Here is a 129,348-nt window from a genome sequence, read left to right as displayed (position 1 = left end):
CTTCAGGATTAGCCCTGGACCCCGGGGCTTCTGGGGGCTCTCCCCCACTCCAGTCATTGCTCTGACCCCTGGCTCAGAGGCGACACAAGGCTACTAGGAATGGACAGTTCACCCTGCCCCTCCCATTCCTCCTGTGTCAACCCACTGAAGGTTGGAGTGGGTTTGGCGATCTCAATGTATGAATTTGCCGGGGCTGTTGTAACAAAAGACGGTAACCTGGGTGGCTTGGACGACAGAAATGCATTGTCTCACGGTTCTGGAGACTAGAAACCTGAGATCAAGCTGTCCATAGGACTGATTCCTTCTGAGTGTCGTGAGGAAGAATCTGTCCCATCCTCTCCCCTAGAGGGTGTTCTTTGGTGTTCTTTGGCTTGGAAAGGCATCATCCCAACCCCCGTCTTTATCTTCTCAGGGCATTCTCCCCGTGTGCGAGTCTGTGTGCAAATCTCCCCTCTTTGAAGGACCCCGGTTATATTAGTTTAGGGGCTATGACCTCAGCTGTCCAGACCCCCGTCTTCTCAGCTGATGCCTTTGTTCCTCTCTAGAACCAGCCATCTCCAGCCATCTCCACTCTTCATCTCGATGAGTGCGAAAGCCTGTGACGAGTCTGCCCTTCTGGACCTGCGTCTAGCCATTCTCCTTCGTAGCAGGGGAATTGTCCGAAGGCCCAAAAGTGACATAAGCAGCCCCCTGATGAAAATGACTTCAACGGCTTCTTGCTGATACTTGGACAAGTATCAGGGCCCTGTGGTCTCCGGCAGGAAGCTGAACGTTTGCAGCCAGCCTCCGCTGCTTTTATCTATTTTTTTTATTTTTATTTTTTTAAAGATTTTTATTTATTTATTTTGACAGAGAGAGACAGCCAGCGAGAGAGGGAACACAAGCAGGGGGAGTGGGAGAGGAAGAAGCAGGTTCATAGCGGAAGAGCCTGATGTGGGGCTCGATCCCAGAACGCCGGGACCACGCCCTGAGCTGAAGGCAGACGCTTAATGACTGCGCTACCCAGGCGCCCCCACTGCTTTAATTTTTAAAAAAATTGTATTGGCAATTTCTTTCTTTCTTTCTTTCTTTCTTTCTTTCTTTCTTTCTTTCTCCCTCTCTCTCTCTCTTTCTCTCTCCCTTTCTTTTTTTTCTTTCCTTCTCTCTTTCTTTCCTTCTTTTTTTCTAAGATTTTATTTTTAAGTAATCTGTACACCCATCTTGGGGATCCAACTCGCAACCCTGAGATCATACTCCACCAACTGAGCTGGCCACACACCCAGAAATGTTCCGTGTTTTGATATGGGCTCTGAACACTGACGCTCACTCCCTGAAGATTCATCAAACCTTAGTCTTTGATTCGTGGACTTTTCTGTACATAGGGTGTATTTCAATTAAGAGGCAAAACTTCAAGACAATTGAATAAGTCGCCCAAAGTTCTGGGAGTTCCTTGGTCACATTCCCCTTTATGACCTTTTCAATCTCTTGACAATCACCATACAACTACAGATTTTTTTTTTCTTTCTCTTGGGGGTAAGTGGGCGGTGGGGAGTGGGGGAGATGAAATAACAAACAGGGGCGATTCAGTAAGTTACATCATGGTCACAAGACGAATTATGGAAATTGCGACAAGAAAACAACATAGTCCTACAACATTTTTGAGCTCTTTTGGTCCAGATTTCATGCTGGCTTGCTGTTTCCTGTTGCTAAGAATAAAGAGTGATCTGTATGTTGCATTTGTCTCCCGGCGCCTAGAGGAGATCAGGAGTGTGTTTGCGCGTCGGCATAGCACATCAGTACCCTCTGGAGGGACTGTGTGCCCAACAGAGCTTGGGCAAGAGGCGGGCTGTAGGCAGCTCCTCTGTGTCTGCCCCAAGAAAAAGGGAGTTTAGAATAGCTTGGACATCTGAAAAAAAGGAAAAGCTCTCATTGGTAGTCTCTGAATGTTGCTTCTTTGGGGCAGTGACAAGCCCTTTGAGTGGGCTCTGTCTCTTGGGGTGCTGAAACTATTTGCATTGTTGACATAAAGCACTAAAGTAGCCCTAGCAAAGAGAAGAGAGTAACCGCTGATTTTAGCAGGCTTCTAGAACATCACAATGTTAACATTACAAGATTTTACCAAAAAGTCTGGATTTATAACTTTTCTTGAAAAATTGAAATGCTGGGCCTACTGTACCATTCTACTTGCAATTACAGTACCCATGACACCCTACCCCAAGCCCCACACTTTCTATTTCCCATACTCAGCTTTTTTTCCATAGTCCTTGGCACTTTCTAGCCCACCATATAGTTTACTTATTGTGTTTACTTGCCTGACTCCTTCCACTAGAGTGCAAATTGTACTAGGGAAGGGATCTTTGCTTGGTTCAATGATACATCCCCTGCCCGGGATACTGCAACCTAGCATTGAATGAATGAATGAATGAATGAATGAATGAACAAATGAACGAACGAACGAATGAAATAATGAATGGGACTGAGGCAGTCATATCAGCTGCTTGGGCCCTTGAAGGCATGTGCATCTGTGCACCTGCCCTGCACAACTATCTCCACTGAACTGTGCCTCTTTCTGCACCTGCCACTGGGCCTTGGCACATACAGTGCCCTCAGCCAGAACACTCTGCCTGCTCCTCTCTGTCTGGTTAACTCCTATTCATCCTCTGTGCTTAGCTCAAGCTGTCCTTGATCCCTCAGCCAGGTCAACTCCCCTGACCGTGGAGAATGACTGCCCTTAGTTTTTATAAAACCTACTAGAGAAAATGACTTTAACTCCGTTTTTAAAGGCCCAGGTTTTCAGTTGCTTGTGGAGATGGATACTCTCTCCTCCTCCCCTGACCCCTGAGCTCAGGATATGTCCATAGCTCCTCTGAGTGAGTCAGCCTGGGAACTGGTTCTGCAGGGCCAGGCAAAGAGTAACCATGGGGCCAAGGCTCATAATTACCCCTTGGTCCTCTGTTTACACAGGACTTATGTTACCTAGGCCTCTTCATTGCATCCCATCTGTGTCAACACTGGGCATTCTGACCACACTGCTCACCCTCAGTGCAAGACTGGGACAAACTCCCTCCCCAACCAAATAACTGCATGATTGAGGGCCTTTCTTGGGAACCTGGGAACAGAGAAGTGGAGCTTCCAAACAGAGGCTTCTGGGAAGTATAACCCAAGTGAGGCACAGGGAATTCTAGACGGACAGAGTTGGAGAGCCACTTCCCCTCCCTATCCAATTTTGAGGGAAAAAAATTGAGGCCCAGAGAGGGTAAATGGTTCACCCAAGGTCACACAGCGCATGAATCCCAAAGCCAGCACAAGAAACCATAGATTTCACTACAGTTCCTGAGCTTGGGCTTCTGGAGCTGGAATGTCAAGAATTCTAGGTTTCATCTCCACTAGCTGTGGGACCAAGGCAGAGAAATGGATGAGAATGGATAGAACTTAGCAGCTCTTACCTGGGAGCATTCAAAATACAGATGTCTGGGCCCCACCCCTCATCCACTGGGTCTGCAGGAAAGCCCTGACATGCAGACTTTGAAAGGTTCCTGGAGATTCTGACATGCGATGCTGGCTGGGAAGGCTGGGCCTGGTCGGTGCTCAAGTCCCTTCCTGCTTGACAGATACTCAGCTGTAGATACAAAAATGGGCTCCTGCTCAAGGGCATTCCTTTCATCAATCTGCGGTAGCAGGTCTCAGTGGGACGCAGGTCTCAGTGGGACGGCTGGGCTCCCGAGGGCGCATCCTGAAAATTCGAAAAGTGTTGGTTGTCACACGACGGGGTTAGTTCCCCGGCATTCGGCGATCTTGTCCTGTAGACATTGCAAGGGCAGCCCCTGACAGTGAAGAATTTGCCCCTGAGTTCTGCACACCTTTTTAATAACAGCTTGCCAGAACATTCACATAGGTAAAAAACCAGATCATAGTCACAAGAGCCAAAAATTTGACTTTCTTTCTTAAAAAAAAAAAAAAAGATTTATTTTAGAGGGAGGAAGGGGTAGGGCAGAGAGAGAGAGAGAGTGGGACTGATGGAGAGGGAGACTCTGCCCTGAGCATGGAGCCCACTACTCGGGGCTCGATCTCACAACACTGAGATCCCGACCCTGAGATCATGACCTGAGCTGAAACCAAGAGTCAGATGCTTAACCGACTGTGTCACCAGACAACCCTCCAATTTGACTTTCACACAAGAAGAGCATTTCTTTAAAACATGGTTTTATTATACATGCTTCCTGGAGTGCAGCTACCATGTGGAAAGTTGCATGTAAGTTGCCTAACCTTGAAACTTTACAACTCTTAATCCACTATTTTGGAAAAATCACATCACCCAGGGTGCTGCTGCTTACATAGTAATCGAGTCACCGAGACCACATCTCCATCCTGGTCTGCAGCTGTAACTTTCTAGTTCACAACGATAGCACCTAATTATATCAAGATCCAGATTTAGCCTTTTCTTCAAATGTCAATTATAAAGGAAAAAGTGACAAACATACTCAAATAATTATTGTTTTCTCTTAAAAACGTAGTCCACCCATTGTAAATTCATACATCTGCCAACTTCTTGTATGATTTTATTATCCTGGCTTTCACTTTTAAAGTAGGACACTGTGCTGCTTTGTAAGAGAATTATATGTCTAGGTAGGTATACCCCCTGTGTTTAACAAATAGATTTTGTAACTCGCATAAACAGGGAGTGTTGGGTCTGGTTGGTCTGAAACGTACCGATCTATAAACAGCAAACCTGTAGGAGGACCACAGATCTGAGGCTCTTGGACAAGCCTTGAAAAGGCCTCGGGTGCCCTATGGGGCAAGGGTCGTGTTAGAAGGACAGACCAACCGTCAGGATCAGCTTCTGATGGGGACTGAAGCCAGACCAAGAGCAACAATGTCAGGGCGCTGGTCTTGGTTTAGCCGGTCACAGAACGCAGACTGGAATCCTACCGAACTCCTCCCAGACACGCGTGGAGCGGATTCGACTACTGCCCTGGAGTGCTCCTGTGGGCCTGGCCCAGTGTTGGGTACATGTGTCCGTCTCCTGAGGTACCACGTCCGCCCTCGGGTAGAGGCTACTGACCCTTGTTTTACAAACAAGGAAGCCCAGGCTGAGAGCATGAGACTGACTTGTCCGAGGCCACGCAGTGATCTCTGAGGAGAGGCCGGTGTGCCTGCCTCCAAAGCTGTCTGTCACCACGGGCCACAGCTGGTTTCCTTCTGCCCAAGGACGGGTGTATTTATTTGGCTTCTGGTAAGCAGTCACTCTGGCTTTGAGGCTTTGCTAGCAGTGATCCTGTAACCCGGACAGCCATGGGTGACTTCCGCAGGAAAAGCGGGCTTCCTTGGGAAATGACTCTTGTTTCTCGGGGTTTTGGCCACTCTGACTTTTGGCTGAATTGGCACCTGGGACATGTACCACAATGACCCGGTGCACCTTGCTGCCTACCCCAGGGGGCAATCTCTGGGCACCTGCTCCCTGTGTCAGGCGCCCCCACATCTGGCTGGCCCTTAGCTCGCCTTCTCAAGGCCCGTCCTGCCTGTTGTCTCAACCTGCTCCTGGTGGCTGGTTTCCCACCTCTCTGTGGGGAGGGCATTTTAGGCTCCAAGAATAGAGGTCCTGCAGGGGGCTTCCCTGCGAGCCATTCCTTTCCAGAAGGGGCTCAGACGCTGCAAGAACATCTGCCCTGTCTTGAGGTGAGCCTCCATAGAAGGTCCCCAGTGGGGTGGGGAGGTGTCAGGGACAGGAATGGGGGCGTGGGTAGTATGTTTGTTCCTGCTTTTTAGAGTGGGGGCGTGTGTGCTCCTGGATGGGGGAAGGGGTGTTGCTAACTTGGCCATGGATAGCTGCCCTTTTAAGCAGAACCCGATTTGCTGTTTTAAAAGAAGCCATGCAGGGGGAAAAACATCCCAGGCTATATTCCTTCTCACTGTGCCCCCTGCCACCCCAAGCCCTCTGTCATCAGCACAAATTTCAGTCCCTCACTCGTTCCCCATTGGTATTTCCAATCCCTCCCGGTTTTTTAGTTATCCTGGAAGGCACCATGATAACACCAAAGGCCAAATTGGGGAGCATTAGTTCTCCTCAACCCCCAAATATTCATCGACCTCCCTAAACCACCCCAAACAAACACTGCGCTCTCTCTGCAAGCAGGGTGTCCAGGGAAATACCTCTCAAACTTTATCGTGCGTGTATACCACCCGGGGATCTTGTCGAAATGTAGATTCGATTTATCATCTGGAGTGGGGCTCCAAGAACCTGCATTTCTAGTAAGCATCCGGGAGATGCCAGTGGTGCTCCTGGGAACCACACTCTGGGTACAGAAGCCCCAGGCAACCCCATCTTTGCCTCCCACCAGCCAGCTCAGCCCCTCCTTCCGAAGCCCGTACTGTGGGAGCTCTGATGAGGGGAGAGGGGAAGGAGATTGGCTGTGTCCCCTCCTTAGCCAATGCTTCTTGCTTTTTTATACCCGTCTTCCCCCTGCAGTATAATTCTCTCTTTTATTTCTGTCTCCTTTGTTCTCTCTCCAGCTTTCTCCCAAGGGCCCACCAATATAGCTAGGACACGTAAGACCAAGAGGCTGTGGGGATTTTGCTCCATTTTGGCATAAAGTGATTCCCCTGTGAAAGCTGAAATGATCTCCCTTAATCCCCATGCATCTTTGATCTCTGGCCACTTTCTACTCTGATGCTTCTCCTGTAATCCCTGATGTTATTCTGTGGTTAGGGGGAGAGGGAGCGTGAGGCAGAGGAGCAGGGGGCCCGAAGTGTCTCTCTGTCTCTCTGTCTCTTCCTAGCTTTTGTGCATGCGTGCGCACGCGCACACACACACGCACACACACACACACACTCTGGGCTCTGCCAGGAACTGCCAAGAGTCATGTTCCTTTCTGGGCTTTGTTTTCTACATGCATTTACTATGGGGTTGAGCTGGCAAATAGTGGAAGGCTCCTCTACCTCTTAACATTGTTTGAGTTTAATAAATCAACCAGCATACTTTAGGTTCTCCCTACAAAATCTGAAGACTTAACTTTCTATTGAAACTCTACCCCATTCTTCTGTGTGTCTTTAGAGTGGTCATTCACCTTCTCTGGGCCTTGGTGCCCTGATTTACAAGCTGGGAAGTGATGAGAGTCACCTGATCCGGACAAGTTAGGTCCTAAAGAGCCTTGGATGTAAAGATACCTAGTGTAGTTCTCGGCAGAGTAAGTTTCTTAGTCAGCTCGGACTGTTATAACATAATGCGAGATAAAGGTGCTGACAGGTTTGGGTTTTGCTGAGGATCCTCTTTCTGGCTTGCAAACTGGGGCCACGTCATTGTGTGCTCACGTGACTTCCTCTTTGTGCGTGAGTGGAGAGGGAGACAGAGCGAGAGCGAGCTCTGGTCTCTTCCTTTCCTTGTAAGGACACTAATCCTATTAGGGGAGCTCTGCCCTCATGATGCCTCAAAACCTGATGACTTTCCAGAGCCCTCACCATCACACTGGGGGCGTAGGGCTTCAACCTATGAATTTTGGAGAGGGGGAGACAAACATTTCGTCCACAACAAGAAGGATTAGTCAATACGGTTGAATTGGTTGGTTCATCTGGGGAGAGTGAAGAGACTGCCTGCTGCGTGTGAAGAGCAGGGACGTGGTACTGCCGAAGTGTAGGGAGGACGCCGGTGGGTCCTGTCTTTCAGTCCGCGGGCACAGAGATTGTGCATGAAAGGAGGGGAGGTAGCAGCTAAGAAGGAGACCAGGGAGAGCAGATCCTAGGATCTGAAGAAGAAATAAAGCAAAAGGGTGGAAGTGGGAAGTGGGGAGTGGGGAGATCATGCCTGGAATCCCAAAGTAACTCTGGATGAATACATTGGCTGGAGGCCCCAGCACATTTTCTGACCCTTCAGCACTGAGAAAGGATGTCTGCTCGGGGACAGCAGCAAGAGGGCTGAGGGTCTGGGGGTGTCAGGGACTGTTTCAGGAGCTCCGAATGGCAGAGATGTCTGGGACTTCTGAGGGGGTGGGGCTGAGGGTGAGGAAGCCCAGAGATAACCTGCTTGAGTCTTTCAGGGTCTTCACCATTCTGGCTGGGAGGTCCAGAAGTGCTGAGGGGTGTGCAGAGGAGGGCAGCCGCGCTAACAAGGGATGTCGTCCTGAGAGCACTGGTTGAGGGTACCCATGGAGGCGATGACACTCTAAGTTAGTGTCCTCACACCATTTCAAGGGGATGGAATTGGGTACCCTCATCAGTGTCAGTTTTGTTAAGATTTCAAGATTCCATCTAGGTGTCATTTTTAAATCTGTTGAAAAAAATACCGCGTGTTGATCACTGGTCAGTTACGTGTAACTGCGCCACCTTCGCTCCTGCGGAATTAGTGTCCTGGGCAAGTCAGGAAAAACATATTTGAGATTTAGCTATTTCATCTGGGAATGAAGGGTGACATTCGTGGGCCTGGTGGACGCTTTCACTTGAGTGTTAGATACTTCCCAACATTGCTCATGAAAATAAGTAATATTGGTTACATTTTTTGCCCAATACCTGGTCTCTGTTCTCCGCGTTTGTGGGGGAGGGAAGGACGGGGAGGGTAATTCCATTATAGGGAGTTTTCATGCGGCTTTTCTTCACGCATTATTGACCTTCAGGAAACCTCCAGGAAAGAGCAGGGGACAAATCTCTGAGTCACCTATTAAAATCCCAAAGGTCTCTCTAGAGACTCATCTTGAGTGGTTGCTTTGGATCAGTTCGTGCAGTGCTCGGCAGGGTGACTCTCTCAAGAGCTCGAAGTGACCAAATGAGACCATTAAGTTGGTTTTTATAAAAGGCAGCCCGAAGGAGAAGTTGCTGACCGTCTGGTGCGGGTAGGTCCCACCTTCCGACAAGGGCCCGCCCGGGTGCCGGGCTCTGCCTGGCCAGCAGGCGGCGCGCACGCGCCGTGGGGGCCCGGCGGCGAGGCGGGCCTCGTCCCCGCACCCTCCGGGGCCGGAGCGTGCGCGCGCCCGATGCCGGGGCCGCGCACGCCGGGGCTGGGGAGCCATTTCCGGGCGGGGAGGGGCGGGTCCGCCGGAGGTCGGACCTCCAATCTCGGCGGCGGCGGCTGCAGGGGGAGCCCGCGCTCCGCCGCCCGCCAGTCGGTCGCGTGGTGACGAGAAGCCGGGCAGGCGAGAGAGAGGCTGAGGGAAGGAGCGGGGAAGCGGAATCGGGGCAGGGGAGTGTAGGGGGCCGCTGAGGCTCCGGAAAAGGGAGCGTCGGGCTGGGGCGGAGGGCTCCAGGGTGGGCAGGGCAGGGGAGTGAGGGGAGGAAGGAGGGCCCAGCGGACCGAGGGGCGCGGGCAGAGGGTGGGCGCGCCGATCCCCGATCCCCGAGGTCTGAGGGAGCGGAGGGGCCAGCGAGTGGGTGCGGGAGGGCGCCAGGGCCGAGACGGAGCGGGCTCTGAAACCCCACTCCCGCGGAGGTGGGAGCGGACTGGGGCAGCCGGGATCTGCTGATCTTTCCGAGGAGAGGAAGGGCTCCGGGGTGGGAGCGATGGAGTCGGGAGAGAGGCCAGCGGGGATCTGGAGGCTGGACGCTGGGCTGGGCTGCCCGTGGCGTCCGATCGTCCGCCCTGCTGCGTTGGTGGGCTGCGCTCCGGGGCTCCGGGGCTCCGGGGTTCCGGGCCCGTTCGGCGGCGGGCTGGGCGTTTCCCCCGGTGTCTACCTGGGGGGCTTGCTTGGTGGGAGGCTGGGTCTTGATTCGTTTGGTCAGCTGTGGGAGGGAAGCACAGAGCCAGCAGGATTCTGATTCGCTGATTTGGGTGCTGGGGGTGGAGTGTCATAGCTGGGAGTGAAATCGGAGCTCTCAAAGGAGGGAGAGAACCATTTCTTGACTGCTCTAGCGACTCTAGGCGGGCCGAGGCCACAGTTTAAAGCTTTAGAAGTAAACAAACCTGGTTCCCTTTTGCAGAGGGGGGGCACCAAGAGGACGGCTGGGGGAGGAAGATGCCGAGTACGGACCTTCTGATGTTGGTGAGTTTTTCCCAAACATCCTCCTTGTTAGAAGGCGCTTGTCCCTTAAGTTTTATTTTTAGTCTAAAGGATCTGAGTGTATAGATATCACTTCTGATGCTTGCTTTTGGTAGCTGAGCGTTTCTGCTACCTTTTTATTTTGGGTTACTGGTTGGGGTGGATAAACGGCTAAATTAAATATACGAATATATTTGCATTTAATGAATATGAAGAATCTTGTAATTGATTTTAGTCTCTCCCTTACCATACTACCAGAACAGTTTTAAAACTAATATATTTTGCCTGGGTCTGCCATGTATTCGTTTATAAGTGTGGGTCTCCCAGACTAGAGGTACAATTCCTCAGAAAACAGATAATCATGTCTAGTTTGTTTAAAGATGAATAAACAGCTGTCGTGTGCTCTGTGTCTAGGAAGTGCTTAACAAATGCTTGTCCAGTTAAACGGATTTGAATTCAAGTTCTTTTGTGGGGTTGAGGAATATGCCTGCTTTGGTAAAGTCTGTTTTTTCCTCTCGAGATCTTTCCCTGGTTGTCTGTCCGTCCCCCCCCTCCCCCAGCAGAGAGAATAGCATTGCCAAATGAGTGTTTACCAAAATGAGGTTTTATTCTTGGGGCATTTATGACTCCATAGAGGCTCTTTATTGTGAGTATTGCAGGGAGCCCATGGCCTTCCAATAGCTATCTCAAAAAAGAGCATTTTGTTTTTAATAAGATACTTCTCTGAGTCTGATGTCTGTGCGAAAACGTTGATTTCAGAACAATTCATTTCCCTCTCTTTATCTCACTATCCCAGAGAGCTGGTATCTGTCATTGGGAAATTGGCAAAAAACAAACAAACAAACAAAAACTAGTAGTGAGGTCTTTTTTCTTTCTTTTTTTTTTTTTTTTTAAATATACCCAGGGCTGACTTTCTGTAGTGGCAAAACCTATGAGGTCTGTGGGAGGGATAAAGAAGGAAACTAAGTGATGATTAGTTCTGGTTTGAGGCAGAGAGCAAGGATGGTTTTAGAGACCTAGGTAAATACTTGGCTTATTCACAGATCCTGATAAAGAGTTCACCTAAAGTAGCTTCTTGCCTCAAATGTCATGGATTGTCAGTAGATAATAAATAGCCTTTGTGATTTTAGATTCTTATCACAGAAGCCATGTGTTACAAAAATTAGGAGCCATACATAAGCGAAAGGAAGTAACCCCCAATAATTACACTGCTCAGAAATAACCGCCATAGAGGATTAATGCAGAATGATTTGTAATGATTGGCAATTTGTTTTTCCTTTTACAGACAGATCAGCATGTTTATGTAAATTAAGATTTCCGTGTGTAAGTAGGCTACACCTTCATGCCCAGAGATGAGCTTGTGACTTCTTGGGCCCATGGGCTCTCTTGAACCGTGTGACCAGTCAGTGCTTTTTTATTCAGGATATTAACGTTTTGTTTTGAAGTATTTCTCTGGACTCCACCATTAGTTTTCATTTCTTCATTTGATCATCTCGAGTATTGAAGGTGTCGATTTGCTTGTTGGAATAAGGAATTAATTCACACGGATAATGACTGGCTCTCTAGAATCCTCACTGTCTGAGGCTACTGTACGTGTTCCTCGAGGTGCTTTCTCTAGAAAAGTTGTCATTCCTTCTTTGCCCCCCATGCTGTGCTCTTTGAGGCCTAATGGTAAAGAACCAGTGGCCAGGGCCGAGTTCTCAGCAGGGGCAATGAACTGTCGTTGTCTGCATACTTTAGCTACTTTGTATGAAGCAGAAGATGTGTTCTGGGCCCTCTAACAGGGAGGAAAGGACCCCAGTTAATAAAAAATAGCCTCCGTGCAGGGCAGTGTGTGGTAGAGCCTCAGAAGGAGAAGCAGTCTTGGAGGCCGCGTGATGCAACTTCTTACTTATATTGTATGGGAGTCCTTGTTAGAGCATCTCTGGTGACTGGATAGCCCGTCCTCCGTCCTTTCTGCTGGGGGAATAAGATGGGCATAAGCTAGGACACAATGCAAGGTGGATCCAGGAATAACAGAAGTCTGATAGCTCACATTTATTGAACAGGTGTTACATGTTAGGTGCAGAAATAGATGCTCTGGCTATTCGTTTACTTTTCACAAAAACCCTTTGAAAAATATGCTGGCACCCTCCTTAGGTAGGTGAAAAACCAGGCTTGGGGAGGGTATTGCAGTGATGGGGTGGCGGAGCCGCGTTTTAACTACAGTGAGTCTGACTTCAGATCCCTCCTTCTGTTCTGCGTTGTGATGCTGCTTCTGGGCCACATTGCCCATAAGGGACAGAGGTTGCTGAGCTTTGTGACTGATGGGAGAGGGTTTGTGTCGGACAGGGGGGGGATAGCTCTGCCCTCTGAGGGGGCCCTTTGGAAGCGTGTGTGGGGGTGCTTTTGTTTTCTAGTATGGTCCTGTCCGAAAATGTATGTTTTATGATACAGATGTTCTGATTTGTTTTCTCCTACCTTGCAGTTAGGGCTTATACTGAAATTGTAAAAGTTATGTTCATAGAGGTAGTCTTTGAATTCCATTTCAGAATAATAAAGGGGCATACAAAATATTTGTTCTAAAAAGAGGGCATTGGGTTTGATGGGGTTGGAAACTACTTGTGTGGACAGTATACCGTGGCACTAAAGCTTGAAGATGAACCGGAGTCCGTACATGATAAGCCTGTACTCCACACCACAGAGCTGGGGCTGTCACTCTTCAGTGCCTTCCTGCCCTTCGCTCGGCCCTCGCTTGATAAGGGTAGTTTGCCTGACTTTTTCCGTTTGCTCTCTTATGTCATGAACTGTAGTACTTTCCACCTGTGTCTCACACTAAAAGGGGTGAGAGTATTCATCTGAGACCTGTGATGATTTCAGAAGAAAAGTCTGGAAATTTTTTTAGCAATTTCTCTCCACTTTGGCAACCATTCTTTTCACCCGTCGCATGTTCTCCTCCTCGCTAGTGCTAGGGAATGGTGTCACTTTGCAAGCTGTCAAATACTTAGAGCTTTTAAAAAAAGAATACTTTATAAAGCGAAGTCTACTCCTTTGGGTGGCTTTTCTCTTTTCCCATCTGGTGAATCATACATGCCATGGTAGTGCTGGGTGGAGTTTCAGTGATAGTTTATCTGGGGCCAAGGTTCTCCGCTGTGATTTTGCTCCCCAGGAATATTTGGTAATATCTGGAGACATTTTCGGTTGCCATACTTGAGTGCTAGAGGTCAGGAATGCAACCAAAGGCCCTACTATGCACACAGCCCTCCACCACTGAGAATTATGTGGCCTAAAGTGTTAGTAGTGCTAGGCTTGAGAAACCCTGGTCTGGAGTTCCTTAACATAGGTAATAGCATCTGCGTAGCCCTTGCATTCGTATGGGTGGGAGAATGAGTCTTTCTTAGAGTGGAGTGGGTCTGTTATAGTGCTGCTTGGGGTTATTTTGTCCATGGACCAGGTCCTGCTGCTTTGGAATATATTTGTTGGACTGTCTACAGCATAATCTTCTGTAACACAGTAAAATCTTAAGAAATGCTTTCCTCTGCAACATTTCTGCAGCTCTCTTGATTTGGAAACAGTAAGCCTGTCTCAGTTTTTTGGGTTCAGAATGGAATCTTTCCAGATCTTAGAGCTTTATCTTTGAGCCTTGAATCTTTTTCAGGCATGCTTTCTTTCTGGATGTCAGGTAGGATTTGAGCAATAAGCCAAAAGATCGACACTAAGAGCTCATTTCTAGTATTTGAATCTGGTGTCTTATTTGTAGGATTGTCTAGAAGAAAGGGAACATTCATTGGGACCGGTAGATCCTTTAAAGGTTTGTTGACCGTTTGCGTGGCCCTTGTAAGATGAGCACTGTATTTGGCATTGTTCCAGTCTTACTAGTAAAGGAAAACTGTAATAACAAGTTTGATAATTTCTCCAGCCATTGATCTAAAGGAAGGAGGGGTTATAAATAGATAAACTTCAAACCCCAGTATTTGGCTTGGCTTTGCAGTGTACGTGTCAGGAATTTTTAGTAACATTTGCTTTCTTAATTAGGCTTTGCCCAAACATACAGTTTGTGCACATTGGTGGCAGAACTGGGAATCATTTGGGGATTAAGAATTTTCCATAGGGACTTGATTTAGAGTGAATCAGTCTGTATGCGGAAATATATAGAACACAGTTACTGAGAGAAAAACCATGTTGGGGGGGTAAGGGGAAATAGGAGGCATCTAGGAAGATGGAATGGTGCAGGCTGAAGAGTGGGTTGGATATATCAGTTATCTCCGGGCACCCTCCAGGAGTGTGATTGAGGAGATGAAAGGACTGTTTACAGAGCTGGGCAGAGTTAAGAAGACCTGTGGGGGTTGGTGAAACACCTCAGGGCTCACAGCCATCATCATTCTTAGGCCTGAACGGGCAAAGAGAGTTGCTTCTGGAACCTTGAAAGTTGAGCTGGAGGAGAGGGTAACCTGTAGGAAAGCTGTCACTGCCAACCAGTATCCTAGCAGGAAGGGAATCAAGGGAAATAAACACCTCAGACCCTTTATCCCCCCACCCGCTGATCTCATGCTGGAGCTTTTCATTGGCCAAACCCAACTGGAAATGAGACGATAAATAAGGGAGCCTGGGTGATTTAATTCATAGAGGCCCAGAGAGGTAGAGAGGTTTGGTAGAGGGTCTGGAGGAGCCAAGGGAGGATAGCCAGCATGCTAAAACTGAGGTCAAGTTAGTTCTGAAAGGCACAAGCGAGAAGATAGCTTGTTAGCAGAGTCCTGAAGAATGGATAGAACATGGAATGTTGTAGAAAAGGAATGTTCTGGGGGCGCCTGGGTGGCTCAGTCGTTAAGCGTCTGCCTTTGGCTCAGGGCGTGATCCCGGCGTTCTGGGATCGAGCCCCACATCAGGCTCCTCTGCTGGGAGTCTGCTTCTTCCTCTCCCACTCCCCCTGCTTGTGTTCCCTCTCTCACTGGCTGTCTCTGTCAAATAAATAAAATCTTTAAAAAAAAAAAAAAAAAAAAAAAAGAAAAGGAATGTTCTCGCTGATAACAGAAGGAAAGATTCAGAGGCAAAGTGTTGCCACAGCTTTGGCAAGGCCAGAGCTGCTTTTTTCCAGGAGTAGCCTTAGAATCTTAATTGCCTGAAAGGCATTGAGAAATCCTGCAGTCCAACTTTCCTTGCTGTGTGGAAATCCTTTCCACGGTGCCCTGCCAGGGGTGGGTGCAGAACGCTTTCTCAGGGAGTTCTTTCCATTGTTGGACAGCTATAATTGTAGAAAGTGTTCCATGTGTCCAGACCACTGACATATCCGGTAGGGTTAGGTTTGGCTGTATGTAAAAGAGAAACTAAAGTAACAGAGATTTTTTAAAAGGTAGAAATGAATGTCTCTAAAGTAAGAGAAAGCCAGAGTAGACCCTTGTTGGCTGATGTGGCCATTCCTAGGTCTTTGAGGGAGGTTCCACCATACGTGGTGGGTCCGTTCCTGGTCCAGGTTAGCTGCCCTGAGCGTAAGCTGTTACGTTCATGTTTTCTTTGGTAGGAAGAGCGAAGGCAAGGAAAAGGGCTTACCCTCCTTTTTAATTACAAATGTTTTCATGTGAAATATTATGTTATTATATAGAGAGCTAGATAAAGCACATACCTATGTTTTACAGAATAACAATAAAACAGTCCTACGTCTATCCCCAGGTTAAGGACTAGGATACTTACCCCCAATCCCATGTGCCTCACCCTGATTATAGCTTCTTTCCTCCCCTCTAGGGATGACTATCCTGATTTTTGGCATAATTCTTCTCTTGCTGTGTTTAAAGAAAACAAGTGTTACCACCTATGTATATGTCCCTAGGTTTAGTTCTGTTCATTTTTTAACTTGCTGTGAATTGATTTATATGTATTTTTGGATGATTTCCCAATGTTGCTCAGTATTTGTGACATTCATCCACGTTGTCACATGTAGTTTATGAGTTTTAGTTCATTCATTTTCATCATTGCCTGATATTTTACTGTATGACTACCACAGTTCGTCTAATCCATGCTGATGGACACTTGGGTGGTTTCCAGTTTGTGGCTTTTTTGAACATTACCCTAGTGAACTTTCTTGTATATGACAAGTGATCAAAAGTGTAAGTTTTCCTGGGATTTATTCTCGGGAGCAGAATCGCCGCATTGTAATTTCACTTGATAATGCCTACCTTTGCAGAAGAAGTTGATACAGTTTATACTCCTAGCAACAGTGTATGAGAGTTCTTGTTCCTACACAGTTTGACCAACTTGGGACTTACAAGGGTGTTTACTTTTTGCTGTTCCAGGAGGGTGAAATCTAATTGATTCCCATATGCATTTCCCTGATTACTCCTGAGGTTAAGTGTCCTTTTCATTGTATATTGACTGTTTGGATTTCCTGTTTTGTGGGTGCCTCTTCCAGTCTTCGCTTTCTCAATTATTTATCTATTTCTCCTTGTAGTTCTGTTAGATTTTGTTGTATGTATTTTGAGATTTTGTTACTAGGTGCATACAGATTTACAATTGTTACATCTTACCTAGTAAGTTGCACTTTTAACCTAATACTACATTTTGACTTGATATAGCTATGTGAGCTTTTTGTCATGAAATGGGCAAACTGCAAAAGTTCGATGCATGAATGAATGACTTACCTGTCATATAGGCAGAAACTGCAGAACTGTCTTCCTCCTGGTTCGTGTTTCTGGCACACTGTTGTTTATGTGGCCGATTATTCCAGGCAGTGGATAAATCACTTTTGAATTAAAAAAAAAAAAGTAGTTTTCTTTTTTGAGTTAGAACTTGCATACAGTAAAGGGCATGAATCTTAATTATACAGGTCAGTAATATTTGCAGGTGGATACACTGTACTCACTGCCCAAATACAAAGACTGTCCAGTCTCCCAGCAGGTTCCTCCTTCCCTCCCATTTGGACCCACCAGAGGTTGTCCTTCTCACTGTTGATTCGTTTCGCTGATTTTTGAAACTCATATAAATGGAAACATACAGTATGTTTTATTTCGAGTGTCCTTTTTGGTGAATCTGTGAGATTCAGCCGTGCTCTTATGTAATAATAGTTGTAAAAATCATGGCTGGGTGGTTTTACATGTATAAAATGCCGCCATTTATTCATTCTATAGTTGATGAACATTTGCGTTTCTAGTTGTTGGCTGTTTTGAATGACACTGCTACGTTCTTGAGCGTGTCTTTGGGTAAACAGCATTGCCAGGTCATGAGGCCTGCTGCCAGACGGGTTTCCCAAGTGGTTGTACCGATTTATACTCCCACAGGGTTTTCTTAATGTGTAACTTGTGCTTTTAGCTTTTGGGCAGCAAATCTTAAATTTCTGTTACCTGCACACTGGACATGGGAGACAACATTGAGAACTCCATCCTGAAGTAGGGTAGGCACTTCTAAAGTGTGAAATGTCCTTCCTTTTCTGTCATTTCCCCGGAGAGTAAAAGCCTCCTGTGTTCTTATTTATCTCGTCTGTAACTATTAATAAACATTTGATGGGAAGAGAGCAACCTTGGTTCTCTGTTAAGGGCAGAGTTTTAGATTTGTAAAACAGCATTTGTAACAGTTAATTCCAAGGTAGAATCATAGTTCTCTGGAACTCTTGGCAATCTAAGCAGCTGTTGTGGTATATTTACGCTTTGTGCTCTGTACTGGGCAGGTTTTCTCTGGAGGCTTTTCTGAAAGCATTTAAATGTATTCTTTTGAAATGCATTTTGGCAGATAGGATTGATGTATTCCCTTTTCAAACCGTCTTGAGTTCCAGTCTTACTGGTGCTGAGACAATTGAGGCAAATAGAAAATTCTGTTTTCAGACTCCAGTAGGAGGGACTCGAGGCCAAACACAAGAATGCCACGGGGGACCTGCTCCTTGTCTAGCTGCATTGCAGCCAGGGCGGACAAAGGCCTAGGAGTATGCTACCCAGCCCTTTCTGGTAAACTTGTGATTTCAAATGCTTTCCCAAGAGTCATAACAATACAGTCAACAGCAGTCTGTCCAGATGCCTGAAATCAGGCTTATGATCTGTAAACATAAGTAGGTAACCAATATAACCCTGTTTTGTAGGTAAGAGGGCATTCTGATTGAATTAGATAGTAGAAGGCTGGGAGTTGACTTAACATCTGTCTTGTTAAATGGAGGAGCAGCCCACTCTTAGCATGTATTTCATTATCGGCGTCTGTAAGAAAATCCAACATACGCATGGGAAGCAAACCACTTAAAGCCTCTCCCTGCTCTGCCTGCTGGACTTCGCTAGGGGCATGGCAAAGCTTACTCTTCCCTGCTGCTTACTGAAAAGGAAAGGAGAACGTTTACCATCAGAGATTCAGGCTCATCAAATATTCAGTAAGTGTTGATTATCTGCAGACAATCTCTTGCTACCTTCCTGCATTGAATATTCACAACGATCCTGTGAGTAGCTAGATGGGGGTATCTTTTTTGTCTGGTGAACTTTTTGTGAATTATAACAATGGCATCTGTTTTAGCAGATGGGCAGAATCCAGCTGCATGGAGGCTCAGTCACGTGCCAGAGGTCACACAGAGCTAAGATTCGAGTAGAAGCCTCCCATTACCAGTCCAGACTTTCGAGGGCACCACAGCTGTGGGTAGGACACTAGTAATAGGATGCTTGATGAGTCCCCAGGAGTGGTGACGAGTGTCGGTTCAGAACAGCACCCAGAGATGGCTGTCCTTTTCCTATGTCCTCGGTAGTGGCTGGAGTACGTGTTATGAGCGGCCAAGGGAGAAAGTGTTTTTTAAAAATTTCATCATTTTAGCAGTTAATAATTCTATTTGTAGATTCTTAAAAATATGTACGTTTAGGCAATAATGACCTGCTTTGTCTAGTTTTGTACATCATCGCTCTACAAATTTCCAAGTTATTTTTAGATACTTCGGATGGCTTTCATTTGGAGTCCAAGGCTTTACTCTCTGTTTCTGGAACTGCAGAGTTTCTGCTGTTTTTGGCCCATATGGGAACTTTTTTCAGAAAGGCCTTTGGGTTTTGGGGGGTTTTTTTCGTTTTGTTTTTTAAAGAAAGCCTGTGAATCTTAGGAGGTTGGTTTTAGTTGAGAGGACACTTGGTGAACATAGATGCAACTGCTGGGTCACAATGCCTTTCCTTTCTTTCTTTCTTTCTTTACGCATCCGGTTCATTGGTTTTTACTACGTTCACAGAGTTGTGCAACCGTCACCACAATTTCAGAACATTTTCAGAAGAGACCCCATGTCTCAACGGTCATTTCCTTCTGTCCTCCCAGCCCCCTAGCCCTAGGCGACCCCCAAACTACTTTTCATCTGTAGATTTCCTTATTCAGAACCCTTCATATAAATGGAATCCTTTAGTGCCTGGTCTTCTGTGATTAGTGTTTTTCACTTAGCGTGATGTCTTGAAGGTTCATCCATATTGTAGCTTGGATCAGAATTTCGTTCCTTTTTATTATAGTCATAAGGCTTTTCCTGGAGAATTTTAAGTAACGGGTGATGGTTCTCACCTACAGGCGACATCGGGGGCTTGTGCTTACTCTACGTGTAATAGGCTACTTTGTCATATTAAAGCTGCTTCTGTGATTCATGTTAAAGAGGGGGTTATTCATTTCATTATCAGCATCTGTAAGAAAATACAGTGTAGGCATGGGAAGCAAACCACTTAAAGCCTCTCCCAGCTCTGCCTGTGGGGCTTCGCTTGGGACTGGGGAATATGGGCCCCAATGACGCGCCTCCAGGATGTCCTGAACCCTTGGTAATTATTCGCAGGTTTCATGTTCCCAGACATTTTTTTGGTGGGGGCGTTTGGGGACCTACAGATTTTAGCCTTTGTTAAAAGTTAATTTTTAAAAAAGGTAAAATCATGACGCTGATACAAATATAAAATGAACAGACATTAAAAATTTTATTTTGCTTACAATGAGGAAACCAGGCACATTTTCCAAAGGGTGTTTATATCAGTTGACGGCCCGTCAGAGACCCAGGGATAGGTCTTTGGTTTGTGCTTTTGTATAAGATTCCATGTTAGAAGTCTCCAGAGAAGTAGCCTTTGCAATTTAGGTTACATTTCCCCAGGACATACTCAGTGTTTCTTATCTCTAATAGTAGCATGACGGTTGAAATAGAGATTTCTATAAATATAATTTGGAAAGTGGAGGTGTCTGAACTCAGTGACAAAGGTAGAAATCCTAATAGTAAATAAGGACAGGAAGGGAGAAGCCCATATGACTTCTTCCCCAGCTGCAGTACGCACAGGGAAGTCAAGACTTCCCGTTTATGTGTGAAGACTACGGGATTATTTCTGCTGGGCCTTGCTTGTTGTCTAAGGAGTTCCCACTAATGTCCAGGGGATAGTGACCTCCTTTGGTACTTTGGAAGGTGGCTCCTGTGATGTGCACAGTCATTTAGCTACTTACCGTAAGAGACTTCAGCCGTCAGGTTTGGATAGACCTTTCCCCCCTGCATCTTCCCTCCTTGCCTTTGGGTGTGGATGTATTTAGCAAGGAGATCCATCGTTGCTCTTACCTCAGCATCCCTCAGCCTAGTCCTCTGCTTACTGAGCTCGGTTTCCTGCATGTCAGCATGACCGCATTCTCTCCTGGTTGAAGCTCGCATGGTGCCTTTCTTGATGCATCACAGAGGAGAACGGCTCCGAGTCTTCAGTGACGGACTCTGCATCAGTCTTCACTCGGTGTCTTGCCCTGCCCACAAGTAAATAAATACAGAATTTACGCACCCATTTGGCAGTGTTTAGGGCTGTCAGCATTTATGAGCTCAGAAGCTTTGCTTTTCCATGAGTACCCTTCTGACACTGCACGTCCGTCCCTTTTCTGAGGCCAAGATTGTGTCTAGCGATGGTCAGGTGCTTACCCTGAATCCTCGGGCGCTAAGCGTGGAGCAGTTAGACTTGGTAAGTGTTTGTGGAGTCGTCCTGAGCTGTGCCTTTGGCTCTTGAGGCGTGGCTGGAAGGGAAAACATGGACCGTTAAGCTCGTTGAGATGAGCTTGATGCACAAAGTGGAATTTTGGAGGAAGTATATGGTTTGCCCTTTACCACCTAAGAAACGATGATTCAGTCCCTTCAAACATTTGTGTAATGCAGTCAAACGACTGTTTGGTTTTGTTGCTCAGTTCTTTTTTTTAAAAAAATTTTTTTTTAAGATTTTATTTATTTATTTGACAGAGATAGAGACAGCCAGCAAGAGAGGGAACACAAGCAGGGGGAGTGGGAGAGGAAGAAGCAGGCTCATAGCAGAGGAGCCTGATGTGGGGCTCGATCCCAGAACGCCGGGATCACGCCCTGAGCTGAAGGCAGACACTTAACCGCTGTGCCACCCAGGCGCCCCTGCTCAGTTCTTATTTCTTTAATGACCCAAGGGAGTTTTTCCTTCGGGCTTGTGATCTGGTTTTGCTGATAAACTTTAATGCCTTTAAGGCTCTAAAAACAATAGTGTTTTCTTACCTGTTTACTTTGCACTTTGAAGTTCTGTGGAATGTGATATGAAAGGGAACCAGATTTAATTTGCTTTGTTTTCTGTGTTTTTAGGGCAGAAGTGGAGCAAGAATGACCACATTAACTCTTTGATGTCTTCTGTATTTTAACTCCACTCCTTAACCCGAGTCCCAGGCCTTACGTAGCATCTGATCTTAAGACATTAAAGCAGTGGGTGAACTTGGTCTTCTTTTCCTCATCAGCCCATTCTTGCTTTAAAGCTCAGATTTCTGGCTCTTCTGGAAAAACTATTGAGTGGTGAAGTGTGTAGTTGTATTAGGTGTAAAGAAAATGGAAGGAGGAGGAAAACGAATCGCTTCTTTGCGGCACTGCAGGGTGGGAGATTTTGATTTTCATTTGTATTTGGCTTAAGAATAAATATTAGCTAGGAGCAGTGAGTTGGGCTTGTGGAGTGACGAGGCCGGGCCCTCACTAACACTTCCAGGAATACTTGGCGATGTTTTACGCTCATCTAAAAATGGGTAGCCACTAAGTTTGGTGATTGCACCTTAGTAATATGTTAAGTCGTTATTGGGTGATTCTTCTACAAGAGAAGGGGATGGGGAAGCTGTGTGACCTTCAGGCCTCAGTGTGTTCATCTGTGAGGGATGGAGAGTGGTCCTGTACTGGTCTTTAACCTTCCTGTTGGCTCTGGCGGCCGATGACATGATGTGTCTTGGGAGTTCATCTGAACGGTGCTGGTGTGTGCAGTCTGGTTACAAATACCAGCCGTTGTCCTCTGCGGGTTTGAGCCACTGCCACCAGGAGACATGTGGGAGAGGCGAGGCAGAGTCTTCCCTAGGATCGTACAGAGCAGTCCTGAGTGTATGGAGTATTATAATTATCTCCCTTCGGTTGAATCAATAAATGCTGCGTTCCTGCCATGTTGAGGTGTTGTAGGGGATGGAAAAATTATGCCTTTGCTGTTGTTTGTATGTACTCTTATCAGCACTCGGTACCAGAAGAGAGGTCAGCTATGAAAACAGTTGCTTGGTTATTCTCCCCCACCAGGGTTGAGGGCTCTGCCTCTGGGACGCGTTAACTCACAGTGCAACTGGATAATGCTGTCTGGCCCTGATTGACTCTTGAGAAATAACCTGAATTGAGGCATACTGGATATTTGGCGTATTAGAAATGCAAAGAAGTCATTGTGCTGTGATAGGGAGTTGAACCTTTTGTAGAAAAGTAGCTTTCCCAGAATCCCAATTTCACAATGACGCCTCAGTGATATTGTTAGGAATCACTGTTCTGAGTTTTTCCTCCCGTGAGTGACAGACTTACACTTGAACCCAGGTCGGGCAGTTGTTGGGGCTGGCAGTCCTCATTTGGAAGAGCAAGCATTTTGAGGGTCCCAGGTTGTGACAGGAGCCAAAGAAAATGAGGGAAACTAGTTCGTGGGCACTTTAGTTTTGACCAGAAAACCTTAGTAGACTTTGTGCTGGGTAATAATCAACTGATCAAAATTGCTACATTTCTTTGGCAAGGAATCCGTGTCTCTGTTCAGAAGTTATTAGTGGAGTCAATCACTTTGACAGTGGGAATGTTTTTCTTTGATCTTTAGCCTGATTTTCTTTGATGTGGGAGAATCAGGAAGGGGACGTACATTGGAATAACTTGTTGGCTCCTCTGCTTGTCCTCACAGCGTTTGGTTTTCTTGAGTTCTCTTCCTTTAGGTCATCACTCCTCCAGTTAATGTCAGGTGTGTATAACGCTGTGGAGCCCTGAGGGGTGGTTCAGGACGTCTTGGAGTTCAACTCTGAGTGTGTGAAGTCCTGTGTTCCAGTCCTGACGTTGCTCCTTTTTACTTTGCTGTAGAGCAAACTTAACCTTTCTTGATTTTACTTTTTACTGCCTATGAAGTGAAATCGTTCATTCTTTTTTTTTTTTAAGATTTTATTTATTTATTTATTTATTTATTTATTTATTTATTAGAGAGAGAGAGTGCACCAGCAGGGGGAGGGGCAGAGGGAGAAGGAGAAGCAGACTCCCCAGTGAGCAGACATGGGGCTCCATCCCAGGATCCCGGGTCAGGACCCGAGCCGGAGGCAGACACTTAACTGACTGATCCGCCCAGGCACCCCGTGAAACCATTCATTCTTAACCTGAGAACCTCGTAAGGTTATAAAGTACACATAATAGAACATGAAAGCCGGCTAAAATTTTAAGTTATGTAAACATCACCGTGTATTCTCTACAAATGAGTTAATTCTTTTAAGTGCTTCGCCCTTTCCTGTGCGTGTTTATCATGGCCCTTCTGGCCTTCTCCTCCTTCATTCTATTCCCTCTGTGATCAGGTGGTCACCTAATCTTTGAGTTTTGAAGGGAAGAGAAAGTTTTAAGTGAATCAAACTGGTGATCTCTGATCCCTATAAAATAACCGTTTGTATAGTAGGTGCTCAGAAAATAATTGTCTTGTGGCAGAAAACGTAAAGAGCAGTAGCGTGTGTAGTGGGGGCAGCGTTGGCCCGAGATCTGCGCGTAGGGTGTGGGAGGCAGCGCTGGGGCCTCAGGAGCTGAGACGTCCTACCTCTTGAATAAAGCACAGATGGTTCGCCCTGCAAGACGATGGAGAGAGGATTGTTGTCATTTGTATTAGCTCCGAGGAAGGAAGCGCCATCCAGTGTGGCTCTGGAAATGTCTGCCAGATGGTTTTTCTCTTTTAGTCCTATGCATTCTTAGAGTGTTTTGTCTACTATACATTGGTCATTAAGAAAATCTCTGGGGAAGAAATATCACTGCCTAACTGGCAGTTGGTCAAGTGCAGTCCTAGTTCTCAAAGAGGTTTTTTTTGGGGGGAAGGGTGTGGGTAGTGCCACCGAGGGAAGTTTGCCTGTGGAATCTTTTCTCCTGGAGAGATTTGGGGACTGAAAGAGTTAGCAGTCATTGGGAGCAGCTGGGGGCTGGTACCAGTAGGGAAGGAGCCTGTCACGGAAGGAACCTGCATCTCTCTGACCGTTACCATGACATCATAATCCTGGCCTCACAAAAATGTTAAGAGAATACATCTTACGTGTAAAAAGCACTGAGATTGTGAGGAGTGCAGAATACCTCCATGTTAACACCCGTGGCTGCGTTGCACAACTGCATTCTACATTCAGAGAAGCCAGGGGTAGAATCACAGTAAGGCCCTGCTTTTAAACCTGAAGGTTGTGATCCATTCAGAGGGATGCAGAATCAGGTGAGTGGTTCGAACATTCAAAAAAACAAAGAGGAAATAGAGAAAAAAATGTACATGCATCACAAGTAATAAGGTGTTAGGTTTTATTTTGGAAACCTTTGTTTTGGTTTCCTATCTTTCTGTTGCTGTGTGTGTACTAGGTGGTTGTGAAATACGCTTCCGCGGGTCCGGGTTGGAAAAGTGTGGAACCGGCGGTGCCTGGGGGGCTCAGTCAGCTAAGCATCTGCCTTCAGCTCAGGTCATGATCCAGGGGTCCTGGGATGGAGCCCCTCATCTGGCTGGCTCCCTGCTCAGCTTAGCTCTTCCTCTCCCTCTGCCACATCCCCTGCTCGTGCTCTCTCGCTCTCTTTCTCAAATAAATAAATAAAATCTTAAAAAAAAAAAAAAAAAAAGGAAAAGTATGAAACCCCGTGGTCTAAAAAGTAACACGCAGGGGTGGCTGGGTGGCTCAGTTAGTTAAGTGTCTGACTCTTGATTTTGGCTCAAGTCATGATCGCAGGGTTGTGAGATCGAGGCCTGCACTGGGCTCCAAGCTGGCATGGAGCCTGCTTGGGATTCTCTCTCTCCCTCTCCCTCTGCCCCTTCCCATCTCCTCCTGCCTTTCTAAAAAAAAAAAAAATTAAAAAATAAAAATAAAAAAAATAAAAAGTAGCATGTCCCAAATTTACAGAATTTGTAGACTTCCGCTATTGTGTTACTTTTATGAAAGTGTCTAGCTCCCTTGAAGTGATTTGGGAGTTGAAAGAGTGCAGTATGATTGGGACTAGGAGGGCTACCAGATTCCCATAAATCCTAACCGCTGCCTTTTGTCTAGTAGTGATTTGGATTATTGAGTACTGTTTTGACGTCTTGTAGGCATCGGCTGAAACTTAGTCATTAGATGGGAAATGGAAACGAATAAGAAGAGAAAGGCCAATTAGTTTACTCATTCTTATTTGACAGTAGCTCCTTAAATTAGTTAAGAGTTTGAGTCTTCATATTCCGAGGCTTATCTTTTCTATCTTAATATTGTACTTTGAAAAGATTTATGGTATGCTTTGTCATCATTTTATATATATAGTCAGTGGGCAAAGTGTTTCGTTTTGGTTTTCCTCCAGAGGGATACTTTCCCGATCTGATAACAAACTGTGGAGAAAGGAAAGCTTTACTTGTGGAAATTTTACCAAAACTGCTCTGTTAAGGGTTGGAGATACCTGCCCACACATACCCACACCCCCCCGCGGATACACGTCTACACAGACACAGTTTACTTATTGTGTGACTGTTATCCTGCGTCCCTTCTTCTAGATGAAGGGTGGACGCATAGATTGGTGAAATATTTGCGGGGAGGGGCGCGACAAGCTAGTGGCCTTCACAGATGACCGTTCATAGTTCTTGTGTTTCCAGAGACAGTGTGCGGATTAGGTTGAAATAAATAAAAGCCTAAGTGTTGTTAACTATTAATATATATGCTGGCGTATATAGACCAAAAAATGTATTTCTGTAAGCAGGAAGACATGGTGGGAAGTAGTAATTATAATAATATTATGTTCTTGTGCGGTTTCTGTCTCAGTGTGTTTGCATCTGTAGTCATGACCTACCGCTACGGTTTTAGTTCGTTCTGAACTGTACATGTATCCCGGGTAGATCCCACCAAGAACATAAATTGTGAGAAGGAAACTCTTGACATGGCACTGGATGGTAATACGTTAAGGGACCCTCTGCCCGTGGACACTTAGAATGAAGGATGGAAAGAACCTCGAGCCCTGAGTCGGAGGCCTGGGCTCTGACACAGCCTCTGTGGCTGGTCTTAGCACGGCTGTCTCACCGCAGGGCCTCTGTTTGTGAACTGCGAACGTGGCCTTGATCTCTAGGGTTCCCTTCAGCATTGGGACCGTATGCTTCTCTAGGGCTGCAGTGTTGCGTCAGGCCCCGGCCTGGGGCTTGTGCCGTGTGCAAGGCCCCAAGGAGCTGCCTCCTCCTTTTTTCCAAGGAGATAGCATGCATTAGCCCACAGAGCCCTATAAGGCAGTGAGCTGTTAGTGCCGTGAGGTGCTTATTCACTGGGGACGGAGCCTAGGTTGTTTGTAGTAACAAGAAGGACCTTGGGCTGAGGCCACGACATGTAATTTCTGTGACCATCTAGTTGTCTACTCAAACAGCTTACTAGGACCTATCCAAGGCCAGCAGCATTCTGTCTTTGGAGAAGGAGAATATAGAAATAGATCTCTTCCTAAGGAGGTATATTTAAGGACTTGGAATTTAAAGACTCCCATTATCTTCTTAGAGTAGTTACCAAGAAAATATATTCTCGCCAAGTGTAATTTTATAAATGTTAGCAAGGAACGCCTTCATATCTTAATAGGCTTTGTAAAAATTAACACAGTTTGCATTTGCTGATTCTTTGCTCTCTCCCTGATACTAGTTATGTTACATTTTGTTCTGTGCTATGAGAAATTGATAATATATACAGGCATCTTTTGACGTAGGTAAGCTCTGTTTTCTGGGTGAATTAGGAACTAGTATCACCAGAGGAAAAGCTAATCTGCATGATTCTTCTGTCATCCCATTCATATACATTATTCATTTATTTATTATTATTATTATTTATTTATTTTAAGTAGGCTCCATGCCCAGTGTGGGGCTTGAACTCATGACCCTGAGATTGAGAGTCACATGCTCTGCTGACTGAGCCAACCACACACCCCATATATACCATTTAACCGTTTGGTTTGATCCTAGCCGTAACACTAGAAGATTCTTTATAATGATGGAAATCATGACACACCTCTGATGATGGGTAGACTCCTCTGGTCTTCCCCAGGTCCTGACTGGCACTGTCACTGCTGTGCGGGATCGAGGTTGTTGATAGCAACAGCGGGCTCTGGGGAATGGCCAAGAACTATGAGGGGGTTGCAGATAAGCGGTGTTTCCGTGGATAGCCCTCTAGGGAACCCAGCACTTGCCCGATATTAATGACCTTATACTGCAGCCTAATTGCTAAGGATAGAAATGTTTTCAGTAAACAGTTGTTGGGTACCTGTCGTCCTAAGCTTTCATGCTCCTACTGGAACACTGCAGGTAGATACCCCACAGGAACATAACTCAAACCAGTATCATTATCTTTATCTCAAAATCTCCTTTACCTTCTTCAGTTTCCCTTTCTCTTCTAGACTGCTGGGATTAGTGGGGACACCACTCACCCGCTCTCCCAGACTTGAACTTGAACATTTGGAATTACCTATACTCTTCCCACTGCACACTTCCTGTATCTATGAAGTTAGCAAACCCTGTTTGTCCCACCTCCAGAAGGGGCTTTTAATCCGTGCGGCTTTTCAGCCCCAGTGTCATACTGCTTGAGGTCAAACCTAGTTCGTTTCTCCCCTGGACTGTTTCAGCAGTCCTCCGAACTGAGATTTGTGTTTCTGACCTCTGTCCTCCTTACTTTTATCTCCCATTAAGTTATTGTAAAAAAATAAATAAATAAAAAAGAAAAAAAATAAAGTACTCCCTTGATTAACAACCTTTTGTTTTCTGTTGTTGTTCTGCAATATGCTTTTTTTTTTTTTTTACACTCAACATTATGTTCTGGAAATTTTTCTACGTAGTTCATTTATATCTATCTTTTTAAATGCTGCATAGTATGAATACATAAAGTGCGTGTGTTATAGATTATTTACCCATTCGTCCATGAATGGACATTTGTGATTTTATATTTCACTGTTACAAAGAAGACTGAAATGAATATCCTTGAACCTGTCTCTTTGTACACATTGAAGCATGTAGATACCAAAAAGTGGGATACCTGGGTCAAAATGAATGTACTTTTAAAACGTCAATAGGCACTGACAAATTGCTTTACAAAAAGTACCTATCGATTTATATTCCCACTAGCCATGTTTATTTTAAGACCATTTTTTTTAAGATTTTATTTATTTATTTGACAGAGAGAGACCGCGAGAGAGGGAACACAAGCAGGGGGAGTGGGAGAGGGAGAAGCAGGCTTCCTGCTGAGCACCGATGCAGGGCTTGATCCCAGGACCCTGAGATCAATACCTGAGCTGAAGGCAGATACTTAACGACGGAGCCACCCAGGCGCCTCTCTAAGACCATTTTTAATCTGGACCTAGTGTACTTCTCCAGCCTCCGTTTTCCGACTGACGTGTTCCCGCACGCGCTTGCTCGCTGCCGGCCACCGTCCAGCTGTTCACGGAGCAGGCACTGCGTGCTGGGGCCCTAGCACTGATGACACACCTAGCTCCCTGTCCTCATCGCTGCTTTCACTACGCAGAACTTTTTTGCCCTTCCTAGATTTTTCTTATGCATTTGCAGCTCCTGTGCTCTCTTCCCGGTATGACTTATTTTTTCTTTTAACTTTTCCGCCAAGAGAATTTTCTTTGATAGTTCTTTTACCCTTTTAATAATATCTTCCCTGTCTCCTGTCAGGTAAAGTTAGACAGGCCTTCCTTAGTGGTCTCTCTTAGCACTTCACTGAAATACTTTTTAAAAAAATATATTTATTCATTTATTTGAGAGAGAGTATGATCATGAGCCCCGGGGGGGGGGGGGTGGCTGCATGGGGAGGGAGGGGCAGAGGCAGAGGAGAAGCTGACTTCTGGCTGAGCAGGGAGCCAGATGGGGGCTCCATCCCAGGACCCTGGGATCATGACCTGAGCTGAGGGCAGGCACTTAACTGACCGAGCCCCCCAGGCGCCCCCTTAAATACTTTTTATCCTGAAGAGTTTGAATTATTTGTTCATGTATGTGTCTCCCGGCGTATGTTTTTGTGTGTATGGCTGTGCGCACGTCATACACACATACACACACACACACACACACACACACACACACACACACCTTTCCCATTAGATTGTAAGCTCAGTGAGGGCGGAAACTTGTGATGTTTACCTTAAGGCTCCCCCAGCTTAATGCCTGAGCCACTGGGGATGTGTTAGTAAACACTGAATAAGCAAGAGAGGAACGGACTATCAGATGAACCTGTTTTGTACCGGCCCCCATGGGGGCTTGTAGCGATGACTCAGATCTGCTCAGCGTTCGAGGACCCAAGCATGGAGTGAGGGAGATGAGAACAGATGAGTAGGCTGACTGCAGGCCACCTGGTGCTAGGCTCTGCGGGGCGGCACAACGGGAGGCACGAGGACAGTTTACGGGGGAGATTCATCCTCACGAGTTGGGCAGTCTGGTAGGTGATGAGGTGAGAGGACTTTTTTCTTGCTTGTGCCCGCTATTGCGAGGGCTACACACGGCGAAGATCCGGACACCGGCTCTAAGAGCTTGTTAGGTTGGGCGTGAGAACAGAGATTGGCAGACTGCGGCCCATGGGCCACATCTGGCCTGCTGCCTGTTTCTGTACAGCCCATGAGCTAAGCATGATATTTTACGTTGTTAAAATTGTTTTTATAAAAAGAATATTTTGTGATATGGGACATTCTGTGCAATGCAGATTTGAGCGTCTGTAATTAACATGTTGGTTTCCCTCTGTCTGGGGCGGCGTTTGTGCCCCAGCGGCCGAGCTGAGTCCTTGTGACAGAGACCGGCTGGCCCGTGACGCCTGACACATTTCCTCTCCCGCCTTTTACAGGAACAGTTGCTGACCCCTGGGTTAGAGGATGGGAAAGATTCAAACAAAGTAGTGAAGGAGGGGAAGACGGGCTCGTTCGAGTTAGGAGAGTGGGACTGTGAATTCTGTAGCTCTGGGGAAGCTTCAGGGCTGAAATGATGATCCCGCTGAACCTGCTGTTTTATAGACTAGGCAGAAGATGAAAAACCTTGTCAAAGTCCACCGGACTCGCAGGGGGCAGTGTACCCTGGAGCGCCTGGAGCAGGGGCTTTGAGGACTGTGGGGGAAGATAAGATTATTGCTGGGGTGGGGCCAGATCATGAATGGCCTTGCCCTTGAAAATGAGAGCTGAGGAGCAAATGAAAAACAGACTTTTCTCCCTCTGAATGTCGTGTTTTCTTTTTTTCTCGTATTTCTAGAAGGCTTTTGAGCCCTACTTTGACATTTTGGAAGTATATTGCACAAAGGCCAAGAATTATGTAAATGGACATTGCACCAAGTATGAGCCCTGGCAGCTCATCGCCTGGAGTGTCCTGTTCACCCTGCTGATAATCTGGGCCTACGATTTTGTCTTCCAGCCAGAGAGTAAGTATACTGCCCCCTCTCCTCTGGAAAGGCACAGTGGAGTCCCACCAGCTTTAGAACTCGTGGCTGATGGATTGGACTCATTTCTTGCCTTCTGGTTTGGTTCTGATTTTTAAAATCTATTTAAATGGGAAGTGGGACATTATCTTCTGACCATAAAGGTATAGTAGGACTCTATGTAAAGTTATAATAGCTACTGTGGTGTATCTATTACTGTTTTTGTTGATTTTTCTGGATTTGCAGCTCGCATAAAAACTCCTGAGAAATGAGTCATTGGAAGGATCCACAGGTATCTTAGAGCATGACTTGAACCTTTCTCATTTTTAGTTTCTTGCCTAGAACATAATTGTGTACCCTGGAGTTCCCTGAGCAGGCATTTACTGTGTTCATTTTAGGCCATCCTTTCAATACAGATTATGGGAAATTGGAACAGCACTCATGCAGTGACCCTGTGAGTGTTTGCTGTGTGCCAGGCACTGTGCTGGGCTCTGGGGATGTCTACACAAGTCATACAGGGTCCCTGTCCTCTTGGAGTTAAACTTCTGATGTCAGGGGACAGTGCACTATGAACTTCTTGGGTAGTGACTCAGGAGCCAAACTGATGTGGGGACGAGGAGGCCACTTCTCAGGGAGTGCTGAAGAAGGTGAGAAGTCTGTTAGTGATGAGTCTGTAAGCCCTCCGTCCTTCCTAAGTTCCCGTGCACCCTTTCTGCCTGGTTGCCTTTCAGACCTGGTTGCCTCTTCCCTCCTGTGAATTGTTTCCCCCTGCAGCTTGTGCTTCGTGAGTAAAGTGGGAGTGGTGGTGGGTGTTTTGTAACTCTCCTCTGCACCCCTTCCCCACCCTTAGTATAGGCTACCTGAGTTAACTTCCTTGGGATAAAAAACCAATAATATTGAAGAGAATCACTTGTCCTGTGTCATTTGTTTAAAATGTCCATAACTGTTTGCTTCCCTAATAACATCTGTTTGAAGGGGCTCTTTTAACTATACTTTTTCTGCTTTTCTTCTCCCCCCAGGAAGTTAACTGAGAAGCCAGATTCTGTTTTATCTGTTTACCCTGCAGATAGCCACTGAGCCGTCCTAGTAACCGTGCAGTTAACGGCATAGTAAACATTGCACTGAATGAACGTGGAAATGAGACCTGATTGCCGTTTATGTTTTAGTCCCTTCCAGCTGTAAAACCCTGTCTTCAGTTTCTGCTCCTAGTCCTTGCAAGGTTTCCTCATAAACTCTGATGACTCACGCTTCTGCTGCACCTGCTCCGTGGTTTGGAAAGGGACACAACCCGTGTCTTTCTGCTCAGGGAAGCCCACCACCTTGTCCTTCTAGGTGAAGTAACTTATTCCAGAGGACTCTGAGGAGTGACAATAAATAGACTTTTCTTCCTTTCTTTTTTATTGTGATAAAATACATGTACATAAAATTTACTATTTTATCCGTGTTTAAGTACATTCTCATTGTTGTGCAAGCATCCTACCATCCATCTCTAGAACTTCCTCAGCGTCCCACACTGAAACTCTGTACCCATTGAACGATAACTCCCCATGATCCCCTCCCCCCAGCTCCTGCTGGCCACCATTCTGTGTACTTTTCCTTTTAGTGGTGCGTTTGTTAAAAACAACGTAAGGTTACAGATCTTGACATTTATATTTCTTTGCTGTGATTAGTATTAGCTTTAGGTACTGACTTCCGTTTTTAGTTCCGTAGGCCACGGTGCCTGTGTGCATTTTGCCCACCCGGCAGTAGAAGCACAGCCCCCTTCGGCCCTGGTACTTACCTACTGCCTTGTTCCAAGCAGAACATGCTGGCCTCCGCGCATTCCGTGAGGAAATCACCAGTAACGGTGTGTCGTGGTATGTGCCATGGAAATCTTTGTAAGCCCAACTCTGAGCTATTTAAGTCCTTTTTAATATATTTTTTATTACATGTTGATTGCAGAAAATTAGGCAATACCAGTAATCCATGAGACCTAAATGAAAGTCTTGCTACCTAGAGCAAACCACTATTTACGCATATGCATCTTTTTTCTATATCTGAATCCAGTTGAACCAGACATACAAAATGTGGTTTTTGTAGGTCAACATTTTTGAGTATCAGCAGTTTCCTATAGTTTAACACATATACACACAACACACTTTTTATTTTGTAACTTCTAGCTTGAATTTTAGACAACGATCAGAATGTCTTCCCTGTGGAGATTGGAGATAACTTTGATAGCATTGCCATTTTTTCAGTACCTTGCTCATGGAAAGGCATTGTCCTTATCACTGAACCATCAAGTTATTTTCAGCACGTTGCCCCAGAGGAGTCTTAAAGTCCGGACTAGTGATAAATTTTGCTGATCTTCAACTCTGAATACACTTCTAAGAGGAAAGGATAATTCTGGAACACAGGATGGACACTGGGGCGGATAAGACCTGGAAGCGGCAGGAGGAGGGGGCTGGGAGCATGGGCAGGGGTCAGCAGTTCTCGGCCGTGTTATCTCGTCCCTCATTCTGCTCTGCGATATCGGCGCATATCGTTACTCCTTGATGTTGATTTAACTGTGGGATTGTCCATAGTTCATGAACAAGTCGGAGTTATGTGGTGGGAGGAGGAGATGTACTCTCCCAGTTTCTAGCTGTGGCACCTTGAGCAACACCCTTGAGCTCTCTTAGCCTGTTTCCTCATAGTAAAATGGGCCTAAGTGTCACCTGCCTTACTTACTCATAGGGTAATGTGAGTATCGAGAGGCATCGTTTGTATGAAAGGAATTTGTCAGCTGTAAAGAGCCACGCATTGGTGTCCTCACACTGCATTTCCTGTTTTATTAACCTGAAACACTACAATAAACACTATAATTATGTTTCTTTCTGTACTTCTGGGGACTTTTACTTTTGAGATCGTCTTTTTAAGTCATGACCACATGATCTTTTCATCTCTAATTTCTCCGTCTCTGATCTTGTATTCTCTTCTTTTCACCTGTCCTGTTTAATCTCACAGCTGGCACATACTCAGTCTATTCTGTCCTCCTCCACCTAGCCACATGACTGTACTTCTGGGCAAGTGACTCTATTTACTGAGTTTGCGACCTCTTTCTGCCTCATTAGTTAATTACTTCATCTATTAAATAAGGCAGTTCTGAATCTTTACAGCTTTTACATTGTTAGAAATGGTCAGATAACAAGCACCTTAAATATCCAACATTAAGTTATACGCATTTGGTGGCCTATTGTAATATTTAAATAACTCTCTTTAGGGAGAATCTTTAATGTAGAAAATGCTGTGACAAGACGACACAGCGTTGTATATACTGTAAGATTGCAGCTGTGTGTTTCAGTGTGTAGAACATAGGACTGAAAGGAAATACTCCAAAATTTAAACAAAAAAGTAACCACAGACAAGTGATTCCAGTCCCTCTGTCGTCTTATTCAGTCTGGGTCTCAGTTCCCTGGTTTTGTCCCAGCCATTACGGAGTGTTGACTCTGGCGCCAGGCACTGTGGGCCAGGTGGAAAGGCAGGGTTGCAGCCCCAGCAAAACCAGCTGGTAAAGGTGCAAGGCATCCTGTAACGAGTACTAACGAGGCGCGGTCTGTGCTTGTTGGAGAGTGCTCCACTGGCCAGGGACGTCGGAACGTCTCCATCTCCTAGAAGTGTAGTAAGGTATTTATGTCCTGCTTGCACAGAAGTGAGGTCTAGATTCCTTATAGACTCATTTGGGATAACTGAGAATTTCTGTTCTGTATGTGAAGCAGCATAGAGTCCTCAGGGTCTAGGGCTAAGAAAATTAAGACTCCAGTCAAATCCCTGCTCCGTCGCCGATGTGATCTGTGGCCTTCAGCAGGTTATTAATGCTTGATCCTTAGTTGCCTTTGGATGGTAGGTGGTGCCTTCTGTATTGAATGTGAATTCATTAAAAGTTATGATGGTCTATTTGGATGCCATGTATTTATAATTATTGCAGTGGATAGGATCAGAATTCCATATTCGTCCTGTGCACTGCCTGACAGAAGGGAGTCTGATTGGTGTCCATGAGACTGAAGGCCTTTTGAAGTCCAAAAAATGTTGAAGTATTGTCAGGGTGTGTGTTGAATGAGAGGCTAGAGCATAGATCCTGAAGAAAAGCATGGCTTGGTCATTTGTTTTCGGGGAGGGAAGAGAGGTGTTGGGCATCTGAAACCTTGGGAGGTCAACAGCTCTGAAATACATACGTCATTTGACCCAGCATTCTGCTTCCGGGAATTCATGCTGCAGGCACGCACTCAGGTGTGCGGTACGCGCTGCAAGGTTATCGCTTCACTGTTGTTGGTAATAGGAAATACTAGAAATAACCCAAGTGCCCATCAGGAAGGGGCAGGTTAAATTAGTTATGATACATCCGTATCATGGACTACTTTAGAGCTATAAAGATGAATGAAGGGGCACCGGGATGGCTCAGTCGGTTAAACATCTGCCTTCCGGTCAGGTCATGATCTCGGGGCCCTGGGATCAAGCCCTGTGTCGGGGAGCCTGCTTCTCCCTCTCCCTCTGTCCTTCCCCCATCTTGTGCTCTGTCTCTCAAATAAATAAAATCTTAAAAAAAAAAAAGGATGAATGAGGAAGCACTAAGCTTTAAGAGAATATGCCCAAGTAGAAAATCAAGGTCTTACATAGTGCTAGAGTATGCTACCTTTTGTTTAAAAGGTGGGACAAATAAGATTTTTTCTTTACTGTTGCTTGTATAAGCATAAAGAAACTCTAGATAGCTGTTCTAGAAGTGAATGGTAGTAGTGTTGACCTGAGGGTAGGATGAAAGTCTGGGGAATAGATGAGAGAGAAACTTTTAGCTCTGTGTGTGTTTATTAATTAAAAAAAAATTTTAAAAAGATTTTGTTTATTTAGGGGCGCCTGGGTGGCACAGCGGTTAAGCGTCTGCCTTCAGCTCAGGGCGTGATCCCGGCGTTATGGGATCGAGCCCCACGTCAGGCTCCTCCGCTATGAGCCTGCTTCTTCCTCTCCCACTCCCCCTGCTTGTGTTCCCTCTCTCGCTGGCTGTCTCTATCTCTGTCAAATAAATAAATAAAATCTTAAAAAAAAAAAAAAGATTTTGTTTATTTATTTGAGAAAGAGAGAAAAAGAGAGAGAGTGCATGTGAGCTGGGGGAGAAGCAGAGGAGGAGGGAAAGAGAATCTGAAGCAGATTCCATGCTGAGTGTGGAGCCCGATGTGGAGCTCAATCCCAGGACCCTGAGATCATGACCTGAGCAGAAACTGGGCATCGGACACTTAACTGACTGAGCTACCCAGGCCCCCCAATTTGTTAAAATTCTTGAACCATGTAAATATGTTACTTACTTGGCAATTTAAATTTCAAGGTTTTTTAAAACAGAAAGAGACTACCTTTGCGATCAGAAGGCAGGTGAGGTTGCAGAAGGCACATTGAGTAGTTCATACATTATCCATGGGAATTTATTTGGATAACAGAACCCTTTGTTTCTTTTAGGTTTATGGTCAAGGTTTAAAAAGAGATGTTTTAAGCTCATCAGGAAGATGCCTATTATTGGTCGCAAGGTAAGTGGAATCCGTGTAGATCTTCCTCCCCTCCCGCCACCCCTGTGGTCATGACCTCTTTCTGTTTACTGAACCTAGTGCGAATTCCCAAGGGCAAGGGGTGATTTTTGTCCCCCCCCCCCCAAGGAACTTTGGACAGTGTTTGAGGACACCTTTGGTTGTCACACCTGGAGGGGGGTGCTGTTGGCACTTAGTAGATCGCGGCCAGGGGTGCTGCCAAACATCTTGCAGGGCCCAGCGGAGAATTACCTGGCACAAGATGTCGGAAGTGCCAAGATTAAGACACCTGACTTAACCTAAGAAACCGTTCTCCAGCTTGTTTGACCAGAGGAGACAAGCGATGTCTGTTAAGGCAGAATTTGAAATTAGAAAAGCTGACCGAAGGGGCATGATGCTTTAGAGCAATAGTTGGCTGCACTGACTGAGATACGTGTCTGGGGGTCGGGTGCTTCCCGGGTTAGGTCAGGGTTGACAGACTTTCTCCGTGAAGGGCCAGACAGGAAACATTCTAGGCTTTGCAGGCCATACCATGTCTGTCAGAACCGTTCACGTCTGCCCCTGGAGCGGGAGAGCAGCACAGGGCGATAGGCAGGTAAGGAGTTGCACCTGGCTGTGTTCCACTGACATTTTCTTTACAGAATGGCCAGGGGCTGGATCTCGGCTGTAGTTTGCGGATCCCAGGTTTAGAACTTAGAGAGCACTGTTCTCTTGCTCTTTGTACCTGTATGCAGCATAGTCTGTTCCCTTCACTGTGTCCTCTGTCCCCTCACCCACACTGAGGATAAGACAGTCACCTCTGTACCCTTCCCAGCAGCTCTTTATCACAGAAGAAGATAAACAGGGCAGGCCCCATGCAAGCTGTCAGGAAGGCACACGGGCCCTGATGTCTGCGTCTCCCCCCGTGCCCTGCCTGCCCCTCAGCTTTCCTTCAAGCTTTCTTTCCCTTTTGGCTTTCAGTTCCCTTTCCCTTTTCCCATGTCCTGGCCAGACCAGAAGAGATGTCAGTCATCTTTAGCCTTTGACCCAAATCCATTCAGACCCCTGTGCTAACGAACTCTCCCATAACTGTGTATTTATTTTCAGGTCATTTCCTGTAGGGAAGCGGAAGTGGTTATTGGGGTAGAAAAGGGGAATGGGAGTAGATAGGCTTTTATTTGACCCTAAATCATCTTAAGCTCTACAATGAAATCTTGAGTCGTTCTAGAGTTAAGGGGGAGGGGGAGGGCAGCTGTAGAGGGTGGACTGGATGCTATTCAAAGGATGCTAGCATTTTCCCCTTTTCATTCCCTGCATGTTTCTACTCTTTTTCTTCACACGTTTCTCCTTCAGTTTCAGATTTTGGGACAAATAAATGCTACGGTTCCAGAACCCATTCTTAAATTTATAAAATAACAGAATTGGAAGGCACTTAGAAACTATGTAATCACCTGTCGTTTTTTAGAAGCAGATTTTGAGGCTCAGAGACGAGAGGTCTTTGTTCCCAGCGAGTGTGTGTGTGTCCCCCTGTCTCCTTCATTCCCTTGCATTCGCGTACTCAGCACGCGGTTCGTGGGCCCGTTCTCTGCATTGGGTACCGCTGTGGGTGCTGGGGACTGAGTCCCTGCTCTGTGCAGCTTACGTTTTCCTGGGAACGATAGAAAATAGATACATGAACAAATACATAAGAATTTCACTTTGAAAAAAAGGCTGTGAGGAAATTAAACTGTGATACAGGCTCTGAGGCAGGCACGGGGTGGGGGAAGGGCTTGCTGTGCTTTCTGATGCGGCTCCCCATCGGTTTGTGTCCCTTCTGTTTTACTACAGCAGCAGTCTGGCTCGGAAGCTCAGCTTCCATGCTTGCTCCCCGTTGCATGCTCGCCGTTTAGGCAGCATCGTCCATGTACAACTTTAAAAACCCTTTCATGCCCATCACCTGCCGCCCTACTGCCCTGGGGCGCGGCCTCCGCCGCCTGCCGGTGCCTGCCTGCTAGACTGGCCGGCGTGGTTCGCAGGCGAGGCTTTCCCTGCGGTTCGCTGGGGGCCGAGTCTCCGAGGGTCCTCTCGTGTTCTAATCCTCTACAGTTAGAGATGGGACAGTCGAACCATTTGGGGTCAGATCTTGGGCTTCAGACTTTCACAAACGGGTCACTGAAACCGTCTCTGTGTAACACACACAAATTGTGACCTGTAGCCACTCTTCCAAGCCTTCCCCCCCCCCAACAGTCCCTTAGCACAGGTAGCAGCCCCTGCTAGGTTTCATTGTGTTTTTAAACTCTGCTCTGTTCCCCCCAGCACTTTCCACTACCTGACTTTCATTTTCTGTGTCTGCTGCTACAAGGAACCGTCGTGAGAACAGAAGTGGTTCTCACTCGTACTGCCTCGTGTGTTCTGTTCATCGTGTCTCCCTGGCCCGCGGGGGTAGTTCAGCAGCTAGGGAGGGAAAGCACGTGGCCCAGACTATAGTGGTGAGGATGAGGACCAAGGAGAAACAGCCATAGTTGATAAACTGTAGCAGAAATGACCGTTGCTCCCCTTAGCACTTACGAGTCGGAGTACAGGTGTCCGACAGCCCAAGGAGATCGAATGCGGTCTCCCCGGCCCCCCCGGGGTGTCTCGCACGCATGTGGGGAGTTTTGGGGGTGCTCTGTGCATGTCTGGTGACGGAGCTCATCACCTGCACGAGCGCCAGAATCCCTTCTGCGGCTTGGCCTATTTTCTGGCTACCGTTCATGACTCCACCTTTGTTTCTTTACCACACACTGGCTGCTGCCAGGACGCAGATAACATCCAAATACCGCGCTCGGAGAGGTGCTGACACTGGCGTGTGCAAACCTAGTAAAGCAGGGGTGATGTCGGCCTGGCAGAAGAAAGGGGCGGCGGTGGGGATTGAATGCATCTTTGACTTTCAGAGAGAAAGTTGACTTTTCAGACTTTGAAGAGCCTATCGCACATGCCAGAAAATAGCTGGGCAGCTGGAACGTCCCCATCTCTGTTTTAAAGAAAAAGACCGTCCCCGTTCTGTAGCACTGGTGTGGCGCCCAGCCCTGAGCGGTGGACTAGGAGTCATAACTGGTTCTTCTGCTCCCTGGCCTGTGTTCTTCCATCTCCTTGTTAACTTTGTCTTTCTTACATTTGGAGATCCAAGATAAGGTGAACAAGACCAAGGATGATATAAGCAAGAACATGTCATTCCTGAAAGTGGACAAGGAGTATGTGAAGGCTCTGCCCTCTCAAGGTCTGAGCGCATCGGCAGTTCTGGAGAAGCTCAAGGAATACAGCTCTATGGGTATGATTCTCGGCGAACGCAAGTGCTTGCTTTCCTAGCGTGGCCGGTTTGGTCATTGTTTCATGTCGATAGGTTAACAGCGCTTCATTGCTGGAACTTACATGTTCATCCTATCTCAGAGGCTGAATTTCTTGTTATAAAAATTATATTTAAATTCATCCTTCATCCATAAAGCAAACAAATCTCAGAGACGGTGGAACTGGAACTTGGTCCCGTTTCCTTTTGTAAGCCTGAGTAAAACCGATACGTTTGTTTCTTAAAAAGAGAATATATGTAATAAAAATGAACTACAGATTCATTACAGAAATTGTGAAATCTGCACAAAGGCACAAAAGAAAATCCCATCATCACAAGATAAACACAGGTTATGTAGACATACGTAAGTCAGAATCCTAATAGTGTTGTTGTGTAATAAACACACACATATACGTACGTATATATGCATGAGCACATAAGGGAAGGATAAATACACCAAGTAGCTTAATGTTTAGGAGTGTAGCCCTGGCTGGCTCAGTCGGAGGAGCACGTGACTCTTGATCTCAGGGTTGTGAATTTAAGCCCCACGTTGGGTATGGAGATTACTGAAAAATAAAAAAATCTTTAAAAAAGAGTGTAACTCGTGGAATCAGTCTGCATTCACATCCTGGTTGGGCCACTTAAAGTGTGACCTTGCGTGAATTACTTCACCTATGTCTTGGTCTCTTTCTATGGTGGGGATAATACAACTTACTTGAAAAGATGATTACCGAGATTAAATAAGATCATACCTATAAATGTATAATACCTGGCATATAGTAAGTGCTCAATAAATGTTGACTATTTTTTTTTAAAGGTTTTATTTATTTGAGAAAGAGAGTGAGAGATAGAGCACTAGCAAGGGGGAGAGGGAGAAGCAGGCTCCCCACTGAGCAGGGAGCCTGATGTGGGGCTCCATCCCAGGACCCTGGAATCATGACCTGAGCCGAAGGCAGACGCTTAATTGGCTGAGCCACCGGGCGCCCCATAAATGTTGAGTATTAACACAAACACAGGTTTGTTATAGATTAAGATCCTATTGCAAATACTTTTAGAAAATAGGCTTTTTAGTTTGTTTTAATTTTAGATTTATAGAGAATTATACAGATTCATACATAGAGATTTCCCATACACCCCTTAACTGGCTTCTCCTGATGTTAACATCTAAAGTGACCATGATACATTTGTCGAAACAGCAGTTGACTAAACTGCAAATTCTATTCCTATTTCACCAGTTTTTCCACTAGTATCCTTTTTTCTGTTCTAGGCTCCAATCCAGGATACCACATTGCATTTCAACAAATACACTTAAAAATTTCTAATTGACGTATGTCGAGATTTTGACATTGGATGGTACAAAATTAGCTGCAGTCCAGGATTTATAGATGATATAAAGCAGGGATCAGCCCTCTGAGACCTGGATGTTAAAGATACCTATGATTGCGAGGGCACATTGCTGCCGCCATATTGCCTTCCCTTCCTTTTCGAAGTCATTGTCAATAGCACCAGTAAAATAACAGGAAATGATACCATATATTCTATTTTTGAAAGGCTTCAGGCCCCTGGTCTGAAGACATGCATGGTACAGTCCAGTGTCCTCTAAGGAAAGAGGGAAAGTCCTACTGGAATCAAGCCAGAGCTTGGCAGATTGCCTGAGGATGAGGGGTCGGTCTGCAGGTTCGCTCCTCAATCTTCTGCTCTCTTGTTGGAGCTGAAGATCTTGGCTTTGTGGAGCCATGGCAACAGTTTTCAGTTAGTGTGTCTCTGTAGTAGCTTTGTCACTGCCCACTCTCAGTGGGGCCCAGCCATGTTGTACCTGAGATACCCACATCAGCAGATTCGTTGATACAGTGTAGACCATCTTTGGAGAAGCACCTCAGACAGGAAGTGGAATTGTGGGTGGGTTTTGGGCCTGTGTGAGGGCGGGGCCGCTGAGACCAAGGTGCTGATGGAATATGCATCACTGTAGTTTGGTCAGGGATTCAGTTCCCTGGCTCCAGCCCTGACGATAGTGTGCTGAAGTTTCACACTTTGCCTTGCTCTTCCCTGCCAGCTCTGCTCATAACAGTTCTCACACTTCCTTTGACTGGATAGGAAGGGGAGAAAAAGTCAAGATAGCCATACAGAAACCACAAAATGAGCATAGATAAAGGAACAATTTTCTACTGGTAGAAGGCAGCTGGGGGCAAGGACGTCATTGTTGGACTCTGTTATACCTGGATGCTGTTAATATCTTTTTCACACTATTGTTCATAATAGTGGAAGATCTTTCATCTTTGTTTTGCTATGCTAGGTCTTTATTGGAATTCTTTTTCTTGATTTAATATAGAAGAACACCTCCGGGTTTCTGCTCAAAAGTTTTTTTTGTCTCTTGTACCCAGAGGTATTTCTTTGTATTTGGGGGACGTTCCTGCTTACTGACCCAGTGGTCTTAACTTTCTCCGCAGACGTCTTCTGGCAGGAAGGGAAGGCCTCCGGAGCGGTATACAGCGGGGCAGAGGAGCTCACCGAACTCCTCGTGAAGGTGAATGCCAGCACCCAGGGGAGTGTGGGCGGTCTGTGCCCTTCGTCCTACCTCAGTTTGTCTGCTTGCTTTTGTAATTCAAAAAATAAAAAAATTACTTAAGGAAAGTTTATTGTTAAAAATAAGTTCAGAAAGTTTCTCTTTACTCACACATAGGTGACTATGGGTAACATCGTCAGAGACATCTTCCGTCCGTAAAAAAGTACAATATTACTTATGTTTCCAGGCTTTGTAGGTGCCCCATGTGGAGGGCAGATTGCTAGGGAAGGTAGTCAGTTCCCCATTATTTGAGGATGTTAAGGACAAGACATGCTTTGTTCGATGAGAGGAGAGGAGGAACAGACACTTGGGTCATCATTTCCTGTACCACCCGAGATCAAACGATCTGAGAATGAGCAGTAGGCTCACTTACAATTGAAATAATTCTCCTTTTTTGTTGACTTTAGAGTTGCCTATAGCTTCTTCCTTTCCTGATCAAATTCATTTCCTAAACCCCACTTTGTCATATAAAATTGGCATTGGACCTAACAGTCTCTAAGGTCTTTGTGTTTGATTACGATAACTATGAAACTGCTTCTGCCTTACTAAATACTATAGGTTTGGCTCAGCTATATCTTGACATAATGCTCTGATCTTACTTCTCGGCTTAAAAATCTTTCAGTGGCTTCCCACTATCTACGGGGTAAAACCCCAGCTGCTTACGTAGCAGAAAATGCAAGCCCCGTCGTGAGCCAGCTCCCACCTGTGTGTTTCAACCACCTCTGTTACTTTCCCACGTAAACACGAACTTCCGCCTTCCCTCTTCACTGAGTGTACCTTGCTCTTATCATGTTTCCCTCCCCTCCTTCATTCCACCTGTTCTAAATGACGAACTCCCATTGATCTCTCAAGGTTCTGCTGGTACAGACACTCAGACCCCTTGGGCTGTTTGTTACTCCCTCCTCAGGTCTCCTTCCATCCCTCGCACAGCTCTGGTATGGTACTCAGAACAATGGCTGCCTTGTGCCGCGGGCTCTCCTAAGGGCTTTGCGTGCCTTCTGTTATTTACTTAGTGCCAGAACCCTGTCAGGTAGGTACCATGATTATGCCCTTGAGCACACGAGGAAACTGAACCTCAGGTTTTTCGGACCTAAGATGACACAGCTAGAAGTAATAGGCAAAGCTAAGGTTGCAAGCTGGGTCTGTTTGGTGTTTTAGTATGTGATTTTAACTGCATTTCTACTTCCTCTCTCACCACACTGTAGAATAATTTATTTGCATGTCTGTCTCCATTGTATTTTGATTTTCTTTAGAGGGGAACACATATCTTACCATTTTTCCAGTTTCTAGTATTGTGCCTGATGCCTAGAAACTTTTGTCTAGTGCATGGTTCTTTGTCCCATACAGCGTACCCATCCTACTTCATATCTGCGTGCATTTCTTTGCAGGCTTATGGAGATTTTGCATGGAGCAACCCACTGCATCCAGATATCTTCCCGGGACTGCGAAAGATCGAGGCGGAGATTGTGAGGATAGCTTGTTCCCTGTTCAATGGGGGGCCGGATTCCTGTGGATGTGTAAGTATATACAGGTGGCCTCCAATAATCTTATTTTTTCTAGCTTAAAATAGAGTTTGCTGAAAACATTTTGTTATACAAGTAATATGTGATTATTAGTAAGAAAATCCAGATAATAGCAACGTAGAAATGTTAACTTTTGTAATTTTTAGAGCATTCGCATTTTATTGTATATTTTTTAAGATTTTTTTCCTCCTCCATTTCGTATTTTGAAAAATCTTAAACGTGAAGTAGCTAGAGCGGACAACACCCTGGATTCGGTAACTGTAAATATTTTGTGCGTCTGCTCTGTCTGCTCCTTTCTCCCTCCTCCTCCCTCTTCGATCCATCCAGCATACTTACAGTCCATAGGTATTCTGTGCCAGAGACTCCGTGAACTTTCAAGAGACCATCAGTTAAGCAACCCCAACACAGTTGGGCCTCATCTGGACAAGTTGAGGAAATACGAATCTCCTGATCCTGAGATGTCACTACTCAGGTTTACCCTGGGAAAACTGGCACGTGTGCGTCAGGATGGATGGGTATTCATAGCAGCGTTGTCCGTGGTGTTGAAACCTGGGAGTAATTCACATGTCAGTCAACAGTGGGGTGGAAAATACGGACTGCTCCACGTGCTTTAGTCCGTTGTAGCTGCTCCTCTGATGGGTGCTCAGATTAGCCCATTTTGACCAGCGGGAGCCGCTTCATTGTGGCCTCTGGGTTCTTTCGAATGACTCACGTGGTCTTGGAAAGCTTCCTTTCTTTCCTTTTTTTTTTTTTTTTTTTGAGAAAATGTTTTTATTTGATGAGATATTCCAGGTTTACCTTATGCATTTTCAGACCCCAACTCAGCCATTTGTCCAAAGAGCCTTGTTTCATTTAGAACAATGCAAAATACTTGCGTGGCTCCTAAGTCCAATTTATAGAGCAGGACTTATACAAAATGAACCGGAACACACCCGGAGAGACAAACAGCACAAAGGAGGTTGAGAGACACGAGGGCTGGAGTGAGAAGGGCTGCCATGCATCTGGTTGGTGTGTGATTAGCTGTGAAAACAGCTGGTGCTCTCAGTAGCAGCGGCGGCCGGGGCGTTTGCAGGTGGAGGAGAGACGGGCTGTGAGGTGCTCATTGTTGGAGCTGGGAGATGAGTACAGGGGTTTCGTGGATTCCCTCTTCGGCTGTGTCTCCTCTGCACTTGAGTTCCTCCATTGTTTTTTTTTAACTTCATTTATTGTATTCTTCATTTTTGAGAATTTTGTCTTAGTCTGCCTGGTGGTTCCTTTTTTTTTTTTAGACTAGGTTTTTGCTCAAGGTGTTTATATTATTATTATTATTATTATTATTATTATTATTATTATTTAATAAGCTTTATGCCTAACGTGGGGCTTGAACTCACGGTCCCAAGGTCAAGCATTGTATGTTCTGCAGACTGAGCCAGTCAGGCGCCCGTGCATGGTGTTCTTTATCATTCCTTTCCTTGGCTTATGTTTTGTTTATTTAAATATTATCACATGTACTTATTTTATACTCTGTGTCTGACAATTCCGTTACTCACAAGCCTTACCTGTTTCTGCTGGTTTCCCTCATATTGTCTCATATCCTTATATTTGTGAGATGGTTTTTTTTTTTTTAAAGATTTTATTTATTTATTCAACAGAGATGGAGACAGCCAGCGAGAGAGGGAACACAAGCAGGGGGAGTGGGAGAGGAAGAAGCAGGCTCCTAGCAGAAGAGCCTGATGTGGGGCTCGATCCCAGATCGCCGGGATCACGCCCTGAGCCGAAGGCAGACGCTTAACCGCTGTGCCACCCAGGCGCCCCTGTGAGATGGTGTTTTGTTTTGTTTTTTTTTTTGCATCTTCCTGGGAACTTCTGAGGCCTAGATTGAAGTTAAGTTTTCACAGGGAAGATATGTAATGACTTCTGCCAGTTGCCGGAGACTCGCTGGGAGGTGCCGTCACACGGGAACTGATTTGAGCGTGATGCTCGGCGTGAGGTCTCATCCTCCAGCGGGAGCGTGGGTTCACACTGCAGACCCACGTGCAAGCTGTCTGGGGAGCCATTCTTGAGAGATCCTTTTTTTCTTTACTGAGCATCAGGTCAGGGTTGAGAAAGCAGTTTTTCTTGCTGTCCTCTTCTGCACGAGTGGGGTTTAATTCCTTGTTCCCCTGAAATGTGGGTGTAAGTCCCAGGTTCTCCGGCTCTCTCCTGTTTGACTCCTTACCTTAGGCAGGCCCTCAGTTTACCTTCTGTTCATTTGTCACAGTGGGAGTTGGTGGTCTCAGGGGTGGCAGCAGCCCTCAAAGTTGAAACCAGCTCTGGCACTCACTTATCTGCTAGGATTCTTCATTTTTGCTCTGTTTGGGTTCAGTATATTCCTTTATGTTATAAGCTCAGTGGTGGATGTAAAATAAATTTTCATGTTTTAGGAGGCTTTTTAGTTGTTTCCCATGGGAGGGCGGGCTGCCCAAGCTGTATAATCTATATTGCTGGAAGTAGGAGTGCCATGATTGTTGTTTTTTTCTTTTTTTGTTTTACACATGACCTTTGTACACTTTACAGCCTCTTTCCCTCTGGATCTTCTCTTCCCCGCTTTCTTCCTAGCCTACTCAGCTATTCTTAGAGTATACGATTTCACAGGTTGGCGACCACGTCCGAACACCTTTTGGTTATCTGTGTCTAACCAGAGGGACACAAGTGTGGAGTGGCAGTGATCTTTCAGTCTCTGTCTTTTTGTAACCTGGGTTCATTACACTTGCCTTGAACCTTTCCTCTACGTCCTGATCTTTATTCTCGGCAGTGTTTATTCCGTCCCTCGTGTCCTTACTAACCCTGTATCGGGGTCGTGTGGTACTCTGTGTTTTAGGTCTGCAGTCTCATTCTCTTGTTTTGGTGTCCAGTCTTTCGGCTCGTGTTTTCTTGAACAGTGTTCTTGTCGCGTTGTCCTGTAGTGACAAGCAGTGGTGAGGAATTCCCTTCTCCTTAGACTGTTATCTTTTAAGTTAGGCTTTTATTTTGCAGGCTGCTGTTTTTCTTTCTTTCTGTGTGTTTACACAGTTACCATGCCATTTTCTTTCATTGTGGCTCATGCTCATGAGAACATTCGATTTTGTTCTGATGCATGTTGGCTGATTTCTCGTCTGAGAGCGTTTGGTTGAGGGCCGCTTGGTTCCACCTGTATTAGACTATCTGGGTCTCTTCTTCTGAGATATTGCTAAAAGTTACCTGTTAGAGTTCACTCTGCCTAGTTGGAAGACAGTAACTCTTCGGGCTTTGATTAGTTCTTTAACCCATCCTGTATCTCTGACTTTGAGGGGTCAGTCCCAATGTTCTCTCTCTCCGTGTTGCCTGCTTCTCCCTAGCTGCCATGTCTACCACTCACTGATCAGAAGATAAGGAACCCCCTCCACTTGCTTCTCTGAAGATTTGGGGGGTGTTCATGAGAATCCTCAGGATTTCGCTGGCTTGCTGGACAATTTTCAGGGCTCGGAGGAGGGATTAGGAACTGTGTTTTGCTCTCTGCTGTGCTTTAGTAACTTGTCTCTTTTTTTCACTGCCAGTATTTGAAGTTGATTGCATCGGATTCTCTCTGTTTCCTTATTTGGTGGTCGTTATTGCAGGTTTCTGCAACTGTGTTTCTTCCTTCTTTCAGGTGGGCTGGGAGGAGAGAAAGTAGCTGTGAGACAGGTTCAGTGTTTCATCTTAATGCTGAAGTCCAACCGCAGGGGTATTTTTGCATTGCTACGGTGTCGGGATTGGGAGAAGGATGGAGTCTGAGATCCCAGTCTTTTCTAAAACTTAGACTTTTACAAGGAGCTAATTACCTCTGGGGTAATTTGAGTTCCTCTGTTTCTCTCACTCTTCTCAGTCTCTGTCTCTCTCCATCTCTCTGTCTCTTTCTCGATGAGCTGCTTTTGGTGAAAAAAGTTTGGAGTTCAGAGGTGGGAAATGAGAAGACAGAGCCGTATGGCTGGGCAGCCTCTAGCATATTCCCAGCCAAGGTCTGAAGCTCTTCTTGTTCGTTGTTCTTCAATCTAAACTATCTTTCCTGTTACTGACTTCATTTGCCTCAGTTAGAATGGATGAGAAGTGATTTCGTATACGGAAAGAACTTCTGTTGCCCTGGGGAACAGTCTTGGCTTGCGCAAAGGTCTCTGGGTCCAAATAGCATCTGAAAGAAAATTCTCCCAACAGGCCATGTTCTCCTCTTATTTCTCTGACATACTTCTCGTATATTACAGTGAGAGTTTTTATAAGTGTCGGAAGAAGCTGACTAATATTACAAGTAGTTATCGAAGCTTTTATCATCTGATTTCACAGTTAAATTTCCATTTTTCTTTGGGCACAGAGGGTAGAAGGCAATGGGAGGTTAGTAGTGTGTTTATTTTTTTTAAATGTTTTTTTTAAAGATTTATTTATTTATTTGACAGAGAGAGACAGCCAGCGAGAGAGGGAACACAAGCAGGGGGAGTGGGAGAGGAAGAAGCAGGCTTCCAGCGGAGGAGCCTGATGTGGGGCTCGATCCCAGGACTCTGGGATCACGTCCTGAGCCGAAGGCAGATGCTTAACGACTGAGCCACCCAGGCGCCCCTAGTAGTGTGTTTAGACACAGAATTTGGGGATCAGAAATAAAAATTAGAGGCAGAATTTAGGTATTCCTGCTTTTACAGTCAAAAGTACACTGCTGTTTGCCCAACAAATAATGATGTTGATTTGATTAGTTATTGGACTAAAAATAGGGCGTGTGTGCTGGGTGACTAGGGGTTTAGAAATCCTTTGGCTTAGGTCATTACTGGACCTTAGTAAGAGGCTGATGCACTAGAGACTTGGACGTTGCTGGTCCTTTCCTGACTTGCTTCACAGCTCGCTTGGCTCCTCATGTGACCGTCTGAGGTTTTGTGCTAGACCACAGGGCGAGCTGCTGATTCACAGAGCTGACCTCCACTATAAGCATTTTCATCTTCTCCAGCAGAAAAGTGCAGAGGCTACAAACAGGCATCCTGTACCCAAGTTCAGCGTATTACTTTGTGGGTGATGGGCACGTGTTTCGTGAAGACTTCCTGAATCACAGTGTGACTAACTTCTCTTCGCTCATCTTCCACTTAACTCCTGACCACTGCGATTTTGTAGCCAATGGTGTTTTTGTCCTCTGTGTGGGTATTCTAGGAAATTCCAGAAATCCCCCTCTCATTCCGTCTCATGTTAAGCTTCACCAAATGCACAAATGTAGAAAGTTTTCCTTTTTGTTTTCCTCCTGTTTTTTCTCTTTTTTAAAAATTTAAATTCAACTAATTAACATAAAATGTATTATTTGTTTCAGGGGTACAGCTCTGTGATTCATCAGTCTTATATAATACCCAGTGCTCATTACAACACATACCCTCCCCAGTGTCCATCACCCAGTTACTCCATCCCCCCACCCCGCCTTCCCCTCCAGCAACGCTGTTTGTTTCCTGTGATCAAGAGTCTCTTATGTTTTGTCTCCCTCTCTGGTTTTGTCTCGTTCCATTTTTTTCCTCTCTTCCCCTGTGGTCCTCTGCCTTGTTTCTTAAATTCCACATATCAGTGAGATCATATGATAATTGTCTTTCTCTGATTGACTTATTTTACTTAGCATAATACCCTCTAGTTCCATCGACATCATTGCAAATGAATGGCAAGATTTCATTTTTGATGGCTGCATAATATTCCATTGTATGTATGTATGTATTTATACACACACACACACACACACACACACACGGGCACACATACATACATATATACACCACACTTTCTTTATCCATTCATCTGTCGATGGACATCTAGGCTCTTTCCATAGTTCGGCTATTGTGGACATTGCTGCTATAAACACTGGGGTGCAGGTGCCCCTTTGGATAACTACATTTGTATCTTTTGGGTAAATACCCAGTAAGTGCAATTGCTGGGTCATAGGGTGGCTCTATTTTCGACTTTTTGAGGAACATCCATACTGTTTTCCAGAGTGGCTGCACCAGCTTGCATTCCCACCAACAGGGTAGGAGGGTTCCCCTTTCTCCGCATTCTCGCCAACATCTGTTGTTTCCTGATTTGTTACTTTTAGCCATTCTGACTGGTGTGAGGTTGTGGTTTTGATTTGTATTTCCCTGATGCTGAGTGATGTTGAGCATTTTGTCATGTGTCTTTGTCCATTTGTATGTCTTTGGAGAAATGTCTGTTCATGTCTTCTACCCATTTCTTGATTGGATTATTTGTTCTTTGGGTGTTGAGTTTGATAAGTTCTTTATAGATTTTGAATACTAGCCCTTTCTCTGATATGTCATTTACAAATATCTTCTCCCATTCTGTTTGTTGTCTTGGTTTTGTTGACTGTTTCCTCTGCTGTGCAAAAACGTTTTATCTTGATGAAGTCCCAACAGTTCATTTTTGCCTTAGTTTCCCTTGCCTTTGGGGAGGTGTCTAGTAAGAAGTTGCTGTGGCAAAAGTTTTACTTTTTATCAACTGATGCTAACGGATGGCATTGGGTGAATTATTTTAGTCTTAGGGGCTCACTTTTCTTACCTGTACAGTGAAAAAGTTATCTAAGCTTGTGTGAATCTTGAGAGATGAGAAATCTAAGAAAATAACCACCTAGCTCAGTGCTGTGGCTTTTTTTGTTTGTTTTGAAATGATTCATTTTTTTTAAAAGATTTATTTATTCATTTGGAGAGAAAGGGGGAGGGGAGAGGGGCAGAGGGAGAGAGAGAACCTCAAGCAGACCCCCACTGAGCTCAGAGCCCGTTGTGGGGCTCGATCTCACAACGCTGGGATCACGACCTGAGCTGAAATCAAGGGTTGGATGTTTAACCAGCTGAGCCACCCAGACTCCCCTGAGATGATTCATTCTTAGATGTCATCCAAAGAGAGCCTGGTGGGTATGGTGTGCCTGTGCTGGCCCTGGTTTCCGGGGAGCCAGATCAGGCTTTGAGAAATGTTAGTTGAGGTTCTGTTAGGTGTCAGACTTCAGGCTCCGTGCTTGGAGTACTCTGATAAAGTCACCGATAACAGAGGGCGAGGCCCAGCTTCAGGAAGACATTTTACGTCATTTAAAAGCACTAGGATTTTTGTTTTGGTTTCAGATAAGTGAGATAACCAACTTCTAAGTAGAGGCTTCTGCTTTTCTTTTTCAAACTTGGCAAAACCACAGTCCCCTTGGGAATGTCTAGACTTTTCTTCTTGGTCTTCTGAGGTATCGCTAGTTCCCTACACTTGTGACTGCAGTTTCATCCTGCAGTGGGCATTGGAGATTTAAATCCGATTCTGTAATCCTGATATGTTTTTGAGCAATGTAAAATGCTCTATCCTGACTGCATCTGGGCGAGTAGCAGAAGTGTAAAGAGACCGCACGCTGGTGACGTCTGGGGAGATAGGGCATCTTTCCATACAGTGTAGAGATTCTGCTCCTTCGTATTTTGTAGTTTTTACTCTTCTGACCCAGGATTGGGCTCAGCCGATAAAGCCACATTTCCTTCCGGAAGACATGCGGTGTCTGTTCTGCAGAGCGCATCCCAGACCTTACCTGCTGCTTCATCAGACACCACCAAGATAAGGCGGGACGTGCGTGCCGACAGCTGTCCCTCGCTCCACTCCGTGGATGCCATCTCTTCTTTATTTCAGGTGACCTCTGGGGGGACAGAAAGCATACTGATGGCCTGCAAAGCTTACCGGGACCTGGCCTTTGAGAACGGGATCAGAACTCCAGAAATGTATGTATGTGTGGCTTTTGGGTTTATCTGTTTGGAGTACTGCGGTTGGAAACAACCTGACCATCTGTTTTCTACTCCTCTTCCCTCTTCCTCTGGCGGTTCCAGTCCTCATTCATCCTGTCCTGCACCCTTGACCCTTATCCCTTCACATTCCACCGAATCCTAAGTGGATCAGCCAGTTAATTTTAAAGGTCACCCCCTTTCCCAACCCCCAAGTTTATACGTGGTATATGCTGAAAGCAAGAATGAGATCCGTTTTCTAAAAGTGACAGAGTAACAGGACTACATTTTTGAATTCTGTGATGTTTATTATAAGTGATCTGGAGCCTAAGGAAAACTCTTTTAATTCCCTGAAGTTCAGTGAAGGTTACCCAAATATAATAGGCCACCTCAGGGTGCTTCCTAAGAAAATTTCAGCCTGAGGGCTGTTTTCTGGGAGGAGAAATTTTTAAAATCTTTTTGAAATTTACCCATAATGCCACCCCATGGACATAACTTTGATATTTGGCTGCATTTTTTTCTCTAGACCCTCCCTTTGCCCAGAGTGTGTGTACTACATCCTCGCGGTTCCTGGCTTCCCACAAGTGTCAGTGACTAAGGGTTGCATGTGATCTCATGCTGTGCTTCCTCCTTAGCCTAAGAGACTAAATCAGGCCGCCATCTTTCTCCATACATAAATTGTAGTGCTCGGTGCTCAGCGATAGCGTCTTTCCTTTCTTAAAGGGCGCACAATGATTTTGAGAGTGCAGTAATTTAGAGAAGTCTGAAAGCAAATACTTAACCATGACTCAGTCTCCTTTCCAGTGCTATTTGTCTTTTTTTTGTTTTTTTAAGTAGGCTCTACACCCAACGTGGGCACTATTGACCAAGCCAGCCAGGCGCCCCCATTTCAGTATATTGGGAGCGCTGCTTCCAAGTGTGTAGGAGCAGTGGGAATTATAGTTTCTCACAGGCTCGTGGGCTTGCAGAGCTGGAAGGAACCGCTGACCAGATATAAGCAGTCTTGGGTTCCTGCTTGGCCACGTGTCATGTCAGTATGCCCCCGCCAACGGCTCCCTGGCTTTGGATGGCCAACACGAGAAGGCTCTGCCTGATGCCGCTCTGATCCAGATTCCCAGTCCCTCGTCTTCTACCTGTCAGCCCTAATTTATGCTTTGGGGGTTTCCTAAACCATAGGGAGAAGATTTCTGCAGAAAATCAGTTGGCCTCTTTTCCTTTGTGCTTAAAAAGAAAAGTAAGACAATATAAGCACTTGTAAAAATGTGAGGAAAATAATTAGAAGTTTACTCCTGGTAACATAGATGAGCTGCTAACTAGGCTCTCTCTTGAACCCTGTTTTTATCTGAATTTCATCTCCCTCTTCTCTTTTAGTGTGGCCCCCCAAAGTGCTCATGCTGCGTTTGACAAAGCAGCCAATTATTTTGGGATGAAGATTATCCGGGTTCCACTGAACAAAATGATGGAGGTGGATGTTCGGGTGAGTTCCCCTGAAGGGCTGTTCGTGCCATGGATGGTGAGGAGCGGGACACACCTGACTGACTGGCGTTTCCAGCGTTGCGCGCAGAGAGGCTCCAGAGGCCTTTGACTGCAGGCGCCAGAGCTGACAAGCTGCCACCAGCCAGTGATGGAGCGCGGCTCAGGGTTTTCATGAATTCATGAGCTCTGATAGCAAGAAGGTCCAGGCCCTGACTTGAGACTTTGCAGATCTGGGTTTTGCTTCCGCAACGTCCCTTTCTCCTCTCTGTAAAATGAGCACGGACTGACTTGCCCCAGGACGCTCCCTGTGGTTTTCGTGGGCCCGAATCCATATCCTCGCCAATACAATAGTCACTGTATCTTTTCAGAACTAAACTACCCAATTTATTAGCACTAGCATTATGTCTGCCGGCCATCTTTATTGACATATTAACAGACTAATTAATTAATTGACAAATACAAAATTGTATCTCAGGTGCCAGCTGCTGTCTGATGACACGGGTGCCCACTGCAGACTGGTCACCAGTCGCACTATGGAGCATATTCCGTCTCCCCAAATAGTTACCATCTTCTTTCTTTTTCCTTTTCCTGGGTTAGAATACATAAGGCCACTCTCTCGCCCTCTAGCTGACGTCAGGCACACAGTGCAGTATTGTTAGGCGTGGTCACATGGCCGTCTGCGAGCGGTCCAGAACTCCTGTCAGGCATCACTGCAGCTTGGTGCCCCTCATCCTCCGGCCTGGCAACCGCCGTGCTACTCTGTGCTTCTGAGTCTGTCGTACGTCCGACATACGTGAGGTCATGCAGCGTTTGTCTCTCTGCCTGGCTTCCCTCACTTCGCAGAGTGTCCTCCAGGTTCATCCATGTCGTCACAGATGGCAGGCTTTCTTTTTGTAAGAGCCAGTAGTAGTCCTTTAGTCATTTTCTTTATGCCGTGCCTGTATGGAGAACCCGCCAGTGTCTGGACACTGTAAGAATTGCGTCTGAGCCTTGTGACAACCCAGGGAGGCTGTCGAGACTATCTGTCCTTTTGCAGTGCACAGGTGAGGCAACTGTCTGGGTGGAGTTAAGCCGTTTGCCCCAGGTTTCCACGCTCGTGCGTGGGATGGGGACTCGCACAGGCCTCTCTGCCTCTTGGCCCGATGCCCTTTTTCCTCCCACAGTGATTTGCCGTGCTGTGGCCTCACCAGATGGACCCCTCTGGCCGTGTTGCGTGCTGCCTCCATCGCGGGGTGCGGGCTTCTCCCGGGTTGGAGAGGCGGAAGAGGCGGGCTAGAGGAGTGCAGACCGGAGCTGCTAGCCTGGAGTTCTCTCAGCAGCAGCACGGAAAAGGAACTTCAACGTGGCTTCTCATTTTCCTTTCCACTTTAAACCCCTAGGCAATGAGGAGAGCCATCTCCAGGAACACGGCCATGCTCGTCTGTTCTACCCCCCAGTTTCCTCATGGCATCATCGATCCTGTCCCGGAAGTGGCCAAGGTACGCGGGAGAAATTGGCTGCTGGGCCCTCAAGTTGAGATTTAAAAATAGAATCTAACAGTGCAGTACGCGGCAAGGAGAGGGAGGTGTGGGTTTAGATTGGTGCACAAGTTTCCCGAGCCCCATAGGAAGCCCTACAGCTCCATTTGGAGCCGCAGAAAGTTACTGGCTTCTGCTGTGGGAAGAAGACTTTGTTGAAACTGGATATTCTGAAAGAGTACTGGCATTTCGATTCGGCCGGGAAGGTGAGCTGCATGTAGGAGCCTGCCTACCAGAGGCTGGCATCCAAGAGCACCGCCCCCCAGCACCCCCTCCGCCCCACCCTGCAGTTACTAAACCGGGACCTTTCCCCTGCATCAGAGGGCTACTCGTCTCCTGCTTGATTTTATAGTGAGGTTGAGGCCCTGCATATTTAAATATAAAATACCACATTTCAGAGGAGTTATTTTGAAGCCTGAATACATTTGAAAGATGAGCTTTATTAGGAATGTCAAACTAGCCAGTTTTTTAAAGCCTGAAAGACACAGTCTGTAGTGGCCTGGGGTTACAGCACACCTTTCCACTGTGTCTTGCAGAGTTTTTGTTATATGGCCTTACATGAAATTCTCTTGTGGTCTTTGTTTTTGGAACTAGCTGGCTGTCAAATACAAAATACCTCTTCACGTAGACGCTTGTCTGGGGGGCTTCCTCATCGTCTTTATGGAGAAAGCCGGATACCCACTGGAGCAGCCATTCGATTTCCGGGTGAAAGGCGTGACCAGCATCTCAGCTGATACCCACAAGGTGAGATAGGGAAGGGACCAGAGTTCATCAGAGTAGGCAGTTGATTATTTCAAATACTATCAACGAAATAAGTTGGTTAAAGCATTAACTTCCGCCCAAAAAGTAAAATTAAATCTGGCTCTTTGCTCTCACCCGCGTAGCTGGTTCTGGTGACAAAATATGGTGCTAAAGGTGACACGTGATTGCGAAAAGGGACCTATTATTTTTGTGGCATATGGCTGAGAGCGTTTCTGCCCTCATGACTCTATGTAGCCGGGACATGCCAGGACAGCGGCCCATAGAAAAATGTTCCCTGAAGCTTTGCGATTCTTGGGGGGGTGGAGGGTAGTGATGAAGTGGATAGTAGAATTCCCGAGAGGACGTATGCTAGTGCTGTAGCTGCCACGCTGGCTGCCAGCCCTACGTGACAGCCGCCCGCTAAGGGGAGAGTCCCTTGGGAAAGGGAAGAACCGCGTGCTCAGGCACATTCGGATGCCGCCACCCCCGGTGGCCGGGAACTAAGTCTAGGTTGGTCAGGAACGCTTTGAAGCTACATGCAGACGTGAGAGAAGTAGCAGCGTCAGGAGTGGGTGCTTTGTTCCGACGACGCTCGCAGAGCTTGTTTTCATCGCGAGTCTAGTGGAGACCTGTTCTGCACGCGCTCCTTCTGTCAAGCTCTGCTTGGATTTCGCCTCGGCCCCCTGCCCCTGCCGTCTTCCCTGCCGTCTCTCCCGGTGTGGGCCAGGGAGTGGAGGCAGCGCGCTAGGAGGGCACGTGTCTGCAAGGAAACCAAGTACGTAGGTTGTTTTTAGGCTGGATTCGGTAGCTTCTAGATTCTGAACACCGTACTGTTCTTACAAAGGAAGTACAATACTGAGCAAAAGAGACGGGAAGGGAGTCAGGGCGTGATCTTAGTTGCTCCAGGTGTCATGAATTCCGGCCTTTTCCCCAGTTTCCAGTGGGAATTTATCTTTCTTGCATCCCGACGCACCGCGCTGGAGTCCTGTTGACATCAGAGAAACCACGTGCTGGCGAGGGGGGCTCGCACGCCTCAGCCCTCAGAGAGCATTTCAGCCCCATCCCTGCAGCCCTCCACCCTTAACGTTCTGAGTTTGAGTGTTCGTGCGAGGGGCCGCGGGCCGGGAAGGAGCGTGTGCGTGAGGAGTTGGCGGGGCGGGCCTGCCTGCGGAGCCGCGCTCACCTCTCTGCTTCTGCCCCGCAGTATGGCTACGCCCCCAAAGGCTCCTCCGTGCTGCTCTACAGTGACAAGAAGTACAGGAGCCACCAGTTCTTCGTGGCCACAGACTGGCAGGGCGGCATCTACGCTTCCCCGACCATCGCGGGCTCCCGGCCTGGAGGCATCAGTGCAGCCTGTTGGGCTGCCTTGATGCACTTCGGTGAGAGCGGCTATGTCGAAGCCACCAAACAGATCATCAAAACCACTCGCTTCCTCAAGTCAGAGTATGTGTGGAGGACTGGGGTTCCGCCTCGTCTCTTGCTTGGTCTGCCCATAGGCTCGAGGCGTCTGCCTGGCCACGCAGCCGTGCTCGCAGCCCATTCCCCGTCCCCCAGCGACCAGGGGTTGAGGACAGCAGCTTAGCAGTGTGGTGCTGGCCTGGGAGGAGACGCTCCCTTGCTCTGCTGGGACCTGGAGGGTCAGACCCAGGCTTCATGCAGAGGCCATCGTGTCTCCGAGGGCGTCTTCACGGCCGGCAGCTCCTACCAGGCGCTGATACGCCGTGCAGCTTACTGCTCTAGATGGCCGTTCTCGTACTCGAGCGGGCGTCCTCGTCATCGGGCGTGCCTGGCGCGACGCTGGCTGCTGGGCCCCACTCTGGGATTCTCACCTGTCCATCTGGAATGGGGGTCTGAGCACTTGCGTGTCTGGGAGGCCCCGGTGCATGGTGGAGCTGCGGGTCCAGGGCGCACGCTCGGAGACTTGCTGGTGGAACGGCGTCAGAGGCAGAGGGAATGGGAAGGGCAGGCGGGGAAACCCAGGGCTGAGACGAGGCTAGGAGGAGGCTGCACGTTTGTCTGACACAGCTGTTCATGTGCCCCCGGCTTGTCTCTGGTTCAGCCGCACTGGGGAGGCTTTTTCAGAATCTGGAGGGCGAGTGAAAGTGGCCAGTAGGCATGTCTCGTTCGAACAAAGCCTGCGTATACCCGGCTGATACACCCATCTGTTGAGAACTGCTCTACCATTTCTTGCTTCAGGGATTACATATGTGACTTTTTAATTTGCAGAGATGGAGGGGTTATTTTGCCAGGATTTTTTTTTTTTAAGCGTGTCTTTTATGCCTCAGACGCCCCTGGGGCACATCGTAATTTGGAAGTTGGGCAGACAGGGTAGGAGCCAGTGATTCTGACTCATTGGAGCTCAGTGGGGTTTGGGCCTTTGAATATTTGTAATGTTTGGGAACCACTGATCTCAGTCTCGCTGCCTGATTTTCAAAGGTGAGCGACCTGAAGCCCTAAAAGATTAGACTGTGTTATAGGGGACACATTGCATGATTTAAGAGGAGTATATGTGGCTGAAATGTCCTTTCTGTTCCTTTTTTTGTTTAAGACTGGAAAATATCAAAGGCATCTTTGTTTTCGGGAATCCTCAGTTGTCTGTCATTGCTCTGGGCTCCCGAGATTTTGACATCTACCGACTGTTTAACCTGATGACTGCTAAGGGCTGGAACCTGAACCAGCTGCAGTTCCCGCCCAGGTAAGCCAGAGCATCCTCCTGCCCTTCCTTGCTCCGGGCCTTCCCAAGAACCCGGGTAGCGGGGTGAGCCGCAGCCTAGAGACGGACAGCGAGGCCAGCGCTTCGGGGCCGACGGAGTATCTGTGGGCTCTCGTCTTGCCACCTGGAATTACTCAGTATCAAGAATGAGACGATGAGCTTTTCAATTCTGGAGACTGGTGGTCGGTCACGAGCCCCTCTACCGCGCCCCTGCCCTCTTCCTGGGCTGTGTACTCCCCACCCCATCTCATACACCGCCATCAGATTGCCTTCGCCGACGCGCTCCTTGCCTAAGTCATGCTTAGCTCAGAACCTTCCACAGGGCCTCTCATCATTCAGACCCACTGCTCTGTCCTGTACTATGCTTCTGTCATCTCATCTCCCACAATGCCTGTAAATAAACACCGCACCCCGACAGCAGAGGTCTCCCCGGTGTCCTCCGTATACCCCGAGCCTTTGACCTCGTGGTGCCCTTGCTAGTCCCCCCTGGACTCGGCTTCCTCCTCTTCGTGATCCCTCTGTATCTCAGTTTCCCTCTAGGGGGCGTGAGAGTTTCTTCTGTGCCTTGAAGTCCTTCAAGACCCCTGTGGCCCTTTGTCCGTGAGGCTTTATCATCTAGGAGGAGAGCACCCCCTTGGTGGTCCCATGGCTGAAGACACAGCAGTTGACAGCTTTTGAGGGGAGGGGTGGGACAGACCAGACAGCCGTACTCCCTTCTGTCGGGATGTTGTTGCTCACGTGGAGGCATGAAGCCCCCGTGCCGGCCCGTGCTTGACAGCCCATGTATTTGAGAGCCCCGATTCCCAGGACTGGGAACACTTGTCACAAATAACATGAAAAAGCGAGCGGTAAATTCCAGTATGTGGGGCTGCTGTATTTTAGACTTTGCTTTCTTTCCCCAAGGTTCATCTCTGCCTGTCTCTCTCCTCTCCCGTAGCATCCATTTCTGCATCACGCTAGTACACACCCGGAAGCGAGTAGCCATACAGTTCCTAAAGGACATCCGGGAGTCTGTCACTCAAATCATGAAGAACCCAAAAGCAAAGACCACAGGAATGGTAGGGATGCTTGGGATTTTTTTCTTCCTGTGGAAGTTTAGGTGTCGTGGGGGGTTCGGGAGAACCAGGTGACCTCGAGTCTGTTCCTGCCTCTGTCCCATCTGCGTAACCCTTATTCCTTAGAGCTGATGACCCCTACCTCACCCGTTCCCAGGCTCTTTGGTCTCAAGTGAGGTGTGCTGCAAGTAAGGCACCTTGTAAATTTGAATGTGTCGTACAAAGGCAAGTGGTGGTCGTGTCCCTTTGAACAGAAAATTTTGACACAGGAAAGATAATAAGCCTGTTTTCTCTGGAACTTTCTATGGCAGAACTGCCTGGGGTGGGCATGGAGCCGGGGAGGGGAGTGGATATGGAAGGCAGGGATGGGGAAAACAGGGAGATCAGAGCCACAGCTCATCTCTGCCCCCATACTTCTCATCGCCAGTAACGCTCTCTGACTGGATTTGTAGGGTGCGATCTACGGCATGGCCCAGACGACTGTCGACAGGAACCTGGTCGCAGAATTGTCCTCGGTCTTCTTGGACAGCCTTTTCAGCACTGACACTGTAACTCAGAGCAGCCAGATGAATGGTTCTCCGAAACCCCGCTGAGCCTGGACCCCCTGTGGCCTCGAGGGGCTCCTGGCCTTCACAGGGTTCTTGGGGTGTGGAACAGGCCACATGCAGTTTGAGCATCTGGTCTTGCTCCGTGGAGCACGACGAGACAGACCACGAGACGGCTTGATCCTCAGGATTCTTGTTCCTCCTCTTGTCATCCTTCCATGTCTTTAATGTGGAGACCCTGAAGGAGTCCGTTACCTAATTATTTTGCCCTTGTTCTCAAATGTTACCCTAGGAATTGTTTTAGCCATGTCCTTCTCTAACATTCTAGCTTTCAACTTGACTTAATCATTGTGTGGCAGCTCTGACCTGTCCTGAGTCCTTACGGAGGCTGGGGGATGGTGTATGTGGTAAAGAAGGTTTTCTTTGTTCTCTCAGGCAGATTGGTGAGGCAGATCGGAAGATGTTTCTCCGGGTGGGAGTTAGACACCCTGTAAGCACGAGGCCTTCGCAGCCTCCTCTCTGAGTAGGTGGGTTGTCTCACAGAGTCACTCATAGTGCACCTCAGCTTTTTTCTCCAGGACACAGATGGACAGGCCGCTGTCCTGTTCGGCGGGATTAGAGTGGCCGAGCGTACCTGCTCGGTCTATCAAGGCAGGCTTTGGAGTGGCCCTTTGCTGTCCCCATTTGATACTTGGCGGCCACCATCTTTGGAAATGTGTGTTTGAAACTGTGCTCCCATGGGTTTGTGGTTGTTCCGCTGGATTAGGAAGAAGATGTGGTTTCCAGAGAGCCCAGGCCTTTCCGGCCCTGGTGCTGTCTGCATTGGCAGTGGTCAGAGCACACCTGAACCCTCTCCTGGGCTGCTGAGGATTGGAAACCAGAGCCTTTTCTCAAGTTCTGAGTGTCACATTCGAATACACGTCCCCAGAGTTGGTGGTGGTCCTCCCCTCCCCCACTGCTGTAAGCCATCACGTATGAGAATGTGTTTGCTTGAAGAACAGCTCGGAGCACCACGAGTTGCCTTGACTTCCCCTAGGTGGCTGCAAGGAGGGTGTGAGCGAGCCTCCAGGCAAGGAAACGTCCCTCCCCATTCGTGTGTCCCTCCTGCCTCTTTCCGTCTGTCCAGCTCCCAGAGGTACTATATGGCAGTTTAGCCTCAGCTATTGGACTCTTCTCAGCCCCGGCTAGCTTTGGACTAGGAAGGCATGATGGCAACTGTCAGTTGGGGCCTGAGGCCTTGGATTCCTTCCTAAGACTAGTTGCTCAGGGTGGTTCAGGGACAGGACCAAACCCTGTGCCCACTCCTCACTCTCTTCGCCCCTGCACAGGGCCCCGATCTCGATGGAGCCACTGTCTTCCTCTGAAGACGACATATCGTGTGCCTTTTTCCTCAGCAGTGAGCAGCGGGGGCTACTCCTGACCCAGGCCCTAGGGGAAACGGGCCAGTCTTTGGGCTTTTATTTGGGTGGGGGAGGACATTAGGATAAGTCAGGGGAAAATATCCTCTGTTCCATTCCCCTTCTCAGGGACTCCTGAACCATTCAGCCTCTTCAGCTGCCCTGCTCCGGCCTCCCTTGCTGGGAATGCTGGCCGGGGGGAGCCAGGACGACCAGACGTTCCCCCGGGCTCCGTAGCACGTTTGTCTGAAGTGGCCTTTGGCACTGTACTTCCTCCACAATAACTGTGACTAGCTGGCCGTGTCATTGCAGGGCTGGTGTGTGTGTGTGTGTGTTCCTCCTGGGTGTGGTGGGTTCCAGGAGAGGTTGGGGTGTGTGTGTGTGTGTGTGTGTGTGTGCGTGTGTGTGTGTGTGTTAGAGGGAGAGGCTAAGATCCTTTGGACACGGGAGCCGAGTTCCTTCCCGTCGCCGAACTGGGGGGCAGCTCCAAGGGGTGCTGTGGCCGGAGCTCTGAGACCAGCGCGCTCGTGCTGTTGGAGGAAGACCAGGGACCCAGAACCGCCTCGCGGGCACCACTGTGGTTTGTCGGCTGCTGAAACGGAGACGCCTGTGCCCAACAGAGCGTGCTGTTGCTTGCAGTGTCCACCGGCCCTTCCTCTGCTGTGACGGCCCTGTCGTCCCATGGGCGGTGGTGTTTTCAAAGGGATCTACTGTAGCCACTTTATATCACAAGCCTTAGTTTCCCTCGACACTTGTGGGCTTTTCATTCTATGCGCGCCGAGGAACACCTAGTCTGGCAGAGGCAGGCAGAAGGTCTTCAGATGTCGTGTTGCTAGCAGATGTCACATTGGCCTCTGCAGAATCTGTACTGTCTGGTTTCCACGCGGAGTAAGCAGTCGCGTGACTATACTGCCATGTCACTTTTAATATTACTGGTTTTATACTTGGAAAATGGTACTTGCCTCTTTTAAATCTCTTCTGTATTTAACCTCCTTCTTCCCAGCTCAGTGCTCCCTTCCTAACTGCAGCAATAATATCTTAAAAAGCAATTCAGTAATTAAATGACCGAAATCTTCACCAACGGGACTGGTTGCATTCATTCACTTATGTAGGGGTCGGTGGGAGATCCTGGGTGGGGCTGCTGGTGGGACATCGCCCCCTTGTGGCGAAATGGCTGTGTGTGGCCACGGAGACTCTGGGCACGAGCTGTGGGCCAGAGCACCTCCACGGGGGGCTTCACCAGGACTGTTGGCCATACCTGTTTTAAGGAGGTCTGGAAGTCAGGTGTTTCATTCCACAGGGTCCGGGCCCGCCCTGTGTCTCCTGTCCTCTTCACCATCTCCTGCCTATACCTTAATGATGGATTGAACCCTCCTGGGTGGGCCCCAGCGGGGCACTGGCTCCAAGCCCTGCATTTGGTTTGGGAGCAGATGGAACCCCTCAGAATATCTCTGCACATGTAACTGCTGTGCTTCTTGTTTCATTACAAGTAAGAAGTGAGAAGTCTTTCCAAAGGTCCTGGGGCCTGTCACTCGGGCAACCCAGCTTTTCAGCCTGTTTGGACTTTGCCAGAATCAAGCCAAGGAATGCCGTCTTTGCTAGTTTTCTGCTAAATGACTTGGTTTCCTGAGCACCTACTTGCTTTGGGGTTAACCCTAGAGGATGAGGCCAGAATATGCTTGGTTAGGGGGCCTGGCCCCCCCATCCAAGAATTGGTGTTTGGGTCCTTACACCTGCTACTTAACCGCTGCAAACCCCTTTGCCTTCTCTGTGGGTTCTTGGTAGCAACGAGCCACCTGTACCCAGACCCAGCAGTGGCAGAAGTAATGACAGAGGCCTGACCTGACAGCCACCAACTACATTCTGGGTCAGCAAAAGGCAGCTGTTGGCGAGTTGGAGTCTTAAATGCCATCCTTTTTCTTGGGCTTTCTTTTTCATAATCTCTCCTTAACATCTTCCCCTATAACTTCAGTTATTTGCATGAATTGTAGAATAAACATTTGTTTCTGAAAAAGTATCGCTTATGTCTTTGTCCCGCATCAAAGCCTTTCATAGAACTGTAGTGCCCTCTAGGTTGGCGTCTTTCAGCCCCTGATCCGGTGGGTAAGCAGAGGCAGGAAGGTGACATAACACGTGCCCCATACCTCCATGTCTGGTGGCTTCTGTCCCCTAATCCTCAGTCCTCAGATGAAAGCACACTTAGGAAAAGGGAAATCAGAGGTGGAGCAGATGGGGGCTACCATCGGAATCTCTCTCTCTTTTTTTTTTTAAGATTTTATTTATTTGACAGAGACAGCCAGCGAGAGAGGGAACACAAGCAGGGGGAGTGGGAGAGGAAGAAGCAGGCTCCCAGCAGAGCAGGTAGCCCGATGTGGGGCTCGATCCCAGAACCCTGGGATCAGGCCCTGAGCCGAAGGCAGACGCTTAACGACTGAGCCACCTCTCATCGGTTTTAAGTTTTCTGAGAGCCTGCTATTGACATAGGTATTGTTAGCCCTCAGATCCTGCTGGTGCCACTTACCAACAATATGCTTACTTCTCAGACACCACCTCTGCCTCTTTTTTGGCCCTTGTTATCCAGGATGACTGGGTCGTGACTTTGCTAAGTGCCTGCTCCAAGGAACCCCAGCATTTGCAAGTCAGCTTGGAATGCAGGCAGCTTCAGGCTAGGGGATCTTGGATGAGAACCCATCCGGAGAAGGACGTCCCACAGTCTTGCATCATGGCATATGCGGACTGCCATCCACGTGGCGTGCACTGGGGAGAGACGAGACTGTGCTCTGTGCCCCGCCCCCCCCACTTTTCCCAGTCACAGCACATTAGTGGGAACAGTCTATCCTAGAGTTACTAGGTTGGAGGACTGATCTGTAGGACTCTGCTCCTTAACTCCTCAGATGCTAAGCAGCCCATCACCTCCTAAGCTAGGATTTTTGTCCTCTCCCTTACACAGTAAAAGCAGGCAAGCCTTGAGACTCTGGCTATGTCTCTAAGAAACTGCAAGACACTGTCAGGATTTGAAATCTTCCCCTGGGATGTTGTAGACCGCAGACTGCCCTTCTAGTCGTAGACCCTACCGTGCATAAGCACAGGTGTCCTGCATACCTTTACTTCTAGTCGTGGTGCCCCTTCGGCCATCCCTGCCTCAGGAATCCCATTCAGGTCTTTGAGGCACAAGTCCGTCACTTCGTGTTCCCTTAGCTCATTTCTTGCCCTTGCCTCTAGTGTTGCCTTCATTCGTCCTGCCTAGTGGTAGTTAACTGCTTCCTGCTTAATTCCCCTACACGAAGGCAGGGTGGTCTGGTCCCATTTCCACCCCCACAATGCCTTGAACAGTGCCTCCCACAGAATAAGGGCTTTAAATGCCTGTTGACTCAAATGTGGACTGACTTATGGAAAGGAAGATTCTAGAGCCTGAGACCAAGTGAAACACTAGTTTTATTTGAGGCAAAAGCACACGTGTTTCTGTCACATACAGCGGGGTTGACTTTAGGGTCCTGGTTTCTAAGCTAAGACTTGGTGCATCTCGGACACAGCTTCCTGGGAAATGAATTAGAAAGGGAGCAGGACACAGCCTGGCAAGAAGACCATTACAGCTGTGGGAAGTCTTCCAGCAAGGGAAGACCGTAGTCAGCGTACGTGTAACAGAGCGCCGAGGATGAAGAGCGGGGTGGGGAGGAAAGGGCGGCGGCGCTGGCATCTCCTTCCACAGCAAGGACTCTCCCCTAGCCGGAGGCAGCAGCATCCACTTGGCCGTTCGGGCTGCAGCCACACCTCAGGGCTCCCCGGTTCCCTCCCTGGATTCCCGATGTAGTCACCCCCTTCCCCTGAAGAACTCACAGAGGAAGGGCAGGGCCTAGGTCATGGACACGGCTACTTGTTCGATGAAGCTGGCCAGGTTTATGTCCCGTTCCGAAAGGCCGGCACACTCATGGGTGCTCAGCGTGATGTGGACCTGGAACAAAACCAGAAGTTCGGCCCGGAGCAGGAGAGGGTCCCGGCTGCGGGGCTTGGCCACACCACGTGCTCCAGGGAAGCAGCCAGTCACCAGGCTCTTGCCTGGGGGCTGCGCTCCCGAGCGTCTCTAGCGACGGTGCCAACCCTCCCGTCGTGGCCCGTGGCAGGCGTCCAATGCCCGCGCTCGGTCGGCATGCAGTCCGATCTGTTTGCGGGGCATGCGTGTTCTCAGCTCCGGTGACCACTTTTTCATTCCTCCGCACCTCCGGGAGGATTTAAGCCATTTATTTAGCGCTCTTAGCCACGAATCGGCCGAGCCCCACAGCCTTGCCTTCTGTGGTTCGGCCTTCTCGAAGCCTGCTTACTGTCTACCTCAACCGCACGTTCTCCGCGAGCGTTTTCAGCGGCACTTCTCTAATGTGTAGTGAGCCTGGCTGTCCTGCATGTCGACCCCGGGAAGGAGCCCACAGGACCAGGAGGAGCGGACAGGCCGACTGCGGGCGGGGAGGCCCCAAGCAAGGCCAGCGAAGGGCCTTCGGGACTCGGCCGGCCGCCGCAGGCTCGCGCCGCTCACCTTGTTGTACACGTTAAACCACTCGGGGTGGTGGTCCAGTTTCTCAGCCTGCAGGGCCACCCTCGTCATGAAGCCAAAGGCCTGTGAAGTGAAGTGAGACCCGGTCAGCGCTCCGAGAGAGGGCTGCTCGAGAGTTCCAGGCAGGGAGAACCCAAGACCCGTCTCCCCTCTCTCCAGTCCCCAAGGATGACACTCCAGCCCGACTGGGGGGTGTCTGAGGGGCTCGGGTAGCAGGGCTTTGAGGGAGAGAATAAGTTCTGGGGTGTAACCCCATCCGCCCCAGTCTCAGAAACCCTGTCCCACCCGGCGACATACCCGATTGAAGTCTTTGAAATGGAACTGCTTGAAGATGGCGTCTCGGCCTTCCAGCTCATTCCACCCCACAGCCCTCAGGTTTGGCAGCAGCTGGTCCCTCTCCTCAGCACTTAGCCTGTGCGCTTTGCCAGCCTGGGAGAGGAAATCAAAAGAGGCCCACGGGCCTTTCTTTCTCCAGGACCCCGGAGAGGGCCCCAGTCATGAGAAGTTAGCCAGACTCCACAGTCCTCTGGCAGCGTGGCCTAGAGCAACGGGCAGGGAGGTGCTGAGGGTGGCACCCTGCCCTGGGGGTGGGGCCCTGGCTCACGCACTGATAGGTTCTTAGATTTTGACGCCTTGCTCAGAGAACAAAATCCTGAGGTGTGACGCAAGTCACTGGGGCTGATCAACACTCCCCCCCACCCCCACACCCCTGCCCCCAAAGCCTGACAGAGCGCCCCCCACCATACGTCTCTTATGTTAATGAGGGAGTAAAAGCAAAATCAAGCCCAGATGCAAACGTGTTACTATACAACTTTTCAGAAAAAGAGCACCCATGACTGTCCAACCTTCCTTTTTCTGTTATGGGCTGTATCCAGTTCACCCCCATGCCCGCACTGTGACTCAAGGAAACTGAGGCCTGGAAAGGGAAAATGACCACGGTTCTCCTCCCCCTGCCCCCCACTTCCCCCTCCGTCTGTGAGAGCACAGGCATTGTTCTCAGACGGGGTGTAAGTCTGCATCCCTGGCCCGGGCAAAGGAGCCAGCACTTAAAACACCTTCCAGGTGATTCTTCACCACACCACAGTGGACACCCACGGGTACTACTTCCCCCCCACGCAGCCTCTGAGTACCAGCTGCCAGGCCTGGGGGTTTCGGATTCCCACCTTCTTGTCTACTCCGTCAGCCTGGGGAGCCTGAGCCCCAGGGTTCGGGCTCACCGTGGAAGGAACTTGGCCAAGGGCGACTGGCAAACCTAGTGCCTCAGCCTATTTACCTATTGTGTAAAGTGCCCTCCAGGCAGCCCAAGCTGGCACACAGTTTGGGTCCCGAATGGAACCCTCAGAAACAGAAGGAAGCAAAGGCCGGTTCCATTCTCGGGGGGATGGATCCAGGCCCAGGCACTGAAGGGACCCCAGAATTGAGACTTCTGCAACAGAAACTCTAGAGTGTTGAAGGGAAAATGAACCAGTAAGGTCTGGGGAGAGAAGGTGAGGGAGGTTGATTTAGCTTCATGAGGCAGCCGGCAGCCTGGCAGCCATGGTGGGTGTCCCCAGGATTGGTTCGAGCCCCAGTTCTGCCACTGTCCAGTAGGGCGGCCCTGCGGCACTCACCTCCCTCGGCTTGAAAGGTAGAAGGGGCCCAGAACCACCATTTCAGATCAGCAAGAGGAGCCAATGGGACACTTAGTAAAGCCCTTATTAAGGGCTTGCCATCTGCATTTGTAAAAGGAGACTTTCTGGGGCTAGCAGGCTTGTCAGGCCCTGCAGGTGTGGGGTCCAAGGAGAAAAGCATTAAGGCCTTCTCAAAGTCAATCTTTCTCTCGCTCCTGAAAACACTTGTTTTCTCTGGACTGATCTAGCTTGGTCCGGCTCCTTTCCTGGGCTCTGCGAGATCTGCATCCTGCGCCCAACCCCTGCTCCATTCCAGAGCCTGCCCTTTCTCAGTGGCTGATAAGCCTGGTCGTGTATCCAGGCAACAGGATGAATGATGTCAGCCCAGGCATCAGAACCCACTGCTTAGTTCTCTGGCCCAGAAGTAGGTGGGTACTAATGAGCTCCTAGGAGGCACCCCTTGCCCTTTAGAGTCCTCCAGGATCCCCTAAGTTTCACAGCCTGGGCCTGAAATGCCAAGCCCCTCAGAGCTGGGATCAGAGCTGGGATCAGAGTGGGGGAAGGGGCAGTGTTTGCTTAGTAAATCACTGGCCAGGCCTGGCCGAGCCATCTGGGGGAGTGTGCGCTCAGGTTACTGATTACCCGCCCTGCCCTGCATCTTTGGGGCCTCGGAGGGACACAAAACCGGCCTCACCCCCCCCCACTCCCCTCCCTCGAAGCCACAGCTTTCCAAGTGCCTTCTCAGCTGTCACCGCAGTCCCAACTGCTCCTCAGACTTTGGGACCAGAAAGGGGCTGTTTAGTAAAGCTTCCCTGGTCTACACACTCCTCCCCAGTCTACACACTCCTCCCCTGCCAGGGCTCTCCTTCAGTGGGGGTGTTGAAGTAGGGCCCGGGCCCGCCTGGGGGCAAACCCAGCCTGGAGGAGGGCTGCCCCTGAGCAATCGGGTCCCCAGGGGCTGCCGCCCGGTGCACGGAGGCCTTTCCCGGCCCCTGTGCCACAAGTGCAGGCGAGGAGGGAGGAAAACACGCGCAAAGTAGCACACACCCACCCTCTCTCCTACTCACACTCCGACACAAACACGCCCCCCTCCTCTCAGTGTGGACGAGAACCCGCAACGAGGGGGAGGCGCTGTCTACGGGCTCACCAGCTGCCTCTCCCCCCACCCCACCCCTGCCCTGGGGCCACCGCCCACACCCCGCCTGCAGCAGCGAGGCGCCCCGGCGACATGGGCCTGGGAGCAGGGCCAGGCCTGGGCTGCGCCTCACTGTCACAGGGCCGCGCCACCGCCCGCCCCTCTCTCGGCCTTAGCTCGCCCCGGAGCACCACCGCGGGTGCGGGTGGCAGCGGGGCGGAGACCCCGGCTCTCTAAGCCCGGCGACCGGCCGGCGGGCGAGGGGCTCCCAGGGACGGTACCCCAGCCTCGCCCCCCCCCCCCCCCCCGCGATCGGCCCCTTCCTCTCCTCCGCCCTCCCGCGCGCCCGGGCCCCGCGTGCAGCGGCGCGCGACCCCCTCACCATGGCGGGCGCGGCGCAGGTGCGGACGCGGTCGAGCAGCAGGTGGCGGCGGCCGGCGGGCGGCGCGGGGCTCTCGGGGCAGCGGGCGGGAGGGGCCGAGAGGACCCGCCCACCGGTAATCGTTAACTCGGCCGCGACCCGCGCACTCGGCCTCTGCTCCCTTCCAGCACTTTCTTCCGGGCTCTGATTACCCGGAGCTCAGGGGCTGACGACGCGGGCTCCGGGTGCGGACGTCTGCGTTTGAATCTCGCTCTGCCACTTACCAGCCGTGCTACCCTGGACGCGAGATTACCTTTTTCTTTTTTAAAGGCACCTGATTGAGGTACTGACCTACAGGAAACTGCACAGAACTAAAGGGCACATTTTGATGCGTTTTGAGATATGTGAGCCCTCGTGCAAGCATCTCTACGGTCATGCTCATATACATATCATATCCATGGTCCCTACAAGTTTCCTTGTTTCTCTGACGACAGTTCGTCTGCTTCCGGGCCCAATATGTTAGGTTGCATTTCCTAGAATTTTATGTAAATGCAAATCATACAGTGTCTACTCTTGTGTCTGGCTTATGACTCAGCATAATTACTTTGTGGCTCACCCTGTGGTTGCATGTATCAATAGTTTCTTCCTTTCTATGGCTAAGTAAAATTTATTTTATAGTGTTACACTGTATGGATATACCACAATTTGATCTGCTCACTTGTTGATGGGCATTTGGGTTGTTTTCCATTTTTCACTATTACAAATAAAGCTGCTATGCGCTTCCCCATCCAAGTCTGTTTAGGTATCTGCTTTCATTTTTCTTGGTAAAGGTCTAGGAGTGGAATGTCTAGGTCATAGGGCAGATGTGTGTTTATAACTTGTTAGGAAACTGCCAGACTGCTTCTCAAAGTGGTTGTACTATTTTACACCCCCACCAGCGGTGTATGAGAGTTCCAGTTGGCCTACACCCTCAAGACGCACCAATATTTGTTATGGTCGGTCTTTTTCATTTCAGCCTTTCTAACTGATGTGTAGTCGAATCTCATTGTAGTTTTCCTTTGAGTTTCCTTAATGGCTAATGATATTGAACACTCTTTCAGGTGTTTATTTTCCTTGGTAAATCTGATAAATTGCCTTTACATTTCCTGCTCCCCCTCCCCTTTTTGAGTTGTGTTCTTACTGGGTTTTGAGAGTTCTTTATTCTGGATATGAGCACTTTATCAAAGATGTAGTTTGCTAGTTTTTTTTTCTTTGTGTTTCACACTGTCTTTCAAAGAGCAAATGCCCTTAATTTTGACGAAATCACATTTATCCAATGTCACTTTTATGCACTAGTATTTTGGTGTTGCAACTAAGAAATCTTTGCATACTCCAACGTCTTCTGTTATGTTTCCTTTGTGTGATGTTTTCTCCTGTGTTTTTTAGTTTTTGGTTTTGCATTTAAGTCTATGGTCCGTTGTGTTAATTTTTCCTGTGCTTTGCGTTATGGATCCAAATTCACTTTTTGCGTATGGATAATCAGTTCTTCCTTTCTCCACTGAATTGCTTTTATACCTTTGTAAAAACTCAGTTGACGGTATATGTGTGGTTTGCTTATAATTGACCTATATGGGTGAACTCTATCCTGTTCATTGATCTGTTTGTCCATCTTTTTATTTTTAAAGATTTTGTTTATTTGATAGAGAGAGACAGCAAGAGAGGGAATGCAAGCAAGGGGAGTGTGAGAGGGAGAAGCGGGCTTCCCGCTGAGCAGGGAGCCTGATGTGGGACTTGATCCCAGGACCCTGAGATCACACCCTGACCCGAAGGCAGACGCTTAACAGCTGAGCCACCCAGGCGCCCCCTGTTTGTCCATCTTGATGCTAATGTCATACATCTTGATTTCTATAGCTGTGTAAGTCTTGGAGTCAGGAAATACAAGTCCTCTAATGTTAAAAACAATTTTTCTTTCCCATTAACCTTCATCCCTATGCTACACTTTTATTCCTCTCCTCCCAGTGTGTTACTCTGTGGACTCTAATGTGTTAATATCTATTTTTGTTTGTATGTGTTTTGCAACAGGTGCTGTTGTTTCGTCAGAATGTCTTTTTATTTTTTGTAAATGGATCTGTGTGCCATGTCTCATTCTGTTTCTTTCCCCTATTTTTGCTGTATATATACTTAATCTGTAGCTTCCAACCGCCGTGCAGTATTCCGTGGTGGGCACCAGCATAGGTGATCATTCTTCCATGGGCAGACACTCGGGTAGCTTCCTGCAACCTGCCACGGCCACCACCAGCCGCCCAGCGTGTGCGTGTGCACCACACACGGATGTGCCGCAGTGCACATCTCTCCCAACTCAGTAGCTCTCCGGCCTGTGGCCAGTTTTTTAGGCAACTTAATATAAGTATAGAAATATATAAATCTCCTATAAATCCAGCAATTTCCTCATGAATACGTACCCCAAAATAGTTTCAGATGCTGCGGGCAGCGGCTGTGCTGGTCCTCATGTCGCGTGTATCGTGTGAAGGAGGGTTTCTATTCCCCAACATTGCTCGCACGTAATGCTCTCACTTGGCATTATCTAGCTTTTCAATTTTTGCCAAGTTAATAGGTAAAAGATGAGAGCTCGCTGTTTTACTTTGTTTTTTTCTGATTACTGATGATTCCGAACACCTCTTCATCTGCTTGTGAGCACTTGGGGCTTATTGCCCGTAAATTGCCTTTTAATAGTCTTTTCATTTTTTTTAAGAGTTTGCAGTGTTCTGTTTTTGTTTTGTTTTGTTTTTATTTATTTGACAGAGATAGAGACAGCCAGCGAGAGAGGGAACACAAGCAGGGGGAGTGGGAGAGGAAGAAGCAGGCTTCCAGCGGAGGAGCCTGATGTGGGGCTTGATCCCAGAACGCCGGGATCACGCCCTGAGCTGAAGGCAGGCGCTTAATGACTGAGCCACCCAGGCGCCCCTACAGTGTTCTGTTTTTTAAGCTGATTTGCAGGAGTTTATATCTAGACCTAAATGCTTGTCCATTTTCAACATTGCAAATATCTCCTCCCATTGGCCATTGGTATACTAACTTCCTCCCTAGTGTCCTTTGTTGGTAGAAATTTTATATGTTGGTGTACTGGGCTTTCTTTCTTTCTTTCTTTCTTTCTTTCTTTCTTTCTTTCTTTCTTTCTTTCTTTCTTTCTTTCTTTCTTTCTTTCTTTTTTCCTATGCCTTATAGCTGTGTGCTTTGGAGGATTTATCTGATAATTTTCCTGCCATGATAATATTCTTCCTTTTCTTCCGTGAATTTTATGGTTAGATACACGTTAAGACCTGAATGTGAAAGGTCCGCTTTTATATGTGGTGGTCTGCAGGATGTTAGCTAGGCTTCGAACACGGCCCTCCAGCAGACCTTCACTGTCTGTGCTCATGCCTGTGGCTTCTCCTGATCATCGCCGGCGTGGGATGGGGGCTCCTTGGCTGTCCAGACCTTCAGATGACTTCGACCCCAGCAGTCCCATGTGAGACCCAAGTGAGAACATCGCCCAGCAGAGACCAGCCAATCCATGGGACCATGAGAACTAGTAGTACATTTTCCTTGTAAGCCACCAGACTTTGAGGTGGCTTGTCATACAGCAATAGAGAATGGGACGCATAGATTCCTGAACAAAGGTTGGTACCTGCAAGCGGAGTGCTAAAAACAAGCTGACGGAAATGGTGGCGGGAAGAAGGTGGAAGGAAAGGCTGCAAAGACAGGAAGGAAGGTTTGCTTCCACCCAGGACATAGAAGCTGCAGAGTGCTGCTCCCGCACTAACGGGGGAAGCCTGGATATACTGCAAAATCAGCGCTTTTTTTCTGTTCGCCAGGACGCTGAGCTCACGGGGCGACCAAGGAGCCTGAGTTCCAAGGGAGGAGCACAGCCGGGCTCATCTGCGCCAGCTCTTGCTGAGGGAGGGGGACACACAGCCTCCATATACGTGGGGAAGAAGTCAGTGGAAACCTTTTTTTTTTTTAAAGATTTTATTTGTTTATTTGTAAGAGATGAAAGAGAGAGAGCACATAAGTGGGGGTGGGGCAGGGGCCAAGGGAGAGGGCAAAGCAGACTCCCTACTAAGCAGAGAGCCCAACCGTGGCTCTATTCCAGGAGCCTGAGATCATGACCTGAGCTGAAGGCAGACGCTTAACGGACTGAGCCACCCAGGCATCCGAGAAATCAGCTAAGATCTTAACAAATACCTGGGAGCCAGGTGTGTGCTGGCATGTCAGCCTGAATAGCTGGGGGTCCCAGACACAGGGACAGTTTGCATAAAGGGACTCCAGCAGGTGCTGTGGTGGAAAATGAGAGGAAGACCCCACAGCTGAGCAAGGGCCAGAGGGGACTGGCCGCTGCTATGGGGAAAGTGCCAAACCCCGCCCTCCTCTTACAGACCCTTGTTGCAGAGGACCAAAAGCCTAAGTCACTAGGAGAGGGCCACATACCAAGCATTCCCAGGGCCCACATAAAGATCCACTGTGGCTTCTTTTCCAGCAGGAGAAACAATCCCTCTGCCCCTCCGGTCTGGTGCTGGAAACGGTTCTGGGCCTGGGATCCTGTACCAATACCACTAGAGGTCAGCCACCTGCTGGTGAGGGGCCGCTGCCATGCTCGCACATGGCTGCTGGAAATAGAAAACAATTCAGCCACTTTGGAAAACAGTTTGGCGGTTTTTTCTGAAGTTAAACATCTACTTACCTTATAAATTAGCAATCCTATTCCAAGAGAAATGAAAACACGTCCTTGCAAAAACCTGCATGCAAATGTGTATAGCAGCTGTCTTTGGAAATAATCCAAATGTCCATCAACAGATGAACGATAAACACATGTGGTCCATTCAGACATGGGGATACTACTCAGCAGCGGAGAGGAGTGGACCCATTCAGTGTAGTGGGTGGGTCCCGAACACATTATGCTCAGTAACGGCATTTCCGACGTCTACGTACTATGCTATTCCATTTATATGGCATTCTGAAAAGTGTGCTACTATAGGCAAAGATTCCTGATTGACTGCAAGGGACTGGAGGGGAGGGACCTGACTACCGAGGGGTGCAAGGGAATTTTTTGGGGGGTAATTAAAATATTTTATATTTTGATTGCGGTATGGTCAAATGACTGGATATCTTTGCCAAAAAGTGTGAATATGTAAATTACATCTCAATAAACTTGAATTTTAAAAAATGAATCTAAAGTGTGAAATCTCAGGACAATCACTTCCCAATGACAATTAGTGTTGGAAAGATTGTGAGTGGGCTTCTGGTAATGTTTTGTCCCTGAATCCGCGTGGTGGGTGTGTGGGCATGTCGGTTAGTGAAAATTCTTCAAGCTATACCTCTATGAGTTATGAACTGTTTTACATGTATGTTATATTTCAATAAAATTTTAAAAAGACAGTGACAAAATTATTGGAAAAAAAGAGGATTCAAGAACAATTAGGAAGATTGTCTCTTCAAGTCACCTGGAAGAGAAAGGGGTTATCTGATGAACGTGTACTGAGCTTTCTAGCTGCCTGTGATAACGCTGAGAAAAGAGGGAATGGTGAGCTGATTGGTGTTTTTGTTCTTTTTTAAAAAAGTAATCCCTATGTCCACTGTGGGGCTTGAACTCACAACCCCAAGATCAAGAGTTGCATGCTCTATAGACTTAGCCAGCCAGGCACCCTGATCTGTTGGGTTTTTGAGTAGAATTTAGAGGAAACAGACAGGGCCCAGGACAGTCTTTCCAGCTTGCAAAAGATTCTCAGAGTCAGAAATGGCTTCACAGTAAAGATCAAGTCAGGGGTGCAGTTGTTATGACCTTAGAGAGATTTAAGGCTGTGTATCATACTTTCAGGTAGATAGCAGGTCTTCTAGAAGAATCTTTAGGATGTGACTCTTAGACCAACTTTGCCAGACAGGAGGGCTGTTAAAAAGCCTAAGGACATGGTTCTGCAGTGCCGTGACCCACAGGCCAAGGTAGAGAGGGGCCTCTCTTGAGATTTGTGGCTGCAATTTTTGTCTAACAGATAAACCTCCATAAGATTCATAGGAACTTCACCAAATTTTTAAGAGAATTGTATTGGTAATAGCACTACCAACTTGGACTGAAAAAGACAGAGACGATTGAAAAGGCAAAGAGTCCACTGCATTTCCTACCTTTTAGGAGTAGGACTCAGACCGAAAAAGCTACTACACTTCAAACAGGAGCATTTCTTATCAAGAAGAAAAAGTAAGCCACGTTTCAGAGACAAGAACTCAGTGTTCTAAGCCGAGAGCTATGAAGACTCACTCCCAGGGGCAGGACTGGGCTACGATCCAGGATCTTATGATGATCGTGCCCTGCTGAATTTCAGAATTGCTAAGGCCCACTAGCGGCCACATGCCTCCTTTTCCTTCCCCTTTTTGGGGATAAACATAGGATGTTTATCCAGCCATCCTATCCCTGTTATTGCATGTTGGGTGTGGGAGGGTTAAGAGGGAAAGTTTGCAGTAGGGCAATGTTCTGGTGAAAGTGAAAAGACCTTGTCATCTTCCTGTAGCCCCTTCTGTCCCAGTGGGGTACGCCTTGATTCATGAGCCATGTTCTCTGGGGATGGAATAGGAACAGAACGGACAAGTAGTCTGGGGGCCTCACATCGGGCTAAGCAGCCTCAACTCCTCCGTTTCAGGCCTCTGTCAGGATGGGGTGCATTATGCTGCAGTGACAAATAACCCCCCACATCTCTGGGGCTCAACAGAACAGAAGTTTCTTTCTCTCACCACATGCCCAATGCGCGTTGACAGGTGGATTCTATCCACTGTAGGCACACGGGGACCGAGGCCGAGGGAGGTCTCTTGTCCTCTGTACTTCCACAATCACTAATCACTGCAAGGGCGGGATGGGGATGTGATGGATTAGCACTGGGTCTTCGGGTTCAGCTCACATGGCGGGACCCAGCTTCAGAGGGAGTGAGGAAGTGCAATTCTACCGTATGCCTGGGAAGTGATGCTGGAAATATCTGATGAATTGCATGAAGGACCAGAATCCACTACGCCCATGATGGAGCACCTACAGAGGTCGGATGCCAGCCTTGGTGGAAAGGGAGGCTGTCCTTTAGGCCACATAGTGTGGGACAGTGTGTCAGGCATGTGTGAAGCTCCAGGAGCATGATCTGGCCCAGGGAAACTTCTGAGGCTCCCCCGTTGAGTCCGGAGGTTCATAATATCTGGGTTACTTTGGGCCGTCTTCTGAGCCTCTAGAATTTCACGCCTCCATTAAAACAGCTTAATCATGGCCTCTTCCAAGAAGTAGGGGCAGCTCCAGATTTTTTGTATAACTCCAAAGTGTATGCAATTTTTGAGGTCCTCTTTAAAAAAAATAACACAACTTATAGAAACAAATCTGCCCCCCCAATTTAAGCTCAAATGTGAATATTTATTTAGAAGGAGAAAGGCAGTCACAACAAATTGCAAATTTGAAAGAACTACCATAAACATCACAGAGTTCATAGAGATAATATAATATTTTAATTAGGTGCCTGACATGTACCTGTAATCGTTTTTATTTCCTCCAATTTCTTCTACATTTTGATTGCTTCATACAATGATAGTTTCATTAGCATTTTTAAAGAGAGAATAGGAAGATAAATTTTGATAATTATGCTAGAAGAAAGACTAATTATTTTGCTGATAATTTAGATACACAAACTGACCTCACACATATACAGACTTGCTAGTTGGATCTGACCAACAATGAAATTCTGGTACATTCTATCTGTGCAATACAAAAAGAAAAAAATAACCATGTATTTACGATGGAATATGTTACATTATTGAGAATTTTGCTAACAAAGGAGAAGATGTCTTTTTAATTTTTTAATTTTTTTATTTTTTGAAGATTTAATTTATTTTTTGACAGAGAGAGAGACAGCCAGTGATAGAGGGAACACAGGCAGGGGGAGTGGGAGAGGAAGAAGCAGGCTCCCAGCGGAGGAGCCTGATGTGGGGCTTGATCCCAGGACCCTGGGATCATGCCCTGAGCCGAAGGCAGACGCTTAACGACTGAGCTACCCAGGCGCCCCAAGTTGTCTTTTTAAAAAAGATTTATTTATTAGAGAGAGAGGAGGGGCAGAGGGAGAGAGAATCTCAAGCAGACTCCATGCCCAGTGTGGAGCCCGATGTGGGGTTCGATCTCAGGACCCTAAGATCATGACCTGAGCCCAAAGCAAGGGTCAGACGCTTAACAGACTGAGCCACCCAGGTGCCCCCAAAAGATGTATTTTTTACCAGGTATTGATGAAAATGAAAATGCCTGCTTACAAATATTACAGAACTGACAACTAGAAGAACATTCTAGAAGTTAGATGCTGGCTCTGTACATAAGGAGCCTTTTTTCTCCTGCATTACCCACATGCCCTTTGTCAGGACCCAAGGGACACATTTGTGTCACTTACAGTGTCTGGTCCTGCACCTTTTTGTCCTCACCTGTTGAGTTGGCACAGCAGGAGGGGGGGATATTTCTGGAAGGTGTTCCTACAACCAGTATAATGGCCAGCAACAGCTCATCTAGACATGGAAATGACTGAGAATCACATACATGTATCTGTCCCTCTGAACCCAAATTAAGTGTATCCCCAACTCAGCTTGCCCTTAGCCAGATCCCCAAAGTCACCCAGCATCTAGTCTAACACAACCCAACCTGAGGTGAGCACCACCAGGAAAGTGTCAGAGAGACAGAAGACAACGGGCTTAGCCCATTGTGTTTAAAATATCAAAATATCTTTCTTTTGCAAATTTTGCAAAAACATATGACCAGGTTGCTTCCTGGATGGGTCCCATTCAGGTGAAGGGCCCTGAGGCTCAGAATCTGTTTCCTCCAGTAAAGCCACCCTGGCCAGGGGCCTTTCCCATGGGCCCCACCCACTTCCTGACCAAGCTTTATTGGGTCTGTTTCCTCAGGACATTTCCTTTCCTTCCCATGCTCTAACATGCCATCTTTAAATTCCCCACGGTGTCTGGCACTCTGCCCTGTACTTAAAATGCTCTCAACAAATGCTTCCCAAATCCGTGTTCATGCACTGTTTATTTGCTGGTTGGGATGGCTACCGAGCAACATACAAACTGTATTTGAGAAGTACTGTCTACAAGGGACACCACTCAGGCTCACATTTCCATACCGCTAATTTTTTGCCAGATCCTAGGCTAAGGATCTAAAAAGTTAAAGCAAAAACACAAAGCAGAAAACACAAAACCTTGGAAAAAATATTTTAAAATTTTATTGCAGTGTAACTGACATACAATGATACGTTAATTTCAGGTTTACACATTGTGATTGGACAAGTCACACAACTTTTTTTTTTTTTGAATTATAGAGGGAACACATGCTTATAGTAAAAAAACAACACAACAAAAAAATAACAAAAAGGCCGTTGATAATATGACTGGGTGTAACGAGAAAGGTAGAAACCACCTTTCCACACGGCTTCCACCGAGGGTCACCACGGAGGCCACTGCAGTAACTGGAACAGCATCTGCTCTGAGGTCCTGCTCCTGCACTGGCCTAATGCTGGGATCTTGGGCAAGCTACTGAACGTTTTAGAACCTCAGTCTACTCAACTGTACAATGGGAGTAATACTAATAGTACTACTACTAATAATAATGATAATAGTTGCCTTGTAGGGTTTTGCAACGACTGAATGAGATAGTCTGTGGCAAGGGCCTGGCACTGTGCCTGTGCCCTCTCAACCCCAGGTGAAGGTCCTATGCACAGTCTGTCCACTGCTGCTCTCTGCCTCCCTCCTCTAAGGACGTTCTCCGTCCCTAGAACGAGCTCTGTCGAGACGTTTAGAGTGGGAGGGTAATGCCCCAATCTCCCCCAATGGGGACCAGGGCTTAGTGGGTAAGATCCGCTTCCTTGCTCCTTGGGGGTCAATCCTGATGTGTTCTGCACAGTCTCACGGGGGTCCCTAGCAGGTTCAGCCCCTTGCCCTCACGGACCTCCTGCTCTTCCAAGCACATGTTCTGGACTTTCCTCCCTCTGCCACCAACCCACCTACAGTCGTGTGTTTTTTTTGTTTTCCTTAATTCAAGATGGTCCTTTTCTTGTTGATTTGTAGGATAATAGGCCCTCGTTTATTAGATGTTGTAAATATTTCTATGAATCTCATTTGCTTTTTAGCTTAGTAACACAGCAAAATGTTAATTTTTTTTTTTTTAGGGAGGGGGGTGGGGGAGAGGCAGAGGGAGACAGAATCTTCAGCAGGCTCCACGCCCAGCGCAGACCCTGACGTGGGGCTTGATCTCATGACCCCGAGATCATGACCTGAGCAGAAATCAAGAGTCAGACGCTCAACCGACTGAGTCACCCAGGCGCCCTGAAATGTTAAATTTTTAGACAGGCACATCTGTCTGACTTTTCCTTTGTGGTTTCTGGATTTCATGTCAAGCTCAGAAAGGACTTCCTCACACTGAGATGAACAAATATTGGACAGCTGGTAAAAAGTGCTCAGATTGTTAATCTCTCTGAAATTTACTTTTGGGCATCATGTGAGATATCATGATACTAATAACAAAAAACAACCCGACAGCAATACTTACTGTTTTGTTTTCCAAGTGGAAAAGGAAAAATCCCACACTGTTTGTTCATATCTCAACGAGTCCATCTTGTCTCCCCCTGATTTGACTGCTGCTCTTGCATTTTGCCCAGTTCCCATGATCCCCGTAGCATGGCTTCTGGAATCTTTGTTCTGTTCCTTTGATTCATCAACTCTGCCCTGTTGGAATGACTCTGGCTTTACAACGTGTTTTGATATCTAGTAGGTCAAGTCTCATCTCATTTTTCTTCTTTTTTCAAAATGTTCTCGGTGATTCTTATTTGTTGACTCTTTCAGATGAGCTTTAAAACCAGCCTGTCAAGTTCTATAAAAATCCCTTTAGGGTTCTGATTGGAAATGCATTGAATTTATAGACTTAATTTGGGAAGAATTGACATCGTCATATTATCGAGTCTTCCCATCTGGAGCGTGATAGATCAGTCCATTTATTCAGGGCTTCTTTATGCCCTTCAGTAAGATTTTACTGTGTTCCTAGTATAGGACTTGGACATTTCTCATTAAGTTTACTCTTAGCTATTTTATAGTTGGGCATTGCATGTAGGATATTTTTCCCATTACATTTCTAATTGGCTACTGTTGGGCGCGCAGGTGGGGTGTGAATTTTGATGGTACCTTGCCTGCAGTCACACCCATGCTCTATGTAGTTCTAATGTTTTTCTGTGGGTTAGCCGAACTCTAAACCAGCCATGCCTGTCCCACATGAGACGGGCCTCCCTCAAGAGCAGAGGGCTCCGTTGTACCTGGCTGGCGGCGCCTGAATGCAACGACCCCGTTAGGGCTGCTGTAGGGACGGCTGCATGGGGCAGAGCTCTCCGCCTATGGCCCTATTCTAAAGCTTCTCTGAGTTCATAATTCTGGTCGCCATGTCTGCTTTCAGGCACCATCTTCCCAACTGCATGACAATCAAGGGCGAGTTCCCTTCCCTCCCTCCTTCCTTTCCTTCTTCATCTGTTATTGTTTGATTTCTACATGCTGAGCGCTGTGACAAGTGGCAGGAAGGAGGGGAAAGGGCTACTGAGATGATAGTTGCAGGTATAAATGCTTCACAGTCTTGGGACGCAAGTGATGTCACAAACTATTCTCAAATTAGAGCGTGGTAGAGACCCACACCCCGAAATGGCTAGAAGTACAACCTGTATTCTGGGGGCTCCTCCTCCACCGCATGTTCCTAGGCAGACATGAACCCCAGGGGCTTGCACGATCCCAAAAGAAAGCCTCCATTCTCCATGAAGGAGGAGTCTTGCTTTTCCAGGCTGCCCCCCTCAACGTCAGCCACAGAGGGTGCTGCTGTCTGGTCCTGGGCCCCTGCTCTGTCACTGATGCTTCTTTTTTTTTTTTTTTTTTTTAAAGATTTTATTTATTTATTTGACAGAGATAGACAGCCAACGAGAGAGGGAACACAAGCAGGGGGAGTGGGAGAGGAAGAAGCAGGCTTATAGCGGAGGAGCCTGATGCAGGGCTCGGTCCCATAACGCCGGGATCACACCCTGAGCTGAAGGCAGACACTTAACGACTGCGCCACCCAGGCGCCCCTGTCACTGATGCTTCTGTTCCAGCAACCAGCTTTCTCTGAGGCTGCAGTGCGGGTGTCCTTCCCCCCAGGCAACAGAGGCTGCTCCTCAGAGACCCTCTGAGCAGTTCTCAAGGGGTGCACAGCCTCAGAGCTGGTGGGCAAGGACAGCAGGCTCTGCCTGGTGGAAATCCTGAAACTGGCCACCTTTGCCCTCCTTCCTAGGCCCACGGAGTCACCTGCAGGAGAGCTGCTCCCCTCCTCCACCCCCACAAATGGCTCTGTCCCACCCATCTCTCACAGGGACCATGCTTACCCACCAGAAGGGTCTGGGACAGTGGTTCTCGATCAAGGTGGTAGTGACAGTGACAATTTTGCCGCCCAGAGATCATGCGGTCCCTCCCCTTGTACTCAGCGTCACACCTGGTCAGACAGGTTGTTGAATGAAATGAATCTGAAAGACAGCTTAGGAGCTGCCCAAGAGTCCTGAGCCTACTTGGAGGTGGCCACTGGTTTTGAGGATGAGGTGTCCCCAGGGCCCCCTGAATGTCCCCAGTTACGGGGTGCTCACTCCCTTAAGTGCACTCCCCATTCTGGGATGGCTCCAGCCGACTGAGCAGACGTTCTTGCTGATGAGGGAAGGGTAGGTCAGCTACCTTCAACTGTCAGAGGGCCACGTGTGACTGGAACCTGCCAGTCTGGACAGGACCGTTCTAGACATTAGAAATAAAAATCTTCGTTTCTTCTTAAGGGAGACAAAAACTGTCACCTTCTCCTGTCTGATGACTCAGGCTTCCTTCCCAAGGACAGGGGGAGCTTCGGCAAGAGTGGTAGAAACCAAACCCATGAGTTCAGTTCTTAAGTTGGTCTCTGCCATGTTGAGACCAAGTGGCCTCTCTCAAGGACCCTCTGGTCTGGGCAAGGAGTCAGTTACCCCAGAAACACAGGTGACAAGTGCTATCCTAGAGGGCTGTGGTTGGGCTATAACAGAGTGACACAGAGTAACTCTACACGTGGGGGACAGTGAAGTGTCCACAGGGGGATGCTTGGTGTATGCCTTGAAGATTCACCAGGAGCTGGCCAGGCGGAGACAAGGTATGTGTTGGGGTGCCTAGCCAAAGTCAGGTGGCCTGAGGGAGGGTGTGGCCTGTCCCTAAGGAGAGTCTTCAGTGGGCTGACATGGGACCCCCAAGGGTGGGAGGAAGCTGACAGTGATGGGCTCTGCATGTTTCTATGGCGGGCTTCCCCCATCTCTGAGCCTAGTTCAGAGCTCTGCTGAATGACAGTTATGGGCTCTGGGGGTGTGAGGAATCCAGTTTTGCCTCCACCCTTCCCCGCAAAGCTACTTTCCACCAATAGGGGGCAGGGCGAGCTCAGGAAATAATGCCTGGTTCTCTGGGATTTGGGCAGCCAGAGGATGTCTGGTGTTCCATGAGACCTCTCGATACTCAGCGGACAATTACTGAGCTTCAGGCCTGATGCTAGGCTCTGGGGGCAAGAAGACGAAGACAAACCCCGCCCCCTGCGTCCTGTGTCCCTGGCCGCATAGACTGCAGGGGCTGAAGGAAGCTGTGATCACTTCCATCAGGGTGGAGGCCAGAGGAGAAGTAGGACCTGCTCCCTAGAGAAGGCCATGTTTGGGCTCAACCAAGACCTCTTGGCTGATGGGGTTTCGAGATGTGCCACCGAGGGGACTGAGCAGGGTGCGTGGGGGAGGGACGCAGACTGGAGCATCTGGTGGCTGACTGCCATCCTAGATCCCAGAGCGTGAGGTGCGGCAAGACCTGGGGGCCGGGTCTGGGGCAGTGACAAGTGCGCTGGGGTTGGAGGCATAGCTCCTGGAGGACCTGCGCTAAGGAGCTGCGTCCTGGGGCAGCAAGGAGGAGCAGACAGATTTGCCTTCAGGAACTCACTTTCCATTGTGAAAACGTACAAATATACACCCAAGCGTGCGGTATGATCACTCCCTGCGCCCACCCACGACGATCGCATTCTCCCACGTTCTCATCCATTCTCCCTCCATGTTTGAAAAACTTATTATAGGAAATTTCAAACACGCACAAAAGCAGGGAGCTGGTATAATGATCCTCATAGACCGACCGCCGGCCTGGCTCAACAATGAGCAGTTTGCAAGCTCCTTCCGGCGGCACCCCACCCTCGGATTATTTTGAGGCAAATCACCTATCATTTCATATATAAATATTTTTGTACATCTTAAACTGAGGGACTCTTCAAAAACAAAACATAACCGTACTACCATGACCGCACTTGAACGAAGTGAATAACCACTCCTTAATTTCACCCCATATCCAGGACTGACAGATTTTTAAGTCCCGAAGCGGCGGGACTCAGGTCAGGATTCCAGGAAGCGCGGGGTCAGGGGGCTGGCGTGGGGGCAGCAGCCCGGAGACCCTGATGCGAGGCTGGGGTAAAGCAGCGAGGACATGCGCTTGGCTAGGGCACTGCCGTGAGGGGAGAAGCGGGGAGAGCTTAGCAGAGCCAGACGTTGCACGTGTTGTCTTAATCTCACAAAGCCCACCGGGGAGGTCTTGTTATGTCTCATTCACGGGTCAGGAGACCACGGCTCAGAGGCACTGAATTGCAGAGCCGCACTCCCCAAGCGCTGCCTCCCCCCAGCCCTCCCTGCAGCCCAGGGCCACAGAAGGGGGGTGGGCTCAGGTGCAGGGGTGTAGGGGGAGCCTCTGGCCCATGAGGGGTGGGGGAGGGAGCTGTCTCTTTCCCAATTCCCTTGGGTGCCCATGGAGGGTGGAGGTGCTGGTGGTGGGCGAGGCGTCCCCTTTGCTCCCCTATACCAACAAGAGTTCCAACCAACTCTGCGCTTTCCCTACCTTCCCCGACCCGCTGCCCCAGGTGGACTGTCTGTCCCCATCCTCCATGTGAATGAGGCAGGGGGCCGGCATCTCCCAGAATCCCACTTACACTGTGCTGACTTGGTCAACCCGGGGCTGACACGGTCCCTTTCGGTTGACCTGTAATACATCCTTAGGACAAGACCATGCTCCCCCCACTCCTCACCTTCCTCCCCCCAGCCCACAGAATCCCTGTCTGTTACCAACATGCGTGATGGAGGGCTGGCCAATTCTCTTGGGCCTTGATGTCTTGATGGAGGGTCCCTCCACAGAGACCCCCTGCTTGCTCGGGTTCCAGACTGGGAACCGGGGCTGGTGGGAGCCAGCAAGTCCACAGCCAAGCTCAGAACCATACTGGGTGATGTGGTGAGAGTTTCTGGGCCTCAGTTTCCCTGGCTATGAAATGAAGTGGGAGGACTTGTCTCATGGCGACTCCAGGGAGATTGTCCCGGGAAATCCTCACCACTGAAGCGCTGTGCCTGGTGATGAGGGGATCATGGCTGGCTTCTGGATCTTTGGGCTGAGATCAAATCCCCGCTTCTTGCCCTGCCCCAAGTCAGAAGGGTGCAGAGGATGGGGCGGCACCCACCCTGAGAGCCTACAAAGCAGGAGCCCTGTGGGCCCTGGGGGCAGTTTATCTGGAGGAGGCCCCGGGAACTGTCCCCCTCCTCATCTTTCTCTATTAGGAATCACTTCTTCCCTCCAGCCCCTGCCCTTCTGACAGCTCCCCCAGTTCCAGCCCTGCTCACCTCCTACCTCCCCTGCAGCCCAGGCAAGCCCAACTGTCTTCACTAACCAGGGAGTTGGGCTGCTAGTGCTGTTCGGACCTGGCCACCCTGGGTCAGAGCTCTGGGGACAGTGGCTTTGAAGGAAGATGAGCAGAGCCTCCTTGGGGTCTCTCTGTAATCTGATGGCCCCGGGGGAGGCCGGGTGACCGATGTTGATCCGTGTCTGAATCGGACTCCTGCGTGCCCAAACCAGCCAACTGTGAGCTGCTCCCACAGGAGCCTCAGTCATGGCTGCACCAGGGCCAGAAGGGACCCCAGGGTAGTCCCTTACTCGACAGCTGAGGAGACAGATGCCCGGAGGGTGAGGACCTGCTCAAGGTCACTGCCAGATGCGATACAAGGCCAGGGCTCCTGCCTTACTGGCTGGGCTCTCCCCTCTGCCGTGGGCCCCCCAGACAGGTCGGGGGCGCAGGGCTTCCCCCGCCTCCACCCCAACATGCTGGAGGGGCTCTGGCAGGCCGAACTCGGGGTTCAGACCTCAGGCTCTTTGGGACCTCGGCGGCCTCCGAACCAGAGGGAACCGGAGGCCTTGCCTTGTGCCGCCGCATCGTCATAGGGCAGCTGAGGAAAGCGAGGTGCAAGAAGGCAGCCAGCGCCTTCAGTCCGCCACTGGGGGTCTCCCCTCCTCCTTCTTCCTCCTCATTTTCCTCCCTCAGGAGCAACCGTGGGCCAAGGAAGGGAGATGGCCACCGGCTGCCCTGGCTTGGCCCCCTCCCCTGTACCCTGCAGGAAGGACTAACAGGGTAAGGGTTTCCTCCTTGTGGTAGAACCCATCTCACTGCTCCCCCGGAGCCCCCCAGCTCAGCTGCCACCCTGTTCAGAGCACTGGAGGGGGAGTCCAGAGACCTGCCCATTGCTGTGTGATCTTTAGTAAGTCACTTCACTTCTCTGAGCCTCACCTGCACAATGGTAATAATAATGCCACCAGCCCTGCCTTGATCACAGGGGATCAAATCTGATAGAAAACGTGAGACAAGTGTGAGGAGTGGGCTTGTCCTGAGATGGCTAGAGAGAGACTGAGAGAATCACTGAGTCTACAGAAGATGGGTTCTTCCCGGGCTCCAGAAGACCGTGACCACAGACTCCAGCTCTGTCGCTGATTTGCTGTGTGGCCCTGGGCAAGAGGCCGAACCTCTCTGTGCCTCATAAAAGCACAGTGATCTATGCTTCTCCGTGCTGTGGTATTGACCTGCTGGCAACAGGGGAAGCTAAATGTGGAAGAGCTCTAAGATCCTTGGAAGAAAGGCTGTTTATAAACCTAAGAGATTATTAACACCATCCAATAATCACGCTGTCTGCTAACAAAAGTAATGACGCCCTAAAGTCGGGCAGAGAAACCAGCCCCGTCAGCACGGCAGCTCCTAGCTGGCCTTCCTCTCCGGCTCTCAGGGCTAATAAGCCTCTGTGTTCATGTGGGGCTTTGCGTCTGCAAACCAACCACTAATTAGTTCCTCCACGGGCGTGCCCGGGAGGTGGGCAGGAAGGGCACCGGGTTATGAGGGAGCTCAAGCTCCGGGAAGGGGGGGTCTAACCCGGCCACCCAGCCGCTTAGGGGCAGGGCCGGGCTGGGAACAGAAAGCTCTCCCGGTTCTCAGGGCCTACTTCTGCCGCTGTGGCGAGCACCAAGGCAGATGGCTTGCCCTTTCTGGGCCTCAGGTCCCCGCCCAGAGCTGCCAACGCAGGAAGCTGGTGGGGCATTGTGGCGTGTGTGGCCCGATCTGGCACTTCTCCCCCACCCTTTCCTCTCTGCCCTCCTTGATGCTGGGTGCCAGCCCAGGGAGGGCACTTGGGGGAAGGGGTGGGGGGGCTGCATCTTTAATTCTGAGCCCGGAGAATTCCACAGGGTGTCCGTCCTCCCTGTGGCCAAGTCCTTGTGGTGGTGCCTGGGAGTCAGGCCTGTCATGTGGCTCTCTGAGCCTCAGTTTCTCCATCTGTACAGTGGAGTGCTAACGGCCACCCTGCCAGGTCTGGGTGCCTGGAGCCTGGCTCTGAGCACGGGTGGGTTATTTCTGGGTGGAAGGATGTGCTCAGCCCCAGGTCAGGGCCAGGGCAGGAGTGGGGGACACAGCTGCCGCCTCGTCCTGGGTCCTGACCGAGGCCTGCAGGGACACTCCTCCCGGTCCAGCCCCCGTACCTCTTGCTTCAGACGCCTGCTCTCATTCTGTCTCTCTTTCACCACACAACCTATTTTTAACTTTCGGCATTGGGGGAGGGGAGGAAGGGCTCTGTGGCAGCGGTTTCTCCCGTCTCCTTCCCTTTGTCTTTTCCTCCTGGGTCCTCCCTGCTCTGCCCCCCTCCCCCATTCCCCCTGTCCCACGTCCTTCCTTCCCTGCTGTGCTCATCCTCTCCCTGCCTCCTGCTCTCCCACCAGGGTCCCCCATCTCCCTTTCTCGCCGCCTTCTCCCAGGACCCCCCCAGCTCCACCCCTGTCCTGGATGGTGTCCCCTAGGTGACAGCAGGTCATGTAACGCCAATCTTGCCACCATTGCTTGTGACCGCTGATGGCCAATCTAGTGGACACTTCGCGGCCACAGCTGCCATGGGGACCATGCCCTCCTTCTCCTCCTTCTGGGAAACTGATCTTTGCTTGGTGTCTGAGACGTTGACCTTTCCTGGTCTCTTCCCACCTTGCTGGACAAGCCTCTGGGCGCTGCTCCCTCCCTGCCTTTGACTGCTGGTGTCGGCCAGGGGATCGGGCCGCTGCGGGGAGGACTTCCCCCTTTCTCCACCTTCTTTGGCTTCCAACATGGGGATTTTCCTCAGTCCCCCTCCTCACCCACCCACCTCATCTCAGTCTCTGCTGTTCTTGTGGGCCCCATCCACCTCCGGGCTTCAGACTCTGTGTGACCAGGCCCGGCCCGTGGGAGTCCATCCTGGGTCTTTGCTGGATGAGGAAGGAGGGTCTTTCCTCTTGGTGGGATGATGGTGGGATGTCAGCGTGGAGCTGCCGCTGGCTATTGGCCGGGGGCTGATGGAGCTGGGGAAGGGGGTGCCACTGGGCAATGCCCACCCCAGCCCACAGCCCCAGACTCTTCTGTCTGACACTGTTGGGGACTCCCCAGCCCAGCCCCAGCCGGCGCTGCCGGCTCTCACGGGTTCCCCTCCAGCCTTTCCTCACCGCCTTCCTCTTGCCTGCAGGTCTCTGTCCTCCGCCGCGGCTAGGACGTCTCTGAGAAGGCTGCCCTGCCTCCTGACATCCCCGAGCACTTAGCCTTGACTTCCTGTTGGGGGCCTGGCACAGTGTGGCCCCCAGCAGCGGGCCCTGTGGTACTTTACCCCTCCGTGAGCATCTCCTGGCTCGGAACTAGTCCCTGTGTGCCTGGAGGGCTGGAGGTTCAAATCCTGGCTGTACCATTAGCCCACCTGTCTGGGCTCCCTGCCATGGAGAAAAGAGAGCCCCTGGGCTTTGGAGTCGGGCAGACCGGGGTTTGAACCGCAGCTTGGCTGGGGTGGTCTCTTTGCGTCTCTGTGCTTCTGTTTCCTCATGTGGAAAACAGGGAAAGTAAAACCCACCTTGGATATTTGAGGCAAGTGCCTGGGCCAGCGTGTGGCTGCCTCTCCTCTCCCCTGCCTGCCCTCGGGCCTGGCGCAGAGCTGGGCACCCAGGAGATGGCGAGAGGAGGGGAGGTAGCCGGAGGAGGCCGCCCGGGCAGGCTGTGCTGGGGAGAAGGGAGAGTTACCCCCAGCTCACCAGGGCTCAGAAACACTGATGGAGCGCTGGCTTCCGTGTGCAGCTCTGCAGGGCTGGGGCAGAGAGAGGGGGAGAGCGGGAGGCGCGGGGAATGAGGGGCAGAAGGCACAGAGACAAGAGGGATGGAGATGGAAAGAGAGGAGATGGGACACGCAGGAGGAGAGCCCAAGGGGAGGGAGAGGCTGGAGAAGGAAGCAAAGGCTCAAAGGTGGAGAGCCATATGGAGTGGAGAGAGGTCGAGGCAGGAGAGCGGCAGGCCGGTTCCCCATGCCCCGCCTTGGTGACTCCCCGCAGGCACATGGGAGATTGCCTCGTGGGTGAGGGCCTTTGGGGGCTATCACTTTCCCGGTCAGTCGGAGGCCACGGCTCCTCGTGCCCCCGCGTGCTAGCGAGGGGTCCTGCAGCCCAGGGCCTGTAACTGAGTGGGCTGTGGCCTGATTGGTGGGGGGTCTGAGGGCCCCGGAGCCTCGTGACAAGGGGGCTACCAGCCCCTGCGAGGGCCACCCTGGCACTGGCCACTCAGAGAACACCCTCGAACGCCGGGGCCCTGGTAGCAGGGCAGAGGAGGGGCAGGACGTTCTGGACTTGCATTCAGGCTGGCAGAACCATAGGGCTCGTGGAGGAGGAGGGGGAGGAGGGGGAGCGGCCAAGTGTTTCTCTGGGATGGAAAAGTCCCCTCATCATTCCACTGCCTCGGCTTGGATGCTTCCAGGGTCAGGCAGCTCCCCACCCCTGAGAAAGCCTGCTCTGACACTGAGAAGGTCTTTGCTAGGCTGATGCTTTCACTCTGGCCTTGCCCGTGGGTGTGTGTGTGTGTGTGTGTGTGTGTGTGTGTGTGTGTGTGTGTGCATGTGTGCGTGCGTGCCTGGACAAGCCGTAAACCAGCATATGAGGCCACAGAGCTGCCCGTGAGGAAAGAATTCTAGGAAATTTTGTCTGCACCCCAGAGGAAGCCGGGGTCTTTCTCTTCGGATCCTTTATTTGATCTCAGTCCCCTGTTGCCCCAGAGAAGGACTTTTGACAAATTCATTTATCCTGAGATGCTAGGAAATGACTTTGTAACTCCCTCTATAAAGAGGGCAGTTTTTAACCCGAAGCAGCACCGCACTTAGGGCAGAACAACAGGCAGCGGGGAGCTGCTGGGGGAGCTCTAGATGGGACATTCCACTCTCTGGCTCTTGTTTCCCGCTAGAATCTCTTCCTCTTGTCTCGATTATGGGTTCTTGGCAGGTGGGGGCGATTTCTTCTGTTTTTCCTGTGGACCCCTTCAGGGTCCAGCAACCCCCTCCCCCTTACCCCAGGGGACTCCCTGTGAGTGGCAGGGTTGGGACAGTTAGCACAGCCTTTGCACCCATGAGTCACATCACCAAGATCTCACCTAAGGTACAAGTCCTGGCTTTGGGTGGCTTGCTGTGTGCCTTGGGCAAGTCATTGCCCTCTCTGGGCCTCCATGGCCCGCCTGGGAAAGGCAGAGTTTGGACCATAGGGTCTTTGAAGGCCCCTCCAGCTGTGGCAGTCCAAGGTTCTGGGCCTTTGAACCCCTCAGGTTGCTGGTCAGCGCCTGGGCTAGGCTCTGAGGGCAACAGGACAGGTGAATGGACTCCAGATGACCCTGTAGCCCTAGGCCAGCCAGGCAACTGTCCTCCTCCAGACAGAAGTGATGGGAGAGTTATTGCTGGAGACCTGGAAGCTCTCTTGTCTGACTCCCTTGGTGACAGATGGAGAAACTGAGTCCTGGGTAGAGGGATGGCTTGCCCGAATCCTTTAGCACTTTAGCATTGGGTCAGACCTATAAACGGGTTTCCTGCCGTTCTGTGCAGTTGGTTAGGTCTTGCAGATAAATCCTGGTGGGCTCCTGTTAGAGATGAAAACTAAGAGAGGTTCTAAAGGAAAGTGTGGGTGGAGAATTGTCTTCTAAGGAGGGGCCCCAGGGGAAGGCGAAGGGGTTGCATGGTGCACCAGTCCTTGGCCTGTGTGCCCCTTGCGTCCTAGGGCCCTAGAAGCCCTGGTGTCTGAGTTGGCCATTCTGCACTTGGCCGTCAGTACACAGTGATGGAGGACACCTCTCCCTGTGGGGTGGGCTGTCCCTGGACCAGTGGCCGGACTGGGCTGGACGGGGCTATAAATCACCCCTGGAGCAGAGCTGCAGGACATGGTTTATGCGTTTCAGGCAGCTACCCTGCAACTCAGAATGGGCAGTGACGTGTCATTCTAATGAGGTTGCAAATTTCCTTGTCACCCAGCGCCACCTTCTCACCCTGGGCTCCTTCCACAGGGCCCCTCTCCGGGCTAGGAAGTGGGTTCAGAAGCCGATGAAGCTTCAGGTCCAATCAACCAGATTGGGGAGAGGGGTGGGCCTGGCCTGACTTTGCACACCCCACCCCACCTCCCACTCTGCCCCGCTCTAGTCTCCTGGGCGTCTCTCCCCTCTGGCACCTGATCTCACCGTCCAGGACTACACTGTGCAGACTTTTCTCTCCAGATCTCCACTTACACTGCTCCTGCCACCTGGAACATCCGCTCTGTTCCCTGTAACTATCCAGATTCTTCTTTCGAGGCCTAGGTGAAGACTCTTCCCTCCAGAAGTCTCCTGTAGCCAGCTCAGCTGTAACCCTTAGACCTCTGGGGACAGGTGAGCCCCGTTTTGCTTGCTAACACCGGTGACCAGGGAGGGGCTGCCTGCAGCATCGGGGAGACTGCATCAGGCTGAGCTGGAAAGAGTTGTGGGACCTACTAGAGACGTCTGCCAGGCTCAGGAGCTAGAAGACTGCAGGGCTTTATGCTTGCCTTTCCTGCTGAGGAATCTGGGCCGTGGGGCCATTTATTCTAACATTTTCACACGTGGTGACATTCAACCTCTCTCGTTGCATTATGTTCTGTCTACCCAGGGGAGACACAGCCTTCCGATGGCTGGCGCTTTCCCATGTATCCCCACGTGTCCCTCGTAGCGGTAGGGATATGTGAAGACTTGGCAAACCCCAGTCGGGGAGAGGGGGATGAGGAAAATGCTGCCATTTTCCCTAGAGTTAGGAGCTAGTTAGGAACTAGTTAGGAACCTGGGTCATAGGGCTTCAGAGCCATCTACAGAGGAGGGCTGTAGGGAACACGACGTGTGGAAGCTTTTCCTCAAGGTCCCAGAGGAAGTGAATGCCGGGAAAATCTCTCTAGCCAACTAGAGTTGGCTGGAGTTGCTGGGTTGCTGGTGTTTCTTGGACCAGGGGGTCAGGGCCCAGCATCCAGCCTGGCATCAGGGGCCCCTAGGCTTCTGCCTTATGACCCCCGGTCCTCACAGAGGCTTCCCTTTTTCTCTTCTGAGGCTCTAAAAGCGTTCATTAGTGCATAGCCTCCCACATGCAAAATCCCATTCTATAGATGGGGAAATGAAGGGTGCTTGGAATCCGTGGCCGAAGCCAGGGCCCGGCCGGCAGTTCGGCAATGGCTAGAGTGACTCCGACTCCAGGCACAGGCTCTGTGTTCAGGCCAGACCCCAGGCTTGTCAGAGAGGCAGTTCTCCCCTTACAGACCCCAAGGAAGAGAGTGTCTGAGCTACACAGTCACGTACAGATGGTTAGTTCTGAGTCCCTTGGGATCAGACAGAGAAAATGAGGCCCAGAAAGGACCAGGGCTGGCCCCAGGCCACACAGCCTCTCCTAATGGACAGGCTTCCTGACAGCCAGGTGTCCTGAGAATCCAAAATAGAGGCGAGCAGGGCTGTTCGCCTGGGCCTTTGCCAGAGTCCCACACTGCATAGACCCAAAACACTGAAGAAAGGGTCCCTGCAGGACTCCTGCTGCGGCAGCCAGCCTTGGCCAGCACCAGTATATGCCTTTATTTTCCACCAACTTAGACACTTTGACTCTCCGCCAAAGCAAGACCTTGGCATGGGGAGGTTGTGCAGCACGAAGACCATGGTATAAGCCAAGCGCTCAGAAGTTTTCAGCTTGGCCACGGATGCCTGGGGGCATTTAGCCCTCCTAGCTTCCGCTGCTCTATCCCCCAAATGACGTGGGATCAGGGCATCTCTGCAGTCTTGTCCAGCTTTAAATTCTTACTACAGTGTAAATGATGGATAGAGGACTTCTGTTGAAGCCATGTTGGCAGGAAGAGGGAAGGGGAGTCCGAAGGCGAGCACGGGACCCCAGGGGATGCTGCAGATACGGGTCATGAGGTAGTCCAGAGAGGAGGTCTGGGGGCCAGGACCCTCAGCTGCTGCTGAACCCCGTCCCTGGCTGGCCTTTCTCTTCCTTCCTTTCCCCCCCTCTATCTCCTCCTTTCTTCTTGTTCCCCTGCTGCAGTGGTTCGTACAGTCCACCCCTCAGTGTGGAGCACTGTGACGAGTTGGCCCTTGGCCAGATTTGCACTGGTGGTTTATTGATTTAATTAATCAGGGGCTGTACCCAGTGTCCCCCTCCTCCTTGGGAGGTTGGGCAGGGGCCGGGCTGAGCTCCCACAGGGCAGCTAACTGCTATTAAAGACCCAAGGAGGACGCGGACATCAGGTTCAGCCTGTTTCAGGGACCTGTGGTTCCTGTCACCTTTGTCCCTTCATCCCCTTTGGACTCTCTTTGTCGTGCCATTGCAAGCAACAGTGACAGCTTCATCAAGCCTGGAGCCTCTGCCAGGGAACGGGGTGGGGGGGGGCCCCGGTGGACAGCAGGCACAGGGGGCGGGGCCGCAGTAGCTGGGATCCCACCCTGGCCACGCCTTCTCTGGCAGGTGCCCCACTCGGGCCCGGGGAATGCGGTTCTTTCATCCTCAACAACAGAGCGGGGGTTCCAGAGGCCAGTGAGGGGCGTTCCCGTGCCCACCCCTGCCTAGTGTCTCTAGATGCCATCATGGAGTGGGCATTTGCCGCATCTGAAGAAAAGGCAGGAGTGACTTCAGGCGACCAGGAAGCATTGGCCTGGGAGCCAGAAACTGGGGCTCCATGCCATCTGAGCCCTGAGGGCTGTGTGGCCTGCTTTCCAGCTGTCCTCTGTGGGTGTAGGTGAGGGTTGGGGTCAGCATCGTCTGAAGTCCCTTCTAGCTCCACGGTTGTCTTTTCTTTCATGCCCGGGAGCTGTCCTTACACCACGGAGCACTGGGCACCGGTGGACAGCTCCCACCGCTGCAGGCTCGGCCAGTTCTCACGCCAGCTCTGTCAAGTGGGCGAGCCCATCTGCATCTTATCGATGAGCAACTCAGAGAGGCTGAATTACCTGCCTCAGGTCACGCAGCTGTTAGGTGGCAAAGCTTGGTTTGAGCCAAGGCAGTTCACGGGGGAGGGTGACAATGGGGTTGATGGATTCCCGTTGGCATCCCCCCCACCCTACTGTCCCATTGGTCCCCTCCGGTCAGCCACAAGGCACCTCCCGCCCTCCAGAGCCTGCAGCAGGGGTCTGCCTGGGGGGCACGGAGGACAGAGACGCTGCAGGCAGGCTTTGGCCTCATCTTTTGTTTTTGTGTTTGTGTTTTTAAATACGGAACACTTCAAGACTCTGCATGTCATCCCTGCACAGGGGCCACGCTCCTCTTCGCCATCCTGTTTCAGTGTTAGTGCATGTGCGGCCGAAGTGAGCACACCCCGTCCTTCGGAGAGGAGGCTGGAGGCCCTGGAATGGTGGCTCCAAGGGGGCTGCACTTCCCACAGGGAGCCGGGAGCCTGGGTGAGGGGGTGGAGGGCTGCAGGCTGTCATCTTGGCAGGAGTGAGGCTGGGTGCGCGGGAAATGCCTTGGTGGCTCAGAGCCTGACGGTGCCGGCAGGGTCCTTGAGGCCCATTGCCCAGATGAGAACACTGGGGCCCAGGGTCGCACAGTCTGGGTGGGGGGGGGTCTCTCGGAGAGTCTGGCCTGGTGTTCTGCCGACCCTCCCCTGACTTACACCCCTCGCCACCTGAACCAGGGTGGCCGCCGATCGGGTGCAGGGGACAGGCAGCAGCGGGGACCGGCCCCATAAGCTGGTGTCAGCGGCGTCTGTCTCGTGAGTTCACAGCTGCTGGGAACATCTGCTCTGTCTCCCACCACGGCACCGGCTGCTTCCCTGCCCCGCCCGCTCTGTCTGCTCTGTCTACGGCTTTTCTCAGTTCCTTGCCATCTCTGTTCTTCCTCCCTCCTCTCTATTCTCTGGGTCTCTCAGAATTGGTCATCTCTGCCCCATCCATTGGGTTGGTGCCAGCCCCTCCAGGGCCCAGGACCCAGGGGGAGGTGTGACAGGCGAGCGTGACAGGCTGGGCTGGGGGACCGCGCTGTGGGGGGAGGAGGTTCCCTGGCTGACCACTCCGAGCTTTCAACTCCTCAGCTGGGGATAACAGCACTCGCCTCAGAGGGCCATCGTGAGGGGAGAGGGCCGACGACAGTGCTGGGGACTTCCTAGGCTCCCTCTGCTCCACACCCAGGCTCAGAGTTACTGTCCTTGTCACGCACCCCATCCGTTCCCAAACCTGGACATGCCTGGAACTCCTGGGCAGTCCGAGGAGCTGCAGATCGCAGGCCCATTCCCCTCGCATGCTTCTGCCCCGCTGCCCCACCGAGGCCGCATCCTTGCCAAGCTGTCCCTGCCAGAGGGCCATCTGCCTCTGGGGTGTCATGGTGGTCGACAAAAAGGGCTAACAGGTGGGGTGCTGGTGCCCGGGCTCAGTCCTCTGAGCGTCAGTGTGCACATCTGTGAGATAGGAAGAGGAAGGCCTCCTTCCTGGGCTTGCTGAGAGAGCACCAAGAAGCTCTCACCGCAGGCCCCACGGACGTCAGAAGGGCCCAACAAATGGGGCTGACTGTTCTCATTGAGTCCGCCAGTGTTGGGGGGCTCACCCCCTCCGAGACGGGTAGCAGGGGTGCCTGTTCTAGATGATACCTGGGTGTATTGACAAGGAGTCCTCGCCTCTGCCTGCTGGTCGAGTCCCTCTCTCTCCTTCCAGAAGCCTCTCCCAGCTGCCCACACTGCTGACATCTTCCTCAGGCCTCCTGCAGCCTGACGGGCTGAGCCCACGCCTGGCACCTGTTTCCTGCTGGCTTACTCATTCTCTCGCACCTGGGGTGTTGCAAAGCCTCCCAAGGGCTTGTGCTGCCCTCCCTGGCCCTCTCTGCTCCACTCTTGAACCTTATCTAGAGGGATTAAAAAAAAACAACACTTTGTGGGGGGTACTTCGTAGTAGAAAGTGCTCAAATCTTAAGTGTGCACGGCTGGATGGATTTCTACATGTGTGGACTCTGTAACTGCCTCATCGATCAAGATACAGCGAGTTCCAACAGCCCAGGAGTATTCCCCTGGGCCCCTTCCCAGGCAATAATCTCCCAGAGGTAACGGCTCTTCGGACCTTCATCTCCAAGCCAGCTGCATCTACCCCTGAGCTTATTCAAAGGGACCCACACGGCGCATAGGCATTTCTGTCTGCCTTCCGCCACCCCGCGTTACGGCTACGAGATCCATCCCACACTTACGGGCCTCGCAATGTGTTCTTTTTCATCGCCCTGTAATATTTCACAAAGGGATGGGCCCCCACTTACGTGCCCACCCCGCAGTCCATAGACAGCAGAGTGGTTCTCGGTTCTTGGCTCCCATGGAGAAAGCTGCGATGGCCATTTCCGTTCGCGTCCTTTAGCGGTCATTTGCTCTCATTCTCTCGGGCAAATCCTTGCGAGTGGCATTGCCAGATCATAACCCGGGCCTGTGTAGTTTCCGTAAACGCTGCCAAGCCGTTTCCCAAGCAAATTAACACTCCCACTAGTAGCGTGTGAGAGTTCTGGAAGCTCCACATTCTCGTCAACTCGGGGAGCTAGCATTCCTTTTTAATTTTGGCCATTGTGGTGGGAGTATAATGGGATCCCATTGTGGTTTTAATTTGCATTTGCACCATGAGTGACGGCGTTGGGGACTTTTCACATGCTGACTGGACAGCTGGACACGGGCTTACTGAGTAGCGCCCATTCCAGGCCTTGGCCAGTGCTGTTTTTATTGGGCTGGGTTCTTTTCTTGATTTGGAGGGTTTTTTCTTTCTCTCTTCTCTCTCTCTCTCTCTCTCTTTTTTTTTTTTTTTTACATATTCTGCATTCGATTCGTCTCTGGATATGTGTATAGACGATGTGCTCCTCTATCTTCACCATTCACTTTCTTCTTCTCACAAACACCTCTCTTTGCCTCCTTGGGCCGTGCGGTTCCCACCACCGAGCTTTGGAATGTGTGCGGGGGGGTCCCTCTGCCAGGTGGGATCGCCCTCTTCTTTACCTCGCCAGTCTTGCTGTCCAAGACCTAAATCAAACCACTTTCTCTAGAAAGTCAGCTCCATCCTGCTCCTGCTCCGTGGCTGACATCTCTGTGGTCTGTACGCTCAGCGTGCACAGCGGCTACCATAAATGTGTGCGTCCAGGCATCCGTGTGCAACTCTGGGGCGGGACGGTGTCTTCTCTTTGTTACAGTGTCCTGTACCTCACACAGTGCTTGGGGTAGGTTTTCAAAGGTAGGGCCGAGGTATGGCCCGGTTTGCCTGGGACAGTCCCCGTTGACACCCATGGACGCAACATGCTTATTAACAAGCCCGCCTGGAGGCCCCGAGGGGAGGGGAGCGGGGGAGGGCACCCGGGGCTGATGGGGAAGAGAACACCGGTCTCAGGGACAGATCTGGGTCTAGTGCTGACCTGCCACCGTGTACTGTGTGCTCTCAGGTAACTCCCTCACCCTCTGTGCCTCAGTGTCTTCTTCTGTGAAATGGAGAGAATCAGTCTCTCTTTGCCCATGCCTCACCAGGGGGCTGTAAGGGTAAAGGAGATGTCCGAGGAGCACGCATGTGACAGAGCACAGGGCCGAGGCACAGAGAAGCCGCTCTTGCCCCCACCGAGCCCCACTGCGCCTGCGTGAGAACAGAGGGGGCCCCGGGAGGGGCACTGAGTGCGCTCTGAGGGGGACAGGCATGTCCCAGTCCAGGAAGGCCGGCTGAATACGAGCATCTCAATCCGGGTAGTGGCTAAATGTCCTTTTCTGAGTGTTCAAACTATTTCGGAATTTACCTTATTTTTCAACTGAATAGTGAAAGCCCAGATTGGCTCTCCCGAGGCTCTGGGCTGCTGGCGAGGCGTCACCGTCAGACACCATGCGTGGACCAGGCCACCTGCGTGGGGCTGCCGTGGGCACGTGTGGGGCTCGCCTCTGACAAAGGAAGATGCACGCCCCGAGTCCAGCTCCGCACAACCCGTTGGGTGCCAGCCGGCTGAGGACAGGTGTTTGAGGGGTGGAGGGAGAGTGAGCCCGTGCCTGGAGCTCTGCCGGGGTGGGTGCCAGGCCTGCAAAGGGGGCAGAGGCAGAAAGTGACCACGGCAAGCTCAGCGGACGTCCAGAAGCCAGAGCGGGGCTCCATGGCCCCCATTTGTACAGCTGCGGAGACTGAGACCCAGAGGCCAGAGGGGACTTGGTCAAAGTCATATGGGCAATTCTTGGGGCTGGGTCTCCCCCACTGACTTCACTTCCCACTTGCCCCCACGCTTGCCAGGGATAGGGAAACGTTTTTCTGGCTTCCCCTCAGGCTTTGAAAGCCTGAAACCCCCTAGTCAACCCCCAGGCTTGGGCCGACCTCTGTGTCTTGGACCTGGGCTCCCCAGCGTGGAGATCCTCTGAGTCCCGGGGTGACCCCCAAAGAGCCCAGGAAGTCCAGCGGGTAGCTCTGGGAGCTGGCGCGGGCTCTCAGGCTCGTGGAGGTAATTATGGGCATCTCTTCCCAGCTCCAAGTCTGCTAACTAGGGGCTGGTAGCCTGCAGAGGCCGTGGTGGGAGTATTCGCATCATGGAAACTGGCAAATGCTCCGAGGTGGGGCTTTTCCCTGGCCACTGAGGGTGGCACGTTTCCCAGCGGGCCACTGCACCCCCACCCCCGCCCTGCCCTCCCGTCAACCCCCAGCCACAGCAGCTCCGCTTCATCGGTTTATACTTTGGGCTCTGGGTGAGATTTCATTTGAAGGAGAATTCTCCTGTTTTAAAAAGTTTTGAAAAATTATTCTTTTTTAAAAAGATTTTATTTATTTGAGAGAGAAAGAGAGCACGTGCGCTGGCACAGGAGCAGGGAGGAGGGACAGAGGGAGAAGCAGATGCCCTGCTGAGCAGGGAGCCCCACGTGGGGCTCAATCCCAGGACCCTGGGATCATGACCTGAACTGAAGGCAGACACTTAACCGACTGAGCCACCCAGGCACCCTGAAAAATTATTCTTTTGAACCAATTTATTTGTTGTCATCTATTCTGGGTGTGCCAAGGAAACCTATGTATCAGGGACTAACCTGGCCTAACTTGTGTGCTCTGAACTGACCTCTGAGTCCTGGGCTATCCTGGGCTAACAGGTGTTCAAACCATCCCAAGTGTTCTAGGATGTCGTGTGTCTCTGGATTAACGTGGGGGACTGGGCTGACCTGTGAGCTATTCTAGGCTAGCCTGGGCTGACCTACATGTTCAGAGAGAATTGTAGGCTCTGGGCTATCCTTGGCACCTGTTCCAAGCTAATCTGCAAGACCCTGGGGGGGGGGGGCTCCCTCTTCTTCTCCTAGAGACAAGAACCAGGAACAGAGCTCCAGTCCTAGTGTCCTCTTGGATCTTCAATGGTGGGAAAGCTGTCCTCAATTTTCCTTCTGGTGAGCATAACCAGGACCCAAGACTTCGGAGTTCCTTCAGGAACGGGCACCTGGGACGGCCTCAGGAGTCCACAGCCAGCCTCCTCCTGAGCTTGTGGGGGCAGAGGAAGACACGACCCACTCTTGCCTGGCTCAGGCAGGGCTGGGCTGGGCAGGTGAGGGACAATGGGGTCATTGTGGGTTCTGGGGAGGAGGCCAGACAATAAGAGGGCTCCCTGTTCTTTCCGATTCTTTCTGTAGAAGGAAGGCAGAGACCTCAAGTAAGTCTTGGCTTCACCCCCAGCCTCACCAGGAAGCCCCCTCAAGAAAGCCTGGCATTTGTGCTCAGCGCTGCGTCTGCCAACGTCACCCCCACCCATGCACGGCGGCAGGAGAATCACCTGTCCAGTTGGCAGGTGGGGCCACAGAGGCTCCGAGGGGCCCAGAGCCAGGATGCCCTGGGCCCCTACCTCTGACACCAGTGCTTCCGAGACTCCAGGTGGCCTGTCAGAATCCCTGTCCGGGAGCCCACCCTCTGCCCCTGGTCCTTCATCTGCTCTCCGGGAGGCACCGCAGAAGAGCTACCGTCTCCCCCATTGCTCCTGGCCCTGGTAACCCCCACTCTGCCCCAGACCAAGAGCCTGGTTCGTGGGATCCGCTGGCCTTGTGGGGAGAGTTTTCCCTGTCATGTGTGCCCCTTGCGTGCAGCCACGGCATGCTAGATGGATGCCGTGACAAGGACGTCACTGCCCCCATCCCCACGGGGAAGGCCAGTGCCCACCTCAAACTACCCTCACCTGGAATTAGGTCCGCTCCACAGCCATCGTCCCCATCTGGCCACATCTGTCCTTCCCACCTCCCTCCAGCCCTGACAGTCAAACCCGACTCACTCCATCCATCTTTCTACCCCTAGTTCCTGAGCCCTTCCCAAGGATGTGTGCCGCGCACGCCAGGGAGACGAAGCCCTTCTCTGCAACTTACTACTCCTGAACCCAGCCCAGCTCTGCTCCTGCCACTCCCTCTATGTGCAGGACTCTCTCTCGTCCCCTCCTCCAGGGACCCTTCCCTGACTCCCCACATAGGACCTGTAGGTCAGCTGTGACCCTGGGGTACCCCCAGACCCTTTATTCCCTGGGCATTCTTGTGGCAACCCCAGATCCCTCCTCTTGGTGGGTGGGCTTGGGAATAACCCCAGCCAGCAGTTCAGCCCCTGCCTCTGGGAAGGCCAGCACAGCCATCAAGGCCTCAGCAAGGGCCCTTCCCCTGGGTTGTCTGGGCTGGCTGGGGCTGGCACAGGGGCGTCCGTGCTCACCAAGTGTGTGGGACAGGGAGGAGCCAGGGGACTTTCGGAGGCAGGCTCGCTGAGCTTTGGGTTTATAGGTGGACTTCCAGACTTTTGTCACCAGCTGGACATGGTGCTTCTGTTTCTGGTGTCTCATTAACCCCTCACTGTCCCTGTTTGGCCAGAATCAGGGGTGGGTGGGCAACCATGTATGGAGGGGTCTGGAAAGCCCCCACCCTGAGGGGGTGCTCCTGGTTGCCCTCAGAATAAAACGTGAGTGCCTCCAAGGCCCACAAGGCCAGCAGGTCTCATCCCTGCTGGGCCTACTGTCTCAGCACACACCACACGCCCCCACCTCTGGGCCTCCTTCCTCCCACGTCTGCCTCCCTCCCAATGCATCCCTCTCCCTGCATTGTTTCTCTCCACCTCCCTACCCTCCCCTTCTCTTTGTCCACATAACACAGACCCATCCTCAGGGAAGCCTTTTCCGTGCCTCAGACCATGTGGATTCCACCTGCTCTTTGCCTTGTGACCCTGTCCACTTCTGCTTGGTAGCAGTGACCTTGACTGTGGAGAAGTAATAGCCGAGTCTCACTGGCTGTTTACCATATGCCTTCTGCACCACCATCCTCTCCCCTGCCCTCGCCTTATGGAAGCTTCAGGACGGCGGGGCCCTTGCCCGTCCTTGAATGAATGAATGAATGAATGGGAGCCGAGACTGCAGGGGACGATGAGTGAGGAAGTGAGGAGGCCAGCCAGGGGGCCTGTGCAGTGGTCTGGTGGGCGCAGGAGGCTGCCCTTGGCCGCGTGCCTCCACGTGGTGGGCGTGCGTGGCTGGCCTCCTTGGGTGGAGGGCTGCAAAGTGGTTGGATTTCAGGCTGATATTGGACACAGAGCCAACAGGCTTTGTGGGCAGAGTGGATGTGGGTGTTTGCAAGAGACTTGGCCTAGCTAACTGGGGAGGCAGAGGTGCCCCTGGGACGGAAAAGGCTGAGGGTGAGCGGGTTTCGGAGGGAGGCCTGGGCTTCTGACCATTTCAGTGCAAGGGGCCTGTTGGGCTCCCGGGGAGGGCTCCCGGGGAGGCAGACGGTGCACGGTGTGAGTCCGGAGTTCAGGGGAGAGGCATTTTGGAACTGTTGGCGGATGGAACTTGAAGGTGTGGATTAGATGAGCGTATTAAGGGCATGAGGGGCCCATCGGCTTTGGGAGGTCAGGGCCATGTGGAGACGGGAAACAGCCTCAGGGCAGACGGGGGGGGGGGGGCACAGCAGCCTCAGAGATGAGGGGCCGGAGAGAAGGAGGGAGAGGAGGGCTGGGGAAGTTTCCAGGAGGTGGAACGCGGGAGGATTAGAAGGCAGAGAGAGAGTCAGGGGGAAGGCTTGGGCTGGTTGAAGAGGCTCTGAACTCAGCGCAGAACGGCGTTGTTTTAATGCATCGCAGACGGGGAGCTACTGGCGAAGGTTGGTGAGCGGGAGATGCCTATGACAGGGTGGGCTTTGGGGACCCACTTAGTGGCTGTGAACAGGAGAGGGGGTGCCTGGATGTGGAGACCGGGCTGCATCCATGCTAGGGTCTGGACATGAGTTTAGGTGTCAGGTGACCTTCAGTTTCCTTTCCTGTCAAGTGGACGATACTCCTAACCTTGCGTAAGGAGGCTGCTTCGTGGGGGCCTTTACCTGCCCACCTTCCCTGGGGCTCCGCAGCCTGCCGTTCTGACACTGGCCGCTAGGTGGCAGCCAGCCCCCAGCAGCCCCACCTGTAGCCTGGCCTGGGCTCGGAGGACTTTCCTAGGGATGGTACCAGGTTGGCACTGCCACTTCTCAGCCTGCAGTTTCTTGATGGAATCTTCTTTCCTTACCCACTCGCCAGTCAGAGGCTTCCGGGGCCTCGGGGCCCAGGGGGAGGCCACAAATGAGAAATTCTCTGTGCACACCCCCTGGGTGGGGACTTCTCCCTGGAGCAGCTCTTTGCCAGGCATGGGGCCCAGGGGACACTCTGTGTAGGGCTGCCAAGTGGAGCAACTAAATACAGTATTTGGGACAAAATTTTGCTAAAAATTATTCGTAATTAATCTAAAATTCACATTTATCTGGCAGCCCTCACCCTGCGTCAATGGCCCTCGTGGGTGACACGGCCCACAGTCACGGACACATCTGCCCTGGGCACAGGCTGCCAGGGCTGAGAGCTTCAGAGAGGGAGCTGACACCAGGGGACCAAACCCAGCTGTAGCTCACAGTCCCCTCCCCTGCATGCTGTTCATCGGTGTATCCATCCGTCCATGTAGCCATTCGCTCATCCGTGCCCCTACCTGTCTATCCGCCCGCCCATCCATCCAGGCAGCACCCAGCCTGCTGCCTTTCTTACTCCCCGCGGACCGGCTAGTCTCAGAGGCTGTACAGACCTCTGGCCACTGTCGTCACGTTCTCCTGGGCTCTATTTCTGTCCTTCCAGGTCCAGCCCACTCGGCTTCTCTCCGGAGCCTTGGCAGAGCCTGGTGGCCAAGCGGGAAAGAGTCCATGGCTCCTGCCTGCTTTGAGGGCCCTGTGCTCCATGGTGCATTCAGGCTGGACACATACACCCCACTTGCCCCCTCCCTGGACCAGGAGTGTGTCCCCAAGAGTGTTGGCAATTGCACTTTTAACAGGCAGTGGTGTATGTGAGTGGGACTGGAAAGGGCACGGAAGGGGGAGCAGAGGCTGGGGGAGGCTGGCGCTGTGGGCAGGATCCAGAGAGAAGAGCCTTCCCAGTGGAGATAGGACCCATTTCTCCTCACCTCCTTGGGGAACGTGGGGCTTAGGACCCTGAAGGTCAGCTCGGGGATGCCTCTCAGAGACCAGCTGGACCCATCTCTTGCTGCCTGAATGTTAGTTTGGAAACTGAGTCCCAGAGAGGGCCAGTGAGTGACCTAAGGACACATAGGGTCCCACCCCCTGTCTGAGCGGATTATTCTGCAGCCTTCAGGCTCCGATCTACTTTAGCTCTTGGGCCCCTTGAGCCGCCTTCTATCCCCCAGGGGTTCCTTGCAGCCCTACATGGGGCCCTCTGCAGTGATGCTGCCCTGGGTCCCGATGACACGGCCCCTTTGTCTGTCGCCTCCTCTGTGAAGAAGATTCACGAGGCAGGTGAGTTAGTTTAAAGTAACCTGCAGTCTTTTTATCACCTTGATGGCTACAATGGATTTTGTTTCAGGGAGTCTCCATAAGACTTTAATTAAATCAGGAACTCAGCCCCGCCAGCTTCCCTGCTGCTTATCAGCTTCTTAAGGCCGTGATTCATTACCCAGGATTATTTTTTTTCATCCCTGAAATAATCTTTAAAGGCCTTCTATCAGGGAGATTAAAGCCATAAGTCATACACGCCCACGTGGACGCTTTGTTTGCGCCGCACATGGGTGGGGTCGAGCCACCCAGAGGACTGGGCCCCGGCCTGGTTCCCGGCCGGGCGGAGGGTGGCTGGACTTGTGGGTGCTGGGGTAGCCTGGGTGGCTGGGGAGCGATGACCCGGGAGCTCAGCGTCGGGCTTCCCTTTCACCATTGACACTCGATGTTCTGGGTCGAAGGGCCGGGCCTGTCGCATAGTCAGCCTCTGCTCTCGCCAAAAATACACAAACATAACAGGACAGAGAGAGGGACCCAGCAACCCTCTCAACCTGCTACCCTGTTCCCTGCCTTTTCCTCTCGTCCTGCTTTCTTTGCTCTACTATCTTTCTCCTTCCTTCATTCCGCAAACATTCACTGGCCCCTGCTCTCGCTCTCTCTGCTCCGGGTGCCAGGCAGGGTGAGACAGACGGGATGCCTATCAAGGGATACAGACAAGTAGTGAGCGATGATGCCACATTTATCTCTCTCTCTGCCTCCAAGTCTCTTTATCTCTTTGTCCCTACTGCCACCCCACCCCCTGTCTTTTTATGTCTCTGTCTCTAAAATTAGAGAAGCGGAGGCTAGACTGCTCCCTGGGGGTAAGGGCCTTTGGGTGCATTTTGAATTGTTCAGTGTGAATCTGCCCTGGACCAGTTTCCTAGGGGGCGGGACAGGGCTGTCTCAGTCCAGGTCCCCAGGCCCTTGAGGATTAGTGAAGTTCATGGTTCAGGCTTTCATGGGGACAAAGGCGACGAGGGACATGGAGGGAGGAGGGCAGCCTACCTGGAGGAGGTGGTGATGGGGATTCAGGTGCGGCTGCAGGGAGCTTGCGCCTGGAGCACAGCCTGCCCCGCTCTGGTTTCAGAAGGAGCTGGAGTGGATCCTGAGCCACAGGCCGCCAGCGCCTGCCTCGTCTCTTTGCTGGGCTGAAATACATGGTGCCAACGCTTAGCTCGATGCTTCCCCCAGCCCAGCACTTGTCCACCGCCAAGTTCAGTCAGTCGCTCGTGACCCAAGTGAACATGTACTTGTGCTGTGTTGCTCTGAGTCATAGGTGCTGGCTCGTGACTGTGGCGGCTCCGTGTCCTGGAGGCAGGTGGCAGGTGTAGCGGGTCTCATGTGGGGTCCCAGGTAAGTCTAAACTGGGGCTCCGAGTCCCACGGCCCCCGCTGCATGGCGAGGCCAGGAGTAGCAGCAGGCACCCAGAACTTGATTTGTGTAAATGCATCTGCGTCTGTGGGGAACGTGTCTGTGAAGACACCCCACGCGTCGTGGTGGGTGGTCAGAGATGGGGCGAGGGGATCTGGGGGCCGGGAACCTGGGCTGAGATTTGGCACCTGCCCCCGGCACGAGGCCGGCAGCCTACTCTGCACCCCAGCACACGACTGTCTTTCCTTTTCTGGAATGTGTCTTGTTCTCTTCCATGTCCTGGCCTTTGCATAGGTGCTTCCTCTGCCTCTGTCCACCTCCGTGTCACCCGGACTCCCCTGTCTCAGCTATGCCAAGCCGCCGATGAGGTCAGGTCCCTGTTCAACGCCCTTCTAGAACCAGGCACTCCTCTAGAGCCCTGGGTGCAACTGGAGCCCATTGCACAGGTGACGGATCCCCACAGCACAGGACTGCCGGCACGGCTGGGCCCCTCTGCCTGGCACAGAGCAGGTGATGGGCCACACCGAAGGGACTCTGGGGACATGGAGCTCCCAGGGGGAGTATGGCCTAGGCCTGGAGAGAGACGCATCCCTGAGCCCACTTCTGCCTGGAACACAGAGGGTGTCTGTGATGCAGCGGACCAGCCTAGGGGTCCTGGGAAGGGATCAGACTGGCACCCCCCCCCCCCCAGCTCCTTTCTCACGAGATCACCGGAAGGGACTGGGCCGGAGCCTGTGGGAGAGCCCCTCCCCTTCCCCAGCTCCCAGGATCTTCCTGGGGCAGGACAGTGGCTGCAGTTATGGGGGAGGCTGACACCACGGTCACCTCCTGTACACCGCAGGCTGGCCAGCCGAGCGGACATTGGTGTTTATATTGACCTGGGTCACACATGACGACTTCATCTTCTGAGACAAAACTCAGAAATACACTCAGAGCCTTTCAACTCCGGGCCACCTTGGCGTTCTGTAACATCTGCTCCCGATGGGGGGGGGGGGGGAGCACGCGGCTGCACCAAGGCCCAGGACGTCATCACAGTGGATTGAGTTTCGGGGGCTCTGGGCTGACCTGTGGTTCATCCAGGAATAAGGGGGTGAAGGCCGATGAGGGAGAGGCGATTAGCTTGGGATCTCAGAGGGGAAAGGTCTTTCCTTAAAATGACAGCTCCTGTTTACGGAGCACTCAGCGTGCTCTCTGTGGAAGTGCTTGGACGGGGCTCTGGAGCCTTTGAACAGCCTGGGGGGGAGTTGTTCCTGTCCCATCTTCCAGATGAGGGGGCTGAGGGGCAGGTGCTGCGTTCCTTCCTTCCGTCATTCATTTGCTGGACCCCGTGCTCATCAGACGCTCTCCCGGGGGCCCACTGGGGGCTGCACTGTGCTCACGGGCGTGACAGCTGCAAGGATGACAAAGGAATGATGGTATTCTCTGTGTCAGGCTCGCCTTCCTACCTGCCGCCTGATTTTACTCAGTGACCCCAAGAGGGAGATGTTTCATCCTCACTCCCTTTCAGCTGCTGGGTCTCTGTCCCATGAGTGTTCCTGCACCAGGACTGGGCGCTGGCAGAAGCTTCCTTGACTTGAGACGGGCGGCAGGACAGCTGAAGACAGGCTTCCCACCGAGAGGGCACAATATCTTTTCTTCTGGAAGCATGGACCGCACAGGTGTGGCGTGTCGGCCCCCCCGCCTGCCCCATGCTAGCATGAGTGCTGGCCAAGTGGGCGCTGAGAGCACCGAGCTTCGGAGTCGCCGTGTCGGCGTTGATGCTTCAGCTGCTCTGAGCCTCAGTTTCCTCATCCGTGCAATGGGGCTGATGAGAGCTCCCCGTGCATGTGGCTTTTGGGAAGGTTAGAGATGACGCGTGTCAGGCCCCGGACACAGGACCTTCACAGCTAAGACTGACAGAGAGGAGGAGGAAGAATGGGGGGACTTGACATCCTTTCTCCAGAAGACAGACTAAGCAGCGCGGAACACGCCCCCGACGCTGCAGCACCACGGGTTAGGGGTGTAGGTCAGGTCACCTGCCCGAGCCTCACTTCCTCCTCGATGAGAGGGGACAGGCCAAGCCACCACTGTCCACCTTTGCAGGGTTTCTCAGCAGCTCCAACAGCGTCACGAATGTGGAAGCTTCCCAAAAAGTTTCCGGCGTTGCTCAAACTGGAGGATGATTGGCTTTTCCAGGACTACTAACAATTTTACTCTGTTTTACCTCTCAAGTGATAAATGAGAAATTCCGGCCAGGGGAAGCTTCCCGCCTGCAAGGATTCATCCCCTCTCCGGGAGGTCCCTGTGGCCTCCGGCAGTACCATTCCATCTGCGCACCGCGCGTCTGGCGTCCTCTGCTCCGAGGACCTGGTCTTTGGTTGTCCTGTGTTCTTTGAGACCCCGGAATCCAGTGCGATGGTCCCTGGAAGCCAGGACTCTGCCAGCTGGCTGAGTGACCGCTCTAACTTCAGAGCTTTTGCCAAATGGTGGGGGTTGTCAGGAGGGTCTCGTGGGAGGGTGTCTGGCCGTGATGGCTGGCGTATAACGCACGGTGGGTGCTTAGGGAATATCACCCGCCTTCTTCTTGGCTCAGGCCCTTCTTGAATATCAGCTGTCTCATCTACAGGACCAGGGGGTTGGAACTTGAAAGGATGGCAGAGCACCGGGCCATTCTCGGGGCCATCTCACGCGGTCCAAGGCCAATGGCATACATCACTAATCCACTGAAGCAGCCTCAGAATCTTTCTTAACCCAGGAACCGGGGAACCTCAACCAATCAGTTCATGGATTGCTTGAACTTCTAAGATGAACTTCTATGGGCTCGAATAGTCTTGATGTGGGAAGGCTCCAAGAGTCCACATGGGGAGAGGACCTAAAGCTTGCTGGATGGGAAGAAGAGGTAGACGAGGGGGAGGGGGAGAATCCCGCCACGCGCATAAGCCTGGTGGTTTCCAGCGCATCCTCACCCAGAGAGTGTCCGATGAGGCCGGAGGGCCTGCCTGGCAGAGAGATGCCAGTCAGGGGCTAGAAACCCCAAGCCTTGGGTTCTGCCCCCATCGCCTTTCCCCAACCCTTGACCTCGGACGGGCTTCAATACCCACCATCACCACCATCCTTTATTGGGGCCCTAACTCTGTGCCAGCCCCCGAGCCAGGCATGCGCCTCTGTGATACCACCACTCCTCACCGCCCCTGCCTCCCCATTCTACAGACAAGGAGGCCGAGGCTGAGACACCAGGACCCGGCGCCCAAGGCTGCGCAGCCAGACAGGAGCCGAGCTCACAGGGGCCCCATCGGTTCCTGCTGGATTTACCCAGGCCATTAGCCAGGTCCCTGACATCAAATGAATTCTATAATTTGTAAACGCAGCTGAGTGGCTTTTACAGAGGAATGTCGGGAAGTGATAGAAACTAGCTTCGATAGATTTACGGAGCGGCTGAATGCCAGCCTCCTGCCCCCTCCTGCTTTCTCCAGGAGCCACACGAAACCAGAGAGAAGGCCCGAGAAGGCTTTTGTGGCTGAGGGCCAGGCCTTTCATCGGCTTTTACAAGACAGGTTTACGGTGTGGAGGAGACGGGGATACAGAGCAGGAGGGACAGGGCTGCCTTCATCTAGATCTCAGGCAGGAGTGTGACAGACTAGCAGGTGAAGCCTGGGGGCGGGCAGCCCTGCCCCCTCCCCTTGGGGCTGCATGTCCATCCTGCCAATGCCTGGGCCTCCAGGGTGGGGGGCCGGTGAGGGCAGGGCAGGATGGATGACAGCACTGGTCCCCACTGTCCTGCCTCCATCCCCTGCCTCCCTGTATTGTCTGTTTTCCATACGGTGGCCAGAATGAGCATTTTCCCACAAACCAGGTCCCACTGCTCCCAAAAGCTCCTGTTGCACTGAGGGTGCCCTCCCCACCCTCCCTGCCCTGCTCTCCAAGCTGCGGATTTGCTTCCCTCTTTGGAACCCTCTTCCCCCTTCACCTGGTTCAGGATGACATGGGGCCCAGACACAGCTCAGGTGCCCATCCCTATGAGAGCCTCGCAGCCCCCCTGACCTCCCCTCAACTCCTAAACCCTAATTTGTAGTGCCGTGTTCTGTGTACAGGAGACTGGCAGCCCCGGTGAGGTCAGGAATGGTATTTGTCGCATTCGGTGGCCTATCCCCAGCATCCAGGACAGGGCTGGCATGCAGTAGGTGCTCAATTAATGTGTGATATTGCAGGGGGGAGCAGCTGGAGTCCGATGGGCTTTGCAGATGGAGAGGCTGCCCTAAGAAGACATGAAGCTGGGGAGGGGCAGGAGGACAGCATGCTGGGAGTGGGGTGAAGATGTGGACCCCAGCGGCTGCTGTCCGCTCGTCATCAGCACAACAAGGCCGGAGGAAGCAGAGGGCCTGGAAATCACTCACTGCAGAGGACGTGCCCAAGATGCCCCAGGGGGTGTGATCACAGCTTTCAAGGGTCTGAAGGGCAAGGACCTAGAAGAAGACACGTGTCTTCTGGGTGTTCTCAGGAGTGGGAGGAAGGTGGGGGAAGGGTAGGGGGAAAAGCCACAGGAAGGCAGCCCTCAGCCTGCTGGAAGAAGAACTTTCTGGCACTTGGAGATGCTCCCTAACAAATGGAGGAGGCTTGTGGTGGTGAGCTCCTAGGATCTGGGGGCATTCAAGCAGAAGCGGGTGAGGATGAGCTGAGCGGCAGGGCGGTTCAGCTGATGGCCTCTACGACTCTTCCCCACCCTCTGTGACTCCGGCCCGGCCCCGCAGTACATGGAAGCCGCTGGGAGATGTCCCCTGTTGGTTAGAGTAAGGGGACAAACTGTCCTGGTTTGCCTGGGACTACAGGTCCCCAGGGATTGGACTTTCAGTGCTAAAACCTGGAAAGGCGTGGGCACTCTGGGACAGGAGTGTCTTGGGGACTCCCCCCTCCCAGGCTAGCATGGCTCACGATGAACGCAGAGGCTGGCAGAAATGGTCGGGACCACCTCCTTCCCTGGCATTGTAGCCCCACTAGTTGGGAAGAGCAGACAGGGAATGTTCTCGACCAGGAATTCTCCATGATGATAGGCCAGGCCAGCTAGAGGCCCTGCCCACTTGCTTGCCTTCTCTGGGCCTCTCTTCCTCTTTCTGTAAAATGGGGTGGACGGGTGGCTGGAGAGATTGGTTAGCCGTTTGCCCCTGACATTGGAGTATCAGCCTCTGCTTTCTCCTCCCGGCCAGAGATTAACTTCTGGACTTCCAGCCTCCTTCTTGCTGCACGGGAGACAGTGGGGAGGGAGGTGATGCAGAGGAGGGCAGGGAACGAGAGCCTCCCTCTTTCTCTGGCAAGGCAGGGACAGAGGGACCAGGGGCCTGCCCTCCGCCAGCTTCCTGCGTGTTGCCTGCCCCAGCTGTCCCCTGACAGGCCCCTGGCTGTGCTCGGCCACCCCCCTGCTTCTTCTGGCCCTGGCTTCATGCCTTGGAAGGAGGGGGCAGAGAGGGCTGGCAAGGGGGGAGGCCCGGGTGGGAGGCCCAGGTGGGAGCCTCTGTCTGCGCAAGGCTGCTCCTTGCAGTGAGAGGGCAGGCCGACCCCGGGCCCCTCGGAGGCGCAGAGCGGTCCTTTCAGGCATCAATCCTCTGAGGGGCAGGGCTGGAGTCCCGGGGCTCACGGAAGCTGGGCCCGGGGTGAGCCTGACTCTCAGCAGGGCTGGGGGACACGGAGCGGATGGTCCGAGGAAGGGGCACCGCCAACCTACGAGCCAGGCAGCTCAGGCCCCGTGCCGCCCTCGACACGGACGGTGGGCCAGCCGCTGCCCCTCTCAGAGCCTTGGCGTCCTCCCCGGCCGCTCTTCCTTCCCGTCACCCGCGGTGTGGCGCAGACACCTCGGCTGAACGCGGTGGCCGATTCTCCACCCGGAAATCCCCCCGCGGGACTAGCTCTTGCTCAGCTCATCAGGGGGCTGCCTCCCCAGTTTGCTCTTCGTAGGGCACAGCCTGACGATAGACACATTCCCTCCCGGTTTCCACACCTGGTGTGCACACACACACCCCCATTCAGCACCCACACCTACCTTCACCCCCCATACGCACCCCTCAGGCACCCACACACATCTTCGTCCATGCGCGCGCACACACACACACACACACACACACACCCGTACTCACCTCCATCTACACACACACACACCTTCAGACATCCACACCCGCCTTCATACCCTCCGTGCTTGCACACCGTCGTGCACGCGCAGACACCCCCGCCCCAGAGCTAGGAGGGAGCAGCAGAGATGGTAGACCCGGATGAAAAGTTGCCGGAGAGCCCTGGGGGCCTGAGGCCCTGGGGAGCAGGGGGCCAGAGAGGCGGATCAGCCAGGCACCGGGGCCTGTAGGTGAGGAGTCTGAGCGGACCCCTCCGGCCTAGGCCCCCCCGCGCCATCTCGTCCGAGCAGCCCTGCAGAGGCTCAGGGGGCGTTGGCTCCGGAAGGTCGCCGGGCCCTGCTCCCCTTGCACAGCCTGGTTCCAGGCAGCAGCTGGACGCTTCAACTCCACACCCCTGACGCTGAGCTTCAGGCAGATGCAGGAGGAAACCAGGTCGGGGGAGTGGAGGTGACTGGCCCAAGGTCACGCAGAAACCAGGAAGGAAACCAGATCTCCCCAGAGAGGCTGCGAGATGTACTCAAAACTTGGAGCCTCCGTCGGGAGCCAGCGTGTGTGCCTGCCCTGCCTGGCCGTCTCCACCCTTGGCCTCAGCCACCCTCCCTGGGCTTTGGTTTCGTCCTTAGTCCAAAATGGAGGCCAGTTAGGCCACAATTCTAGGTCTTTTTCCTGCCTCGACACCCCCAAGAGATCCTCAGCCTCACCCCCAGCTGTGACAGGGCCCCGCTGCTAGGACTCGTGTACGGTATGTGGTGTGGGCTGGGAGGAGCCCCTGGGGACAGGGAACCTGAATTCAGGGCCAGAGCAGGTAATCCTGGTGGGTCCCCCTCTCGGGGACGTGACCCTGTAACTGTCCTTGTACTGAAGGGTCCTCCACCCCTCAAGCCCTGTCTGGTGTTCTCAGAATGTCTGTCTCCTCAGCTCTCTTTCCCCACAAAGGGACCCCAGGGCTGCTCGGACGGCCTTCAGTCGGTAGAAGGAATCAGCCCCCCGGGAGCTCAGGAACCCTGAGCCTCCCCGTGTTAAGGACCCTGACGCAAGAAGGTGGCCTAAGAGACTGCAGGGGGAAGGGCTTCCATCTGCCTGGGGCAGCAGAACATTGTCAAGTCCAGAAGTTCATCCAAGGGGTTCCCTGGCGGGAAACCAGGTGGAGCTGGGGGCCAGCAGCTCTGGGCTGCTTCTCTCAGTGGTCTCTCTGTCCTCCTCCCCTCCCGGGCCAGCCTCTCCCTCTGCTTGCCTGTTCATCCTCCTTGCTCTGGTCTCTTGCTCCAGTTCTGCATGTCCTCAGCCCATATCCCCAGGAGGCCCGGCTGATGGTCTCCGCCCCACTGGGCAGAACCCCAGGTGCCCTGCAGGTCATACGATCTGCTCCAGGCTGCCCACGGAGGGCCATGCTTTCACCCGTCCAATCAGTGTCATCTGGAGGGTGTGGGCAGGATCACTGCAGCTATAAGGGGACACGGGTATGGCAGAGACTGAATGACATGGGGACATTGCACGACGCTTTCTGGAAGACAGGAGGTGGGCTTGATCTTGAAGGAGAAGGAGGGCTTCAGAAAGTGGCGAAAGCCCTGTTCACAGCTCAGCGGGCGCTGTAAGGTAGACTGGGGACAGCCTACCCGGAGGGCCTTTGCAAGCAGGCACGGGTCAGAGCCAGTGCAGGGCAAGGAGGGGCGGGCTGAGGGTGCAAATCCACTGAAGGTCTGCCCTGCAGGGGTGGAGTGAGAGCCTGCGCAGCCGACTGGGACAAGAGTCCCTCGAGAGCTGGATTGGGACAGGGCTGTACATCATAAAAGCTAAGAGAAGTGGCCGGTTCATTAGCTGCTGTATGGGGCGCAGGGTAACAGTCGGGAGGCTGACGGGCCTGCTCAGAGCAGGTGTATGTGGGCGTGGTCCCATAGCAGGGGTGAGGAGGGAGAGAAATGGCAGGTGTGGAGATGCTGGGCATAGACCTCCTGCGGGTTCATGGGTGAGAAAGGGCCCTGTGCCTGCGCGCTTTGTCCACTGGTGATACATAGCAGGTGGGGTGGCTCCATGCCTGGCTCCCCTGGGGACACAGGGGCAGGAGCCCGCAGTGGGAGCAGCGCTGCCAAAGCTCCAGGGCGAGCTCATGCTGCTGTAACAGGTGACATCTGTCAGCTCTGCTCAGCCACGGTCAGAGGGACTACACCCACCGACGGACAGCAGTAAAGTGCCGTGTGTCTCCTGGGGAGGAATGTAGGCCACAAAACCCAGGCCGGAGGCAGGATGACTGAAGGAATTCCGGCACTGAACTTGGAGGGAATGTGGTGGTTGTTCTCAAACGTCTGAAGGTCTGTCCCACGGAACGGAAGTTCTGCTCGCTCTGGGTGACACCCGAGGGCAAAGCTAGCTCCAGGAATGGGGAGGAATAAGAGGCGATTTTCAACTGAAATGGGGAAGAAGTTTCTAGGTCAGCACTGACCTCACTGGCTGCTGGAGGCACAGGGACAGGTGTGAGAGAGTCCCCTCCCTGGCAGGATGGCAAGCAAAGGACATGTCCTGCACATCCAAGGTACCCAAAGAACATGTGGTCCGAGGGACGCCCAAGACATGCGTGCCATGAGCCCTGCTCTTGGAGGCTGATGGTAGTGTGCAGGGAACTTGACTCAGAACACACAGAGGGAAACCATGGCCAGGAGTCTCATTCAGGACGGTTCCACCTTTCTGGAAGCATTCGGGCCCGGGGAAAGCAGCCCTGCAGTGGCGAGGCTGTCTTGTGGACGGTATGCAGCCTGTCCTTGGAGGGACGCAGCTGGGACCGGATAACCTTGGGCAGGGATGCTGGAAAAGGGATTCCAGTTTCGGGCATGAGGAGGGGGTTGGGTGTGAACAGATGACCTCTGCGGTCCCTCCGAGTCCAGAGTTCCTTGGCAGGGAAAAACAGCCGCAGAACTCTGAGCAGCGCACAAGGTTACTGAGGACAGAACAGAGGTCCCAATATAGCTGGCGGGAGGAAGGAGGCAGTGCGCGGGGGGAAAGTAGGTCCCCGAACAAATGAGGTGGGGCACGAAATTAACGAGGCTGGAAAGGGCTGAGCTCAGGGACTCATTTTTAAAAACTGTCTCTTGGCAAGAAAAATGAGGGGAAGAGATGTGGGCAATGGAGACATAATGGGGGTTGTGACTGTGTCTATCGACTGCCAGCCAACGGGCTGGAGAAAGGGGCCTCCTGCACAGAAAGGAAGAGATGCAGATGAGTGGGCCTGGGGTGACCCCTGCATGTGTGCAGGCCAGAGAGGAACTGGTGATGGAACGTGGCTGCTAGCAGAGGGGTGACCCCATCCTATCCACCCCCACCAGTCCCCCTGCACGCCGGCTCTGCAGCTGGGCCATCTTGTCCCCACTCTGCCAGCAGGCACTATACTCTGCTTGCTTCTCCGGCTGCTCCTCACCTCCGCTCACACTGCTCTCTTCACCGGCACGCTGCTTTTCTCCCGTCCAACGAGGGCCTTGTCCTAGATGATGTCCGAGTGTTCTTCTCGGACACTCTACCACCCCTTGAGCAGTGGGGAATGGGGGCTGCCTGAGTCACCCCTTGTTGACCGGTTGACTTTATCCTTGTCTCTTTGAGGAGAATAGATGCTGGTGCCTGGGTGCCTTGGGGCCTTGCCCACCCTGCTCTGCTCCAGGGCAATTGGCCTGGAGTTTCCTGGGGACAGAAGGTGTTGGGTTCCTTTTTGGTCTGCCTGTTCCCTGGTCTGACACTAGAGGCAGAGGGCAGGCAGGCTGGCTGGCTGGCTGGATGCATGGGTGCATGGGTGATGGATGGATGGGTGGATGCATGGGTGGATGGGTGGATGGGTGAGTGAATGGATAGGTAGATGGGAGGATGGATGGGTGGATGGGTGCATGGGTGATGGATGGATGGGTGGATGCATGGGTGGGTGGATGGGAGGATGGATGGGTGGCTGGGTGGATGAATGGATGGGTGGATGAATGGATGGGTGGGCAATGTGAGGGAGGATGGGCAGATGGGTGGATGGATCTCTTCTCTCTGAGCACCTGTGTGCCATCTGACAAAGGGCATAATTAGCTGCATTGGAATGAGTCTATCTTTCACTAGGTGGAGAGGGAAGTGGGAGAGGGGGAGGAGACAGGGATTATAAGGGATGAGAGAGGAGGAATCAGATAATTCCTGCTCATACCTGAGCTACTAGGTCCTTAAAGAAGGAGAAGGCACCCTTCCTGCCTCCTCCCAGAGCAAGACCCCTTGGCTCTCATCATTGCCCTCTTCCAGGAGGTGACTAAGCTCTAGAAGCAGGGGTCAGGAAGGGCAATCAACAGGTGAGGCTCTCAGCCTGGGCTTCCTCAGATCATGTGTTGGGGATGTGGCTCAGGGAGTCCCTCTGGGGTCAGGAGAAGCGGTGGGGGCCTATGATTAGAATTTCTGGCCTCTTGGGCTCCTGCTTATGGGTGGGGACTGCTGCCACCAGCCCTGCGGAGTGGCCCATGAAGCCCCTGGAAAAAAGAATACTTGCAAGGCCCAACTACCCGGCTCTGGAGTCTCCAGCAGCCCACAGAGTCCTGAAGCTCCATCGCCCCTCACTGTGGTGGCCCTGAGTCCTGTGTGCAGCAGGGGGTTGAGCTGAACCCCTCCAGGACCTGGCCTCCCACCCCAGGCCAGGCTCAGGAGGGAGGGGAGAGAGCTGGAGCCCAGGATCTGGGGTGCAAGATCTCAAATGAATCTTCACCCACAGGGGACCTGGCCGCAAGCAGCCTACTTTTCCTGGGGTTTCTGGGATGCTGAATTTGGTAAAGCCCACTGCCTGGTGCCCTGACAGGTCATGGTCTGAGCCCTGAGAGTCCTGGACTCTGCCCCATCCCCCCCAGCCAGATCCTCTGCTCCCTCCCTCCTGCTATAGGTGGGGCCTGGAGGCTCAGAGAGGGGAGGGAATTCGTCCAAGTTCACACAGCACAGGAGAGGGGCAGAAAGGGAAAACAGAGCCCCCATTATCCAGAGCTTTTCCAAGGCAATGCTGTGGCCCTTCTGGGACAACCCCTACTTCTCTGAAACCCCATCGCTTCCCCCTTTAGGCAATCCTCATAAGCTGCTCTCTTCTCCAGGCGTGGGAGGGCTGGAGTGGGAGTTGGTTAGGGGGATGCTGAGCTGAATTGTTTCATTTGCCAGCAGCCCCCAGGCTTGGTCAGCAGGGCAGGTGGAGAATGTAGGACAGACAGCTCTCTGCTCCCCCTATTGGCCCTCCAGAAAGTCGGTCCCTGGAAACCCCTGCTAGATCCTCCTCCCTACCTAGGATGTGGACGTGGAGGTGGTGGGGCTGGAAAGGGCCCCTAGAGGCTGTCCTGATCTGGCCAGGAGCTCCAACCTCTGTGCTGTGGGCCTGGGGTGGGTCCCCCTGTTCCCTTGCCTAGCCCTGCCAGCTGGGCCCGCTCCTTGCAGCCCACCCTATGGCTCTGCACAGGTGACAGTGCCCTGAAAGAGGTACAGCCAGCTGGACTCCTTAGCAGCTGTCACCAGGACGCAGGGAGGAAGGGAGCGGAGGCACCACAGGGAGCAGCAGAGCCCCTCCTTTAGAAAAGGAGAGGAACCTGGGGGCGGGCAATGGGTGAGCCTGGAATCCAGTAGCCACTTCACACCTGGCCTATTAATTGCCAGATTGATTTCAGATCCCAGTCTCGAAGAGGACCCAAAATCAATCCCCTCCACTCCTCCATCTACGGGCTCAGAAGTTATTCTTAAAGCCACAGCTGTCCCAGCTGCTTTGGCTAAGCCCACCTGCAGAAGAACTGGCTTCGGGTTCCAAAGCGTGCCCAAGGCTCTGCGTGGGAAAAATCTTACCCCAAAGGGAGGCATGGCAGCCCAAACGGTGGTATGATTGGAGGGGCATTAAGAAGGCTCTTATCAGGGCGCCTGGGTGGTGCAGTTGGTTAAGCATCCGACTCTTGGTTTCAGCTCAGGTCATGATCTCAGGGTAGTGGGATCGAGCCCCATGTTGGGCTCTGTGCTCAGTGGGGATTCTGCTTGTGATTCTCTCCGTCTCCCTCTGCCCCTCCCCTCACTCGTGCACTCCCTCTCTCTCAAACAAAATAAATAAATAAAATCTTAAAAAAAAAAGAGAAGGTTCTTATCTGCAACCCCCTCCCCGCCCCGGCCAAGATACCCTGACATCCATAATTCCACCATTAGGAAGTCATTCCTTTGGGTGAATTAGGTCAACAGTCCCAGCTTCCAAAATGGGATCGCAGGAGAAGGAACACTTGTTAATGCTGTAATGCTCTAGGTCCTTGGGGGTGGAGGCATTGGAGACCCTGGGGCATCGGGAGAGCTCCGCGTGACGACTGCGGACAAGGGGGGAAGATATCCGGGTGAAGGGAAGGGGAGTGACACCCTGGGTTGTCTTGGTCCTCAGGTTGACTTTCTCCAAGGAACCACAATTGAAAGCCCGGAGAAGCTGAACTCAGGCACGGACCTTGGTGACAGCCGCAGGTGGAGGGCTCACCAGGAGTGGGGCAGGTACAGGCGACTTGGGACCTGTGGATGTTTCAAGGGGTCACGTTCCAACTTAGTAGGCGAACCCTCCCCCACGCGGAGCTCCTGCCAACGTCTGCCTCGAGCACTGAGTGCCCTAACCCCTGGGGCATACGAGCTGAAGCCAAGGACAACCTGAGGGGAGGCCCTGGAGGGACTTTGGGCAAAGGAACATCAGGCACCCCGAGGGCCCTTCCCATTCTGGGGGGCTGGTCCCTGGGGTTGGGGTAGAAGACTGGCTTTGTGGCAGGCAAGGGGTGGAAAGATGGGGTAAGTCCCAATGGCTAGGCACTCACTGTGGCTTCAGCCCTGAGCCAAGGACAGTGACCTTTCTAATGCCACAGCCTTGTGAGAAGGGCACCATTAGCCCCATTTCGTAGACGGGGCCACTGAAGTGCAAGAAGTTAGGTGACCTGTCCGGCGTCACACAGCTGCTCACATGCAACTGGGTCTTCAGCTGGGCTCTGCTGCTTCCCAGACAGAAGGGTCTGGGCTCTGATCACTTCAAGTTCACGGAGGCTTCTGGGAAGTCAGGAGAACTGGAGTCGGGGGGACCCTCCAAAAGGCCAAGAAGCCCAGGCAATCCGGTTCTGCCATCCACAAGCCAGACCACTCCAGCCCTGGCCTCTGGCCTCAGGCTCTCTGACTCTGCCCCGCTCAGAGACCCGGGAGGGGCTGGTGGCCGTTCTTCTGCCGTCCTGGCCCAGCTTCCGCTCCTGGCTTCTCCTCCTCTGGGCCGGGTCACTGAGGGTCAGCCCTGGGCTGGGAGACCTGATGACCTCATCGCTTGTTCCCTCCGCACCTGGGCCCAATCACTAATGCAGCACTCTGTGTCCCCACAGCCACCAGTGAGGGCCTCTGTCCTGGTGGCATCAGCGATGGACAGAGAGATCCTGCCACCTCCCCCCCATCCTTGTGCCCCGTGCAGTGGCTGGAGGGGCTCCCTGAGGTCAGCTTCCCCCACATGCTTCTCTGAAGGTGTGTCCTCACTTTGTCCGCCTAGGGTGTGTGTGTGTGTGTGTGTGTGTGTGTGTGTGTGTGTTGGGAGGAAGTGAAGTAGCAGCTGTGAAAGATTCGATGCGGTTTCCAGGGAGCAAGTCTGGTCCTCACCCTGCCTGTGAGCTGCAGGAAAGCAGGAGCCACGTCTGCCCAGACCACCCCGCGCCCTGCCCCCTGCACCAGGCGTGTGCTGGGGACTCAGTAAACGTTTGAGTGAATGAATGAAGGAGTGAATGAATGAATTAGAACTTCCTGCTCTCCGGGCTCAGGAAGTGAGGACTCTTCCTCCTTTTCAGGGGCAGACAGATCTCTAGGTGACTGTCTCGGTCCTTGATCTGCCACAACGATGCCGTGGGCCCTTGGTGAATTGCCGTTTGGCTCTGTGCTCAGATCCCTGGGAAGGGCACTACCTGTGGAGGGGGGCTAGGACATGCAAGTGTGGGAGGGATAGAAGGGGCAGGAGGGGGGAAGATGCCAGCAGTGTGAACCACAGGGGAAGGGGGGCCTCTCTGCCTCCCCTAGGATGAGGCTGACGTGGGTGAGAGTGCAGTATGGTCCTGAGGGGCTGGGGCGGAGAGTACCCAGGGCCCGGCACCCAGCCAGGGCACGGGCTGGCCCTGGGACTACGGAGCATCAGGGTGGGCTGGGTGAGCGGCTTGACCAGGGGTTAGAGTTAAGGGCCGGCTCTAGCAACAGCTGGGGCCTAGCGCTGGATCCCAGATGAAGAATTTGGTCAGGGCCGGGACAGAGCAGGGGTTGAGTTCTCTGGGTCAGGGGTGAAGTCAGAGCCTGGGGCTGATTTCTGGTCTTCCACCCAGGGCTGGATGAGAGGCTCCTGCGGGTGGGGGCAGGGTCAGCCTGGGGCACAGGCAGATTTTCTCTCTAATGGGAGCCAGTGGGGTGAGCACCGCCATCCTGGCCTCATTGGCTCTAAGCACTCAGCTGAGTGGGGGGACACTGGAGGCTTTCCGACGGCGTTGTTCTTGGAGGTGTCCTCCTTGTCCCAGGGTGTCCTCGGGTAGGCTCAGAGCTGCCTGGGGAGTGTGAGCGGTGAGGGAAGCGCAGGAGAACTGCCCCACTAGCCCTGCCCCGCTAGCCCCAACTCTCCAGCAGTGGAAAGGGGTGCTATAATTTCTCACATGTGCACAGCGTTTTATAGTTTATAAAACCTCTTCTACCCAGCACCTTTTAGTCTTCTCCATGGTTCCGAGAAAGAGATGATGTCCATTTTACAGACGAGGAGAACAGAGACCTGGAGAAGCTAAGTGGCTTGCCCGCCCTCAGGAGGAGGGAGAGCTGGGAGGGTCTCTATTTCCCATCGGCTGCACCACCACCGGCTCCCCTGACCGCTGCCTGGTCCCGGGTTCCCTGCCCTGATGCCAGGCCCTCACCCATGGTCCTGCGCCCTCCGAGGCCCACAGAGGTTAACAAGCCTCTCCTGCCCTGCAGCCCTTGCCAAGTCTCTCCAAGTCGCCTCTGTCATCAGCAAGTCACATCGCTGACATCATAACCGCATAAAATTAATTTATTTAGTTAAGGAAGGTGTTAATTAAGAGTTCTCGTTTATTGTGTCTTTGCAGACAGCTCTCGGGGGCTTCTGAGTTGTCAGTGCTGGTGACAGCAAAAGCTAATGGTATCACAAGTTATTAATAGGACTCTTTGAGAGGGGGAGGGGCAGGAGCTGGGGCTGCGGGGGTGGGGGGGAGGAAGGAAGGGGAGAAGGAGGGGGGAAGAGAAGGAAGGAGAAGGCTGGGGGAGGGGAGCGGACAGTCCCCCCAACTTCCTTCTCCATAAGTGGGTCCCTCTCTGCCACTAGGTCCAATCGCAGACATTCTCCTCGGGACCCAGAGTTTGTTGCTAGGCCCTTTGGGTCTGTTAGTGGGGTGAAGACACCCAGCTGGCGAGGGGACTGTGAGCCCTGGAGGGAGTCACGCAGCGGCTGCCCCCGCTCCCACATGCCTGGGGTTTGCCTTGAGAGGCGAGGTGTTTGCTGTCGCACGAGCAGGTCCTTCTTTGCCTGCTGGCTCCTCTGCCCTGAGCCTGAACTTTGTGGGGTGCAGATAGTGGCTGGGTTAGCGCTGGATCCCCCAAAGACTCACACAGAGCCTAGGGTCCTGGGAGAGGTCAGCAGACATTTGCGGAGTGGATGTGGGGTCACCCTGTCCCCCAGCCAGTCTCACATCTGCACTTTCCTTGCTGAGAGAGCTTGCAGTCTGGGGAGAAAATTGTGGGAGAGAGACTTCCCAGCCCCCAGCCCCCCAGCCCCCTGCCCCCGCTCCTGTCAGCCCCCTCGGCCATGCAGCCCTGAGTCCCACACCTGGGCGACGACAAGTCTGTGCTGGCGAAGGTGCGGGCATACGAGCAGGTGTGGGCAACCAGGTGTGGGGAAGGCTTGCCCGGGCTGGGGCAGTAGGTGAGGGGCCCCTGGTAAGCTCTGCACCGGGACCCACTGTGGGGACAGCGGGGGAAAGAAGACATTTGAAACGATTTTAGCTCAACAGGGATGGTTGCAAAGAAGCCACCCGGGGCAAAGGAAAAAGCACAGCCAAGGAGCTCAGAACTCCAGTTCTAGCCCTGATACGCTCTGTGACCTTGGGGGGATGACCGTTCTCTGGGCCTTAGTTTGTACATCTGTGAAATGGAGCGACTAGGCTAAACTTGGCAAACGTCTCCCGTATCCTGTGCAGTCACTTATGGAGAGCACCCCCACATTCCAGGAGACGTGCTGGGCCCTTTTGTGGTTATTGTCTTGAATGCTTATATTGCCCCTGGAAGGAAGATGGTTGTATTATTCTCCTTGTTATAGTTGGGGAAACTGAGGCTCAGATGGGTAAACAGAGGCCGAGTAGCTTGCTGAGAAGGTCCCAGGTGGGCTTAAATTCAGGCCGGTGCTCTTTCCAGATTATCAGTCCCTCTCCATTGATCACTGGGATTCGGTGGGTACAGAGGAGACCCCAGTTTAGAAGTTGGCTGACTGACCAGGGCAGGCAAGGGCTGAGGGGAAGGGGGTCAGAGCCACGGGACCATGGGACTAACAGGGTCCAGCTGTCAGGCTGCTGGAGCAGGGACAAGTTCTGAGAGCATCGTAGAAGCAAGAAAGCCTGCACTGTGAGGTTCAGCCTGCCTGAGCTGCGTCCCGCTGCCCCTCCTCTCACCCCAGACAGACCACTGTTCACTTACCGTGCATTTATCAGGGGCTGGCCTGACAGCGAAAGATGGGTGAGACTGGCCCCTGCCTTCAAGGAGCTCAGCACTTGGGGGAAAGTAGGCCTCATACACAGATATGTTCCTCAGTGGATCACGGAGGCTGGGATAGAGGCAGGCTCACGTCTGCCGGGGGCTCCCTGGCAAAAAGGACCACTTCCGTGGGGCACAAGTGACTTCCCTAGAGGAAGCGACCCTTGAGCGGAGTCTTGAAAGACAGCAGGTGTTCACTAGGTGGAAAGGGGGCACTCTGAGGAGACCAGCTTGAGGGACCTGTGTGGGCAGAGCCCTGCAGGTGCGAAACTATGTTATGGCTCAATCCTCTTGGGGAAAGGGGTATCCAAAGGTGAGGTGGGCGGGGGCCAGAGCATGCCAGCTTAGAGACTCTGGACCCCATCTGGGGGCACTGGGGGGCCATCAGGGGATTTCAGAAGGAAAATGCTATCTATACCCTAATCAGATCCCCCTCTGCTTTCCTGCTGTGGGTGCTGAGGACACTGCTGAGAGTGGGGAGGAAGGGGTTGGTTTGGATTCCTCTAGAAGCCCACCCTGAGACACCTATTTTAGCACAGGGACACTGGTAGGGAAAGAAAGGCAGTGGACCATTATTGAGCCAGTTACCATGAGGGGTGAGTGGAGCCCAGCCCTGCTGGGGAGCTCTGAGACTTGGAACGGACCACGCCCCACTGTTGGACCACCCAAGGAGCGAGGGAGCTGGGGTGTTTATACACCAACTCCCATCAGTCATCAGTTGAAGCCTGCTCCCAGGGGCTGTTAATTCCCTGACATTTCTGGTCTTCCCTACACAGTCAGCAAAGAGGACCCCGGTAATCAGAGAAAATCCTCAGGCATAGAAAAGAAGATGAGGTCATTTGGCCGTTGGGTAAGGGGGTGCATATGGGGGAACCTGCAGCATCTGCTTCAGGGACCGAGCAGAGAGAACCTCCCCAAGAGGAGCCAGAGGTCGTTTTGCCCTAAGACTCAGTCATCGACCACCTGGTTGAACAGACCCTGGGGTCAGCTGCCGAGGGGAGAATTGCCTCCATGGGCACCTTCACCCAGGCCTCACGCTGGGGGCTGGGTCTCAAGACAGGAGGGAGGGAAAAAATTGGTCCTAAGTTCCAGCTCTGGAGAAATACAGATGTGGGTTCAAGTGCTGACGGCCACTTACAGGCTGTGTCCTTGGGCAAATTACTTAACACCCTGAACATCAGTCTCCTCTTCTGGAAAAGGGGAGATAACAGCACCTCAACTCTGAGGTTGCCGTCATCAATAAGCAAAATAACGCATGGAATGTATTTAGCCCACTGAATATAGTACGTGCCCAATAAATGTTTATTATCATCATTATTATTTTATTATTATTCCAATGATATGCATGCAAGAGGGAGCAAGAGAAAGGCTTGCAGAACACGCTACCAACTTAGCCCGACTAGAGTGATTTTCAGTGGCTCACGGTGTCCTTGGGAGTTCAAGAACAGACTCCCATAGCATTCCTGGACTCTGAGCTCCGTAGAGTCACCGGCAAGTGACTTTATAAATCTGTTCACATAGATCGTGGCCGCGACAATCGCTTCTCTGTCTATGACACCTGTCTCCCCAAGAATTCAAAGATCAGCTTCAGATATCATCTGTCGTCATGTCATCATCCTCAGACTGTCTCTGAAGATATGGAGCAGAGGAAGGACCACGAGGCAAGGAGCGTGGATTCTAAGTCAGGCTCCAGGATGAAGGACGGATTCCTTGTCTGCATGTGGGGATAGAGCCGCACCACCTCGTTGTCTTCCTGGGGCTATTAGAGAATCCAGTAAGATCGTGAGGGAAGAGACCACTAGCCTGGACCGGCTTTGAAAGCTGCAGATCTCCAGTCAGAGCTTCACTAGCGAGAGCACAGGGACTAAAGCCCCTGGGCTTGACTCTGGACCCCAGGGCTCTTTCAAAGGGTCTACGTGATCATGGCCTCTGGAGAGGCCACAGATGTCCCCGTGACACAGTGTGCTTGGCTCAGCTGGGCCTGCTGGGGGGGGGGGGGGGGCTGGATGGGAGGCCTGAAGTTCTTCTCAGAGATGTCAGTAGGGGAAGCTCTCGGCTGACTGCTGGGGGGCGAGGCAGAGGGCAGAGGAGGGTGGGATTGGTGGTTATTAAACCAGGAGGTGGGGTGGTCAGCCAAGAAGCATTATGACCAATTGGGACAGGTTTCCTCATTTCCCTGCGGATGCAGGGACATCTCAGGGTATGGCTAAAGGGCCTCCTGTGTGCCCACAGTCGGTGAGGCCCAGGGAAGCTGGCTCTGGCAGACTGGCAATACCAGCGCTCTGCTGGAGGCCATGTGGCTTCCCCTTCTCCCTGACTGTGGACTGACCCACCCTGGGATGGGCTGCGGTCTCGCCCTTGGTCTCAGCCAGGGTAAACCCAGCCCTCGCCCCATGTCAGGGGTCAGTCTTGGCGTTCTGCAATGGGAGACCATCCTGGGCTGGAAAGGCTGTGGGGCTGGGGCTGGAGGCCCAGGGGGAGGGATCTCTGCTTACGCCAGCAGCTGGGGACCCGTTTCCGGAGAACCATTCAGGGAACTCTTTCCACTGTGGCTGAGAGGGAAAATCACGGCTCTAGTGAGGTAGATAGCAGAGAGCGTGTGCCCCAGCTTGGGATGTCTGAGCGGGATGGATTCTCTAGGAGAAGCCAACAATTTCCCATGATGCCAGTGGTGGAGAACACCAGGCTGAGGCATCGTCACCTCTCCGAGCTCCCTTGGTCCCATCCACGATGGACATTCACACATCCTTCCCGGACCCCCCCTTAGAGTGCGGTGGCCCTCATGGGGCTGGTTTCCACCCTGGGGGCATTTCTCTGTGACTCCTTGATTGGAGAACTCCCAGATCTAGAAGGAGGGCTCTCAGTGCTATTTAGAACCCCTTGGCCACCGGAGAGAGTCCTGTCCTGGGCGGCCCAGGTCTCAGACATGATTGGTTCAGGGCCGGGGGTGGGGAGTGCAGGAGGAACAAGCCTTTGCTTAGGTCCAGGCGCTAGTTTAATTTTAATCTATTATTCAGGGACCCAGTCACACTGATTCCCTGGGATTTTATTTTATCTTTCAGAGCAGAAACCCTCTAGAAGTTTGGTTGACGCCTAGTTGAAGTAAACCTTTGGATTTGTGGCTTTTACAGTTTTCCTTCTGCGGCTTACCTCTGCTCACCGCTCGGAATCCGCGCGCTTCACAGGCTTCATGAGCCCGGCTCACAAAGGAAGCGGGTGGAGATAGACCAGGGTCACAGCAACCAAAGGTTCGGGGGAGGGGGAGCTGGAAGAGGAGATTGAGAATCATTGTGGGAGAGGCAGAGAGACAGGACCAGTGGGTCGTCCAGTGCACGGGGGCAGGCGGGGCGAGAGGTGAGGGAGAGACAGAGCGGAGCGCGCAGTAAGATGTGAGTGATGAAACCAGAGCGGAAGAGACAGAGGGACGGGGAGAAGGTGAGGGAGGTGGAAGGAAAGTGGCAGCGGGGGGGGGGGTCGGGGGGCCCCCACGCCCCGGAGCCCTCTCCCCCACCACGCCTCTGCCTGGCAGATAAATACGGTACCGCTGGGCTTTTTTCTCTTCTTAATTGACATCTTTGAATCTGTCCCTGCTTGACAAATCAGGCCATTTATTATTAGTGATGACAGGGGTAAATCTCACAGGCATTCATTTTACATCTGGGCCCCCTGATAATAGCCCCTCTCCCCACTGCTCCCGCCCCCCACCCCCAAGCAGGGCTTCCTAGCCGGGAAACTGGGTGCCAGAAGCACAGACCTCCTCCTGGAGGGAAGCTGGGGGGCGGGGACTGCGCACGACCAGCCCCAGAGGGGACAGAGACCCCAGGGCTGGAGTGGCAGGAGAGGTCCTCTTCTGCATGGAACAGAATCACCTCTTGGGTAGAAAGAACAGGGCTGGCCCTGGTTCTAAACACGTGGATGACTTTACACCGGGCCCCCCGCCCCCCCAGACTTCCCACCTGTAACAGGGAGGCTGGGTTAGATGTCCTCTGGGGCCCTCCCAGCTCGGGCCCTTCCTGCCAACAAAAGCTTTTAATAGATTCCCTCTGCTTATAGGATCAAGTTCGAAATTCCTTGACCGGGCTTTGAAGACCCTCTCTGATCCTTGTCCTTTCCTCACGTCCCCCTCATTCCAGCCAGAAGAACCTTCTCTCCGGTCCCAGACACATTCTCCTTTTCACCCCTGAGCCCCTGCGGTCCCCAGGGCCCGACTCCCGCTGACGTCTGAGACAGCTGGCTGTCCGGGCCCCTCACGGGGCAGCCGCGGCCTTCCACGCCGTGTGACTCCGGCGCCGCGTGCAGAGAACTGAGGACAGGACTTCCATGCTCTGTGGGGCCAGGCGGTGCTTTGAGCAAGCAGGTGGGGATGGGATGCCTCTCTCCTCTCCACTGAACCCGTGGGGAACTCAAGACGGTGCAGAGGTGGGCCTTATGCACCCTCTCCCTGTTTCCACCAGGCGGGGCAGAACCACTGCCCGGGGGTCTGGCAGAATCCTTGCGAAGAAACCACTCTCCTTCCTTGGGCCTGTTATCAACCAGATGCTAATGCAAGGCTAGGCTTCGACTCTGCCCACCGCCCCTGAGGCCATGGCTGGCGACTGGAAGTTCCAAAATGGCGACCATTTTTCAAGACGTGGTTTAGAGAGGGAAAGCTGTGTTCAGTAACTGATGTGGGTACGCCTCAGAAACTGAGCTGTGTGCTTGGTGGCCTCAGTTCCTACAGAGGGAGTGGGCTCCAGAGCGCATCCTTCCCCCACATGCTCTGAACCCCGGAGACCCCCATGGACCCTCATAATACTGCAGATCAAAGGGCTTGGGGATGATATAGATTCTAAATTAACTCCTTCATTTCAGGATGGCGAAACTGAGGCCCAGAGGGGAGACCAGTTGCCTGGGGCCCATAGCAGAGAAGGGAGTGCCTTTGACTCTTGACCCCAGTCTCATGCCCGCCTTCCTGTGCCAGGGTGTCTGCCTTGTGGGGGCAGAAGTGCCTCTGGGCCTCTCCCGGCGGGCCTCGGGGCGTGGTGTCAGGTGGCGAGGGAGCTGGGGTCTCACCCTCTTGCCCTGGGAGAAGGCCCATGACCTCAGGTGGGAGAACGGTACAGGGAGCGGAGAAGGCAGGGCGGCCCTGTAGAAATTGCCCTTAGGGCTCGGAGCCCTCCCAGGCTGAAGGGGGTGGGAGGGCTGCATTTTTCTCTGCTCCCGGGACGGGTGACTCAGGAGGAGCTAATGAAGCTGTCTTCCTACCGACACACTGAGACAGTGACAGATGACAGCGGGGAGAAGGCAGGTGTTGGCACACGGCCCATTGGGCAGGGTAGAGAATAGCACGTCCCTCAATGTCACTGTGGGTCACAGTGACTGCTGGGTCTCCAGAGAGGGGGCGTGTGGACTCTGGGGTGCAGCGCCAGGAATCCCAGGGAAAGCCAGTGCCTCGTGTAGCCCTCTGTGCGATTGGCAAAGGTCAGTTAAAGGGGACATGGCAACCCCATAGTCCAGCCTGCTCATTATCCAAGTGGAGAGGCACAGGCCCAGAGAGGGCTAGCAAATTAATCAAGGTCACACAGCAAGCTAGGGGCAGAGACTCCTGAAGAGGTCCTAGGTGGTCCAAGGGAAGGAGAAGAGAAAGAGAGACTTCAGAATATATCACTGTCCCCACTGGTGGGGGTCGGGGCAGGGGGATTGGAAATGGGCAGAGGGTATGGTCCCAATTTCTTGCCGAGCATTTGAGGCAGTGGTCATCTGTCTGTACCTTCTCTTCCTTCTCACTCTGCCGCCCAAGCCATTGGCCTGCCTTCGCCAACCTCTGAGCCTTCACTCAGGCCCTGAGCGCGGGTGGCCTTCCAAGCCCCTCCCGTCTCTGTCTGATAATCTATCGGAAGCATTAGCCCGAAGGCCTTTTGTCGGTGTGTGTTCTACTTGGCATTTTGAACTACTCTCTGCAGGAGGCCCCTACCTGAGTCACATAGCTGATGCTCCCCTCTGCTATTATTCAGGGGGACCCTTTCCAAGAAGCTTTCTCTTCCATGGCAGCCATTCCTGGGATTATCGGAAGTACCGTGCTTGCGACCCTGGTGTGTGAAGAACAAGTCGGGCCCCGAAGGGAGAGAGGGACTGCAGGAGAAAGGGGCCGGCGAGTCCTCGGCCTTCCCAAGCCGAGGGCAGGGTCACGTCAGTCCTGGCGCCCAAGTACTTCACCCCCCACTGCTCCAGGGAGTCGGTCTGGCCTGGGATGGGCTTGAGAGATTTGGCTGAGAAAGCAGGAGAGAGAGCAGTCCGCAGAGCGGGTTGCCCCCTTCTCCTCTGTTAGGGGCTCCTGACCACTCAGGGGGATCTGCGGTGGTTAGCTCACCTGACAGGTGCCATCACAGGCCTGGCCTGAGCTGGGATTCGTTAGCTCCAGATGCGGACGCTGAAATCAAGCGGGGGACACGAGGAGCTCCGGAGAAAAGCGGGTCTGCAGCGCTCACTTACTTCCTCGTGTCAGTGAGAATTTTTTGAGCACCTGCTAGGGCCAGGCACCGTGCTAGGTCCTGAGAATGGTTCCAGCCTTCTAGGGCCTTTCGGAGAACCCAGCTTCCTGCCGGGCTGGCTCCTCGACCTCTAGAGGGCCAGGCATGGACAGAAGCACTGTCTCGAGAGTCTGCCCTTGAAATGTAGGGTCTAGATTCGTGAGTCAGAGCTCTTCCTCCTGCCCCTGGGCCTTTATCCCAAACTCATCTCTAGCGTCCTCGAGGGCACCACCATCCTAGACTCTCTGCAGTGTCCATCGACCCTTCCTGTGCCCTGTCTTCAGCTCCGCACCTGCCACGCCTCCTCCCCGATCCATCATTCACCCTCCGCAGGCAATGAGATGGAGGACCGAAAAGGAAGACCTTGACCCCCATAGTCTCTTGAATGGGGGATGGGAAGTAAAGACTCCTCCCCTCCCTGCAATTCCTGCTGCCTGGGGCCTGTCTGTGCAGACACCCAGCCAAGACAAGGTCAAGACCTCCAAGGATTTGAGAAGCGAAGGGGTCCTTGTCTGGAAGTCACTGCAGCCTCCCTCCCCCCCCATTCTGTGCTCCTCGTTCAGCCCACCAAGGCCAGATTCGTCTTGCAAAGTGGCATCATTATAAATGCATCAGCCTCCTCTGGCCGTCTGCACCCGCTCGCGCCAGCCCACCCAGGCTCGATTACATCTGAGGCTGTCTGGGGTAATTAAGTGACATTAGGACGCATCCCCCGCCGTAATGCAGTGTTCAAAGCCCTGGGCTTCTGCAGCCTGGGAGCCGCCGCTGCACCAAGGCCTTGTCTGCCTAATGCTCCGCGCTGTGATTGCGGCTAATTACTCCAAAGACAGGCCTCATTAGTGGCGAGTTTGGGCTGGAAGGTGGGAGCAGGCTGCCTCCCCCACCTCCCCCAGCCCCCCAGGTCACAGGCCGGCCTCCCCTCTCCCTCCACGAGTCCAGCTTGTCCTGCTCTGCTCTCCTGGCAGGATTAGAATAGGACAAGGGCAATTTCCAAAGAGCGTTCTTTTGACCGAACAAGGTCATAGACGGAGTTCCAGGGCCTTCAAGAACTTTCTGACTGCTTTATTCAACTAGTGGGAACCAAGGCCCAGAATGACTTGCTCAAGGTCACACAGCACAAGTGAAATAAATGTGCCATCTTTCCTAACCTGCCAGGCTTGGAGAAGTGGGGCTGGACTGAGTGGACCCCCCTGGATCCAGAGCGAGTGGGAGAAAGGGCCCAGGAACTCCTGGGAGAAGAGCAGGGCGGCAGCATTCCCCCAGAAATGCTCTGTCCTTCCTCATCGCTACACCTTTGTGCCCCTTTGCCTGGAGTCCTCTCCTGACGTCTTTCACCTGCCACCTTGCGCCTGGCTGAATTCTTTCACCCTTCAGGTTGCACTTTCTCCAGGGAGCCCCCCAACTCCTGAGGCTGAATTCAGTGCACCTCGGGATGCTCTGTACGTCCCCCTCTCAACACGCATCACTCGGAATTGTCATGCCTGGGTGCTTCTGTACCCTCCGGGACTGTAAGTCCACGAAGGGCAAGAGCTGAGACTTTCATGTTCGTGCTGGTGTCCCCAGTGCCCAGCATGTGCCTGTCTCATAGTCGGCCTCTGATAGAAATCAGTCAATAATCGATGCTCTGTGCCCCTTATAGGACATAGTCTCCTCAGGGAATATGATGAAAGCTTCTCCCCAGAAAAATTGCATGTGTCTTTGTAAGTACAGTATTTTCCACAAAATTTTAGGGCATCCTGAATCCCATCATGCCTCCAGAGGGGTACATGAACTCCCAATTAATCACCACTGAACCCAAGTGCTGGTTCCCCCTGCCGTCCAAA

General features: G+C 51.7%; 2 protein-coding genes and 1 non-coding gene across 3 annotated transcripts; 1 reads left to right on the top strand and 2 right to left on the bottom strand.

The window, feature by feature from the left end:
• Nucleotides 1-9,322: 9,322 nt before the first annotated feature.
• SGPL1 (sphingosine-1-phosphate lyase 1) lies at nt 9,323-61,822 on the top strand. Its single transcript, XM_045783321.2, has 14 exons — nt 9,323-9,941; nt 30,545-30,710; nt 36,171-36,238; nt 39,356-39,503; nt 41,966-42,042; nt 43,470-43,598; nt 51,213-51,301; nt 52,673-52,778; nt 54,157-54,255; nt 54,889-55,038; nt 56,240-56,478; nt 57,584-57,730; nt 58,686-58,806; nt 59,256-61,822. The coding sequence occupies exons 1-14, from the start codon at nt 9,915-9,917 to the stop codon at nt 59,394-59,396; spliced, it is 1,707 nt and encodes a 568-aa protein (XP_045639277.2). The 5' UTR covers nt 9,323-9,914; the 3' UTR covers nt 59,397-61,822.
• A 2,340-nt stretch (nt 61,823-64,162) lies between these two features.
• Nucleotides 64,163-68,670, bottom strand: PCBD1 (pterin-4 alpha-carbinolamine dehydratase 1). Its single transcript, XM_045783577.2, has 4 exons — nt 68,419-68,670; nt 65,589-65,720; nt 65,274-65,354; nt 64,163-64,697 (listed from the first exon to the last, which is right to left on the bottom strand). Exons 1-4 carry the CDS (start codon nt 68,419-68,421, stop codon nt 64,599-64,601), a joined length of 315 nt encoding a protein of 104 aa, XP_045639533.1. The 5' UTR covers nt 68,422-68,670; the 3' UTR covers nt 64,163-64,598.
• A 24,610-nt stretch (nt 68,671-93,280) lies between these two features.
• LOC123783168 (U6 spliceosomal RNA) lies at nt 93,281-93,387 on the bottom strand. The gene has a single exon (XR_006777146.2). It is a non-coding gene; the product is annotated as a U6 spliceosomal RNA (small nuclear RNA).
• Between the last annotated feature and the right edge of the window lie 35,961 nt (nt 93,388-129,348).

Source organism: Ursus americanus, chromosome 6, assembly GCF_024610735.1.
Source record: "Ursus americanus isolate L20-20 chromosome 6, mUrsAme1.1.p, whole genome shotgun sequence".
Taxonomy (NCBI): domain Eukaryota; kingdom Metazoa; phylum Chordata; class Mammalia; order Carnivora; family Ursidae; genus Ursus; species Ursus americanus.
Note: the sequence above shows the minus strand (reverse complement) of the source record. Positions and strands in the feature narration are given on the sequence as shown.

Coding starts and splice junctions, on each gene's coding strand:
- SGPL1 (XM_045783321.2), top strand. CDS start 9,915: ATGCCGAGTACGGACCTTCTGATGTTG. Junction 54,256..54,888: donor CTGTCCCGGAAGTGGCCAAG/GTACGCGGGAGA, acceptor TTTTGGAACTAG/CTGGCTGTCAAATACAAAAT. Junction 57,731..58,685: donor CAGCTGCAGTTCCCGCCCAG/GTAAGCCAGAGC, acceptor CCTCTCCCGTAG/CATCCATTTCTGCATCACGC.
- PCBD1 (XM_045783577.2), bottom strand. Junction 65,355..65,588: donor ATTTCAAAGACTTCAATCGG/GTATGTCGCCGG, acceptor TTCACTTCACAG/GCCTTTGGCTTCATGACGAG. Junction 64,698..65,273: donor GGTTTAACGTGTACAACAAG/GTGAGCGGCGCG, acceptor GTTTTGTTCCAG/GTCCACATCACGCTGAGCAC.